At 43.7% G+C, this 140,604-nt stretch overlaps 3 protein-coding genes across 3 annotated transcripts; all 3 read right to left on the bottom strand.

Annotated features, from left to right (window-relative positions):
* Nucleotides 1–6,871: 6,871 nt before the first annotated feature.
* On the bottom strand, nucleotides 6,872–20,874 carry LOC133346575 (gonadotropin-releasing hormone II receptor-like). The gene is made up of 4 exons (XM_061558236.1): nucleotides 20,820–20,874; nucleotides 15,026–15,636; nucleotides 13,514–13,718; nucleotides 6,872–10,913 (listed from the first exon to the last, which is right to left on the bottom strand). Exons 2-4 carry the CDS (start codon nucleotides 15,578–15,580, stop codon nucleotides 10,285–10,287), a joined length of 1,389 nt encoding a protein of 462 aa, XP_061414220.1. The 5' UTR covers nucleotides 15,581–15,636; nucleotides 20,820–20,874; the 3' UTR covers nucleotides 6,872–10,284.
* Nucleotides 20,875–74,167: 53,293 nt separating this feature from the next.
* On the bottom strand, nucleotides 74,168–107,662 carry LOC133346573 (signal-transducing adaptor protein 2-like). Its single transcript, XM_061558233.1, has 17 exons — nucleotides 107,598–107,662; nucleotides 101,457–101,504; nucleotides 98,301–98,420; nucleotides 97,884–97,940; nucleotides 94,631–94,911; nucleotides 92,388–92,525; nucleotides 90,996–91,065; nucleotides 89,134–89,218; nucleotides 88,883–88,981; nucleotides 84,276–84,359; nucleotides 83,108–83,185; nucleotides 81,936–82,013; nucleotides 80,763–80,840; nucleotides 79,131–79,211; nucleotides 78,574–78,654; nucleotides 77,693–77,767; nucleotides 74,168–75,621 (listed from the first exon to the last, which is right to left on the bottom strand). The coding sequence occupies exons 4-17, from the start codon at nucleotides 97,929–97,931 to the stop codon at nucleotides 75,557–75,559; spliced, it is 1,341 nt and encodes a 446-aa protein (XP_061414217.1). The 5' UTR covers nucleotides 97,932–97,940; nucleotides 98,301–98,420; nucleotides 101,457–101,504; nucleotides 107,598–107,662; the 3' UTR covers nucleotides 74,168–75,556.
* Nucleotides 107,663–122,137: 14,475 nt separating this feature from the next.
* On the bottom strand, nucleotides 122,138–137,173 carry LOC133346306 (signal-transducing adaptor protein 1-like). Its single transcript, XM_061557802.1, has 6 exons — nucleotides 136,986–137,173; nucleotides 136,351–136,422; nucleotides 133,682–133,801; nucleotides 131,061–131,114; nucleotides 124,195–124,433; nucleotides 122,138–122,422 (listed from the first exon to the last, which is right to left on the bottom strand). Exons 1-6 carry the CDS (start codon nucleotides 137,094–137,096, stop codon nucleotides 122,218–122,220), a joined length of 801 nt encoding a protein of 266 aa, XP_061413786.1. The 5' UTR covers nucleotides 137,097–137,173; the 3' UTR covers nucleotides 122,138–122,217.
* Nucleotides 137,174–140,604: the final 3,431 nt, after the last annotated feature.

Below are 140,604 nucleotides of genomic sequence, written 5' to 3'. Positions count from 1 at the left end.
TGCAATAAAGTCTGCGCCCACCGCCTCGTGCAAACAAACTGGCAAAGGAGGTCCCATGATGTAGCTGCTCACCCCGAGGTCTCATTACTCTGATAGTGCTTGTCGTTGTGGTTAATGCAGACATGATTCCTTGTTAGAAGGTTTCAGTTTGGTGTTTTAACATCTTAACACCTGTTTTGTTTCCAGAAAAAAGGGGAAAACCTATTCTCAAATACTTCACTATCAAGCCCCCATAGAACCTTCACTCAGTGGGAGATCCCTCATCCTCTGCTCCCCTCATTCATCTGTGCTGTTAACTCTCCCTGTTCAAGTCTACTCACTGCCTCTCTATACATGATTATGCCCACCGTGTCTGTACAACGTCTTGAAATGTCGCCGCATCTGGATGCTACTCATAAATTCCAATTGTACAGGGTGGTCCAGATGTCGTGTGACCTTCCAATTAATTAATCCCTAACATTGTATTTGTTTGCTTAAACATTTATGTTTTCACATCCATTGCTAGACGAAAAAATATTAAGTTTTAGAGAATTAAATGGACTAGCCTGTACTGTGATGTTGCAGTATTACCATACTGAAATAAATTCCGATTTTGGGCTATATTTTTCTGCATGCCTTTTTGAAGTTCTGGGCTGATGAAAATGAATATATTGTATATTGTGCATTAAACAATGCAGTATATCAAAGGTGAATACTATATTGTATCGTTCATTTGGCACGAGTGACCGTTTAAAATTTGCAGCGCTTTCGGAAGAAGAATATTACACGCTGACATTTCACCTTGAACAAATGTTAACATTCTAAATAGAACTGAAGGCACGTTGGTGCCCAATTAGATTGATATATCTTCCAAATTGAATAGTTATACAGCATGCCCCATAGCATTTTTGTGCGTTCGTCGGCGAGCGTGTTTGCCATTCACTCAGCAGTGCCATCAATGACGGAGCCAGGATTCTCAGGTTGGGGGGGCAACCCCTCCAGCAACGAAAAATGATATAGGAGTTGTTAGTAAGTAAGGACCTATCCCTTGCTTTTTCATCGACGCGTGTGCGGCGATGGCGCAGCCATCGATCGAGGGTCGAATTCGAACCGTGTGTGATCGGCATCGCGCTCGCTGAAGGTGTTTGCCTTTAGGGAAGTCGTGTATTGTATAATCAACTGCGCACAATTTTGTAAGTCACTTATAACTGCTTTGCCATTACTTATTGCCAATTATGGACTCAGCCTATTGTCCAATCATCTCATAGAGTCCCTGGCACATACTAATATGCTACGCAGTGGCAGTGGGGGTCGCAAAATGCCGATTTATTACTAATAAACCCTATTGATCCGATCGAAATTAGGGATTTCGATCGGATCATTGGGGGGGGGGGGGCACGTGCCACTCCCCCCCCCCCCCCACTGGCTCTGCCAGTGAGTACCATGGAAACGGGCACCACCCTGCAAGCATGCTGCATGAATGGACACAATTAAGATCTCGTTTCAATTCTAAAATTGCATTTCTAATTGCTTTTGCGTGTCCGCAGTTTGTGGGCTTAGTTAATACACACTGTCCTCCACAATTGGTAGCATTCATGAATTCGTTTTAAACTGCTTGATGGAATATATGTCGAGCCTCTTCCGACGAATTTATAATAAACAAGTATCCGCATGAAGTGTTCATTGCAGGCTTCCTAATTGTGTAGCTTTGCCATAATTTAAAATTCTTGTGTGATTTCAATATTTCCCCATGGTGACAATTTCAAAGTAAATATATTCTCTTGCTTCATGCTTGTTAATATCATTGCAATGCATTTCATAGCCTTTTCTAAGGGCCTTCAATATTTTCTGTAAAATAGTGAATGCACACACTGCATGTAATGTGTTGGACTTTAAATGGACTCTGCATGCAATGGTGAACGGACATTGAGAGTCAATTCATTTGTTAATCCCTGGAGCTGCCACACATTCTAAATGAAGCTTCGCATTGCACTCGTCAATATTGATGACCCCTGGCTAAAATTGACCTTAACGGCTTGTTCACTGAATGTAGCGGTCTTTCCTGCTTGTTCGCTGGACCCGAATGCCCCAGGCATTAAACCCTCCGAGGGGAGGGCCAGGAGGGGAGAGAGATGAGCCAGGAGTTCCTCCATGCGCGGCTGACCCACGCCGTGCCAGCCTTCAAAGAGCAGTGGGCGATGGAGGAGGCCGTGTGCTCGGTGGCAGATGACGGGGAGCTCTGCATGCTGATATGAGCTACCCGTCGGAGGCCGTCGGACTGCAAGAAGAGCTGCGTGCAGAACGAGAGAGAGAGCGAGAAAGAGAGAGCGAGAGAGTGAGCGAGAGGTGGGGGTTTTACATAAAGCTAAGTAAAAAAAAATGTTTACGAAATTATGAACGAAGCAAAGTGCCGAATACACGGAGCATCTTCTTGTTTGCACTGATCGTAAAAAAGAGAGGAGCCAGAGGAGGGAGGGGGAGCCAGGAGGGGCGAGAGAGACAGAGGAGCCAGAGGGGGGAGAAGAGCCGGGAGGTAGGCGGGGGTGCAAGGATGAGGGGAAGAGATAATCCAGGAGGGGAGAGGAGACAGGAGGAGGGAAAGAACGAGGAGGGGGCGGGAGTCAGGATGGGGAGGGCGGGAAGAGCCGGCTGGGGGAGCCTGGAGGGGAGAGAGGAGCCAAGAGCGGTGGGGGAGGAGTGAGGACGCTTCTCCCCTCCACTAGGGAGAGGAGGCACGAATTTTGAACACGTTTGAAACGCGTTTCTCTCAAATGGAGAATTGAGAGAGGAGTAACGCGGAATCCCATTGTCGCCACGGCAATCCAGGAGACCTGCCTCGAATATCTGTGATAACTTCGAAGCTGTGAGTGACAAACCTTACCAATTGGCTGTGTATGGGTGGTGCCGGGTTTAACGACACATTTATATTTACGCGATCTAACCCCCCCCCCCCCCAAAAAACCTATATTATGGATGATTTTGGTCGCGGAAGCCTGCGTGTTAAACTGTGAGTGAACTTGCTGATTTAATTTTTTTGAACGGTAAAGACCCGTGGCGGCTTCGCGCCTCGTGGTCAGCCTCGTTCTTGCGTGGAAGTGCCTCGTGGCCTCTGCCAGGGGACGACACAAGGGAGTCGGCTCCGCCTATCGTGCCCACTGAGTATTGTAACCTTGACAGGTACGGGTGGGAACCACCTCGGTGCCGTAGCCCAGAGTTTCAAAGGATAGAGAAATTGAACGATTGCACAGACTGATTGGTTTCGCTTGCATTTACGAATTGATACAATGTTGAACCTCTACATCATTGGAACTCCTTTGCCAGTACCAAAATATGAGAATAGGTTTTCCCCTTTTTTTCTAGCAACAAAACAGGTGTTAAGATGTTAAAAAGCCAAACTGAAACCTTTTACAAATAATCATGTCTGCATTAACCACAATACTTGTGGTCAGAATGCAAAAAAATGTACTCTGATAAAAAAAATGCATTGTCTTTGAAACTGATTGGTCCACACCAGAGACAGCTTTCTTTTGAGCCGAGTCTCAAAACGGTGTTAGACCAGAGAACGCCAAAAGTATGCCTTAACACCTGTTTTGTTGCCAGAAAAAAGGGGAAAACCTATTCTGAATGTCTAGCCTAGCGTTTAATTAATGATGCAATAGTTTAGTATTGTATCAGTACATTCTGCTCTTCGATTTGCACCGGGTGTACCATACAGGACCCACCATTGTGACCTCTACTAAAATCCAATCTTACATCACGTGATGCAAGACTACATCTACATTGGTCCCTGTTCATCCATAAAATCTGAGCTATACTTAGCAAATTCATGATCATTTAACTCACTCTGTCTGTTGTTGTCGTTGTTGTCGTTGTTGTTGTATCCTCAAATCTTGTAACTCAATTTTAATCCACTTCCCAATGTGGTATCGACTGCAAACTTGGAATACTTATGTCATACTGACGACAGTACTATATCCTATCATAAAAAATACAAAATATATTTTTCAACATTATTTTTTATATGTTATGTTTCGGCTTGGGTCTAATTGTCCACGCTCAACTGACGTTGGCTGTAATTGGCCACGATCCCTTACGTTATGGCAAGCTTCGGGGCCACTTCCTGGAGTCGTGGAGTTCTTCCATTACTAGTACATTTAATAAAAGCGTGTTTCTAAAAAAGTTTTTACAAATGTTACTTATTTCCTTTTAAATGTCAAAGGAAAAACCAGTCTGTGACTCGACTCTGCCTCGTCTTCGGCGGTGGAGGATTGCTTCCTCTGCTCTTGAGGGGCCACTTTGAGAGGGAGGTTTGGCATTGGGCTTTTCGGTGTCTCCAGAATTTCACCTTTTTAGTGGCGATAGCCCCAAAACATTCCCTTACTAGCGTACTCTCCTAGAGTATGAATCAGCAACACTTACGTTTTCAAAGGCAACCTGCCGTATTTGGGAGAATGTGCGTGGGATTTTCATGACCAACCTCCCTCAAGGCTGCTTCTAGAAATGAGCACCAAGCATGGCTCATTTGAGAAAGGGGGTCACTGAGGGCTCATCATTATGACTAGGCTATGATTTATAATGAGTGTGCTGAGTAAAATATATCACGTCGTTTTTTCGTCCGAAAAGGTGAAATGGAAGGCACATGGCCTCTAGCTTGCACAGCAGCAGCAGCAGCCTTAACAGCATGCAATCAGAAGAGCCCTGAATAATCTCTTGACATGTGAGTCGACCGGGCAGGGTACATGTAATGGGTTTCTATGTTTGTACATTTGGCCAATTGACGCTTAATTCGCGGCCGTGTATTTACTCCACACACCTGAAATGCATGCAGGGGTTCATTTGTGGAAATCTAATACGGCACACTGGTGTTAAACGCTTGTCTAGACCTGTGGGTAAGGCAACGCGAAAGAGATTGCACGGTGTTTTGACGAATTTGCCTGCCTGTATAAATGTGTTGTGAATGGGAATGCATATTTTAACGTACTGTTCATGGTAAAGAGCAGCAACCTGGCTGGCTTGAATTAATGCATTTATTGCCTGTTATATCTGGATGAAGAATTAACATTTTTTACCACGAAATCTGATAGTTGAACTTAATGTGATAACAGGTGCGATGTTACTGTTAATGATGAAGCAACTAAACACGTTTACTGGAAAATACTGGAATTATATATACATTTGACAATGCAGATAATTTTTTCATCTCCGATCGTAGTTGTGAATGATGCCACAATTCATCTCTGCATTAGCTAACAAAATGTCGCTTGGGTCTCTTGAAATAAGCTGTCTGTAGTCGTAAATGAGCCATGCTCACTTGCTCAATGCAAGCCATTCGCACGAGTAAAATGGTCTATGCTTGAATACAAAACAACATTGCAGGAATTTTGATTCAATTTATTCGAGCAAAACACAAACCATTGAAATGTGAACAAAATAACGGGAACATTCGAGAAATTATGTGTATAAGCTATGCTCTGGACTTGGGTTTACGCATTTAACACGTATGTGCATTTGCACCAACTGGCACTTGCAAGAGCTTCTTGCAAAGCCTAAATGGGTGGAATACCACCATGCAAGCATACCACATACAGCAAATCTTCCCATTTCAACTTAGTGTCAGTTGCAAACAGACCACTTGTGCACAGGCTTTAAGTTACCTTGGGTTGTCCGTCTTTTACCTTTTGGTTAAGGTTGCCATGATGTAGCTGCCAAGGACGTGATTTACAAGTTGAGGACAAATGAATATTTTGGCCGGAATTTTTGCTGGTGCAAATTCAGTGTCGTGTGTGCTGGGATTTTTTTTATTTTGGGTCCATTTAGTATTTTATAGTGAAATGGATGAGTTTGCCAGAGTTGGATCAGGATAAATGATAATTTCAAATAAACGGATGTCAAATAAATTCAGACTAAATGGAAGGAAACAAGCCAGGTAAGGGCTCTTTCAATGCACATTACCTCTAGTCCATCATGATATTGGACAAACGCAGATATACACCAAATACTACCATCATGACCAACATCTCAGCTAAAGAGTATGTGTCAATATACAATATATTTTCAGCATAAAAGCAAAAAAAATACATAAATGAAAGCATAACAGGCCCGATTCACATTTGGCAAATATAAATGTAATCAGATTTGTCGAAATTGTGTCGTACCAATCACCAACGATGTAACATTGCAAAAGAAATATGTGGAATATATTTCATTAAGATGTAAATCAGACCCATACTGCATTTAACTAGATACATTATATTCCACATATTGGACGAGTGACAGGATGATTATAACTACTTATTGATGATTACAATTGAGAAACCATTGTGTGAGGTCAGCTGCTCGGATTCTCTTACTGCCAAGTACTTTACATCAATATTCTGTTCCGCTTCTCTCATTATAAATACTGTGATAACTAAATAGGTACATCTAATGGTAAAAAAGGCTCGTGTGACAGAGTTATATACGAATTCTCAGCCACTGTACGTATAAAATACAGGACAGAATTAACTCGTTTTGGACTTGGTATCATCAAAGGAATGTGGGATTTCCATCACTGGCTCAGGGCCGCCGAGCAAAAATGAGCACAACCCCATCCCTTGTTTGATGGGCAAGGTGACATTTTAGCTTCACATTCACATTACTACCCTACTGCAGTTTAGGGATGCATTTAATAGCGCAATATTTACACGCACAACGAGGTTCATTTAATCAAAGTAACCACAAACACGTTCGCAGCAGCAGACGCAAAGGTGCCGATGACTGAAGCACGCGCTCGTGGCTTAACACCGTGCACAACTAACCCCGGAATGACCAAATCACTCGGAATGCACCCGATGCTGTCTCGGTGTGGGTTGAGAATTATTCTTTCCCACCCCCCCCCCCCCCCCCCGATTTTTCTTGCGCACCTCCGATGAGCACGATTGGCAACGTACTGTGTGAAAGAAGTTCAACATACGTACATACGAGCCTGGGCAGTGCTCGCATGGGTGAGGCTAAATCCGGTGTTGTACCGTACTCCTTCCTAAACTCACTCCCACATATCCTCTCACCGCCTTCACCAATCCGCACTGACCAGCGTGGTGAAGTATGGTCAAATAACGTGCGGTTGCGAAATAATTTCAACATACATACATGCACAGCCGATGATGGTGGTAGGGGGGAGGGTTGTGTGGGGAGGGCTCTCTGCGTGCAAAGTTGTGTTTTGTTCTAGGAAACGGGACAATGTTTCGGACGTGGCGTGCCGCGCGTGATGAAATTTTTGCTCTACCACCCCTCCCCCTCCACCCCGACCAGTGTGGAGGAGCACGCGATGGGATGGGTGGAGAGAACATTTCAGCGCGGGTTCCTTCCGTGCTGGAGCCCCACGGGGGTGGGGGTCACATCCGGCAGCTGCAGTGGCATTTCACAATTTTTAAAAAAAATTTAAATCACGCACACCAATTCATTTTGTACACATGTGCCCGGCACGTGCACTGACATGCTGCGTACGATTCCTAAGGTTATATCCAACGTGTTTCAAATCATGATTGTATTGTGGGAGGGGGGTTATTTTTCTCTTTATCGATTTTTTCGCGTGTTTTAAGCTTGCGGTATTGTTGTTGTCAGACTAGTTTTTAAGTCTACTTTTAAAATTATATTTTAAAAAACGTACAGCCGACAATTAATTTCAATACTGCTTTAAGTCTTCATCACGTTGTGTTGGTAACGGGTCGGAGGGGGGGGGGAGAAACAGGGATGGCTTTCAGATATTACTCTGCCATTCATGTTAACCGTGGCCAGGAGTTTAACTCAGCTTGCCGGGTTTCTTAGTCCAGTGGCGAAAACCACTGCACTGCAGCTGCACCACATTCCCACTTCCACTATTAAGTTGAAGAGTTGCAAGTTTATTTGCGTTTAACCAAGTGAGAACCTAATAATGGCCTGGGGCAATAGTCTGCCAGTAAGGGGCTATGTTACAGGTCCAATTAAATACTGTAATCTATGGGTAGTTATTAAACTTGTACTCAATGGCCTACTGTTGCAAATGACATCAGGACATCTCGAACATTCACCGCAAAGCACGTGGCGCATACTGTGATTATTACACGCGCAGTATGAATCAGTGCTGACGTTGGTTCTCAAATCAAAGGACTTCTGCAAGAAAGAGTGAATGCACTACCGCTAGGCCGTGTAATTGCCCCATGGGGACACGTGAATGCAATGACAATTACACGCGACAGGACTGACATCGCTTTTAGCGGTAACAATTGGCACCTAATTTGCATTCCATTAATGTACCGTTCAGCTATTCATTCCAGGTGATGTGGGTGTTATTACCTCATACAATACTCGACTGCAATTTAAATTTTCGTTTCCAAAAAAACCCGTAATCATTCGAGCTTATTGGGTTTCTTCTTTTACAATGGCAAAGGGGGATCGCTACGATATAGCAATACTTTTATCTCTTGTGTGATATAACATCAACGATGTTTGTATCGTCCATTTCGTATAGTAAATCGTGATTATCGTTCTCTTATTTTAAATTTCAATTCCGGACAAAGTATAATAGTTAAAGTTCTAAATGAAAAATAGCTGTTACCAATTAAATCAGTGACGTAAAACGTTTCTAGATAAGCATTGCAGTTTGCAAAGTTATCACGATCAGAAAGACTCATGACAGGCTCATGTTGACTGGCCTGCAATCGAATAACTTAAAAACAAATCTCTATTCGGAATTGAAGTACATCAAAGTACAACATGGGGATGTAAACAATGTGAAATGCGATTACAAAGTGGTTGGAATCTGATAGTGTCACAGTCGTCATGTAGTAAAACTTTATATAGTTTTGTGAAAAGCGATTTTCACAAAACGAAACCGCGGCAATCTTATCGCAACTAAATATATGTTTTTAATCTGTGTTAAATTGTACAAAGGTGCTGTGCGTCAGCAGCAAACACACACGAGTTGGCATTATTCATCCACCAAAGAGTGATGAGTTTTGGATTAAAAAACCCAAGTTTTGATTTATTTTCGAAGGTCAATTTATAATTTAAATTAAAAAAAAGATAATTTACAGGATTTTAATAAACGCGTCTTAATTGCTAGCAAAAGAGATGTCGTCCAATACCACGTAATCCACTTGGAACCTTTGGGGGGGAAAGCACTCATGTGACTTATGTTGCGTGATGTAATTTTTGATTCGGATCCTCAATTTCGTTTTTCTGCACCCTGATTTTCTGATATATTTTTGCTTGATCCAAAAAATTAGCAACACACCCCTAATATGCACTTATTGTAAACGGCAAAACCTATATATATTTATAGCAACTCGAGAGCAATTTATAAACAGAGAGTGCAGGTTTTAATAATCTAATTGCTGAAAAAAATCTCTGTGAAAAATAGACGTTTAATCTTGCACTGTTTTTTGAGATGTGTGTCATCCAAAACGTGTTATTTAATATCATAGCAATTCAGCTGACAAACCACACTTTATATATATATAGAAAGGTGGCACAGATTGATTATAATAAGTTGGCTTGATAACTTAAAAACTGTACAACCTTACAGCGAGACAAATATACTATTCTGCGGTGCCATATACAAATGCAAACTGCCTAGCTTATGTATATTCCTCATTTTTTCTATGGCACTAATACGGAGTCTAGATTATGAAACTACATGCTGTAGTTGACATTCTCACATGATCGCTTACATTAAACCTAATTTTGTGCGGTACTCCACTCGAAGTTGAATGTCAAAGAGTTTCTTTACTTGGTGCGCCCCTATACCTGCTGAATACCTGAATAGTTATTTTTGATTCACAATTGATATATTTATATTGCAGTGTTTATCATTAGAAAAGACCTTTGATAATATACTCTTGAGGAAACATAGTAAATTGTTCATTTTTATCATTTCTTTTGATTTCATATAATGTAATATCTTAGATATCACATTTAATTGTAATGTGTTTTTTTATTATACTGTATGCTGTGCATGGAAACACATTAAGAAAAATATATGTAATATATTTACGTACGGTGTCAATGCATACACAGTGCAATAAAACATAACTATAAATTACTAACATACAGTTTCCATAAATAAATGTTTAACTCGCAGTGTCGTGCGTTATTCTCACTAGAAAACAATAACGAAGCTCACTAAGGGGAGGAATGCTACCCACAGATTACATACACGACAAAGCAAGTAGTGGCCATGAACTCAAACTTTCAAACCCATCGTGCGTTCTCACGAAATTAACTATCGCACACACACACACACGCGCTTCTAGTAGGCACCACACCACCACCACCACCACTGCCCAGTCAGATGCAGCTTTCAGGACACATGAGAGTTTTCTCAGTGCAACCTTCGCCTCCTCCGCCACCACCGGCGCCACCACCACCACCACTGGCATCATAGAACGCCTTCCCACCAGGGGCCATCCCGGCTGCCGCTCTGTTCACGGGGACCCCCGCCACTGAGCAGCCCCTGTGCAGCAGCAGCCTCGTGGCGGGTGTGGGGTGCGCGCCGGTGGCCTCGGGCTGCTCGCCGCACGCGAAGGGCACCCGGCGACTCCGCACGGACGAGGCCGAGTAGCGGAAGGAGCCCGTGACGGGCGTGGATGACGAGTCTCTGTCATGCGCCGCAGTCCGGGGCCAGCGGCAGCAGCGGCGCACCTCGCGGCGAACGTGCGCCGCGAACACGCCGTAGATGACGGGGTCCAGGCAGGCGTTGAGCAGACCGAACGTCAGGGACATCTCCTCGACGAAGTGCGGCACGACCTTGCGCGACACGATGCTCCGGTCGAACCAGTACCAGATGCCGAGCACGTAGTAGGGCGTCCAGCAGACCACGAAGGAGCTGACGATGGCGATGCTCATCTTGAGGGTGCGCATGCGGGCCTTGGGGATGTTGTTGTTTGAGCGGCGAAGGCGGATTTCTTTGGATGAAACTGTCGTGAGCGAAAGGAGGTGTTTTAGAAGCGGTGGATTAAAGAAGATGAATAATAACAGCACGTGTGTGACATTGAATAAACTTGTGTATGTGTTTTTGTTATAATGGTTGGTGGGTAGATTATTTGTATTCTCGCTTTATTCTGCCACACCATCGAGAAAATTAACACCGGTGACGAATATGGAACAGAAGCTGAAAAGTGAACAAGAAAGCACGGAGGGGTGCATTAGAGACAGCAAGAAGAGCATGTGGAGAACTCGGTTGGCTGGGGGCAGAGCACAATGCAAAAAGGGTTGATGGCCAAGACGGTTGATGGAGTGGCAGCTTGTGGAGGGTGAGGCTGACCACCAGAAGATGGAGCCATGAGATCAACTCGCGTGCAGTAATTATTGATTATCTCGTGTACAGGAATTCAATGGATTGTTGTGGAATGACAACAGTTTTGGGAATGCTTCTATGCCACATTGAATAGAGCATGGATGAGGGTGATATGGATTTTGTGTCTGTGCACCAATGCTGATAAATGCAATAGTTTGCTGAATCGAAGACGTCGTATATTCGTGCACACGTGCAGATATATTTGCCAATCCACTGTTGAGCGAGGGCTTCCCCACGCCGTGAGTTTTGTGGGAATTGTGTGACCATACTTCTCCACGCTGGTCAATACAGGTCGGCAAAGTTGGAGAGCATAGATGCGGACACATCGAACCACAGTACAATGGTGGATTATGCTGCACTTCCCTCTGCTAGAAAAGTGGTCTCGATAATGATTGCTGTGTGGGGCGACTAATTTTATCCTTGCCCGAGGCCCCTCTGGAATTCATAAAATCATTAAGCGCACTTGACTTAATTATGGCCTTTGCTATACCTAGACTGATCCCTAAATCTTTCCATATTGCCATTTAGATCATCACATTGCTGTATAATTATTCTCACTTCCTTGGCACTCAAAGATAAAATTGCACCCTTGTAATGTTATTGCTCACACTACTGCTGTCGGAAGGGCCTCCACGAGAAGTGGCTACAGGAAGCCCCTCTAGAAGGTAGTTTGACCTACTCTTCTGTGCTGGTCAAGACTAACTGGTGGTACCCATTTATACTGCTGGGGTGGATAAACGCAGAGGAGCGAATTGAAGAAAATTGGCCAATATTTTAAATCAGCTTCAATTGGTGACCTCTGGATTATAAGGACAGCGTGCTATGCATTACACTAACGGCATCATCTTGACTGTATTGAGCGATATCCTTTGCAATGCTATAATTGTACATGTGGTGGTCGTGTTATTTATAACAGGATGGCATCTATGGGAGCCACTATATTTTACTGGGGCAGAGCAAGGATTAGCTTGAGAATTATTGGCAGCAGATACGACGGTGGGATTTTAGGGCCTGGAGCCAGCCTGTATAGAACTACGATGATCAGAGGCCTGCAATCTTCTGGGGAGAAAAAAAATGTTTCAGAATTTACAAGCTCCCTGGAGCTGTCTGGGATGGGGGGGGTGATCCGGGGAGACGGAGGGCCCTTGAGAAATTTTCCACTTGAAATATTTCTTTCCGTTCATTAAATATAATTTGAGATCCACTTAAGCTTTGTTTTTAAGTGTATGGATCTCAATGCCTTCCAAATGACACTGTCGAATTCACGAATGGGGCCTTGATTGTAGGTATACGTCACTTGCTAAATTGAGACCGTGAAGATAAATTCTACTTTATTAGTGTCACTCTTGTGTCTCGCTACAATTGATTATGTCACGTGTTGGCTGTCGGGAGCGGAGCCGTCCAGTGTTTTTCATACGGCACCACCTTTGCCAAATACATCGGACAACCTCTTAAGGACAATGTGGATGGGTCTGATTTACAGTTAAAATAATTTACGTCGCTGATGTAATTCTTAGCTGCTACTCACCACGAGCCCATAAAGTTTTTTGCGGATCTGCTGTTATGGCTCTGGTGTGTTTTTGGGTTGTAAAGTATGTCGTTCAGCACGACAGCCAAACGCTTTGTTCCACGTGCCGGGGGCTTCGAGTACATGTCCGACAGATTCACTCCACCTAGTGGAAGTTCGAGGAAATACAGCTCCAAAGCAGGTGGAGTGAAACGTCGGACACAATTTCCTGAAAAAGCTCCCAGCGTGTGGAGCAAAACGGCAGAGATCGTGTGAAACAGCACGCGGTACAGCCCGAAAACACATCGGAGAGCTCGGCAAGGAATTAAACTGAATTGTTTTAAGCTGGAATTAAACCAGACAATAAATACTACTTCTGCCCCCCCCCCCATTTTACGTAGGTAAAATATTCATATTTTAACAGCCGAATGTAATGTGTTTTGCATTATCCATGTTTTTTTTTTATCTGGGCCACATCCCCACCTCCCATCACTCCAGATAACAGAGATCTGACAGATAACAGAACAAGTCTGTCATCATATTTGAGGGATCACGTTTAGATCCGTTTTTAATGTAGCACGCGTCTTTTGTGTGCCGGTTCGCAACACAGCGTGTCTCTTCCGTCGTCAGACTCGAGCCGGCACTCGTGTGTCTGAAATGCCGTGTTAAAAAACAAGTGATGCGGTGAAGGCGTATTGAATAAAACCACTCACTGCTTCCTTCTCGCATCCTCTTGGAGATCTCCAGCAAAATCCGGCAGTAGCAGAATATCATAATGAAGAGTGGCAGGATGAAGAGGAACACGAACGTGAACATGTAGTAGAGATTGTGGTGCCACTGCTCGACAAAGTTTCCGTGGGTGACGCACTGAACGAAGTTTTTGTTTCCTTTGGGACTCTTGACGTGGAACAGAAAGAGCTGCGTGCAGGAGAGAAGTGCATGTCAAGCAAATGAGTTAGTCACACAGTGAAATATACCACGTTGAATTTCGGATGCCGTGCCGACAAAAACTATAGGGTTGCCATTTTTGGGGGTATAACGGAAAAAAAAGACCCGGGATGTATCATGGGAAGAAGAATATGTCGACAATACTGGAAGAATGAAGTAGTGCGAGTTAATGCGTTGTCTTGACCGGTGTCATGTTACACAACGGACAAAAAAGCAGGACTTGTAATTGTCGCAGGAAGACTTCGCGCATTTGCCAGGACAAGCTTCCTTTAAAAGGAGAGGACGATTCAGGGAAAACCAGGAGAGGTGGCAATACAAGGTGCAGGTATTCTTTTTTTAATTACATGAAATCTTGTAATTAGTTTTAGGGCATAATTGTATACGTACATATGCCATTCAAACACAAATAGACATTCTGAGTTAATAATTTACACGCCACTGGGGAAGGCACAGAATACACATTTGTTTAATGAGATTAATTTTGAAATACTGTACGTCTGCACCGGATGCAAAAAGAGGCGTTGATGAATCAGCGAAGTTGGTGATAATAATGTAAGTCGTGGTAAACCAAAAAAGCCCACTTACAAACAATTACTTATGTCTTGGGATACATCATTTAAAAACATTTATATAAATTTAAAAGGCCATAAAGAAATCGGAAAGCAGCTTGAATTTTTCATAAAAATGTATTTCAAGTTTCTTCTGGTGATCATTTCAAAAATTTCACTGCACTTGTACAATTGCAATTAAAAAAATGGGGAACCATTGTTGAACTGCATTGCATTTCAGAATAAAATGTTACTACCCAGGGACGGTGTCAATGATGATTATTGTGTTGAGCAGGATTGAAGATGCGTTGAGCATTTTTAAATGTGTTTGTCAATAAACTACCTACGGTTCCAGACTTTAAAACATCATTTATATACTTTGGAACACATATCAATAGCACTGAAATATTGCCTTGCCACATATACGGTAAAGATAAAGGTGTAGTCCCGTGGATCACGTGCTCACACCCGCCGCTAGAGGGCGCTCCAGCGAGCCCCTCTCGAGGGTGTTTTGGCCTACTCGTCCACGTTGGCCATTCATCTTTAAATAGGTGTGATTACCCATACTTTCCTCCACCACACGTAACCTGCCAATTTCCCAACCGGTGTACCCATTTATACGACTGAGAAGACAAAAGGATGGGGGGATTTAACAAACGTGTTCATTGTTTCAACTGCCACGCCGGTAGATCGAATCGGATTGAACCAGTGACATCTGGAGTGCGTTACCTGCGGGACCGCCAGCAGAACGCTGAGCACCCAGGCCACGCTCAGCATGGTCTTGTTTTTGGCCTTGGCTTTGCCGATGCCCAGCGGATTGAGGATGGCCGAGTGTCGGTCCAAGCTGATGACCACGGTGATGAAGGCGCTGGAGTACATGGCGAGGAGGCGCAGAAACATAAGCAGGCGGCAGGCAAACTCGCCCGCGTACCACTGCGTCGTGATGTGCCACACGGCGTCCAGGGGCATCACGATGAATGTGATGAGCAGGTCGGCCGTCGTCAGGTTCACGATGAGGATGCGCACGTGCGACTTGGTCTTGCGGTGGTTGTGGGAGATGGTGCACAGCACGGTCAGGTTGCTTATGGCCGCGAAGATGAAGAGGGCAAAGGTGCTGATGACACGGAACTGCGTGGCTGGCAACCGGATGTCGGAGTTGATGCTGGAGTTGGTGAGTTGCTCGTCGCCTGTGTGGCTGACGTTCGGAGGGCCCGTCACGTTGTTGAGGAAGGCAGCCCGGGGTGTCATGTTCATGTTGATGGGTTCCATTAAAGCGCACTTCATAGGATGGGACAAATCTCCATCACACGGATGACTCGGTCCTTAAAAAGATGAGAGCGCTGCAAAGAAAATTGCGACGTGCAAGAAAGAGCATTCAATTACATGTATTTTCTTAACGTGGGGATGATGATGATGGTGGTGATGTGTGTGGGATGCACACAACAGCAGTCGGAAAAGTTGTGCGTGAAACCCCCATTTCGGGATCAAATCGGCTGTTTTCTCTGTGGGGTCCAAACAAAAAAAGAGACCATATGTGTGGGCAGTGAACATCGGTTGACCTCTGGAGAGCTCGGCTCAGGCTTGGGGAGTTATGAAATTGCCACCGCTGGACTGTGGCCCACAAAACAAATATAAGCAGCCACTCAATATTCAATTTGAGCTACGAGAGCACTGACTTTTGAACATTCAGATTAGATTTTTTTATTATCACATCTGTAAAAAAAAAAGCTGTGTCAAAAGTGCAATAAAGGTTAATTAAGTTTCTGGTTGAAAGAGGCGATGGACACTGCTTACCAGTGTGTGTGCCATTTTTAATTATAGAGAGTCAGAATATAATCCCTTGTAACAATAGCAGGTGAAATAATCTTTCCATAATCTTTCATTCATATATGCCCGCTGACATTATGGTTTGATTAAAGAAAGATGTCCTCGTGAAATAGGTTATCTTAACACACCTGAGTGGCGATGCGGTGGTAACGCACCCGGGCCACCTGTATTCAAAACCCACACTGAGCTCTCTGGTGAATTATCATCACAAACCGTACCTCTCCATAACAAAGGCTCAGTCTTTTGTTGTGCAGTCTATTCTTAGTCTTAAGCCTCACCTTACCATATTAATAAAAAGTGTGCCGTACTTAGCCCTTCCCCTCTTCCACCATTATATATACGGAGTGGTAGCTCTTGTAATCTCTCATTTACTTGATACAGCTGTCGTGGCTGTGACGGTTCCACCTGAAGACGGAAGCTTGTGTTGCCTCCGAAACGTCGTGATTTCTATTTTATTTTACTTTTATTAATTTTAATTTGTTTACCTACGTGACTTTACCGAAAAAACCTAAGAATATAAACATCGGTGGCTTATATCTGAACCAGTCCTGGGCCACCCACTTCACCATCCCACACTGACCATTCTGGTGAATTATCATCAAACATTCCTGGCGCGGCAGCGGACGCCTCTAAACCGGCAATGGATTGACAAAGGGCTGTGCTTTATTATTATTCATCTTCTTGGTTTTTTCGGTAAAGTCACGTAGAAAAAAAATAATAAAATAATAAAAATAAAACATGATAAAATTATAATAAAATTATATAATAAATAATATAATAAAATAATATAATAACCGAAAGAACCAAGAAGAGGAATCCCTGCAGTCACGAAGAAGATTTAAATCGAAATTTTATTATTGTTATGATCATCACTGTGATATGTCAAGCTGTAGCTCATTTGGTGAAGTAACAGGCTCCCAATAATGAAATAATTGGTTCAAATTCAGTTTAATTTAATAGGTATAGCCCTGTGAGGCATGCAGCTCTTGACTCGGGTGCAATCGCGAAAAAATAAACCATGAACAAAGAACAAATGCCAGCCAGAGTTAATTGTTCTCACCAGTATCTGCAAAACAACAAGTATTAATAACATTTCATGGGACCTCCTTTGCCAGTACCAAAAAATGATAATGTTTTCCTTTTTTCTGGCAACAAAACAGGTGTATAGATGTTAAAACACCAAACTGAAACCTTTTACAAGGAATCATGTCTCCATTAACGACAATGCTTGAGGTCAGCATGCAAATAAAAAACATACTCTGATAACATATGTGTTGTCCTTGAAACTGATTGGTCCACACCAGAGGCAGCTTTCTTTTGAGCCTCGTCTCGAACGGTGTTAGGGTGGTGTTAGACCAGAGGACGCCGAATTTTGTTGTTTTATCATCTTAACACCTGTTTTGTTTCCATAAAAATGGGAAAACCCTACTATCAATAATAATATTCTTTGTATATTCTGGAAATCCTCCAGACTTTTTAGCAGGAAGAGCCTTCATTGGGAAGTTTGGTCAATTCTATTCATTAGTCTGACATCGTTGGAAAGTATGCGTCCGTAATTATACTGTGGGCATGCCAATACTACGAGCGTTTGGATGTCATCCCTGGCTCAGTTCTCCCAGCACAGAGTATGAGTGCGGTGACGCTAACACTGTTAATAGTGTCACATTTAGACTATATAATACCGTTTGTTAATTTGTTCGAATCCCTTTCAAGGATCAGCAATACATTACACCTCGGGGGGAGGGTGGGGGGTGTAAATAAAATTCGTGCTACATTCAGAAGTCCTTAATTAGCTCCCAGATTGGGAATGTCAAATTTGTCACAACTGGGTTTAGTCCAGACAATAGCGATAACCTCTGTGCTGTGATTTTGCTTTCTAAATTGTGACTGAAAACGCTGACAATTCATAGTTGAGACTTACATCTACATAGATTGTCATGGTGAAGCTGCTGTGTACAGCTACCTAATGTGTTTCGGGTCATACGGTGCGCTGTTGGGCATGATATTCGACGTTTCACTCCACATTATGGGAGCTTCTTCAGGAACTAATTCATATTCGGAAGAATCCGATTCTGTTCCAGAATCAGATTCTCAAGAATGGGGATTCAGTTCCTTAAAAGTCTCCCAGCACATGGTGTGAAACGTCGGACATCATGCCAAACAACACGCGGCACAATCTGAGAACCGAGCAATACATCTACAAAGTAAGCGCCATATGCGTCGGTAAATAAGAGCGATTCTGTGTCCACCGCTAATAGCATGTCAGCTAATAGCGTTTGAAAAAAACCAGAGGGAAAACACATTCTCACTTAACCCACACCTGGGCCTCTCTTCAGAAAAAACACGTGGACACGGCATGCACGCACGCACGTACACACTGCACGCACACACACACTGCACGTACACACACCGCACACACACACCGCACACACACACACTGCACGCACACACACACACACACCGCACACACACACTGCACGCACACACACACACACACCGCACACACACACCGCACACACACACCGCACACACACACACCGCACACCGCACACACACACTGCACGCACACACACACTCCGCACACACACACACACTGCACGCACACACACTGCACACCGCACACACACACTGCACGCACACACACACACCGCACACACACACCGCGCGCACACACACACACCGCACGCACACATACACGCACACATACACACACACCGCACACACACCGCACACACACACTGCAAACACACACCGCACACACACACACTGCACACACACACACCGCACGCACACACACACACACCGCACGCACACACACCGCACACACACACCGCACACACACAAACCGCACACAGACACCGCACACACCGCACACACACACTGCACACACACACTGCACACACACACCGCACACACACACACCGCACACACACACCGCACACACACACACACTGCACACACACACCGCACACACACACCGCACACACACACACACACACACCGCACACACACACTGCACACACACACTGCACACACACACACCGCACACACACACCGCACACACACACCGCACACACACACACACACACCGCACACACACACACACAGCACACACACAGTGACACAGTCCACGCGTGTAGCGTCTCGTTACGAGACCGCTTTACGCAACGTTCATCGACATTCACGCGCGACCAAAGCGGCGCTGACACTAAAACGTCGAAAGCGCCTCTATTTGACGAGCACTTTAGAACCACGTTATACGTATCTATTGAAGGAATCCGATGAGCTATGAAGCTCTTAACCACTGGGATTGCGCTGCGCTCGCCATCCTATAGCAGAGCCACGCGGATCCGACACTCAACGCCGGCGACGGACAGCGCGGACGGTGCCAAATCATCGCCTCTTCCGGAACCCCAAATATCGCAGCAGCACTCCTCGTGTCGTTCCTCTGAAGACACAGAACATCGTCGACAGGTGGATGGATGCCGCACGTCGCGTTCATTGATGACATTTGTGTTTTCTTGCAAAGACAAAACCACACGCTGCGACTGTGGCCATGCAACAATCGCCACAAACTGTTGGACGAGCCGATGGGAAACCACCGTCGTCTGCGCCACCGCCAACGGAGGGAACAGGAACACGTGAAGGAACTTTCTCCCTCAAGCCCTCTCTCGTCGTGGCTAGCAGACATTGGCACTTGGCGACCGAGCATACTGCTGCAATACGCAGGGATAACATGGCTTAGAAACCGCGCCGGCGACATCGCTGCTGCTGATGATGTTAGTTGACTGCAAGGGTTTATATACATTAGCCAGGCATTGGCAATGCACATTTGACGTAAGCAAAGCAAACTCCGAACATGTTTATGCCTTCAGGGTCTCGTCAGCAGAGTCGGGTTTGTTATACAAATGTCGCTGCATTTCCCGATATTATTGGAAAGAGCATACGCATATAAAAAATGGGAGTTCGTTTAGCGCTAAAACCCCAATGTCATACACAAACTCGTGTGTGCGTTGTGAGTAATGCAGGGTGATCTGCGATACCTCACTAAAAGAAGAGCGATCAACGACAGAGAAAGAGCGTCTGGTTTCCAAGCCCTCCACGCGTTACCGATGTTAACGCTCCACCGGTGCTCGTTGTGCAACATCGGCGGTGCGATTTGCGTAGCATTCAATCGCGCTGAGAAGCTACGGGATCATGAGCGTACTCAGGTGCGTGCTAAGCGCAACACGTGGGCTTTCACAATCTTCTCCGCGCACGGGATGTTAAGCACCGAGCCCTTGAACAGCCCGTGGTAAATTATTCTTGAAGCTAATTTTTGCAGGGATTGAGCCTTGGGATAGTGCTTGGATGAATGACCCCCCCCCCCCACCCCGTGCATCAAACTGGAGGTGTAGGCGGCTGCTGGACTACGCTGTCAGCAGTGGGCAGTTCAACAAATTCCACTTTTGTAATATACAGTACTATACACCAACGTCTATGCTCCCCCTGCCTTCACCTACCCACCCGGCACTGACCTGCTTGGTGAAGTATAGTCAAACATTTCACATGGGGAAAACCCTTCCTCCAAACAGCAGTGAATTGACGAAGCTGCTATGAATAATAACTACGTTCCAAAGTAAAACAAGGACGTGGTAACACGTAAAATTGACAGTGATCTGTGCGCACAGGAAGGACGGAGCTTAATGATTCTTACCCGGGCACTCGAGCAAGATGAAGTTCAATGACGACTGCGGAGCCCGGGTCTTCTCTCCGCGCTGCGAAGCCACGAGTGAAGCTTTGCAAGACGTTTCACTGATAATTCATGCTTTGTTGTGGGTACGGGGTGAGTAGGGGGGGCAGGGGGCGGGGGAGGTGGGGGGTAGAGTGGAGGGGGTTCGTGGGGGGATGTGGTAGAGAGGCAGGGAAATTGGGGAGTGGGGGTAGCGGATTACGTACGGTTGCTGGTGCCGTGCGTGTGTGTGTTTGCGCGGTGGTGCCGGTAGTTGTGAGAGAGAGAGAAAAAGAGGGAGAGGCGGGGCATTTTACAAGCCATTTTTGCCATACTTTGCAAAAAAACTGAGCCTGTGAGTTGGGAGTGCAGGACGATTGGGAACACGATGTAATGAATGTGCTCGGGGGACGTTGTTAAATGCTTTGAGAATGGATGAAGGATCGATTCCGTGGCAACTTTTGAACTCATCGAGTGTACCATCGCAACATTACGTTACGCGCGGCGTAACCCCAGTCCCGCCACCAATACCGCCAGCGCGGAGATGGAGCGATGTGCTCATGTGTAGGAACGGAACGAACCGTTATGGGTTGATCGACGTCTCGGAGAAGGAAGAATATTTCATCCGTGGCTCATGATGATGATTTAAAGTAAACCGCACACGCTTGCAGCTTTGGAGTCACAGAGTTCACGATTATGTTTTCTATGAACGTTTGATCATCGTGCTGCGATAGTAGTGAAACAGTGGTGGTAATTCCTCATTCATACGACGGTCACAGGTATATCCACACAAGACGGGGAGCGGTGTTACACAACGGGGTTTTATCTATCGTGGGGATGGGGGAAGAATACTTTCCGAAGCACAGTCCCGGACAGCTCCGACTGATATTAAGGGGCCGTCCATAAATGACGTCACGCGATTTTGGACGATTTTTGCCCCTCCCCCCCCCCCCCATCGTCACAAAAAGTCAGACCCCCCCCTCAAATATGACGTCATAAAGCTCTGCCCCCCCCCCTCCCAAAACCATATTTCCATTTTGAAAATACAACATGCTTCGAATCGCTTTAAATTATTGCCATTGTAGTGCGTATTTGATGTGGCGCTGCACTCTGATGTTGTAGGAGTGTTAAAATATATATATTTAATTAAAGTTGCGGATTTTGATGTGACATCACATTTCTCAAACCCCTTCCCCCGTCACACATTGTCACAAATGTCTGACCCCACCCCCCCTAGGAGCGTGACGTCATTTATGGACGGCCCCTAATCCCTGGGTTTACAGCTGGAAAAAAGATGAATTAATTTTGTGTTCGTTCTGGTTTTTTTTATTCTTTCAGTAACATACTAAACCTGTGGCTGAATTTTTCATAATATCAGTCACACACACACACTCACAGTGACGCGGATACCTTCATAAACTCGTTATCCGCCAATATGTAACGCCTGGTAGCTGCATCATTTAAAGATAGCTGTCAAACGGATCAAGGACGACGGCGCTGATGTCCATCAGTCGCTGTAACTAAAGTCGGCTCTCTCCAAATGGGTGCGCTACGCGGGAGTCGCGTGCAATGCGTCACGAATGAACTTCTACGCGTAATGCACGAAACACCTCTCCCAGCGTCTGGTCAACGTGGAAGAGTTGTGGCAACATTCCCGTTGGGGTCTTGAGCTCCATCGACCTGTTCCCCGCAGCAGTGGTTTGAGCAAGCAATTGGCAGCGCTGCACCTTTTGCTAAATTCGTGCAAGTCAAGGTTGTTCTCAGCCACTCCAGTTAGCGGTCCTTTTAAATAATGGTGGCAAGTTTCACGTGGCTGGATAGGGTTGTTGGGAGGTGGAATGACGTAAATATTTAGGAGTCGTAAATGGACGACAATTATGATCGGAGAATGGGTGGCGCGGTGTTTTAGGCGCGCTTCGCTATGAACGCCAGCGACTGACGTTCGATTCCCGGCCACGGCTAACATCAGTGGCAGAGCGGTATCTGAACTGGACCTGGGTGCCCCTTTCACCATGCATGTACCTATGTATGTATGTATGTGTGTTGAACTTCTTTCACACCGTACGTAGCCAACCGTGCAAATCGGAGGTGCAGTGGGAAGGACAACAACATAAACACAAAAAGCAATTTCTCAAGAAATTCGTTTTCAAGCTCGATGATTTAAAAACGCGTGGCTTCCAGTGGCTTCCTAATATCCGAAGGAAGAGCGTTCCAGACGGCCGCAGAAGCGCATCTGAAAGCGCGCGATGCAGTGAAGGTCTTTGTTCGATGGTTAGCCAAGAGCCGCTGCTTAAAACCCCAGATGACCGACATTACTCAAGGAAGCCTTTATCCAGCAGTAGATTGACAAAGGGCTGTGGACATACTCTTTGGTTCTTTCGGTAAAGTCACCGTAGATAATTCCTGCAGTCACGAAAGCTTCAAATCACGGCTGTGTACATTTTTATCACTACTGTGCAACCGTGTAAAATAAAACGTAAGATACAACATCGTAAACACTTGTGCTTAGCAGGTTTTTTTTAAGTTCTGCTTTCTCCAAAGAATCCTTTAAAATCCGAATATACGACAATAAAAATCATGTACTGTACAATCTTTTTGTCAATCCACCGCTGGATGAAGGCCTCCCCGCACACCATGCCACGTGGGGGTTGTGTGACCATGTTGACCCACGCTACCTCGTGGTGTGGAACCAGGACCGTTATCCGTGGCCGGCAATCAAACTCGCGTGGCCAGGTTTTAAAGCGCAGTGCGACAACCACTGCGCCACCGCTCCCCCCCCTGCCACCTCCCATTATCCTCACCATGGGATAATGTTGCTCTCCACGTGGACATTAAATCGAGAAATCGCGACAATTTACCTTGGAGTAGAAGGCGAGGGACAGCGTGGACGTGGCATTATACACTCCATAAAGGCAATTACGAAAATTGTCGGGGTTAATTTTCCATAATGGACTGCATTAAACGAGTGACTACATGTATATATAGAGGAGGGTTTGCAGTCTTGTGTGTGTGTGAGATGTATTGGACAGAGTCAGGGCTGCCCCGGGCCCTAAAGCGCGGGGCCCGGGGCAATCGCCCCAGTTCGCCCCAGAGGTCGCAACCAGGTACCCGATACCCGTACCCTACCCGATACCCGGCTACCCGTACCCGGCCGAGTACGGGTACCCGTTTGCAACCCTGGTGCGGCCGGGTACGGGTAAACCGTGAGTCACTTGTGAGTCACCGTTTGTCACTCATTTCCCAACGTCTTGTCTCTTCTCACAATTCAAGTTCCTAAAATCAATCCACCCGCGCCTGCAACATGGCTTCATCCCAGAGGTCGCAATCAGGTACCCGATACCCGTACCCTACCCGTACCCGGCCGGGTACGGGTAGGGTACGGGTACGACCAGGTACGGGTACCCATTTGCGACCCTGGTGCGGCCGAGTACGGGTACGGTTAAGGAATCAAAACCCGTTTGCGATCTCTGGTTCGCCCAAACCCTCGGGACGGGCCCTGAATCGAGCGGCGGGGGCAGTGGTCCGCACGCTTCGCTACGAACCCGAGCCATCTGAGGTTGATTCCCGGCCACGGCTGTGAGTGGCAAGCGATGTGCGCACATGGTGATGGCACCCGCGCCACCACCCCTTCTCTCCTCCCTTCAACGTCACGGTTTGGATGGTCTCTGTAAATATTCCACGAGAAATGAAGCCCCGATATGGCCACGTGTACAAAATCCTACACATCCCAACCATGATACGTTAATTTGAAGTCGTTCAACTTAAGAGGAAATTGAAATTAAAACGGCCGTTGCAGTTACCCATATAAAGGCTGAGTGCCACAGACTGCCCACACAACTTTAAAGCGGGGTTAATGAGAAAATGATGGGTCAGGCACTCCATCATAGCGCTTTACCGACATGGTGAGTTATATTGAACACTACGGGACGGGATGCCTCTGTAGCCCAATAGTGTCACGCTTGAGTAAAATTTTAAATAGACAATGCGGCATTATTAATGATTATTAATGTGCTGTGTTCTAGTATGTCCTGCGCACGTTATGTTTGATCAGGGGTGCAGGTTTTCACCTTTTTTTCCCAGAGTCCTTTCTATTAAGGCTGCCAAATGTCTGGGAGCCTCAACCAGGACATACAATGAGCTGGCATTCCCTCCCTATATCATTCCCGCCCACTTTGACACAACTGTGCCAACCCAGCCATGTACCCAAACAGTGAGTGACCCCTCCCCTCCTCTTATGACGTTCAATACTCAAATAGCCGAGCCATGCGCCCTCGTCATTAGTCACGCATGAAGTCAGAACATTTTAACCCAACGACACTACTTTATATGGACAATGTTAAGCAACTCGTCCATTGCTTAAAATGCATTATTTCTCGTGATCTCATCTATTTTCATGCTGGAACAACTTGATCATTTTCTATGGAGGCACTGGCCAGTGTCACATCCTGCAGTTGTGCTCTCTGATGTGTTTCTGGTTGAAACCGCGTGTTGTTGTGTGATGAAGCTCCCAGCACGTACAGCGAAACGTCGGACATCATGTTGGGATTGAATGCGTAGTCACTCAGATGTGTCAGTAGGAAAAGGGAGATGCACTCGTCTGAGTAGAATTTGGCTTTTTGACTCGAACACACACACACAAAGCCGTGTCTACTTCCACGCCAAGTAATATGCGCTGCGCTGCGTCCGTACTTTGTCACGGGCAACCATATTGATGCCGCCGTCACACCCCATTTGAATATAGAACCCAGGGAATTAATCAAAACATATTACGCAACAACAAAAACAAGCGACAACATTGATTTCTCAGTGAAACAAATATAAGTAACATACGCAAAACTCACAAATTGTTGTTTTCGTAGATTTGTTTTCGTAGTCATGAGCTAATGGACCAATGCGGTTTGAAAAAAATATTCTTTCAGAATGCTCTTAGGACTAATATAATTAAAGAAAAAGTTTCGTGTATTTTCAAAAAATTAATGAAAAGTAGTCTAATTTGTGGTCTACGTCAGCCACTGATTTCCTGCTCAAATTAGCATCAATGGTGCTCCTCATCTCATGCTCACAGTCCCGAGCCAGTGGTGGAAACTGCTTATTTCTATGGGGCGGGTGAGTCTAAGTATAGAGGCGAGATGTTCACTGCCTCGCCTGGTGTACAGGAGGTCGTGGGTTCGATCTCGACCCTGACGCTTGTATATTTGGAGTTTGCACGTTCTCCCCATGGTCGTGTTGATTTTTCTCAGGGTCCTCCAGGTTTTCCCCCTCCACATTTAGAATCAACATGCGTCTAGAGTATGTGGCGGCTCTACATTTCCACTTGATAAGCCACTTTGCTGAGCTATCACTTGTGCCCAGGTCGCTTCGAAAAAAGAGTCACATAGTAGAGTGGGTCTTACCTGGTAAAATACAATGTTTAGTTTAGTTTAATACGTATGGTAACCTTGGAGAGATGCATACTTGACATTAGATTAAGTTACTGAAATGTAATCATATTAGAGAAAACGTATTGACTGTGGAAAAAAATTGAGCTTGGGAAAAAAACACAACGCTATAAGGGATGATGATGATGATGATGGATGAGGCTTATGATTGAATGGCAGTCAAAGGAGCGAAACACGACGAAGAGGATGACCGCCACGTAGATGGAGGTACTTGATGATCTTATTTGCAGCGCTAGAGAAGGAACAGGAAGGGTTGATGATGACGTTGGGAGGAGACCTTCATCCAGCAGTGGATATGTAATCGCTGACGATTGTGATGGCTTCGAAGAGTACTTGACAGTATAAAAAAAATACCTTGGCAAAGAAGCGTTTTCCAAATTGTCTGCCCTCAACTTGTCCAACAAACATCGACATTAGCATATAACGGTGTTAGTCATTGTTCCGTACGCAAAAATATGAATTAAGCAGAAGCCACGTGACATTTGGAACATTGCATAACACTAAATGAATAAATGTCACTACGCCTCCATGTATCTGCATTTCCCAAATACAAACAATTACCATCGAGGTGACACAGAGGTCAGAGCCCTGAGCTAGCAACGCCGAGATCCTGGGGTCGAGTCCGGGCTTCGGAGACCCGTGAATCAACTGGGTTCTGGAGTGTGGCAAATCGATTGTCTCAACTTTGGCATCAAGTGACTGAATTAAGACAAAAAGTCGTGACATTACATTTTATTTTGCACTTAATTTGGATAAGCACCAGCTCTGAACATGACAATTTTTGCTGTGACTATGATGTTGCACGCATTGTTTTCTCTGTAAAAGGAAATTGCTGATCTCCAAGTCTCTTCAAGAACGTCATAAGCATTTGGAAGGAAGCAGAACGGCGGTGAGCAGGCAAAAGCAACAATTCCCCAAACTCTGTAGCTCTCTATACATTAAGGTATCTTTTCAGCAAAATCACAAGTGTTTGTGAGTGAGGGAAGAAATCAAAGCACCCGGAGAAAACCCAAACACGCGAGGTAGAAACGCTGTATCCCCTACAGAAAGAACAGGTGTAGATGAGTCCATGCTGTACCACCCAACTACTTTGAAGCCAGGGTATAGCACCTTCTCGATACCCTCCTGAAGGTAGTTTTACAACATAGTTGTGATCCACCCACACTTGCTGCCTCCACAGGGCTGGATTACAGGCGTCCGCACACCTCTGCCAAGTTTAATAAAGCACATATAGACTCGTTGTGGGCATTAGAGCTGTTTAATGTATTTTATTGTGTGTTTTGCAAATATAATAATCTACAGTGAGTGTTTTTTTGTACTACAATTCTGTTTACGCTGAGCAATTGATTATGTAATGTTACAACAGCTGATGCAATTTAATAGCTTATTGGTATATGGATGAAACTAGCTGCAGCTTTATCCCCTTCTCTCTGCGATTGAGCTTTTGGATTATAAACGCATCTCCATCACATCTACCATCTATTACCGTACACGTACTATCCAAACGTGAATGGTGAGCGGAGATACAGTTAAAACATCATCAGAAACAGCAACAAAAAGATCGATGTTTCACTGTTGAATAACGGCCTCTTCAGGCAGGCGCCAGCCCTCATGGACTTACGATGCCACAATCCATGTCACTTCATCTCGGCAGCGGTCGTATTCGAGCTCGTTCCCAACTTTGGCTGCATCATTTTTATTACACACTTGCATTTAACTTGCCTGTTTATATTCTTTCAAATCTTTGATATCTTCGGATCTACGAAGCATAAGCGAGCTGAAATGTTGTACACACAGACACGTGGTCGTCCCACGTGACAAATTCAAGATTTCATTTAAAGAACCGGTCCCGCCGATCCTTGGTCTTTTCGTGTCTTTTACTTGAACGTGTTTATTGCACTATTTTTGTGTGCTTGTTTAGTTCGTTGTCCTTCTGCCGCACCTCAGATTAGCACAGCCGGCTACGTACGGCGTGAAATAAGTTCAACATCCATGCACTGGGTTAAAGCTGGCGGGAGGGTGTCATAAACAGCATATGACCATCTTTCGATGGCGCTGATTAGAATGTATAAAGTGCCACACCGAGAGTCTATTGTGCTTTGCCTATTCACATCAGATCAGCCTTGATAATTCCATTTCATAGGTACTCATAATTAGATTGGCTTCCAAAAAAGGCTGTGTGTGTGTGTTTTTTTCTCTCTCGGGGATCATCTTTGTTGTTATTGTTGTTGCTGTGAACACTCTCCATTATCTGCAGATGTTGTCGAGCTAAGGGAAAACAACTACAACATTGTCATGCTATTTGTGAGTACGCGTTATACTTGTCTCCAATAAGATGACATAAATGCTGATTATGCTCATGACGGAACATTTAAATACACAGTAGCGCATGAACAGTCGGCTTAGTGCTGAATCAGTAGCCAGGAGTTGTGTAGATTTAATTTAATTATAGTACGGTCACCACAATGAGGGTTTCTGTCCGTTGCACACGTGTTTTTCGCTGGCTCTCATCATATGCTTGTACGTCCTTCCTTGTTGATCATCATCCCTCCTCTTGTTTATTTCGCAAACTTGGAATCTTCCCACGATCACCTCCTTCAGCATAGCCATTCCCACTCAACAGCACCTGCCCAATCCAGATCTCGTCCTCATCGATTGAACGAGTTCATGTTCTTCGCACACCTGATGAAGCACCTCTGTCCAGTTTATTTTCAGTAACTCCAAGTCCACGTTTTAAAACCTTTAATCGTCGTGCACTCCGTTTGCATCGTTCACGTCTCGTAGACACTCTTTGCCAAACTCCAAACATGGCTCGTGATGAATTGTTATTTTCTTTAATTGGCCATCAGAGCTTTTTATTTAATTTTGTCAGCTCTCTTTTCTTTCCAAAGGTTTACTTGGTGGACATCCCAATCCTGGTTCTAAGTTCTGGAACCCAAGTTGCGAAATCTTCTTCACTTAATCCAGTAGAAGTCATGTTATCCACGCCCCTATATTTGGAGTTTGCATGTTCTCCACTTAGAATATTCCGCTGCTATAAATGTCCACGTGACAAGCCACTTCGTTGAGCTATCCTTTGTGGCCAAGTCGCTTCTGAAAAAGAGTGAGTACATCGCTTAGTGGGCCTTACCTGGTCAAATATACATAAAATGTTTAGTTTTTTTTTCGATTTAAAGCTTTCATGACTGCAGGGATTCATCTTCTTGGTTCTTTCGGTAAAGTCACGTAGAAGGGAAGTGACTTTACCGAAAGAACCAAGAAGATGTTTAGTTTTTACTTACAAAGCGCGGCTGGGCTCCTGTCCACAACTGCTGCTGCAGCTCAGCTTAGCCCAAGCCGTTAGTGGCCATAGGATGGATTTTCATCATCAGCCCCCGCTGCTAAAGTGCCCCTACGTGACATCTCGGAGTGAAACAAACAAGATGCCTTGACCCTGCAGGGATAAAATAGGCTGAGAAATCCGTTGCCATCACCGCATTGCTACATTCGTGACATTAAAAGTATCGCACATCGACTTTATTCTAGAATAAAATGTTCTCAAATAAAAATAGATTAGCGCTCACCCTCCCTTAAGGAAAACCAGTCTCTGTGTCCCTCCCGTGTGTTCCCGTGCATCTGGATTTTCGTGCGTCAGCTATTGGCATTGCAGGGATCGCCAATTCAGGGTCATGGCCAGGGTTCTTGATAGCCTAATAGATAACAGTGTACTTACCGGTTGTGGCAATTGCCACATTGTGATAGGGTGGAGTAAATTACATAGCATGAGCCAAGGTTAGGGTTATGCCTGTGGGGCTATTGTTGTTAGCACTGCGTGTTTTTTTTTTGTTAGTCACACGGATCGTAACTTGACAAAAGGGACACCTCTCATAAAGAGCGTGATGACCTTTCACTTTGTGTGGCACGCAGGCAAAGGCAAATACCCCCCGTATAACCTTCACAGACTGTTGGGGCAAGTGCTGTTGGCGAGCAGCACCTATGAAGGCCACGCACACACACACACGTGTCACGTGACGACGAATGCCACGTTACCGGACTGCTTTTCTAAGCAGGTGTTTTGGATCTGGCGGGTATAAAGGGTATCGATCAAAGAGTAACCTTCGTGAAATGTGATAATAACTTGGTGAGTTGGAAATGGGGTAGGTGGACCACACAGAGATGGAGCCGCTCCGTGCGTTCAACGCTTGCCTGTGGAGAAAGGCGTCAGAGTCGGTATAACACACGAGTTACCCTGTAGTCTCATTAAAACAAGTCCTACATTTGTTTCAAGAGATAATTCAGGCATGCATTAATGTTATTGGAAGTCAGTTCGAAGATTTGTTAAAATAAATATAATAACCCTGTGTGCCCTGACTTTTCGGCCACCCTGTATAATAAGTGACGCTTCGGCCAATGGCCCTGTCAGCTTTTCTATCTTGTAAGTGGAGCAAACTCAAGTAGAGATACTCGTTTTTATAGTACATTACACACTATCAAGAAGCTCATTCGGGCATCAAGAGTAATAGACATCAATCAGAGGTAACCCATTAAAAACCAAAATGTGAGTCCAGCTATTGGTTTAAAATTGAGAAGCACTAGGGGGTTTACAGAAGACGGCTGTAATGTTTGAAGTTGGTTAACTCCCTGCATTCTCATATCGTACATTCATTCATTGTTATTCGCTGACAGACGAAAGTAAGATCATACATTTCACTTTTCTGTCATTTTGTAACAGTCATTATGGTTGCATTAGGGCCTTGCTTATCAACGTTCAGTTGTTTCTTTAGAGTGAATGTTTTTTAATATTTTTACATACGTACACACTTCAGAGGCATACATAGACAGTCTTGGATGTTACACATAAACCTAATTCACACGTTGGGTTTTCGCTGGTTGTGTTGCACAGCTCCCCCTGTGCGTTTCCAGTTGCACCCGCGTAGTTGCTCGACATGATGTCCGACGTTTTGGTCCGCCTGTTCGGGAGCCTCTTCGAGAACTGAACGAGTTAAGTAGCTTTCATTCAGGAATCGAGGTCGCTCCCAGCGCACGGAGCAAAATGCCTGAACACACGCCAAACACCACGTGGTGCTTACCGTGAACATCACGTCGCAGAGTGTGATGTAAATCATGTCCCTCCTACATGCATGCTGTTGTGCTACTGTCACACAGTGGCATGCGTGGAGCCGAGCACTGTATACCTAAAGACAAAGGAGCATGCTCACATATTTTTTTAGGTTTATCGTAACACGTGACTAAGTTTGAGCGAGCAGCCTTCTTGGGCTAGGAGCCAAGCAAAATAACACTTGGTCTTTACGTCTTCCTTTAGTATTTGGAAGACAGCCAGTTGCGGCAGCATGATCAACCAGCATTGCAGCAATTTTTTGTTGCATTGTAGACGACATATGTTTACTCTTTCTTTATCAGCGTAACATTAATAATGAAATATGGCTTCCCTCCCCCCTCCCATCGTCTGCTGGATGAAGGTCTCCCCACGCCGTGTCACGAGGTAGGGGTTGTTTGACCACATTTCATCACGGTGGGAGGGTGATATTCGCAATGGCTGGGAATCACACTAAGGTCACCACGTCCATAGTTTGGCGCCACGATGGCAAGATGTGAATTGACTAGCCTGGTTACACAGGAGGCCGTGGGTTTGATCCCGACCCTGACGGTTGAATATTTGGAGTTTGCATGTTCTTTCTTCGCATGGTCGCATGGATTTTTCTCCAGGTCACCGGTTTTCCCCTCCACATTTAGAAACATGCGTTTCGACTATTTGTTTTCTAGAAATTTCCACATGATAAGCCACTTCTATGAAGCTATCATTTGTGGTCAGGTCGCTTCTGAAAAAAGAGCTATACTGCTCATTGGGTCTTACGTGGTAAAATAAAAAAAAATACATAGTTTAGTTAAAGGGTGGGGGGACGCACACTTTAATCCCCACGTGCGACTCGCCGATCCACTTAACTATGGTGAACCCATTAATTCTGCTCTGTGGACAGAGGCAGTGTGTGTGGGGGGGGGGTAACAATATTTCCCATTCTATCAAATGCCGCTGGGAGAGTGTCTACAAACCACGACCTCTGTATTGCAAGTCCAGTGTGCTGTAATCATTACAATATGTAAAGTACACATTTACACCGATCATTCAAATCATGATTTAACACCAGAGCGAGCACACTCAGAGAAGAAGAAAAAACCACCAAAACAAATCTCTACTACAAGGAAGGCCTTGGGGGGGGGGATGAAAGAAAGCCAGGGTGATAAATTACACTTCATGAGATAAAAAGTCAGCCTTGCACACAGAGCGCAAGCAACTGATAAAAGTCGGCCTCACATCCAGAGGCCGTGCAACAGCAAACTAATTTGTGTTTCAAGGGGGGCGGAGGTTTTACCACATCAGCCCAGATTGTTACTGACACTTGACCCGACTACACCAATTCCGCATATACTTTAGGACTTATCGTACTATCAGTCCACATAATTGCGCGTGTGTGTGTAAGAGGTGTTACATACACACTGAAAGAATGGTCTTCACCTTTCCGTGTGCCCCTGTGCCGTGTTTCCATGAGCACTGGGAACTGGGCCGTGCCAACCCTGGAATGGCTCCAGGAACAGCACCACAGTTGGACCTTGGCTCTCGTGCTCACCGAGACTTAGACGTTATTGAGACAGGTAAGGCCCATTGAGCTAACAAACTCTCTTGCTGCCACTTCCCTCCATGGACCAAGAGGGCGGTGGTCTTAAAAACGATGTTTATTTTTTATATTCTTGGTTCTTTCGGTAAAGTCACGTGGAAGGGAAATAATAAAAAATAAAATTTTATTGTTTTATTTTTATTGTTTAATTATTTCCCTTCTACGTGACTTTACCGAAAGAACCAAGAATATGAGTCCCTGCAGTCACGAAAGCTTTAAATCGATAGTTATGTTTATTTAAACAATGGTCAATATAGAAATGGGTTTGATTACGGAAATTATAGTATACCTCGACTATTCAGAATATTTGCTTATTCTAGAATTGAAGTTTTCGTGACTTGCAATTTTTTTCTACCTACGTGACTTTACCGAAAAAACCAAAGAGTAATATTTGTTTACACTGGAGGAATCCGATGAGCTATACAGTTATTTTTCATAGATGTCTAGTAGAGGAGGGGTAAGAACGTTAGAACAACAAACAATACACAAACATGATAGGAGTGCAAAGCAGAAGAAAGGTAAAAAACAATCACCCAAACACATCAAAATTAAACTAAACCATCCCTATCATTTCAGGCAAAGCCCACTGAGGTGTTAACTTATTTATCAACCTGGCCACAAATGATAGCTCAACAAAGCGGCTTATTATTTGGACATTTATAGCAGCAAAACAATCTGAATAATCCCTTTCAAGTATGAATTATTAAACGCCAAACCAGCATTAAGTTTTTGTTGGTTGCATGTGATTTTAGAAAGCAAAGGAACCCCGTAAAATGTGCTTAAATGTTTTCATGCCATTTCTTAGCGGTCATGTAGATAACGGCAGTCCATCGTAGTCGACGTGATGCATGAGAGGGTTCAACAGGCTTTGACTGTGCATTTATCATACAAATCGTGAGCGAGTAATTGAAATAAGTTGAGTGCGCATCTCATTTTCTCTGCTGACCTCACAACATCATGACTGGTTCTGGGGCCAGCCCCAGGTCAAAGTGAACCGGGCTGCCCGGGAAGGCTGCCATATAGGAATACGGGCCAGAGACACCTTGGGGCCGTTTTATGGCAATCGTCATCCACAGCTGTCGCCAGCAATGCATTTGCAACGAGCAAGCTATGGCAACTTTGTGCGGGCAGTGCCTGTCTCGTCAATGAAGACGGGAATTTGTTAAAATGTGTGTTTTGATGAACATGGATTGGTTGATGTGATCTCTGTCTGTGGCTGAGCGATCCGTTTTGTCAAATGTTTGTCCAATTATTGTGTTTACAATATAATATGGTGGCGCGGTAATTATTGCCCGGTGATGGTTGCGCTCGAGTATAATTGGTCTTTGGGTGTTACGAGCGAGAGCCAGCAAAAGAATCCATGGTGATATTGCCATGAATGGACTACGTTGTATGCATTCCATGGTACTGCTCTTGTATAAATGTGTACTTGAGATGAGTTTCGGATTAAAAAAAAAAGCGTTTTGGATTTTAAAAAATGTTTAAAGGTAACTTTGGATATTTTTGGGGGGATTTTAGACTCTGGTCATTTACTTTGTGTAACGATTTAACGCGTCTTCGAGCTAACAAACGTGAAAAGAGTGGACGTGACGTCATGCTAGTGACGTCACCCCACGTTACTTTTTGTGACGTAACATTTTCTCGTCAATCCAAAACAAATTTTCTTTCGGATTATCTTAAATTTCGTGTTGAGGCTTCATTTAAAGCTTATAATTTTTTTGTACTACTGTAATGTGCAAATTGGGAACATATGCACAGTAACGTAACTATGAATGTATTCCTGGCTCATCAGATCTGTCGTCAAGGTATATTATTCGGATTATTGTGCTTGCTTAAATTTAGCACACATGGCTATCATTACACGTCAACGAATGTGAATATTTAAGAAAAACTGAATGTTGCAGAGTAAATGTCACTTTAGAACAGGCTCCGTTACCCATTGGTATGAAAAGCACGTGGGTGTAAATCATGGATGCCACTGAGCTCAGCATAATCAGTGAGCTTTAATAATTAATCCGCCAATCATTTTGTGGAATAGCAATCGTAAATGGCCTGTAGCGAGAAGAGGCTGGTCCTTACCGTGGTAATGATTGGGATTTCTACCACAATTTTAGGGCCACCAAGAAGATGTCTCGCGTACGACTTCGAGCACCCCAACGATCCAGCTACACATTCGCAGTTGCGTTCATATTGAAATATTTTTTGTGAAAAATACAGCCATTATTGTAATTAAGAATGTAATTCTGGGTTAGATCACATAATGATATGACCAAATTAGTGTTTGTTTATAAAACTTGTCAATTTATTATCGTGTCGGCTCACCGGCAAGCTGGATAAAGTCCAGGAACTAAAATGTAATTTATATCGGATCATTTTTTCTAGCTAATTTGACCTCATGCTAAATACCGACAGACAGAGCGAATGCATTGAACACTTTCGAATCTTCCTTGTCGGCGTTAATCAAATCAAATTTCGAGGCTCGGTAAGATTTTTCTGGGTAAACAAATAAATTCAGCTAATTGGTTCTCCTGTAACGGACTGTGAAATGGGCCAACGGCTCTTACAATATTTTGGTGGGCTTCCTTCACAATGGTGCCCAGTGTAATGAAGTCGATTGCAGAATTCATACGCCTTATCTTGCCACGTAATTACACAAGCCATTGAATCCAAAACTCGCTACATCTGGGACTCCGTCTGTGACTGATTTCTTAAACACTGCGGTTATTGCTTCATTTTCTCAGCATTTGAAATCAGTTCGCCCATTGTAAAAGTAAAAATTGCCCGCGGATGTTGACTCCTACATTCGCTATAAAGTGACCAATGTGTTCCGAATAACCTCGCATTTTGATATACTGTACTTCACATGGAGCTTTTTTTGGAGAGAGATAAAAACAATACAATGCTGCACATAGACATTAGCCCATAGCTAAATCATCTGGAATGTGCCCGACCTTATCAGTCGCAAAAAATCTAAGCAGCGTGGAGCCTGGATAGTCCTTGGATGGGTGATCTCCACACACGCCAGATTGTTGTAGGCGGCTGCAAGGTTGTGCTACATTGCGACAATTGGTGCGCGGTGCAGCGACGTCTAATGTTGTCCTGCGGTTCTATGTTCCCGTGTCTTTGCTACGCGCCTTCACCAATTTGCACTCACCAGAATGGGTGAAGTATCGTCAGACAACCCCCCCCCCCACCCACCTTACATGACCTGCGCGGTGTGAGAAAGCCCTCGTTCAAAGAATATACAAAGCAGGTGATTGGGGCGTTTTGGGTCGTTTTCGGCGTGGGCGTGAATCAAAACGGGCTCTGAAGAAGCAGTCGCTTCGTGGCAACGCGGGTGGACCTCGGGCCGTGCCCTCAGTAGCACCCCATCTGTCACCAGCGGCTCCATGGGCCACATCTCGGTAAACTGTCCCCGACTTACGAGCCAAATCTAGGGAGGGTAACAGCCCCAATGTTCAAGTTCAAGTTCATGTATTAGGTATAGCCCTGTGAGCCATTCGGCTCTTGAATCGGGTGCAACCGCAACAAACAAAAAACAAAAAAATGAACAAAAAACATCTTAAAGTGAATATGTGACTAAGTGCAAACAGAAAATCCAAGAAAAGACAGCAAAATATTGCAGAAAAAACACCGTACACCAACGCTGTGCAAAAATCCCAGTTGGGTCGTCTGGCTGTCGGAGGTCACTCGCCGATCCACGCTTTTCAGGGTGACGGGCTGAAGTTGATTCTGAGCAACTCCTGTCCACCACGATGTATTCAGAATCAGAATGTTTATTTATACTGGAGGAATCCGATGACCTTTCAAGCTAATTTTTTTACATATGAATAGTAGTATTCACGTGGAGGCAGCTCCGATAAAGGGAGCGTTAACCACGGATGGAGTAGGAGGTTGAGGGTTATGGTGGCACATCGGATGTTGTTTTGTGATCATACAGTGTATTTTAATATGTAAGTGTAAAATAACATTACTTACTATTTTATTAGTTTATGTTTATCTGTAATAACCTGAAAGCTAAATACCAAAGTACTAGTCTATCTTCGAGGCTTAAAGCAGAGTTTAGAACCCCATGCATTGCATTGGTCACCTGCATCTGAAAACATAGTCGTGGATTTGGACATTACATTTGAAGCCTCTTTGCAGCGAAGCCAGCCTACGTATTACAGTGTACAATACATGGAGTGAGAATGCGTTATTTTTAAATATGAAACTTTCCATAATTACCTGAGCACTCGTGCTTTAAATGGATATGCTTCACTCCCGGTTGAATCACTGTGCCACAATAGATAACTCACACGTGGCAGTATACATCTGGTCAGCATGGTATGGACGTGTGCACATTTTGGTCACTAGGGATATGAGCAGGTGACGGTGGTGATTGTGTCAAGCTTATGTCCCTTGTGGTGTAAAAGATGAGCATCGTAATTTCCTCAAATTGGGAGCAAGAAATGCGTCCAGTTGAGTTCTCTAAATTTTGTCTTTCAAAAATGCCATAAAATAACCCACGCTGTCCTAATACTGTACCAAAATGAAAATGTTCGATGATTAATTCTTGCCATAGCAGCAAAAAAACAGCAGATGTATAAAAACGCAATAACAAGTGTTCAAAATACAACGTTGGACTTATGTTTAATTTTTCTTTTATAATGATAAGTACAAACCTTACAAAACGTTGCAAATGTACAATTAAATAAAGTGAATTCATTTTCCCAATGTACCTACACTCTAACCTAATCAGAAATTATAACACACTCAGATTCTGAGAATTCAACATTTTAATATATTCCAATCGGTCCTACGTGGGAAGGTATGCCTTCTGCAGTGAGTTCATGGATGAATAATGCACTTCTAACATTTTAGTACTCAGCCATTGAAGGCAGGCAATTGGGTTGGTGAAATTATATTACAGTCCTGTAATTACAAACGTATACCAAAGCAATACCGAGTTTGGTGGCTGATTGAATTGTTGTGTAATATGACCAACCTGCACTGCCAAGAGTGGTGAAGTATGGTACCCCCACCCCATAACCAACGTAGCATCATTGGGAGGCCTAAATACCAGCCCCCTTTTTGTATTCTTAGAGTGAAGTAAAAAAAATTGGCACAATATTTAACACCACAGTTGAACGAGTGCATAATAGACAACGGCAGATCATATCGTTACAGTACTTAAAAATCCATTCATAGAAAATTGATGGAATCTGTCCCCTCCTCCACCCCTTGAATGTATAAATTGCCTCCCTTTGAAACAAGGATCATGCAGCAACAGGATTAACTGTACTGCACTCAGTTGTTTAAAGGGGGGGTCGAGGTTTTGTGCTTGCCGTGAGTTTTCCTTCATTTTCAGACAGTGCAGTGCGGTGGAAGTGGCGAGTGTGAGGCTGTGTTTGGTGGACGTGTTAATAATGCTCTCTTTACGTCAATGTGCGACGGCTGATTGCGACAAACACGCTACACGTTTAACCAGGGGCAACAGTTGAAGGAAAAATACATGAACATACAAAAAGAAAATAACTTATGTAGGTGTAACACCATAATAGTGCTATATCAAAATCGTAATAAAAAATGCAATGACCTCGTGCGGTTTGTGTCTGCATTTATACTGCAGGAACATTCATGAATACTTTTGTCTTTGTCTTATGTTTGTTAATACCATTTCTCTTTTCCATACTGTAAAAGCACGTTCCATAATTCACGTGTTCAGGGTAGTCCAGATGTCTTGTGACACCCATTTAATTCTCTAAACTATATTTGTTTCAAGTAAGGTTTTTTTTATTATTACAGAAATGACTATGCACAGGGGAAAATGTTATGGGTTAATTAACTGGAGGTCGCGAGGCATCTGGACCATCCTGTACATTGATTATCATCAGCCATGGTCAATCTGCTGCTGGAGCCTACGATGTCATCATCCACTGAGGAGCTGCACACAAATTGATTCCATCGCTCCATATCTTCTGTGAGATGTCTTATCGGACTCTGCGATAAATCTTTCACTCTCGTGGTGGAACCCTGCCCAAGCCGACTCATTTGTGTTTGGATTTACATTCATGGACCATAATTTATTACCATAAAATAAACATAAAATTGAAGGTTTTTTGAAATATGTGTTTGTATTATTATTACAAGTTTTTTTAAATTGTCAGTGACAAGAAAGCACGAGGTCGTTGTTTAATCTAGCTGGCCTTCTTCAGCTTTTTGATAAGCAGGTCCCACAGACTGGGGTTGATGTGTCATGGTGATTCCACCATATAATAAGATCCATAATAATCGCATTGTCTGTTTTTCTAAATATGATTCCGCCGTGATTATGAATGCTCACTTTATTTTTATTTAACGTTTTATTTCCCGACAAGATGTTTCTCAAAAAACTAACTCGGCAAGTAAAATTGCAAATCAATTGCCGATATCCGTTCAATTTAAGCTTTGCTCCATGCTTTTTTCGGAGTAATTATCGGCATCATTATTTTAGTCATCATTATTTTAGTTTGCATATAAGTACGATTATTTTGTTGCGTTACTGACCGCGTGTGCGTTTATGAGCGTTGCGGATTATAAATTATTACAACACCTTTGTCTGTTTCATGTTGAGTAATCTTTATTCGCTCTGGAAGCACAGCACAACAAATGAAAATTACATCTGCAAAATGATGGGATACCGATATATTATTGTTATAAGATGGAATTTGATATCTTGAATCTTGAAACAAGAGATTTCTGTAACCCTACTACAACGCCAAGCCAAGCCGCTCTGAACATTTTATCTGACGTGTAACCGCATACGGGAATATCACGCATACAGCACTGTACGCATGGACACAGCTATTAGTTGACAGGTTACGTTTGAAGCATCTTAATTCAAATAATAAGGACAAGATGCACAATTCATTTGGACAAAACATTCATGTGAAGAGAGGCTGACGCTGAATCATTTTTTGTTTAATGCACGTGGATAATTGTGGCCAACATGTGTTGTTCAATCGCATACGCTCTTGCTGGAAACCTTTAATTCCAGTAATCTGGCACCTTCCCTGGAAAAAAAGAGCCTGTTTCTCAGAAGTGAGCCCCACTGTGAGACTTTCTTTGGATGTGTATGGATTATGGGGTGGAGAACCTTTAAAGTCCTTTCTGAGAGCCGAACAGCATTTTCAACCACCTCTGGGCAGGCACATTAACATTCACATTGGTTTCTGTCTGCCACTGCAAGAAGCCCATGCAGAGTAACAGTCATGACCGTGCACGTTAAAGTTAGAACCACCGGTGTCAGGTCAAATGTAATTCACTGTAGTTAACCGATCAATGCGGCGACGATGCTCGCAGAGGTGGATTACATATTGATTTGCCGGCCGTTTCGTAGTAGTAATGATGGTCTCGTGACCACTGGACGTATGAAATGAAGTTCTCGGGCCACATTGAGGTTTTTCCAATCCCTGCATCCCTGGTGTAAAGCCGCGTGGAGCAAAATCACGTTCAACTTTAAACTAATTGCTGTGCGTCATCGTTTTACGACAAGTTAACATTTGGACACCAGTGTTTCTCCAGTGGGACAGAGAAAGGTAGCCCGTGGTGGGTTTTTTTTGGAGTTTTCCCACAGCCTCCACACGCCCCTTCTCCAGCACCTTTGCCCTCATTTGGAGGGTTTCAGTAAATGAAAATGTATCGACTTGCGAGCACCACGCCTCCCCCCTTCCTTCCTTTCAATATCTCTCTGTCTCTCCCCCCGGTCGCCTTCGTGCAATATTGTTGATTTTATGTCTGTTTGTTTGTTTGCTTGTTTATTTAGTTGTGTTGAAAAAAGGTCAACATTGAGACAAAGTTGTGTTTTGATGTAATTGTTTATTTTATAAACACGTATGTATATTTTTACAGATATTATAAGGGAGGATGGGTGGTGGATGGGGGCGGGGGTGATTTACGTGAGCTAATTTGATGATATTAATCTGTAATAGATTTTTAATAATACAACACTCTCAATTTACGACTATTTAATCACTGTCAAACATCATTTGCCTATTTTATTCTCTGTCCCCGGTAAGCTTTTTTAATATTCTGCTCAAGACCCGACAATACTATAACATGCACGTGTACATGTATAGCACATTTAGCCCTCATCCACTGCTGGATGAGGGCCTCCCCGTGCTGTGTGGGCCGTGGGTCAAGTCGTCAACAACCAACAGAACTGTCAATGTTGTATTAAGTAAAGCGTCAACATGTTTCTTGTATCAAGCAGAAGTCATAATAATGGAGACATTGATAGGAGGGAATTCCAAAGTTGAGCAGTGTGAGGGAAGAAGCAGAAAGATCAGTGTTTTGACCTGCAGTGGTGGTAGTTTAAACGCAGTATTAACGAAGACAAAAGTCAGTGTAGTTGACCGCAGTTCTCACCGTGGGTGCATTTGACCTTGAAGTATAGTTCCACAGTGAGGGGGTGCTCTCACTTTTGACCTCCGAGTGCTTTCTCTTTGCAGCATGTCCCATGATTTTGTACATTTACTGGAAAACTCTTACGAAGTACACATATTTTTGAATGAAGATGCTCGTGCCTAAACTTTCACCTGTCTGTGGTGGGTATTTCATATTCGTGTCGGGACACGTGTTTAGATAGGCGCACCCAATATGCCTGGGCACATGCTCAAGCATATACTTTAGTCAGGATCCATCTGTGGGATAATTGTATAATTACCATGTATCCCAAAGGAGGAGTAAAGGTTTCGAGCAGCACAGAATGTTCCCACTTTCCAGTTCAGCCAGGGTCGTAACCAAACAAACAAAACATTAAAAAATGTTTGCACTCGGTTCACCATCATCATTTTCATGATCAGCCATGGCCAATCCACTGCTGGATGAAGACATCCCCAACGCCACCGCCATTCCTCATGCACCTGTGGGACAACAATATCCACTTTTCTTTCCTGGAATAAACACTATGGCAATTTGAACTTGAGCATTGTATCAATTGTAACATTGTACTCCATTATCTAAGTTTGTTGCCAGCAGAGGGCAATGTAGCAAAAAAAAACATTATTGTCCAATACTGTGTTCCAATGTCTATGCTCCCTGCCTTTACCATCCACGCTGACCGGCATAGTGAAGTATGATCAAATAGCCCCATGCAGCGTGAGTGGAGATGTCCTCGTTTAACAGTGGATGGACATGGAAATGTTCCCATAAGAAGCGCAATTTTTTTACGTATTTAACCTTTTTTCATAAGAGCCACTGAGCTATATAGCTATTTTTTTTACAACCACCTGGCCACAAATGATAGCTCAACGAAGTGGCTGGTCATGTGGACAACTTATAGGAGCCAAATACTCTAAATGCACGTTGATTCTAAATGTGGAGGAAAAAACATGAGGACCTGGAGAAAAATCCTCGTGATCATGGGGAGAACATGCAAACGCCAAATATATCGGTGTCAGTGTTGGGATCAAACTCACTATCTCCCGTATACTAGGCGAGGTAGTTAACATCTCGCCACCGTGGAGCCAATTAACTAAAAATATGAAGCAAAACTCACACTTTGTACGCATTGAAAGTTTTCTGTGATAACTACACACATACACTGTATATATATATCCTGATGTATGTCCTAGTGTTTTTACCTCGGAGTGCACTGATTACCTTGATTCTATTAAATATTTTATCTAAGTAAAATTTACAAAGGATGTTTTAAAAGTAATTTGACCGACGCAACATATTACAGGAAATGTAATGTTTAACATCGATATAGATTTGTGCTGTATATTAAGTTTATTCTGCAACGTGTTGTCATGTGATCCTTATGGCGGTACCCCGGGGTCCCAAATAATACAAAACTTGCCGAGGCAATTACATATTTTATTTCTAGGACACTATTTTCTTCCAGGGGTCTTACTTAACTCCGCGACTGGGGTACCAATCGATTCGAAATCGGTGCCACTCCGCAATGTCGAAACGCCAAACATGAGCATTAAAAAATCCGTTATCGCAAAAATTCTACTTTGAATAGTGCATCGTGTGCACAGCTCGTCGAGATGAGTCGATTGCCGCATCGCCGACAATCAACAGACTAAAAATTACTGCATCACGGACATTGTGCGAGAGCCGGGGTACCGCCATAAGGTTCATGTCCTGATATTGTTTTCATTTTACGTTGCTGTATTTTAGTTTATTGCTTTTATCATTGTGTTGACCTGGGTCACTTCTGCAATTGATACCACGGTATATTTTGGTCTCTTGAATTATCACCTGCTTAAATAACATAAACTGAACATTTCATGAAAAGGTTTATTTACTTTTTTGTATTTATTTAGTGTCGCATTTTTATGTTTTGAAGCACAAGTAAAAACACATCACTGGTTTACGAAGATAAACAAGCGTCTCTTTGTTCGAGATACGTGTCTACATCAACATATACAAGTTGATATAATTTTAGAATGACGTAAGTTCTGATCACGTACATTAATACAAACAGAGAAACTGCACAATTTCTAAAATGGTCATCTAAAGTATATTCTTGGGTCTTTCAGTAAAGTCACGTAGATAGGTTCAAAGAAAATAACAAAAAATAACAAAAAAAACTACGACGTTTCGATCGCAACACAAGCAATCGTCATCAGGAGAAAACAAAGCGGGAAAGCTGCTGAGGCAGGATGTTTTAAAGGTTTGAAATGGGTGTAGCCCAAGGATCGTAAGTGATCTGGGCGGTGCTAGTGATGTTAAAGTGAGACATTTGCATGTCAATGTAAGATCGGAGAACCACCGCCACATCGAGGAAAACGAGCAACGGTGGCTGTGTTAGTGAGACATTTAACCTGTGAATGTAACACCAGAGAGTCGAAGATAACTACTAACATCGGAAGGTAGGATGGAAACATCACAGGCAGTTATGACTTAAACTGCTTAATAACGTCCTTCCAATGATTGCTCAGTTTGTAGCCATCTTCTCGGTTGAAATTGTGTCTGTCTAAATATATGGATGGCTTCATGAACGAATCTTTGTTGATAGCCAGTGGGCTTGCAAAGTACCTTTGTCTTAGAGAAATTAATTTCATGTGAGCCCACCGCATTAAAACAATGATCAGCCACGGCCGAGGTATTGGTCCTACCGTGTTTCAGACCTGCCTTATGTTCACGAACACGGTCCGAGACATGTCGCTTAGTTTCTCCAATGTAACTACTGCCACAGACAGCTTAGTTTGTAGACGCCGGGGTATTGCATTTCAGGGATCACATCCTTCACAGATGGGATCAGATCACGAATTTTATGTAGTGTGTTAAATCGAACCCGTATTTTGTGTTTGCTCATGATTTTGGAAATATGTTTAGTGACCCCTGCTATGTATGGCAAGGTGATGCTTTTGATTGGGTTGTTTCCCAACGGTTGGGGTGATAGCTTTACGGATTAAGTAAACATCTAAAGTATTTCAGTTATCACATTTTAATAACTGCGGTAAAATATATACACGGTGTGTTCCAATTGCAACGGACTTCTAAATGCCATGTCAGTTGTGCTGACGTTGTTTTTTTGGTTTTAGTTACAGTGTATTAAATTTTTATATTTTTTCGTCATATTTTCCCCCAAGTCTATCACAATTGTGCTCGCGACATTATGCTACGTGACAAACTACCCAATGGAACTTCTCGCAGAGCAATTGTAACCCTTCGTGTTAGAGAACGGCCCACATAAATTGATATTGAAGAGCTACCTCTGAGAACCGTGCAAGTGACCCCCTGGTCCACATGGGAGAGTAAGGACTTTCCCACCTACTCGTCATATGAGAGGAGCGTTCACCGAACCAATATTTCTTCTCAGAGCTGGAATTTTTCCAAATTCATTGCAGAACTGAAGTTTATGTGATGGGTTTTTTGTGTGTAGCCATTGGTGACTGGGTTGAGAGCAGTGTTGAAATTTTTTGTTTTATATTTAAGCTATGATTTATCCTGACTTGGATTTAGGTCATGCACCTTCAAGGGATGTTGTTTTACATTATACTGCAAACAGTTTTTAAAAAATCACTCGACCCTCACACCCCCGATTAGCACGGTTGGCTCTGTATGGTGCGAAAGAAGTTCGACATACATACATTTTTCACCTCTTTAGTTCATGATTTTGATCAGAGTTCACCTTCAACACTCTATAATATATTAATCTGCTTACCCACATTGACCTGTGATCATAAACATGTCAATTGACAAAGAAAATAAAAAAAAACCCTGAAAAGTGTTCAAAGAAGCGTTTAGAGAAAGAGAGAGAGAGGTTCTTGTTTGGAATTACACTGAGGGACTGGAAGAGGAGAGCACAGCTCAAGGCACAAATCAAACGTGAGCTTGAGCAGGACACATCGATACAAGGGATGATGGCCGGTGGATCAAATTAGTGACAGAATGATAGCCAGAGGAGAAAAAGTGCCCAAGAGGACGACCACCATGGAGATGGAGCGATGAAATCAGTGTAATTGCCCTGTACATGCATAGGGAACTTTGGTAGTGCGACCATGAAAGATAATCTCTTGTATTCTGAGGGACACGATCAGAAAACGCATCTGAAATAATAACTTTAGAATGTATGTATGTTGAACTTCTATTGCACCGTACGTATCCAACCGTGCTAATGGGAGGTGCAGAGCACGAAGAGCATGTGATATTGTAAAGTCAGAATTTATTTTCTCATTTGTAACTTATTTTAAAATGCATGTTGTTTGTGACTAAACTTAACAGACGTGTTTAATAGTTCAAGTGATTAAAAAATCTTACAGTATTTTTCCGTAGAGTAGGTATAAGATGGACTTGACTTTTCCGTGACTGGCTTTCTTTGTAACAACATAAATGTTGTGGCAATTATTTTTTGCTACAACAGGATGGAGAAAATACATGGAAATAAAAACACAACCATACAATATACCCATGAAGGGAACATTTTATCTAATTTTCTGCTTTTCTTTTCATCGACCGTGTGGCTTTGCACCATTCTGCTTGAGCAAAGTGTTCGCTGGGGTGGTTGCGGTGTATCCTTGCCAACACTAAGCCATGAGTATTTAAGCAAGCGCAGCCATTCTGCTACCCACAGGGCATCCATCCCCACTGTCACGGCAGCCATCGTCAGAGTTCAATTTAAAAATAAAACGCCCAACTGTTTGATAAAACAACGCATTTCGTGAACACATACTGGAAATACGGTAACAAAAAAGCAAAAAGTAAAGGAGCAGTCCTGCAATTGCTTGCTTGTGCCACTGCTAGCGGAAAGAGCCTCCAATTGAGGCAGCTCTAGAAATCTTCTTTGGAGAGTGTTTTGGCCTACTCTTCCACGCTGGCCGGACGTCTCAGAAGAGGCAGCAGGACAGGACTCACACCGTACCCCACCACACGCTCGCCTGTCGATCGACTCGGCTGTACCCATTTATACTGGCGGGGTGGACAGAGGCGGAGGGATTTCAGAAACGCTCTCGTTTTTTTCAACTGGGAGATCGAAATTGGCAAGTTCATATCCCCCTGATTTTGTATTTTTGGTATGTTCCTCATCTGAGAATTGTTTTTTTATTCACGAGTACTTAAACAAAGCCCACACGTGCAAAGGCAACTCTAAAATGTTTGTGAGGAACGACCTCCTTGCACTGCTTCCTCCAGGCATTGTTTTTTATTTGCCCCGTATGCGAGTGCGTGCGTCAATACAGTCTCCGTCTGTTCGCTACAGGCACAAACGACGGCACTGCAGGTGCGGTCGTTGGTGCACTTGCAGGTGCGGTCGTTGGTGCACTTGCAGGTGCGGTCGTTTGTGCACTTGCAGGTGCGGTCGTTGGTGCACTTGCAGGTGCGGTCGTTTGTGCACTTGCAGGTGCGGTCGTTTGTGCACTTGCAGGTGCGGTCGTTGGTGCACTTGCAGGTGCGGTCGTTTGTGCACTTGCAGGTGCGGTCGTTGGTGCACTTGCAGGTGCGGTCGTTTGTGCACTTGCAGGTGCGGTCGTTGGTGCACTTGCAGGTGCGGTCGTTTGTGCACTTGCAGGTGCGGTCGTTGGTGCACTTGCAGGTGCGGTCGTTTGTGCACTTGCAGGTGCGGTCGTTTGTGCACTTGCAGGTGCGGTCGTTGGTGCCTGTGGCGGCGGTTCTGGACGTTTCATTTGCAGCGCCGAGGTGACTCCCAAATGGGAAAATAACAAAAAGTGCAAATTCCAAAGTTGTGGAGAAGGGGGTTTCAAATGAACTCATGTTTCGTCTCTTGTGGCGTAAATTAAATGAGTACCATTTTGTTGGAAGCCGGTAATGGTTTTTCCTAGAGACTTGGCTCCGTTGAACTTGATCGAGCATGGAGACACTTTACGTTTTTTTGTTCCATTTCCCACAAGGGGAAATAATGTGATGACGCAGCATTTAGATTCATGTTGTTCCTTCTTTCCTCTATTGCCAAAAAAAATTCGTGTTCTCTCGTTCCACTGTAAAACATATCCACAATTGTGCACGCGTGTGTGCGTGTGTTTTTAAAGAGCTATAAAAATGTTACATCACCACTGAGGTTTTGGGAGATGCAATGTATTTTGTGAGGGCCACGAGAAACGGCATATGAAATCCGAGCGGTGTAGCGTTCGTGGCGTGGGCCCCGATGCGAGAAATGAAATGGGGCCCCCTGTCCAGTTTCCTCTGGTGCCTGGGCTCGTCCGGCCACTGCGCCCCCCCCTCCAATCCCCGCGGAGAAAGTTGGTTTGCTCGCACACTCGATAGCCACGGCCACTGATAAACTACATATTTTATTTAACAAAAGACACTCGATTGACTGTGAGTATAGCACACGTGTTGTTACAAACGTCTATTTGTGCACATTCTTACACATTTGTTACATGATTCAATGGGTGTAATTGGAGTGGAAGGACTTTTTTTGTTTAAATGTACAAGCCAGAAACACAACTTTGAACAAATGTGACATTCCCAGATGACAAAAAAATAAGGATTTTTTGTGCGCATGCAGCAACATTTTTTCCTGTATGATTTTTACTAAAGAATAAAATCACCATGGGACGTGTTCTAAAGCCAGCACCATGTCTATCCGTTTTCAAAAGGGAAACAAAGAGATGTATTTGTTTTAATGCGGCTTACGTCACAGATGTGAAAACATACAGCTGCGTGTTTTTTAGTGTAGAAATTCCCCTTACATAAATGTGTCTGTGGTAGTTTGGGCAAGTTGGCCAAGTTTGGAGAATTTGGTTTTTACGAACCTTACATCATATACAAGTTCTGAACCTGTTTATTTCACAATTGTTAACACGAATTGATCATGTTAACATTTTTCAAAGTGGTATGAACAAGTTTTACTTCACGTATCTATCGGTTTATTTGTGAACATAATAAAGCATACAAAATATATAAATGGCTCGTATATTATTCTTTTAGACTGATGGGGAAAGTGCCGACTGCTGTTAAATGACCAGAATGGCATTGAATTCCTTCCGGAACGCAGTCGGGTTCAAATATTCACTCCCACCATGACATTCTGGGGCATTCCGGCCCCATTTCCACCACTGCGTGGGCCAGGTTAAGATACCAAACGGTGTTGGTGTGCATGACCAGGACTCAAACCTGTGTCACTGATTCTTCATACGTGACAATTCAATGTAATGCCCTCGCTTTGACGCAAACATTTCAATTAATAATCTCCTTGAGATGATCTATAATTGGCAACATTTTGAGCAATGAATTTCCTTAATTTGGTTTCACGCGAACAGCTTAAGTCAAATGCGTTACACTCAACCGGTTTGCCCTCCGTTGTGTGAAACAAGCCAGTGGCATGACAGCTGAGTGCGCTGGTCATATTGCCGCCACGTCCCACAAATTGTACCAATTGTATGGACCAAAGTTTTTTTGTAACGTGGCCGAGACCTTGCCTCGACCGATGTGGCCCAAATGGTGTGTGACAACATCATAAGGGTGCAATGTGTTCTACAGGGCATTGCTGGCCATCAAATCCCCGCTCTCTCTGCCATTCCATCTTTAACTGGTGCTCATTGACAACATTTGCTCCAACAAGTCTAGTTGAGGATCGTTTTCTACTTCTGACACAAAGACAAAGATCCTTCACGGAGCCTACACAGGCTGTTGAGTGAGAACCTAGAAACTCCGGTACAGCACACGATGGGGTGGGTGGCCAACACCACGTCCGTCCGCTTTTGTCTCCCGAATGGCGATGTTTACATACCGCACCAGGTACTCGTTTGAGGCTGAGTCGACCTAGCGGAGGCCCAGATAATCGTGACTGGTGTTGGCCATGAGCGGGAATCGCCGGGTTTGGAGTGCATCGCGCTAACCGTTGCACTACCGCTCCCCGCCCACCCGCCAACACAAACACACACGTGCTCACGCAAACACACGTGCTCACACATACACATTTACCTTGATTTGATTAATGGGTTCCATCTAGAAAATGGGCCCTGTTATCGCGCAAGTTTTGAAGGACACAGTGCAATCAAGTTGATAATGGATCATCTCGAGTGAATTAGTGATGGATTAAGAGCTTTGAGAGAGAGAGAGAAAAAAAAACAATCGCACTTAACTTCAGTCAACTTTTCACGTTTAGCACGCGTGGGTGCAACAGTGCAGTGGTCACAGCAAATTATTGACGTAAAAAAAACCCCTGTACGCATTCCACTTCATGCACAACACTCTCGTGTCCCGAGGGCTTTCATCTCACCTGGATCTGTCCGGGTCGGCGATCCGGAAGATATTTGTGCACCCAGCATACAACATCCAGTATACCTGTTGCTATGGCTGTGGCTGCCACTGTAGTCACATGTCTACCTACCTCCGGTCGACCCGCGACATGAGAAATTAAGACCCTGCTGCTGCTGCTGCCGGTGCAAATACTCGATCCACACTGACTGGCATACCAATTGCGTCACGCATCGATAGCCATTCCATACCTGGTTCAGAAAAATAAAATCCCTGGTTTTTAGTTCAAACGCTTACTCTTCGGTGGCAATTTGAGACTCTCTTAACACAATAACGTCTTAGAGAACGTAGAAAAATGTAGAATGGGATAAAAAAAATAGAGCTTTTTGTGACTCCACTGCTGGATGTAGGCCACCCCAAGCCATGTCGGTCAAGTGGGTCATTAGACCATGCTTCACCACGCCGGTCAGTGCAGGTCGGTGCTGGGGAGCCAGGTACTGTTGAGATATGAATCACCATTGAATTGAGCCGTGGCCAGGAATTGAACTTAAAAAAGCTGGTTTCATAGAGCGGTGCATGAATCACTGCATCGGACAGCATCCGCACGGGACACTGTTATGCTATCCAGGAAAAAAAAACAAGGAACACGCATAAGTCGGGCTCATATGTTACACCAGAGACTTTTCAATTCTTGAACGGTTATGAAGTAGAGGTGAAAGGATGCATCATTGCATCGATGAATATTGACTCCTCCAGCTCACTACGTGTATTGATTGTTTTATGTTGCACTATATGTTTTGGGTTCTTGTGTCTCCTCCATTCACTCAAGGCCACTACATTCACCGCATTGTTAAATTATGGAATAATTTCTCGAACAAAATGTGGCAACTCATTGAAATGGGAGGGGGGGCTAAGTGTTACACCACTAATTTCAAAGTTTTGTGAGATTAAAGAAAAGGTATTATTTCGTCTTCAGATGATTAAGTCCTCAAATATCAGGACACGTTGTTAGACTTGCTTCAAAGCATGCAAGATAGACATTTAAACCTGGGAACTCAGCTACTGGACAGACCCAGATGGCTGAGACGCGTGCCGTAACGCCGTGGTCACTTTCGAGGAGTGGTGTGTGAGATGTCTCAAGGGTGAGAGAGTTTTAAACCCTCCCTGCAACAACGACTAAGATCGCAAGATCATCATCATCAACACGATCCACGGGCAGATTGCCCGTAGGTGTCCACTGCACATTTCGTCATTAGTTTCCACTTTGCCAATATGCACGATTAGTGCCCACATCTGTCTGGCACCAACCTCTTGTGTCGTCAGGCCGTTCCCGAGAAGGTCTTCCTCTCTTTCCGGTTTCTTCCATTTGTTTTCCGAACAACACAATTTAAATTTTCCTATCGTCGGCCATCCTACATATGTGCCAAAATAGTGCCAGTTTCCCTTCTCATCACTGCCTGCACCAGGTATTTTTCTATGGCAAGATACGTGACCGCATTTTGTAAGTCTAGGATTTGTATGAGTCCTCGTCTCCCGTGCGAGAAGCCATAAACAAAGAACATTTTCAACCTAGAATTGAAGCCAACAGTAGCCGCGCACTTATCGGTTGGAGTGATGTGAGAATACATGATCTAAAATGATTAAGTCCTGCTGCTGACCATGTTTACTACATTGATGAAGTATTATTCTAACTGAAATTTTAGTATTTTACAGAATCACTGGTTAGAATCAGTGATTAGAATCAGTGATTCTGTAAATCACTTTGTCCTGTAATGATTTCATATAACCTCGCCGTTACGTCATGCATTGCACTTTGGTGCTGTACTTTATAAAACTACAGGGCACAGCCTACACTCATGTGTGAGCGCCTTCATCCCAACCTAATTGTAAGTTCAGGACCGAACCCAGGATGGAGTTTTATTATAAACTATAAAACCATGAACATTTTTTTTTATTTTACCAGGTAAGGCCCACTGAGAGTTTCGCTCTTTTTTAAGAAGCGACCTGGTCACAAATGATAGCTAAATTAAGTCGCTTATCACATAGACATTTATAGCAGCAAAATACTCCTAAAAGCATGTTTCTAAGTGTGGAGGGAAAAACTAGAGGACCCGGAAAAAAATGCACACAACCGCGGGGAGAACATGCAATCTCCACATATACAGGCGTCAGGGTCGGGATCGAACCCGAGACCTCCTGTATACCTGGCGATGTAGCTAACATCTTGCCACCACAAAGAGTGGTGGGGGAGTGGAACGGGCTGCCCACACAGCAACACGTGGTGGAATCTAATTTACTGGGACTCTTCAAGCGTTAAACGCCTCAATAAATGTATAAAATCTATCTGCTACAAACGAAAAAAGGAGCGAAATGGACTGAATGGTCTACTCTGTATCTAATCAGTATTGTGGTTTTTCGTTTTTTTACGTAAAAAAATTGCTTAAATAATGACATGCTTAATGCAGGTAAAATATGAAAACCGAAGGTTAATAGATCTTGCAATAATGGTCCCCAAAACATTTTTACGAGATCTACTGCAGTTATTTATACCTTATAATTCGTCCTAGATTTGATACCATGTTGTCCTTGTGTCAAACTTAAAAACAAAATACATGTGCAATGGAGGTGCGCGTGTTTCTTTTTGTTCTTGATTGAAAGAAAATAGATGATAAGACGCCACAAATTACTTTGTACAGTGCTTAAAGGGAACGCTGTGGATATGTTTCAAAGAAATACAACTGTTTAGAGTACTGGTAGATAATGCGGTAATTTAGTTTTCATTAATCTGTCTGCACGCGTTCTCATGGGAGGTGTGACCTTGAGCAAAACTGTTTGTACATTTCATAGGAGTGATGGTGGTGGTGGGGGGTTATGGCTCCTCTGCAGATTTGGAGGCCACGGTAAAATCGTTTTCCCAGAAGAAATTCAAACCAGGGCTCAGCATGTGTTGGCCGAGCGAGGCGTGCAGCCAAATAATAATGCACACGTGTATATTTGTCACGTCTGTACAGCGTAAGGCTGATCATGAGGACACTGGGCTTGCAATCCAGAGGCCGTTCGCCCGTTCAGTCTTCCAGCGCGGCGCTTAAAACAACGACGCAAGTTTCTTAAAGCTCGTCACTTCTGTCCATCCAGTCGTATGAAAGGGCTGCGGCCACCGTTGTTGATTGACAGATCGCATGTGGTGGTAGTAGAGTTTGGCTAACTCCCATCCTCATGTCTGGTCAGTGTGGAAGATTGTTGTGTACTCCAAAATACCCAAATAGAAGGGCACTTTTTTAGGTCTCCCTGGAGTGCACGTGACCATTTGCAACAGCAGTGGTTGTGAGCAAGCATTTGCAGGGATTCACCTTTTTTCCTGATACAGCCGAAGGGGAGTTAACGAACGGAATCATCGACCCGAGCAAAACACCTCAAATGATGCCAGGAATCCATCAGAAGATGTGGTGTATTTCATGGGACCTCCTTTGCCAGTACCAAAATATGAGAATAGGTTTTTCCCTTTTTTATGGCAACAAAACAGGTGTTGAGATGTTAAATCCCAACAGTGTCTGAGCAGCCGGTAAAAAGCCTTGGAAGGTGGTATGATGCAAGCCTGAAGGACAAAGACCAGGTGCAACAGCTGCGCAAAGACATCAGTAGTAGCCTACAGTCCATCGACAACACCCAGCTACCTGGAAAGTTAAAGGCCTGGTGTCTGCAGTTTGGTCTCCTACCCCGGGTGTTGTGGCCCCTAGCAGTGTATGAGGTTCCAATCTCAACAGTGGAGAAGATGGAAAGAGGAGCCACGAGCTACTTAAAGAAGTGGCTCGGAGTTCCACGATGCCTTACCACCATAGGCCTCTATGGAGATGGTGTCCTCAAGCTGCCCCTCACCAGTCTAACCGAGGAATTCAAGTGTGCAAAAACCAGGCTCCAGATGACACTGAATGAATCTCGAGACCCAGTGGTGAGCAACAACGCGCCGACCTTGGCAACTGGGCGCAAATGGAGGCCAGGAAAAGCAGTCCAGGAGGCAACAGCAGCCCTCAGACATGCTGACATTGTGGGTCATGTTCAGCAAGGGAGAGGAGGCCTTGGGCTAACTAGCCGTGCTGCTTGGAGTAAGGCCACTGCACCAGAGCGGCGGAAGATGGTAGTGCAGGAAGTACGCCATCAGGAGGAGGCTGCAAGGTGGGCCAAGGCAGTCTCTCTTGCCAAACAAGGACAGTGGACTCGATGGGACAGTGTGGAGAAGAGGAAGATCAGCTGGAAGGATCTGTGGGCCATGGAAGCGAGGCGGTTGAGCTTTTCCATCAGAGCAACATATGACATCCTTCCAACACCAGTTAATCTTCACCAATGGTATGGTGAAGATCCGGACTGTGCCCTCTGTTCCATGCCAGCCAACCTCAGGCACATTCTCACAGGGTGTAAAACAAGCCTCACCCAAGGACGCTACACTTGGCGTCACAACCAAGTCCTTAAAAACCTTGCGTCCGCCCTGGAGGACAAGCGAGCTGCCACCAACTCCCTACCACCCCCAGCAGCATCACACCCCTTACGGACGACCTTTGTCCGCGAAGGGGCTAAACCACCGAAGAGCGGCTCTACACCAATAGAGCGAGACCAGCTGCGCTTGGCCCGCGACTGGAAAATGCTAGCTGACATTGGCCGGCAACTTGTGTTTCCTCCGGAGATCGCAACCACCACCCTAAGACCTGACATGGTGCTCTGGTCCCGTTCGCTCAAGAAGGTCTTCATCATTGAGCTCACAGTACCCTGGGAGGACTCAGTAGATGAGGCTTATGAGCGAAAACATCTGCGCTATGCCGATCTAGCTGCCGAAGCACGGCATCATGGCTGGAACACAGAAGTCCGACCAGTGGAGTTGGGCTGCAGAGGTTTTGTGGCAACATCTACAACCAGACTGCTTAGAGACCTGGGAATTAAGGGCCAGAGCCAGCGTTCGGCAATCAAAGCTGTATCGGAGGCGGCAGAAGGCAGCAGTCAGTGGCTCTGGATGAAGAGGAAAGACCCCAGCTGGGCCCCAAAGTGAGAGGGCCAGAAGGTATGCAGTCAACAATGCTTGACTCAGGGAGGAGGACGCCCCTGCCATGCATAGTCCCATGGGATGTTGGCTACCAACAACAAGGCAACTCCTATGACTAATTGGGAATGGGACGCAAGCGTAGGATTGATCACCCTGTCGCTGGCCGCCTTTGGGGAGGGTGTATAGTATGAAAGGCCGAAACACCCTAGGAACCAAAGGGTCACTACTGACGATGCGCTCCCCAAATTTCACCAGGCTCACTGTTCATGAACTCTTGGAAGTGCTTGCACAAAGGATAGTAACATCTCATCCTGTGTTCTTTGGAATCTGGAGACTAGGCTAAAAAGAAAGCTGTCTCTGGTGTGGACCAATCCGTATCAAAGACAATGCATTTATTATCAGAGTATGTTTTTTTTGCATTCTGACCACAAGTATTGTGGTTAATGCAGACATGATTCCTTGTAAAAGGTTTCAGTTTGGTATTTTAACATCTCAACTAGAGACCGACCGAAATTCGGTTTCGGCGCCGAAAGTTGGCAAATGGCCTCTTTCGGCATACTTTCGGTTTCGGCCTAAAGTCAATTTTTAACTTTCGGTCTGGTTTTCGGCCGAAACTGATATTGACTTTCGGTCGTCATTCGTCAACCGAAGATCTATTTGTAGAATATAACGCTAGTGCTATGTCTATCACTCTGCCTATCGGCCGGTCAGTCGGCGCTAGGCAATCCTATGCGATAGGCTGCAAACACAAACACGTCAGCAGCAGCAGCAGCTTGGGAGGAGGTTACAGCCGCAACCACGGTCTGCTAATGTGTGTACGACCGGTCAACAGACTGCAGCCTGTCTGGCTGAATGCGGAAAACTGTTTGTTTCTTAACTACAACATTCGTTTGTTTGGATATAATTATTAAGTAAGTAACACCTAAAGATTTGATATTAAGCGACTCTTACTGCAGGCTCTGAATGATTAGTTCTAGATTTATTTTTAATTAAAGTAGCATTGCATCATGACATATTTAATAAATCTTGTGTTCGGTAACTTCGGTTATATACATTTTTGTTTCGGTCTCGGTCGAAAGTAGTAGTAAAACTTTCTGTTTCGGCTTCGGTTTCGGCCGAAAGTAAATTTTAAGTAAATTTTTTACTCGTTTCGGTTTCGGCCGAAACCAGAAATTCAGTTTCGGTCATTTTTCGATGTGGCATGACGTTTTTGGTTATGCGGGGATGTGCATTTATTAGTCAGTTTGCATTTAAAATGAAAACTCCCAAATTAAATCCAGCTGCTCTTTCTGTTAGCGGTCATACATTTTTTTTATAAAGTGTACGTTTCTGGCATTTTGAAACGGCAATTAGGCCTATACTTGTCCAAGTTCAATAAATGAATTGGTATAAAGAACTTTGGAAAAAACCCTAAAAATATATATAACATTGTTAAGAGCCAAAGAATGTAGAGATATTTGTCAACAAGTGAACTCTGTTTATTGCTTTAAGCTATTGGTTTGTGCCGCTAAAACATTTAGAAGCTGCATTAACATAATGATGTATGAAACGCTGCATGACCAACCTGCCTGTTTAGCTTTTGTTAACATATATTTTTTATTATTTTATAGCTTCCCTTCTACGTGACTTTACCGAAAGAACCAAGAATATGAATCCCTGCAGTCACGAAAGCTTTAAATCGAAATTTATGTTTGCATGTTTTTTTTTTAGTTGAGCTGCGCGCACATTTGCACTGCACGCACATCACAGCACATCTGTTGGCCAATCGCAAAATACACAATCTGCACTGGATATTTAATGTATTACTGTCATCAGCCATGGCAAATGCACTGCTGGATGAAGGCCCAGCACCTCCGCCCCAGCTGATCTCAGCGCTCCATCACCTTGGTTGACGTCATTTCGGACACGTTCCACGCTTTGGCTGCCACTCCCATCAACCCAAACCTCCTGTCTGCTTTAAGAGTTTGAATGATGTTATTTAATCTCCGCACACTCTCTATAATAATCTGTGTTCCTCTTTCTAGCTCAGCGTAATCATATGCGTGCATTTCTCCGTGATTTTAATGTGCACTTTTGAACTGTGTTTTTTTTATTCAGCCTGCTAATACGGCATTTACATTATTCACAGTGATGCATATTTAAACCACAATGGAAAAGTCTGTGCAGTCGTGAAAGCAGCACAACAGTGTAAGCCATTAAATGCCATTAAATTGAACTCAACTGTAAATTTAACAACTGTACACTCCAACAGAAAAAAACAATTGAATAATCCACATTTTGTGGGTGTTTTATGTAGCAGATTCATTGTGTTGTGAAATTGGCATATTCCCATAAACTATTTGTCAGAACCCTGGAGGCATATTGTTGAGAACTATGCGTGCAATGCATTAGTAATTCCACAAAGACTGGTGATACTTTTGTTTAAATGGTTACTAGTGCGGTGTTTACAACTAATGTATATGCAGGTTCAAATTATATGCACGGAAGCCATATTAAACAATTGTGCTGATTAATAATTAATAAAAGGAAGCGATGCATAAGTATGCTTATACATTAACTAGGCTGTCTCCCTCAAGCCAGCAGTGGAGAGCACAGGGGTCCCTCAGGGCAGCAGTGGATGGATCACGCCTCTGCCTCACTCTCACTCACCCGTCTCCTCTGAGCCGTGTGAGTGAGCCGTGTGTGAGTGGATCGAACGTCAGCTTTCCGTGGCTGCGTCTCCGGCGCTGTGACCATCATGTTGCTGCTTCTCGGGCCTCCGAGGTGCATGGTGCACCACAACACGAAGTGGGCAGCTCTCGCGGTCACGTGACGCACTTCAACCAATCCGTGGGGCGTTAATCACAGTCACAGAATGACAGAGGGACAGATCTGGGCTATTATATATGTGTATTAAGGGAGATTATAACTGCAGTAAAAAAAACATCCACAATATATTTATACATTTAAAAACAAGAGTAGGATTTAATCGTATCCATTTGACCGAACTTTATTACAGACCTGGATGGTCCAGTGTTCCAGGTACATTAGGCCATGAGGCTCAAATCACCATAAGGTTCGTTCGTTTCTCAGTCCGCTTGTCCTGGTGAGGGTCGCGGCAGCAACATGTTGAGTCGGGCAGTCCAGATCTCACTTTCCCTGGCGACAAACTCCAGCTCTTCCTGCGGAATTTTCAGGTGTTCCAAGGCCAACTAGGCGACATAGTCCCGCTAGTGTGTCCTGGGCTGGCCCCGGGGTCTTTTCTCAGTGGTAAGTGCCGGTAGAGTTCCAGGGCGAGTCTACTGGAGGTTATCCTTACAAGGTGCCCGAAGCACCTCAACTGGCTCCTCTCGATCTGGAGGAGCAGCGGCTCGACTCTGACACTCTCCCGGATTACTGAGCTCCTCACACGATCGTGGAGAGTGAGCCCAGCAACTCTGCCAATTTTAATATCAATTTTAACTATCATGTTACAAATATTACTCTCATATGCAGAGCAGGTGGGAAATTGATGCCCTCTTGGACCAGAGGCCCCTTTATGGGATCTTAGAGGTAGCTCTGTAATGTCCGCTTCCTTGGACCTTTCACGAAGACGAACGGTTGCACTGTTCTCTGAGAGATCTGAATGGATATTTCGTCTCATGACATGATGCCAGTAGAACAATCGAGATGAATTCGAGAAAAATTATAAATATATATAACAGGAGAGTGGCCTACACATCTCTAAAACCGCCAACTTCCCTAGGCACCATGCTCGACCATAATTTCGTTTGATCACCACGTGCAAAATGTGGTCAAGTCCTGCAATGTTCATATCAGGCCTGTATGACACATTCGACCAATATTGAGTCAATGATATAGCCAACACGGTGCCGTGTAGCAAAGTATCGACAATGCTCGATTATTGCAACTCACTACTCTACGGGACGTCTAGAAAAATACATCACCAAGCTGCAGTGTGTACACAATTCTCTGGCACGTGTCGTGACAGGTCCTGTAAGATCTGACCGTGTCCGTGCAGTGCCCGCCAAGCTGCATTGGCTTCGGGGTGCCGAACGAATACATTCTAAGGTCGCACTCACTGCACACACAAAGTGCTTGCAACAAATGAACCACAACACTTCGCTGATCTCGTCAAGGAGCCTAAACCATCACGCGAACTCCGCTCATCCTTGCAGCGGAGTTTGGCTTAGCCATCGAACAAAGACTGGCACCGCATCGCACACAACATTGATATACGGTGCTTTTTCTGGAAGACTTTGCTGTTTTTTCCTGGATTTTTCTGTTTGCGCGTAGTCACTTTAAGATGTTTCTTGTTAATGTTTTTGTTTGTTGCGGTTGCACCCGATTCAAGAGCCGAATGGCTCACAGGGCTATACCTAATAAATGAATAAATGAAACTGAAATCGCACGCTTTGAGATGCGTTTGTGCGGCCGTCTGGAACGCTCTTCCTTCCAATATTAGGAAGCCAATGGAGCTATGCACTTTTAAAAACTAATTTCTTTATAACAGTTTTTTGTGTTTAGTTTGTTATCCTTCCCCACACCTCTGATGAGCACGGTTGGCTATGTACGGTGCGAAAGAAGTTCAACCTACATACGTAGCCAACTATTTACGTGTTTTATTTATTTCATTGCGTCTGTAATTTCATGCATTCTATAATTTAAATTCATATCCACTCCATCAAGTGTCTTTTCGACAATATCAATATTACCTTATCTATTGGAATGCGAAAACACATACTCTCCAAGTTAAGTTTTTGTGTGAGTGCCAGTCACACATAACGTTTGCAGCGTGTGAAGTAAGTGCCAAATGTTCGCATTCTGGGCCGGAATCCAGAGAATGGAGGATATTAAATAGGGTGTGCGAATGAGTTGTGGCTAACGGGTAAACCAGTTGAATCTCATTGCACTCTATGAGTTTGTGTATTCCAATAAAATATATTTTGACGTCCTTTCAAGGTTCAGCATGCTGTGTTGCTCTTGGAACAGGCTCATGTAATATATCAGGATACTGGGCCAGCACTTCTGGAAACGTTAACGAAAAACCAAGGGCAATAAAAGTTATTTGCATGCTATCAGTTTGAATAATTTGGTGGTCAATCACTGACTGCACTAAAACAAAAAAAATCTGTATTAATATTATAAAGTACATATTAAGCCAGAAGATTATCTTAATTTGAATGAAATGCCCAGCACAAGCAGTGATATTTCCTACGTATTTTTTTTCAGGGGTGTGCAATGGTTAGCGCAGGGGTCGGGAACCTTTTTGACTGGGAGAGCCATAAAAGCCAAATATTTCTAAATATATTTCATTGAGAGCCATATAGTATTTTTAACGTATAATAAATTAAATATGTCTTACTTTTAATGCGACTTCTGGTCACGGGACCCGTGACCCGAGAAATGTTATCTTCAAAACTAATTTCTGTTTACTTTAAAATGTCACAGTATTATTAAGCAATATCACAAGTATTTTAAAATCAGTTCCAAACTGATTTTATTATTATTTTATGATTATTATTTTTTTTCAACTCAAAATTGTCTGGGAGCCATATGCCGTCACCGGAAGAGCCATATATGGCTCGCGAGCCATATATGGCTCGCGAGCCATATATGGCCATAGGTTCCCGACCGCTGGGTTAGCGCAATGCACCATGTTCCCGGCAGACCTGAGTTAAAGTCCTGTTCACGTCTAACATTAATGGTGTTCATATCTTAACTGGTCCCGGGATTTTGGTTCACCAACTTGTACCGACCGGCGTGGTTTTTTCATAGTAAGCGTAATTAGAATTCGTTCAATTAAATCTGCGAAGTAAACGTTGCGAGTTATCATTTTCGCCCGAATTATTTTAAAATAACCAACAAAAACTGTCACCGTACTCCAAGCATATTATTTGACAGAAATTTGAATGAAGTAGCTTTTTACAGAAAATGTAAGTCTCGTGATATGGGCACGTGCATTACGCTGAAACCAGTTGTAGGGAGTATATAGGTCTTGGGTGACGGTGATGCAGTTGTTCACACGCTGTGCAATGAATCTGGCGACCAGAACTCGATTCTCAACAACTGCTAACATCAGTGGCGAGTTAACAAGTCTTGAGACCACCCCCTTTACCAAACCGCACTGACCAGCATTGTGCAGTATGGTCAAACAATCCCCAAAACTGATACAGCATGCTGAGGCCTTCATCCAGCAGTACATTGATAAAGGTCAGTATATTTTTACTGTGCAGTAGTGTATATACTATTTTCATTTTTGTTGTGCTCATTGTTTAATATTAAATGGTTAAAGTGTCGGAAGGAGTCTACAAATGGAATGATACAATATGATCATGATATTTGCCACCTTTAATGTCACTAAGTCCAAAGTGAAGGTTGTGCATTGTTTAATACCCAAGGTAAGTACACAAAATTTAGTATTTTTCCCATTTAAAACATGGCCTGGTTTGTGGCAACAGTGAATGAGAAATAATGATAGCCATCAACACGATCACACCATGTTGGCAGAATCATCATGCGGGAAATACATTTTAATCGGCCAACATTTCACTGGGGCTTATCATGCGAAGAGTGGCGACTGTAAGACTGTGATTCAGGAGATGCCTGCCATGGTGTGACGGTCACCACCCTGGGACTTGCAATCCACAGGTTGCCGGTTTGATCTCCCCGCGCAGAAGTTCAAGCAATTGGCAAGTTTATTTAACCTCCTCTGCCTCTGTTCTCCCAACAGTAATAATGGGCACAACACAGTCGATTGGCAGCTGCCATGTGGTAGGGGTAACATTGTGGGCACTCTCACCTCTTCCGAAACGTCAGCTGGCCAAAAAATACCCGCTTAAGATGGACTCTCCTCAAGAGCTCCATACAGTGGAGGCTCTTTCGCCAGCAGTGGTATGAGCGAGCAATTGTAGAGCTGGACCTCGGCTTGCCACCTCTTCCACAGGTCAACCCGTGATACGTTTCTCAGTCGGCCTCGCTCTATCAAAATTGTGATGTGCACTGTAACAAAGTTCAGCACAATGTCACCGGATCTATGTACACATCAATTCCTGCCACCTAATACACAGATGCCAGATTCCCGTGCTGTCGGGGTCAAACCCCAGACAGCTGTCAACCCCAGCTGCACCTTAACCTTTTCACCCTGGTCAGAATAAAAACCGCACAACACACCTCCTCTGAACAGTTCAGTGCTACTCGTATGAATGGTCCATCATTTTTCCTTGCACGTAAGACGACACACCCGAGCCCACTCAACCGGAGCACGGATGAAACTATTGTACTCGCCACCCGCCTTTGGATCTCGTAATCACTTCTGGAAATGTTTTTTTTTTGGGCAGACGCATAAGGGCGGTGATGCATTTTAAAAAGGCATTACGCTTGGCAGATGGTGTCTGAGTGTGAGGCACAATTCGGAGCGCACTGAACCGGAATTAATTTAAATCGTTTTTTTTTGTAGTTTATATGCAGATCAGGGTCGTATTAGTCCATGGGTTTCAGGCCGGTACTGTACTACCTCAGGTGGCATGACTTTAGCGGTTCCGAAAAAAATGTCAATTACGTGGCCAATAACGTTGAATTATGTGATAACTGCTTGAAATTAGCGGTGTTATGAGATAATTCACTCTTGTTCGCCACGTTAATCCATCGGTACGGCTAAAGTTTTGCTGCCTTAGTGCATGTACCAATTTTGACTTGGGCTGATGGACAACTAACGGCGCAGTCGCAGTGGACGCAGAATGCATTTGAATGGCATAGCGCTCTCTTTTGGCAGCGGCATGCAAATAGTGTGCGCGGAGAGGGGGCATGTTGCAGCATCTCAAAGAGTCAGATAGTAAATTAGAGAAATTACATGACTGACAATGCCTCTCTGTTAAGCTGTGATACAGCATGAATGTCTCCAATGGATTCTGAATGATCGAATACATTTTCCCGTCTAGTTATCCTTTGGCAACGATGCTTATGAACGTGAATATAAAGTAGACATCTGGACAACTGTGAAAAAGACCTTCACAGCTCATCGGATTCCTCCCGTCTCAGATTTCTGCTAAAGTAATATTTTTGGGTGGCCTATCTTGCATAAAAAAAAACTATAGGGTGACCAAATCGAGCGGATGAGAGTTGCTATCCCAGGGGCCAAGTTCACAATGCATCATCGATGGCAAGGCGACAGCGACGAACGTGCAAGGCTGCAATCGGTGGTGGAATCTTGAAATCACCGGTGTGACGACGCCAAGTGAATAAGGTTTCCAGGGTTCCGTGTGGCCCTCTTACACCTCAGGAAGGGCGATGAATCGAATTGATATTATTGGAAAATCCCAGCGAGGCACAACGACCCTTCTTGCAAAAATTGCGAATTCTAGTGGGAGATCAAAATCTACACGATCACCGCCATTTGTGAGCAGAGCGTGCGTGTCCAAAGTGAAATGAGAGTTGTTCGACCCGAAGATTATAATGCATCTAAAATATATATATATCTGACGTGGTCTTGGATGTTGCTGCAAGGTAGCATGTGGTGAAATGGTGAACGGTTTAAATTTGCAACGGGAGGAAATACTTTAAAGTCTGACTTTTAAAATATGAAATTATTTCCGATGGCTACAGTGTAGTGTTTTGACTGCCAAGTTCCGCTGTCCTTAAGCATTTGTCCACTTGAAAGAATGCCTCGCTGACGTGAAACTCCTAAACCCCATGACGTGTCAGCCCAATAAAGCTCTCGTGGAAATAATCAAAGCTATCCAATTACAGGAGTTTAAACGTGATCCACATGAAATTTTTACATTCTTAAAAAATAAATGCCGGTACATTTAAATGCATTTTAGTAGTCAGGAAAATGTTACGTACCTATAATGCCAGCATGTGAATTTTTTTTGTTACATTCATTCCTTTTGTATGGAGCTTGTGTTTTTTTTACAATGTAATGTAATTTGGTTTTATATGGCTTGGAAGTTGGACCACATCTCAAGACACACTGTCTACAACAGTGGGGATATTTACTTTGTAGAGAGAGGCGGTTAGTCATTGAAAGAGGGATAAAGGGACGACTGTGAGCCTGGATTTGAAAGGGGGACAGAGTCGACAGAGCTGGTGGCGGGGGGAGGGGTTCAGACTACGAGGGCAGCAGAGGAGAGAGATTGACCTCACACTGAGCGAAGGTCGACTGAGGGCTGTGGCAGAAATCCTTGGTTGCTGGAGTGGAGAGTGCGTGGAGGGGAGTGAGATGAGAGGGGAGAGGTAGGAGAGCGCACGGAGGGGAGTCGAGTGGAGATTTAGATACAGGTGTATCCATAGAGGATATTGTTGAAGTAAGATTGTCGTAGAGCATTGCCCTATCCTTGTGGGCGTGGCGCTTATGAGGGAATTGCTGAGGCTGTAGAGGAGACTTTTGACTTTTAAACAACTTTTATTGCCGCCAGCAGCAAAAGCACCGGAGGCGATTTCAATATGAAATACAGTCACCAGCAAACGAAAGAAAACAAACGTTACATATCGTTACAAATCCACGTGCTGTAGTGCTGAAAGCACCGCACACAACACAAAAGAAAAAAGCCACGTGGTTGTGGTGTCATCGCGCACGCCACGGTGACGAGCGAGCGCTTTAGAAGGTGAACACCACGAGGGTGCCGTCCACGCTGGTGCAGAGGGCCTTTCCGGCTCCCCAGCGTTCGAAGTAGACGTGCACATCACCAACGTGTGTGTGGTACGCGTGCCCCAGCCGGAGAGGAGAGAGTTGCAGTAGTCGAGTTGATATGCGATGAAGGCACGAGTGAGAGTCTCAGCCGGTGGCTGGAGTAATGAAATGGTAGATGCCACGTTGATGGAGGTACGAGGTCCTGCACAGTTGAGATTTGTGGGAGAAATAAAGAACTTGAGATTGGTGAAAACTCCAACGGTTTGCACTCTCTTTGCCAGTGCAATGTCAGAATTTAGGTGGTGCATGCTCAAACCGGAGTCTATACTGAGAGGAGACTTTTTTTTCTTCTCGCCAGTAACTAGTACTTCTGTTTTTGCAACATTTCTCTGCAAGAAATCAGAACCAATCCTAGAAAATACCAGGTCAGGGCATGGTGGAGAGTGGGCACTGCAGTTGGGTTCATGGAGTCAGTGGCAACTTTAGAGCAGCGAGTCATCAGCATAGGACACTAGAGACGATTTTGCTCAGCCGGGGAGGAAATATGCCGAGATGAGCAGGTGGCCAAGGGTGGCGCCTTGTGGGACACCGTAGCTCAAAGGGTTTCTGAGAGGAAGTCAGTCCTTGTGTGGGAACAGTGGAGGGAGCGGTTGTAGAGGTAAGAGCAGAACAAGAAGTGTTGCCGGACGCACCTGCATAGCTGTGGAGACTCCCAAGGAGGATGGAGCGAGGCAATGGTTGTCAAAGGCAGCAGCGAAATGAAAAAGAACACCGGGTGAGGGCACACCATAGTGTGAAGAGTGGCAACGGTCGTTTAGCACACATAGGAGAGCAGTTTCAGTCGAATGACCTTGGCAAAAAACAGAATTTGCTTGGTCATGGAGACCCTGCAAAAAAGAGGTAGTAGAAGACAATTGGCCTTTTTGGAAGTTTTCAAGAAAAGGGTGGTTTGAGATATCAGTCGAATGATATTAAAAAGACTTTACTCTTTCTGACATAAATGCAGTTGTCATAAGATGTTCAAATATCAAATAGCCACCTATTATTGCAAGGCATCAAGTCTGCATGAACCACACATACTTTTGGTAAAAAATGCTCACAAATGTTTTGATAATGTATGCATTGTCCTTGAATCTGATTGGCCTACACCAGAGACAGCCTCTTGTGTGACTTTGTATCACCGGTGCTAGAACAAAGTGGTTGACCATGCAATGTAGGGACGTGGTTTAACGCGGTCCGGTGTCCCCGTTGGAGATAGAATCCAGGCAGACCTGTGGTCGGATCATTGGCAAGTTTTTTTTGTAAGGTTCAGTTTGAGGTGGAGCAACGTTCGTTTCAACGACTGCACTTAAGAACCCAGATTAATCAGAGACGGCTACCTGGGTTTGAACCAAGAGTCTCAACACTTGCCAGCTTAGTGTTCTGACTTATCAGCCATGCAGCCACCTATAGCCATTGTTTATAAAAACGACCCTTTCAACGTTCACATCTATGAAATCGTGAGGATGGCACTCGTGCCTGTGCAATGCACGTTTACGAAGAGACTATCATTTTGCTATTGATACCTTTGTAGTGGGTCTAATTGAGGCGCACACACAACTTGGAGGCAACACTATTTGTTAACGCATAACAACCAACGTGATCACTATGCATAAGGTGGTGACCACCGTTCCTAATCTCACTAACACTCGGGGAGTACTACACCACGTGACCAAGGCAGGTGAAGGGCTGCCTGGTCACGAACGACGATCGGAGAAATTTCGATTTAAAGCTTTCGTGACTGCAGGGATTCGTCTTTTGCTAAATCTTATTTACAAAAATGTTTTGACTGCAGGGATTCATATTCTGGGTTCTTTCGGTAAAGTCACGTATATAAGGGAAACAATAAAATAAAAATATATTTTCTATATAAAATAAAAAAAAATATTTTTTATATTTTATTTTTATAATAAATAAATACATTTCTTATTTTCTTGTTTCCCTTCTATGTGACTTTACCGAAAGAACCAAGAAGACGATCGGAGACTCGAGGACCGCTGATGGCGTCTTCATCCCGGGGTTGAACAGCCCCGCGCTCTGTTCGCGCCCCGCTTCTCACTGCTGCGGAGTGGCCGGCTCCGCCATTAGGCCACGCCCCCCTTCTCGATCCTTCGAGAAGGTCCGGGCCCCAAACCACGTGACCCCCAAGCTCCCCCCTGTGGCCCTTAGCCCCCCTTTATCCGGTCACGTGTCCTGTTGGGTTCACGCAGAGTGTCACGGCCTCACACGACCCCCGTGACACCTGCCTACAGCACCCATACCGAGCCAACACAGTAGTGACGTCATATGTCACTACGCTCGTACAGTCCCGACACAGTCGTGACGTCGTATGCCACTCCATCTTTATCTGCTTCCCAAAAGTGTTTGGTTCTTCTTTAAATAATTTTACAGGACTTGAGGCAGAGGTCTCTTTACACTTTTTTACTGGAAGGAAAAAAATGTCACTTTATATTTTGTGCAGGAAAATATATATAAGCCTTCTTTAACACTATAAAGTCGCTAGGCTTCAATAGAACCACCGTGTCTAAGAAGAGAGGGGAAGCGTGCACATTGCGAACTGATTCACAAAAAGGGAACAATTTCAAACATATTTTACTCAAAACTCCCTGCTATGGAAATATCGAATTTTCCTGCACGGGGTTGATCTGTGCCTCAAAGCACACCCTTAGATGAACAAACACGTCTGAAGGAGCCGATAATGAATTGCTGTGGTCATTTGATTTTATTCTAGCGGGCATGCACTCTACTTCAACCCGTATTTCCAAAGGCTTTAAACTTGATTTATTTAATTCTAAACTACATTATTATCGACAATTAGCTGTTATATTGCTGTAGCTATATGCTCTATTTTTTAATTTTTATTTTCAGGTTATTAACTGCAAAAATACATTTAGCAGGACTTGTATGATATTATTTTTTTTATTTTTTTATGAAGTTGACGATGGTAATAACGCAACGTATGTTCAATGTTGTAAGTCAGAGTTCATGTACTTGTGTCTTACAATCATCGGGTAAATATCTGTATATTTTTATAAAATTGTAAAAAACGTTCTTTTCAATTGCTTTAATGCCAATACTAAAATAAAAAAACTCTAATGATTCATTTTATATAACGTCGTTCATTGCCAATTGCATCTCACAATCTCTGAGAAACCACAAACACGAGCTGAAAAGCTGCCAGAGGGTGAGCTGGCACCAACAATTGCTCTGCAGTTCTCTACATGTTAAGATTTTTTCAGCCACTTAGTGAGTGTTTATACGTGTAGTGGATTCAACTGAGTCGCAGACGTACTTCTTGGAGGCAACACATGATTATTAACACCAATACATAACACAAAGGGGTCACTGCCCCTTTATCAGATAACCTCTGGTGGTGGACCACCAGGCTAACTACGCTAGTTACTGGGAGTAGCTACAACGGTCCTCGTCCACGTGTTGGTGACTTCCTCTTGGACGTAGAACGTAGATCTTCAGATGACAATAGCAACGCTGAACCCCGGTCCCTGTGCGGACCCCGGTGTATATGCTGCGGGGTCGTGGCTGGCCCCGCCCTTGGCCACGACCACCTTCGAGAAACCTCTTGTCGTTTCTCAACCCTTCCCGTAGGATCTGACCCCCTAGCCCCCACCTGGGGCCCCTGTGTAGATCTTACTGATCACGTGCCTATCCAGGGTCAACCAGAGTGCCACGGCCCAGGGTAACCTCATCCCATGGCTGACACTCTCACACTCCCTCCTGTAGGAGTCAGCACTGCACGCCACGCGTGGTGCCCCTGCACTATCCCAGCGCTCACCAAACCCCCTCTAGGGCTGGTACTACACCCACCTATGGGGTGTCCACGCTGATAATGCATCGCACGCCGTGCCTCGCTAGAAGGGGCATGACCCAGTGACATCCACGATGTCACTACATACGTGATGTCCGCGATGTGAGTACATCACACGCCGTGCCCCTCTAGGGCCGACACCACACAGTGACATCTGCGATGTCACTACATACGTATAGAATTATAATACTACTTTGTAGGTTTCCATGGTTGTGCTGCTGCATAGCTCTCTGAAGTGTTTTCGGGTTATACCGTGTGTCGTTTAGCATGATGTCCAATCTCCTGACAGCTTATTCGGTTCATGAAGAAGCTTCCTGCATGTGGAGGCAAACGTCGGACATCGTGTTAAACAACAGGCGGTACAACCTGAAAACGAATCTGAGAATTGGATGACATTCTGTTTCTTTATGCACATTTTCGTAAATTATGATATAGTATTATTTTAGTCATTGAAACAATTTTAATACAATTAAATTACCTTCAGTAATGATCAAACATTTGTTTGTGATATAGCGTTATGTTCTCTAATATAAACTGTCATCAAATGTAACATAAAATTCCTACTTATTAATAATGCACATCACAGGATGGATCGTTCAATACATGTCGCTTGCCAAACCGCAGATGTACCTTATTTACTTTTCACGTGCATGTGTTTTCTCAGAAGTTTGAAGGTTCAATATTTATATGGCTATTTCACAAAAGAATACATATATATTTTGGAGAGTAGCACATCACAAGAATGCCCTTCAAACAACCCCGCTATGGTATGCATTCAAGAAGAACATCATGGATAATATAAATGACTGCACATGGTTTTCATCTTTGGCTTTTCCCACAATTTTAATAATGCATGGCCAATTGCTGTTCTTACTTGTGTCATGAATTTATGAGCATTTTATACGTGTGATTCCAGCAGATTTCGTATAAATTGTACCCTCCAATATACCGTGCATTGTTGAACAACACACGGTACAACTCGAAAACCCATCGGAGAGCTCTTGCAACCTGTAATTTTTATGTTGAGGCCTCGTCTCATCCTGCTTATGCAATGCTCAATGTAGGTGGCTGCCAGGTGGAAGATAGTGGCACCAGATGTGGAGTAAATGAGACCATATGCCCTTCCTGGTCACTGTTGCATATTGCATTATACTGGAGAAATGTATTCCTTTTTAAACAAAAACAACGCAGCTACTACCACCATCAACTCTAAACGTGTGATACATTGGTACATTTTGCAGCAGAAACATCCGTTGAGATGTCCCATTGAGATTGAGTTCCCTATAACTTTTTTCCCCCTGTGTGCGCCTCAGTGCAGGCTAAGGCATGCAGAGGCCGCAGTGCACGGTTTGTGTCCATCTACTACTTTTTTTTTACTTGATACAGCTGTCGGGCTGTGACGGTTCCACCTGAAGACGGAAGCTTGTGTTGCCTCCGAAACGTCGTGATTTTTTATTTTACTTTTATTAATTTTAAGTTTAATTTTTTACCTACGTGACTTTACCGAAAAAGAACCTAAGAATATGAATCCTTGCTGTCACGAAAGCTTCAAATCTAGAATCCATCTACTGCGTAAGTTGTGACGGCTGCGCTGCAGAAGCTCCGACGCGCGATCGTGTTGTACCGCTCGTTGTTCAGCACGACGTCTGACGTTTGGCTCCCACGCACATGGTTCCACGCAGCGTATTTCTTGACCTGTAAGCGTCTTGACCAGTGAGCATAGAGGGAGGAATGACTTTTGGTGTTAGTTTTGGGAGCCAAATAGAAAAGTCAAGAGTCAGAGTTTTGTTTAGCAGGTAAAAACTTGAGCCTGCATGGGCTCTCTTCAAAGGTCGACATGGTTAAGAGAAATGGGGGCCTGAAACGTAATTCTCTAAGCCCTCCCAATCAACACCTGTGAGGCCTCCCAATCAATTTCAATCGAAATTTTTTATTTAATTTTTTATGTTATCTTTTCGCTCAATGGTATCCTGATTGTGCTATTGATGTTATCATGTCAGGAGATGCAGTATCGATTCGGATATCCCGTAGAAGACTACGACCCTTCACGTTCAAGAGTGGCCCTCAGACGTTGCTATCACAGAGCCACCCCTGAGATCCTTTCAAGTGACCTCTGATTATACAGTAGGGGGAAGCGCTTTCCCATCCGCCCTGCCAACGATATCAATGTCCGTCGCATGACTGTCAACCTGACGTTAAATTCTCGAAGCCGGAATTTATCCGAATTAAGTGCAGAACCAAATATAATGCAAAATGATTTTTTTTGTGTGTGTGAGCATTAATTGGTGACCAGGCTGAGACCCCCAACTCCCTAAACCTAAGAACTCTTCTTTTATCGAATCAATATCGGTCCACCACATGAGGGCTGCTGCTTGGTGGCTCCAATTCCGAACAGAACAGCCCATCCAATTACGGGGGTCATTGTAAACTTATCTATTACTCTGTGACCATGGCAATGTACTCCTTTATCACATTTCATGTCATCTTTGCATTTCAGCTGCTGTTATCACACCTCTGGGTACTGGACGGCGCATGCCTCATATGTTCTCGGTCACAACGCGGGACACACAGATAGCGTGCTAAAACGCCACGCAAACATTGTTGCTTCATAAAAAATATTTTAAAAAATCCCTTTCAAAGTTTGATACGTTTATTGGGTAAGTTGATGGAACATGTTTTGTTAACAATTATTTTTTTTATGGCTTGTAAAAATTTCGAAGAGTGTTTGGATTGTAGAACACATATTTAGGAATTATTAGGCTATTTTATTGAAGCGTGTAATATTTTCTCTGGATTCCCATGAAGTATTTTCATCTTAAACATTGCATCTTAAAATACTACTTGAATTATAAACTACTGCATAAGTATGCCACTGCACGAAACAAACTATTTGCCGTTTTATTACAAAAAAATATTAACGGTCAATTTTAAACAAGTGTTTTTTCTTTAAGAAAATATAAACAGCAAAAAAACATAAATATGGTGTTTTATATTTGAAAGAGTGGGAAAGTGTATGAAATATTCTCCTGCATCAAACATGATCTTTCCACTGCTGGTGTGAATATCCCCAACCTGTCACAATGTCCTGGTGGTCAAACAATCTCACGATCCGTCGAGCTGCTACGCTTGAGACGATCTCATTGCTCCATATCCATGGTCGACGTTGCCTTCGGATGTGTAAGTCCTGATCATTGGCTGTCATCTCTTTAACCGAAATTTATCTTGTTAAATTACATTGTTCTTTTTACGACAGTTGATTAATACATGTTTTAAAGTAATATTAAAATATACAAAAAATACTGAAAAGAGTAATTCCAAAGTCAAACTCCGGACCAGTACTGCATTAGCCTGCTATAATTAGAACTTGACCTCCATAAGAAACAATTACAAATCTGATAATTGTTTTTTTACCCTTCTATCTGGCAACAAAACTGACACCTTTTTACAAGGAGTCATGTTTGCATATACCGCAATACCTGCAGTCATAATACAAACAAAAGAACATAACTCTGATAATGTGCACTGTCCTTGAAGTTGATTGGTCCACACCCGAGACAGCTTTCCTTAGAGCCTAGTCTCACATGGGTTGGACCAGATGATGCCAAAAGGCGCACAACTCAAAGACAATGCACCATCAGAGTATGAGAGCTCGGGGCAAGCATCCACACTATGGGAACCTCATTTGCCAGTAAAAATATAATTGGTTTTTTACCCTTCAATCTGGCAAAAAAAGAAACCAATTATCATATTTTTACTGGCAAATGAGGTTCCCATAGTGTAATTACAAATCTATATGACTAGACATAATCGTTATTTATTTAAGACAAATTGCGGTAAAATATCCTCTTTTTTTTAAACACCTTCAAATATTCTTGCAGATTGAACAACTGAATGTAATGTTATAACGATTTCATTAGGGGCAGTGGCTTGATTCCTGCAGTTAATGAATCGTCCTTGCATGCATGTGTGAGACTTGGTGAGGGCTGTGTGCAAGGCTAATTCAATTACTGCACAATTATGACTGGAGTTGATTGTTCAACTTGAGAAGCGATATATTGTGAAATTTTAAAGATTGACGTCACAAATTAGGAATGATTCTTTGGTTTTTTCGGTAAAGTCACGTATAAAGATAAAATAATAAATTAAATTAAATAATAGCATACGACGTTTCGATTGCAACACAAGCAATCATCATCAGGTATAATGAAATAGCGACATAGAATCTAACCAGAAAACTATAGACAGACATATAAGCAGACAGATATCACCAAGATACATAGAGAGAGCAACCCAGGTACAGAGAGGGGTGATCGTCTCTGTGGGGTGGCCTTAAATAGACAGAAGGGAGCGGAGGCAGAGAGAGGGAGGGGGTAGGGAAAAAATGTACATGTCAATGAGTACGAAGGGAGGGGAGTAAGGTAAGCAGGCTTAGAGGGAGACAGAACACACTAAATTAAATAACCTAGCAAAGTATCGAAATGTTATGTAAAACGACACAGAGAGTCGGTCAACACACAATTAACGCATAGCCTGGTCGATTACGTATTTCAAAGATTGCTAAGTTAGAAATTTAAGTGTGAAAATTCCAAAGAAAGACAAAACATAAAAACAAGAGGAATGGAGACACACAGACAGAGCAGAACCTAATAACGATAAAAAACGAGTGTAGACAGAGAAAATTACACTAAATATACAGGCAGAGAGAGAGAACAAGTTTACCTTTTTTCTCTCTCTCTGGATTTTTTGTTCTCTCTCTCTGCCTGTATATTTTGTGTATTTTTTTCTGTCTACACTCGTTTTTTATCGTTCTTAGGTTCTGCTCTGTCTGTGTGTCTCCATTCCTCTTGTTTTTATGTTTTGTCTTTCTTTGGAATTTTCACACTTAAATTTCTAACTTAGCAATCTTTGAAATACGTAATCGACCAGGCTATGCGTTAATTGTGTGTTGACCGACTCTCTGTGTCGTTTTACATAACATTTCGATACTTTGCTAGGTTATTTAATTTAGTGTGTTCTGTCTCCCTCTAAGCCTGCTTACCTTACTCCCCTCCCTTCGTACTCATTGACATGTACATTTTTTCCCTACCCCCTCCCTCTCTCTGCCTCCGCTCCCTTCTGTCTATTTAAGGCCACCCCACAGAGACGATCACCCCTCTCTGTACCTGGGTTTCTCTCTCTATGTATCTTGGTGATATCTGTCTGCTTATATGTCTGTCTATAGTTTTCTGGTTAGATTCTATGTCGCTATTTCATTATACCTGATGATGATTGCTTGTGTTGCAATCGAAACGTCGTATGCTATTATTTAATTTAATTTATTATTTTATCTTTATACGTGACTTTACCGAAAAAAACCAAAGAATCATTCCTGCAGTCACGAAAGCTCCAAAATTAAAATTAGGAATGATTTGTTAATTGAAAATCCTATGTTGGTCTCTCCTGTTCAACAAACATGGCATGCACTTCACGCAACGGTTACATATGTAGTGGGTTCAATTTAGGCGCACACTTCTTGGGAGGCAACACTCATTTATTAGAACAGTATTATAACACTGTACATTACACATAGGGCGGTGACCACCGACCTACTCTAGCTAACACACACTTCTCTAACTCTCAGCTACTCTCGCGTGACCCAGCCAGGTGGGCTACTGGCAGGTCCGCTGACTGGAGGCCTTGACTCTTCTTGGCGCTTTCACGATGCATCTTCACTCTTGGCACGGGCAGCCTCGAACCTCGTGAGAAGGCTGCTTATATGGGCCTCGGCGTGCCCAGGCCCCACCCCGGCCACGAGAACCCTCTCGAAGCCCCCCCCCCCCCTGCTGTCCACGTGCCCCCCGAGGTGCCCCCCACTGGGATCTGGTCACGTGTCCAGCCGGAATCACAGAGAGTGCCACGACCTCGCACCACCCTCGTGGCCTCCCGAGTCCAGAACCGGCCCTGACGTCATTCCCGCCTCCAGTTGGGATGATGTCATGTGTATGTAGACCCACGGGTAGTGACGCTCCCCCGCATAGTGACGTCACACGTGTGCGTGTGTACACAGTAGTGATGCAACAATCAATACACATACAGAATATACTAGTAGTACATTTTATATAATTCTGTAAAACGTTGTCGCGGCCTTGACATTCAAAATAACATTCAGTGTCAATAATTGTGGACACTTATGCCATGAATATTGTATTCATGTGTTGTCAATAAAGCAACATGTAATCCGTCACACAATATCTGTTTGTAAGGACAATTGGAAACTGCATTTTTACTCATAAGCCATCCGAGCATCTTTGCTTTGCCCCCATTCAATGGTCTTAATGAGCATGAATTGACCACGTGCCCCATCACTCCGTCGGCTCCACAGCTTTAGAGGCTGCCTATCAAGAACCATTGCACAGTGGCACCAAAGTAATTTCAACAGCTTAAACCCAATGCCTAAATAACCATCGAATGCCTTAACAACCTTCAACATTCATATAGAACGTTTGTTGCTATTCATCACCCTCTTGGACTAACGGGGTCAAGAAGCCTTAGTTTAAGCAAGATATGTTTTATTGATTTATATGTGGTGACACAGAATCGAGTTCGGCTAATACATATGCTTTCATTCATGGCACTCCATGGTAATGCATATTGCGTTTGTATATAGAATTAGACGATTGCTCAGCAGTACGTATTGCCTTATTCCTCCGTTGGGTGGATTTGGTTCTCGCTACAAATCGAATTTTTACAAATGACTGTGTGTGCGTCGCAGCAGATGTCGCTGCTCTCACACCGCGATTCCACAGATGAGCTTCAGCTGAATTGCGGGGAAAGTTACCTTCCCATTTATGGTTATGAGTAAACCCGGGGCCTCTCATTTCAACAATTTGGTGATTCTGCATTGGCAGTGGTGCAAAAGCACAAGTAAGAAAAAGCTCAAAACATCTGTCAATAACACTACCTTGAAAGGAAAAAATATAGTGTTTACTAATGAATGTGTTATTCGTTTGTTATCTGACCCTCTCAATGTTTGCTTTAGACTTTGTGTTCTTCGTATTTATTGATTTGATGTGGCTTATGGCAGTCACATTTTCACCTTTTCTCGTGTGTAGATGCATTTAATGACTTTTAGGTCAAAGTTATGCATATGATGAACATGTACAAAAAGTTCAACACGTAGCTTTCGCGACCAATATCAAAGAGTGTGCAACGTATGACTGTTAAATATTGATAATACCATATAATCACTCTATACACAATACCTCGGACATGCATATGCTAGGCGTATGATTTACAATCACGGAGAAATCGATGGAGCTTCTCCATAAACAATAATAAGTGTCGTGTATGTCTGTTAAAAAAACACACGGCTAGGTTGTTCAGATTGCAGTTAGCACTGTATGTCAAGCAAAGGTCAACACTATTCTGTTGACAAAGTACAAGTCCACAAGTTGTCTCTACAAGTATCTGCCTTCATCGATGACCCCAACTATTCATATATTCCTTCAATCTGCAGGCGCCTTAGTCCAATGGCTCTCTTGAGCTCATCCATTCCTGTAGACACACAATAAATCATGACAGATATTGAAGTGTCACTCCTGTGTTCGTGTTTGTGCTTTCAGGTTGTACCTCATGTGGTTACAAAACCATGTTCGACGTTTCGTTCCACGTGCTAATTCAGTTCCCAAAGAAGCTCCCCAAGCACGTGAACAAAAAATAAATAATTTGATTGACCAGGTAAGGCCCACTGAGCTATATATTTATTTTTCCGAAGTGACACAGCCACAAATGAAAGTGGCTAATCACGTGGAAATGCATAGCAGCCAAATACTATAAACGCATGTTTCTAAATGTGGAAGGAAAAAGACGGAGGACCCGGAGAAAACCTACGCGACCACGGGGAGTGCGACACCGCAATCTCCAAATATACAGGCATCAGTGTTGGGACCGAACCCACGACCTCCTGCAAACCAGGCGAGGGAGATAACACCCGGAAAAAACCTAAGAATATGAATAAGATAACACCTCGCCACCATGACGACAACCATCAGGTGGCACACCTCGAAAACACATCGAAGAGCTAGACCTTGATGTACAGTGAGGGGGAGGTCCAAATTGTTGGAAAGTAAAGTGTAGAACACTGCACGGTAATTGCCCCAGACCCATTCTCCTCCACTGAAGAGGCATATTTGTTGTGTCTCAGATAAGCCATTCCCTATTGGTGGAATACGCTTTCTACGAGTGGTTTAGCTGTAAGATGTGTCCTGCAATACAGTCAAGCGAACACACGTTTCCTGTTGGAAGTGCATTCTAGGTACGAACTGTATTCAACTTTAGTTCTCCGTTGTGTGTCTGGGTTGTGTTTTACCTGTTTTATTGCCAGAAACGGTAAAAACCTCATTATTTTTTCATCCTTTTGCTGCTGGCAAAGAAGGTCCCGTAGATATAACTGCTCAACCCGAGTTATAAATCCTCTTGATACTTGCATTGTCTTTGTACTGGTCATCTTGTGGCATTCTCTGGTCTCACACTGGCGAGACGAGGCCATAAAAAGGCTGCCTCTGGTATAAGCCAATCAATTTTAAAGTAAAAGCATTTATTACCATGATCATTTTTGTTTGCATGTTTTTCCACAAGTACGTGTGGTTAATGCGGTCTTTATGCCTCACAAAAGGTACCTATTTGGTGTTTGATCATCTTAAAACCTGTTTTATTGCCAGAAATGGTAAAACCTATACTTATTTTTTCATAATTTTTCATAATTTTGATACTGGCAAAAAGTCCCATAGATAGGAATATCGAAATAGATAGAAAAAACATGACAAGGTGAGAAATGTAGATGAATGGAAATATGCAGTACAGAGAAGGGAAGAGAAAGGTGGAGAGAGACCGGACTCTATATATGATTAAACGTTTTCCTGGCTTGCTGGCATACACGGACGTACAGTCGTGTCCAAATGACATGCGAGTTGCTGTTTCAGATATTTAAAAAATACGTTCCTGTTTGTGAGAAAAAACAATCACATCAGAGCAGTGCCGGATTATCCTCGTAGCAAAAGTAGCAAATGCTACGGGCCGCGCACTTTCAAGGAACCCCGCGCTAAATGCTTTTAAGCTATCAATTCCAGTTCAGTGATTCTGCACTTGCTCTATTACTATAGTACTATACTTCCTTCAACTTTTATGAACGTCTGGGTGTTTAAGGTTAGCGATTTGTCGTATTATCTGGCTGTATGGAAAGTGTAAAAATACAATTACTCTACTATGCAAGTTAAACATTTATGTGTTAATTTTATTTTTTATGTAGGGCCCCTTTATAACATATGCTACAGGCCCTGCACTAGCTTAAGCCGGCGCTGCATCAGAGTATAGTACCTATATTTTAGAACAAACACACACCACTACAGTAAGACGTTAAGTGCCAACCATAAGCAGCTTTGAGGTCAATTCCATGAGCATCATTTACCTCAACTTTTCAAAAAATATTCTGCAGTAACACGCATGCTAAGAGGATTACACCAGAGTTGTCATCACATTTGAGTACTTTTACCAAGTCGGATTTGCAATGCTCAATTGTAATGTTTTAGGGTCAGTGGAAATGCAATCATAGGCAGTTGATCAGTACCATTTTCTGGGGATGGTGATACTTCTTTAAATGTGATTACACCTTTTGGCGGCAACACTGGAATCCAGTTATCATCTGTAAAATAAAAAAAACACACACAACACTATGCTAATGCTCTGAGTATATTTCCATCACTCCAGAAAATATTCACCGAGTTCCAAGACGCTTTCAGGAGTGTCTTGTTCACAGATGTTTAGCCACTTATGTGTCGTGCTGCACACTCTACCAGGTTCCAGTAGAATTCAATTTGCTCATTACGCTATGAGAGTTGTCCTCGTTACTTGGAGAAAGCTACAAATGTCTTGCTAGCAATGCATTATAGGTACAAATGGTATCTGCATTTAGCTCTCCAATGTGCGTAAGGGTCATACCGCGTGTTGTTTGGCACGATGGCCGCTATTTCGCTGCACATGCTGGAAGATTATTGAGGAACGTTGGACATCACGTCCAACATTAACGACCCTTAAACACATCAGAGAGTTATAGAGCACAATCACGAAAGCCGACACAACTGTATATGTCTTTGCGTAACTCTCCCAGGTATACTTGTATGACTGGCACTCGTGTCAAAATGAAACAAATACACTCATGCTTATGGAAAACATAATCAAATTGGAGTAGAGTACAATATTTTATTTTTTTAAATGCATAAGACTAAAGCAAGACGTAACGTTCCCACAACCAGTAGCTTCAAGGTCAAATTCAATGATTAAGTTTTAATTCAACTTTTCAAAAACATTCTGCAGTAACACCCATGCTAAGAGGATTACACCACAGTTATAATCGCATTTGAGTACTTTTACCAAGTCGTTTTTGCAATGCTCAATTATCATTTTGGGGGGGGGTGAGTGGAAATGCAATCATCGGCATCTGATCAGTACCATTTTCTGGGGTTGGTGATGGTGATAATGCTGTCATTGTGGGTACATCTTGTGGTGGCAACCCAGGTGCCCATTGATCAGCTGTAAAATAAAAACACACACACAACACTCTGTTACGTTAATGCTGTAGATATACGGACATTATGCCCAACATTAAGAGGTACACTCAGAATACACATTGGAGAACTATGCAGCTTAATCACGAAAGCCAAGGCAGTTGTATATACAGATTTGCAGAACTCTCCCAGGGAGACCTGAATGACTGGCATTGGTGTTCACTAAAATAAAATACACTCGCGCTTATGGTAAGCATAACCCAATTAGACTCGAGAATAATATTTAATGACAAATATACACGACACTTCAGCGAGACGTGAAGGGCTAACGATAAGTAGCGTCGAGGTCATTTACATGAGCATGATTTGCGTCGACTTTTTGTGAGAAAATAATCAGTAACACTCATGCTAAAAGGATTGGACCAGAGTCGTTCTGACACTTGAGTATTTTTACTAGGTTTATTGTGAGTGGAAATTCAATCATAGGCAGCTAATGAGTACCATTTTCTGAGGACGGTGATGGTGTTGGTGCTGTCTTTGTGGAGAATCTTTTTGAAGGCATAAGTGCTTTCCTGTGATTAACTGTAAGATAATAAGACACTTTAACACGTAGGCTTTCGCGACCAATATCATCCGCAATAGATGCTTTTTTTTGTTTAGATCGCGTAAATTATAAATGTGTCGTCAAACCCACCACCACTCGACACAGCCAATTAGTAAGGTTTGTCACGAAAACAGAACGTGGCCAATTCGTCACTAGTGCAGCACACCGGTGTGTTGGAGAGCAAAGCCACAACATTTACAATCTGAGTACGACGTTTCGCCAATAATTACAACCAGCTTCATCAGGCGACAGCCAGATTTGTGGAGAAATTCTCATGTTTCCTTCCTTAAATAGAGGGGTAGATGTGATGACATCATTTGTGTGCTCTTCTTGCAAGAAGTATGGATATCCATTGTCGTTTGGGTTAGTTAGACACGTAACACTGTGTTATGTAAATGCTGTTGATCCTGCATAATGCATGGGCATAATATGACTTTGAAAACCCCCCCGCCCACCTCCTACGCATTTTCCATGTATATGCTAAATTCCTCTTCATATGCACATTCTTTTGTTAAGGCGCTCTTTCTTCCACCTCCAACGCAGCTTATATAGACAATGCCAAGCTAGGAGCTTATATATAAGCTCCTAGCTTGGCATTGTCTCATTCTTCACCTGAGGACGGCTGCTTGCGTTGTGGCCGAAACGTCGTGAGAATTGTTTTATTATGTTTTATTTTTATTATTTTATTACTTCCCTTCTACGTGACTTTACCGAAAGAACCAAGAAGAAAAATATGTAAATGCTGTTACAATACGTCCATTACCCAGGAACAGATGCATCGAGTGCCAAGACACTTTCATGAGTTGTGCCTTTACTCACACATGTTTAGCCACTTGTGCGTCGCGCTGCACGCTGTAATACGTTTCAGTAGAATTTAATTTGATCATTGCGCTGTAAGCGTTGTCCTGCCACTCGGAGAAGCCTACAAACTTCTTGCTAGCGATGCGTATTAGGTACAAACTGTATCCGTATTTAGATCTCCGATGTGTGTACGGGTCGTTGTTCGGCAAAACGTGCGACATTTCGCTCCACGTGCTGGGAGATTATTGAGGAACGTCGGACATTGTGTCCCACAATAAGCGGTAACAATCCGAAAACACATCAGAGAGCCGTACAGCGCAATAATGAAAGCCGACGTAGTTGTATTCATCTTTACGTAACTCTCACAGGTATCCGTGTATGACTGGCGCTGGTGACATATTAAAATATATTTAAGATGCTTGCGCTTTTGGAAAACATAACCAAATTCGAGTACAGTCCAATATTTCAGAACGAATACAGAATACTACAGCAAAACGTATAAAAGTGCCAATAAATCAGAACATTCGAGATTATTTCGATGGGCATCATTTATCTCGACTTTTGAAGAAGAATAAGAAGAAAAAAACACTGTAGTAACACCCATACTAAAATATGTTATTACACCAGAGTTGTTATCACATTTGAGTTCTTTTACAAGGTCCGTTGTGCAATACTCAATTATTATTTTGGGGTCAGTGGAAATGCAATCATAGATTGCTAATCAGTACCATTTTCTGAGGATGGTGATGGTGGTGCGATAATTGTGGATACTCTTTGTGGTGGCAAAGCTGGTTTCAGCTTATTAGCTGCAAAGTACAAACACACACAACACTCTATTATGTGAATGCTGTAAGTATACTTTCATTACTCAGGAAAAGATTCACAAAGTGCCAAGACGCTTTCAGGAATGTGTCTTGCTCACAGATGTTTGCCACTTGTGTGCCGTGCTGCAAGCTGTACTAAGCGTTGTCCCGCCACTCTGAGAAACCTACAGACGTCTTGCTAACAATGCCCTCATGGTACAAAATGTGTCCATATTTACCTCTCCGATGTGACGGGTCTTACCGCCTGTTGTTATGGGGAGTAGTAGTATAGCGGTTAGCGCGCTGCGCTACGAACCCAGTAGCCTGAATTCAATTCCCATTCACGGCCAATACCAGTGATGATTATCTGAATCGGTCCTGGGTATCCCCTAGGTCCACTCAGCCTCAAATGAGTACCTGGTGCGGTATGTAAAAACATCACCACTGGGGAGACAAAGGCGGTCGGGCGTGGTGTTGGCCACCCACACCCTCGTGTACAATGCCAGCCTTCATAGGTGCTCGCTAACAGCACTTGCCCCAACAGTCTGTTAAGGCTATACGGGGGGATCTTTGTCTTTGATCGACATAACATCCGACGTTTCAATGCACGTGCTTGGAGATTATTGAGGAACGTCGGACATTATGTCCCACAATAAGTGGTACAATCGAAAACACATCAGAGAGCCGTACAGCGCAATAGCGAAAGCCGAAGCAGTTGTATTAATCTTCATGTAACTCTCACAGGTATTCGTGTATGACTGGCGTTGGTGACACATTAAAATATATTTAAGATGCTTGCGCTTTTGGAAAACATAATCAAATTCGAGTACAGTCCAATATTTCAGAACGAATATAGAATACTACAGCAAGACGTATAAAAGTGCCAATAAATCAGAACATTCGAGATTATTTCGATGGGCATCATTTATCTCGACTTTTGAAGAAGAAAAAGAATAAGAAAAAAACACTGTAGTAACACCCATACTAAAATATGTTATTACACCAGAGTTGTTATCACATTTGAATACTTTTACATGGCCCGTTGTGAAATTATTTTTGGGGTCAGTGGAAATGCAATCATAGATTGCTAATCAGTACCATTTTCTGAGGATGGTGATGGTGGTGCGATAATTGTGGATACTCTTTGTGGTGGCAAAGCTGGTTTCAGCTTATTAGCTGCAAAGTACAAACACACACAACACTCTATTATGTGAATGCTGTAAGTATACTTTCATTACTCAGGAAAAGATTCACAAAGTGCCAAGACGCTTTCAGGAATGTGTCTTGCTCACAGATGTTTGCCACTTGTGTGCCGTGCTGCAAGCTGTACTAAGCGTTGTCCCGCCACTCTGAGAAACCTACAGACGTCTTGCTAACAATGCCCTCATGGTACAAAATGTGTCCATATTTACCTCTCCGATGTGACGGGTCTTACCGCCTGTTGTTATGGGGAGTAGTAGTATAGCGGTTAGCGCGCTGCGCTACGAACCCACTAGCCTGAATTCAATTCCCATTCACGGCCAATACCAGTGATGATTATCTGAATCGGTCCTGGGTATCCCCTAGGTCCACTCAGCCTCAAATGAGTACCTGGTGCGGTGTGTAAAAACATCACCACTGGGGAGACAAAGGCGGTCGGGCGTGGTGTTGGCCACCCACACCCTCGTGTACAATGCCAGCCTTCATAGGTGCTCGCTAACAGCACTTGCCCCAACAGTCTGTTAAGGCTATACGGGGGGATCTTTGTCTTTGTTCGACATAACATCCGACGTTTCAATGCACGTGCTTGGAGATTATTGAGGAACGTCGGACATTATGTCCCACAATAAGCGGTACAATCCGAAAACACATCAGAGAGCCGTACAGCGCAATAGCGAAAGCCGAAGCAGTTGTATTCATCTTTATGTAACTCTCACAGGTATCCGTGAATGACTGGCGTTGGTGACACATTAAAATATATTTAAGATGCTTGCGCTTTTGGAAAACATAACCAAATTCGAGTACAGTCCAATATTTCAGAACGAATACAGAATATTACAGCAAGACGTATAAAAGTGCCAATAAATCAGAACATTCGAGATTATTTCGATGGGCATCATTTACCTCGACTTTTGAAGAAGAATAAGAAGAAAAAAACACTGTAGTAACACCCATACTAAAATATGTTATTACACCAGAGTTGTTATCACATTTGAATACTTTTACATGGCCCGTTGTGAAATTATTTTTTGGGGTCAGTGGAAATGCAATCATAGATTGCTAATCAGTACCATTTTCTGAGGATGGTGATGGTGGTGCGATAATTGTGGATACTCTTTGTGGTGGCAAAGCTGGTTTCGGCTTATTAGCTGCAAAGTACAAACACACACAACACTCTATTATGTGAATGCTGTAAAGTATACTTTCATTACTCAGGAAAAGATTCACAAAGTGCCAAGACGCTTTCAGGAATGTGTCTTGCTCACAGATGTTTGCCACTTGTGTGCCGTGCTGCAAGCTGTACTAAGCGTTGTCCCGCCACTCTGAGAAACCTACAGACGTCTTGCTAACAATGCCCTCATGGTACAAAATGTGTCCATATTTACCTCTCTGATGTGACGGGTCTTACCGCCTGTTGTTATGGGGAGTAGTAGTGTAGCGGTTAGCGCGCTGCGCTACGAACCCGGTAGCCCGAATTCAATTCCCGTTCACGGCCAATACCAGTGATGATTATCTGAATCGGTCCTGGGTATCCCCTAGGTCCACTCAGCCTCAAATGAGTGCCTGGTGCGGTGTGTAAAAACATCACCACTGGGGAGACAAAGGCGGTCGGGCGTGGTGTTGGCCACCCACACCCTCGTGTACAATGCCGGCCTTCATAGGTGCTCGCTAACAGCACTTGCCCCAACAGTCTGTTAAGGCTATACGGGGGGATCTTTGTCTTTGTTCGACATAATATCCGACGTTTTACTGCACGTGCTTGGAGATTATTGAGGAACGTCGGACATCATGCTCAACATTAAGCGGTACACCCAGAAAACACATCAGAGAGCCGTGTAGCGCAATAGCGATAGCCAACGCGGTTGTATTCATCTTTGTGTAACTCTCACAGGTATCCGTGTATGACTGGCGTTGGTGACACATTCAAAATATATATGTGCTTGCGCTTATGGAAAACATAACCAAATTGGAGTACAGTACAATTTTTGAAAACGAACACAGAACACTGTAGCAAGACATAAAGTGGCAACCAATCAGAAGCTTCGAGGTCATTTCCATGCGCATCGTTGACCTCAACTTTTGAAGAAAAAAAAACCACTCCAGGAAACACCCATACTAAAAGAATTGATTACACCAGAGTCGTTATCACATTTAAATACTTTTACAAGGGCCATTGTGCAATGCTAAATTATTTTTTTGGGGTCAGTGGAAATACAAGCATAGACCGCTAATTAGTACCATTTTCTGAGGATGAGGATGGTGATGGTGATGCTCTATCTGTTGATACAATTTTCGGTGGTAAAACTGGTTTCAGCTTATTAGCTGTAAAAAAAACACAAACACAAAACACCGTATCACATGAATGTTGTTAGTATACTTTCATTGCTCACGAAAATATTAACCGAGCACCAGGACACTTTCAGGAGTGTGCCCCTGATCGCAGATGATTCGCCACTTCCATGTGTGTCGATGCACTTCACTCGATACAAAGTTGCAATGGAATTCACTTTCACGGTGGCGCTGTGGAGGTTGTCCTGCCACCGACGGGGGGCGGGGGGGGGGGGTCATCGCTCAGGACCATAGGACGGGGACGAAAATATATATACGTATTTTTAAAGTGAGGGCCGAACTGTACGATTTTTCATGGATGAAATCACATTTTTAAACTCTTTGGCTCTTTCGGTAACGTCACGTAGATATCTACGTGACTTTACCGAAAGATCCAAATAGTATGAATTCCTGCAGTCACGAAAGCTTTAAGTCAAGATTTAACATTTTTTTTATGAATTCTTCAAAAGAAGAAGTGAGGTGAGCATCCAAAATTCAAGGGGGACGCAAGCTTGCTTCAAGGTCTGGGCCAGGAATCGGAAAACCTGCAGCTCTGGATCTGCACGCGGCTATTTAATGACTGCTTTGTGACCTTATTGAGTTTTTTTTATTATTTCATTGCAAGCTGGTAAGTATATTTGACGGGGCCAATCCCAGTTAATCATAGCCACCCACTGCTGCCTATGCTCAGCAGTTATGTTGGAAACAGAAGGGCACTGAGGAAGAAAGCTTGACGTTTAGGGTGCTGCACAAAACCACTTTTCTTAAATTGCCAGTGTTCTGTATTTATAACATAATTGGTATCATTTGTAATGCGAGTTGTACAATGTAGCACACGTAAAACACACCGGTTGATTATCAGACACCGGTGCAGCATTGGTGCAGCCATGAGTGTACTGCACTACAAATCTACCAGCTTGAGTTTCATTCATAACCCCAGCTACTACAATCAGTGCCGAGTGATATCTAAATATGCCTCGGACCCTCTTCGGCGTGGTGAAGTAAGGACCTTCATAACTTGCATGTCGTGGGTGAGGGGTGGTCCTTCATCCAGCAATGGATTGAGAGTCTGAAATTATAACTTAGTGGGGTTTCTTTTTAATCATGGACATCGGCCAAAGAAGAATGTGTTTAATCACTATGTACTTGTCTTCTGTGAAATACGGTTCAAAAACACGATCGTTGATAATATATATATAGTATTAAAAAAACTGAAGCAAGCATGGCGAGATAAATGCTTGGATTAAAATTAAGAGAGAGAAAGATGATTTCATGGATGAGAGAACGTGTGCATGTTAATGACGCCATTGAAGCTTTTAATAAAATACATTGGGCATGGGCAGGACAAGTCACTAAGAAGGGGGTGATGGCCAAGGAATGAAATGCAACCGAGAGGAGAGACACCGACAAGATGGAGGGATGAAATCAGTTCGTGTGTAGGGACCACGTGAATTGTGACATTGGATCGTGAGAGGTGTCAGCCATTTTGGGGAGGCCTTCAATCAGCAGAGCCTGGCTGTGGATGTATGTTAGTATGTTGAACCTCTCTCGCACTGTACATAGCCAACCGTGATAATTGGAGGTGCGGGGGAATGACAACAAACTAAACACGACAATCAGTTCTAAAGAAATGAGTTTTCAATTTAGAATTGGATGATAGATGGTTGGCTAAAGTCTGAACATTGACTCAAAAGTAATTACCCTTCCATGTTAATAATCATAAATAAATGATTGTGTTTTGTATTTATGTCATGCGAGAAATAAAAGCCATTTATTTCTTCAATTTAGTAAAATGTTTTCATTACAATGTGAATAATGAAGCTATTGATTGAAAAGTCTCCTTTTGCTTATTTCATTACTGCACAAAGGTCGTTGGTACTCACCAACAAGTGAGAGCTTTTAAATATTTATACTTAACAAAATAAATGGCCTTCAGGAGCATAATACGAATGCTAAATAGGTGCTCTTCCAAGATGTCTGAACATCGTAAAAGAGGAAACCAAATCACCTCTTCAAGGGTTCTCTTCAGAGCTCCTTCCGGAGGAAGCCGTTCAGCCAGTAGTGATGGTAAGCAAGCAATTGCAGGGGCTGCACCATTATTTTAAATAATTCGTTTGTATTTGTTTATATACATGTACCACATAATAATAGCAGTTTCATGTGTTAAGTTCCCAATGAAAATGTCCAATATGCTGTGCAAACACACTTGGGTTTTATAAACCTCTGTATGGAGACAGCTGCTGCGGGTGTAATAACCTTGCCAATGCGCGTCGTCTGCTTCACAGCGGACTTAAAGATCACCTCATTCACAAAAGTAGGCCATTGAATGCCGACGTCAGCGTGCAGTGTTTTTTTAAAATCGAAGATTCGAAAATGATCAGCAAATGACTCAATTGGGAAGATACACATAGCAGGCCAGATGGCTGAGTCACCTAATGCTCACAAGGGCAGCTGCCACTCGGAGGGTGCCTTTGATAATGTATGAGGCGTGATGCAACGTGCTCGGAGGGCAATATATACGTATAAAAAATATTTCATTACTTCCATATCTTGCTCTGTGATTATCTATCTCTGTCTCTGAGGCACACTTTTGCCTCATCTGCAAAGGGCTTGAATTACACAGCGTATGGATGTATAGCGTATGGATGTGTTTCATTTTCAGATTGTAAAAAAAAAATCTCCACAAAATCGGGCCTAGATACTATATTTTGGGTGGAATTATTTTTAATTTAATTTCGATCGGCCTAAAAATATGGCATCGCAGGAAATACCATCACAAACAACGAGTTACTTGCGTGTTTTCCAGTCAATATGGCATGGCATTGGGCGACGTCACGTGTGTTCGCGCGCAGACAATTTAAATAATTATTCGACGTGAATGATCCAAAACTATTTTTTTTAATCCAAAATCGGTCCTTGAAAATCTGAAATAGAAATCTGGCCTAGATACTACATCTCTAGTAAAGAGTAATTGTAAAACTGACTGAGGAACTCGCAAGCAGCAAGGCTTTTGTGGAATAAATAAATATGTTGACAATATCTGTGTCAAATCCAAGAAGAGTGCACTAAACCAAAATAATAATTGTCTTCATTTTATAAAGCGCCTTTCATATCAAAATATCTAAAGTGATGTACATTAAAAAAACGCTCACACATATCTATAAAAGCCAATTCAACTAGAGGAATGGTCGATACACGAAACTATGTTTTCAAGCTGGATATAAAAGTGCTAAGTCACAATTGCTGTTATAGGCGGTAGCAGTTGTAATTATATTTCAATCATGGTTGCTCAGCACAGGCCAGCAACAAACAGCACTCATACAGGTGTGATCGATGAGTTAAGACGTTTCTAGAATCGAGCAAGGTTGTAAAAGGGATGGAATTCCAACGTTGAGCAGTACGATGAAAGAAACAGAAAAAGCAATATGGTTCTTGAACACAGTATGGGCGAGATGTATGTATGTTCAATTTCTCTCCCAGCGTACGTAGCAAACCGTGCTAATTTGAGGTGCGGGAGAAGGACAATGAACTAAACACAAAACGCAGTTATAAGGAAATCAGTTTTCAATCTACGTGTAAAAGTGCATTACTCCAATTGCTTCCTAATATCGGAAGTAAAAGCGTTCCAGACGGCCGCAGAAGCGCATTTCAAAGCTCGCGATGCAGTGACCATCTCTGTGAAAGTATGCTGAATCAAGTCCTCAACATGGGTGCAGGAACCAAGGAGTGTAAGTCCATGGGAACAGTAGCAACAGTAGTAACGATACAAGAGTACACTTAGTGTTGAAATTAACAACAATAGTCGTAAACTGTCTGCCTCCCCCACCAGAGCTTTTCAATGCATATGTAATGTGAGGTTATATCCGGGTCGTTGACAGATTACAACTCGTCACGATGATTGGCTCTGCCGGTCCTGGTCCATAGCCAATGGGGGGAAGCCGAGGGGCGTGGCCCTGACGTAATGGAAATGTGACAGCTGTTTGTAGAGGATTGGTTCTGCTGGCTTTAGCCACAGCCAATGGGGGGACGAGTCAGGGGCATGGTCCCGGGAGCCTACGGTGGAGTCTGGAAGATTCCATAGAGGCTAACCAGGATTGGTGGAAATGTGCCACGTGACCCGGGTATTGAATAGGGGTGGAGACGAACAACACGTGGTCAGAACTGGAACGAACGGAGAAGGAGGCCACGCGAGAGCGGGGGTCCAAGTTGCCACGTGGCTGCGCGCGTCTCTCTCTCTCTATCCCTCTCACGCTGCCTGTCAGCAGCGTGAAGGAAGTGCTGTAATGAAAAGCGAATAAAGACCGGATTCCAGAAGTCGCCTCAACGACCTTTATTACACATATGAACCCCTTTGAATGTCCACATCTACGTACAAATCTGCATAATTGAACATGTCTGACCACAATGTGCTATGCGTTTGTTCAGGGTGTTTTTGTATTTTGGCTTTTCCTGGGCAGCGACTCTCAGCATTATTGAAGCCAAATCCACGCGCAAAGCTTTTGCAGGCACCGATGTACCTGACAGTTGCTGTCCCGTAGAATTCGGTTCGCTCTCTGCGCCTACAAACAGCTCCATGTATAAATCAGTTTCCAGCGCGTCTTCGTAAAGCACATCCTCTGCAAAGGTTATAAATACATGGTATCGTTCGCGATGTAACCACCTTTGGTTGTGTGCGCGCGCGTGTGTTTTGTGTGATAAACGCACGCGAGTGTGCACGTGAGTCAGTAAACGCGAGTAGGTGCGCGATGCGTCGAGATGCGCGCGTCACTGGTTTGTTGGACGTATGGCGTCAGCATTCCGTTGGTGGCTTTGACGAAATAGTCTACGACTCCATGCAGTGACATCACCTCCACCTAAGCGTGGTGCAACACGGGGGGAGGGGTCGCAGGGGGAAGACATTAGGGGCCGTCCATAAATTACATCACGCGATTTTGGACGATTTTTGACCCCCCCCCCCCTCGTCACACGCCGTCACAAAAAGTCAGACCCCCCCCCTCAAATATGACGTCACAAAGCTCTGCCCCCCCCCCCCCAAAATAAAACATGCTTCAAATCGCTTTAAAACTATTGTCATTGTAGTGCGTATTCAATGTGGCACTGCACTCTGATGTTGTAGGAGAAAACATTAATAAAAAAGTATATTTAATTAAATATGTATTTAAAGTTGCGCATTTGGACGTCAGATTTCTCAAACCCCCCCCACCCTTCGTCACACATCGTCACAAATGTCTGACCCCCCCCCCACCCCCTAGGTGCGTGACGTCATTTATGGACGGCCCCTTACCCAGGTCGACCCTTGCATGCATTGGGTGCGATTGTGCGTGTGCCATTTAAAAAAGTGCACAAGCTCCCAGTGGCTTTCTAATAGTGGGAGGGTGTAAACATGCGTGGCTGATGACGGCGGCGATTGAATGACGGATACTTTATTGTTGTTACTATTGTTACATTTGCAATTGGTTAACCGGGAAACCCACACGAAGTCTCAAGACCCCTTTTTTTCAGGAGTGCCCTGCCAAGTCCCCACCGGAGGTGGTGCTTTCGCTAAAGTAGGATACGACAGTACTGTCCTGTATGTACATTTCCTGTTCAGGAATATGCGCTAATGTTAAAAAAACTAACACTTTTGAAAAGTTTTAAACATTATTGTGACTATAATTATGCCATTTCTATGCTGTAATCACGTAGCCAAGCGATTAGCTAGGTAGGCTACGTACGGTGCGAAAGAAGTTCAACATACATACACGCAAGTTCAATGTCAATCATATTTAACCCAATGTGACACCACGTGGGGAGAGCAGTTGATGCAATGGTTCGCCCACTGCACTATGAACACAATGATGTGAGTTTGATTCCTGACCATGACTACCACGAGCGTAGGTGAGCCAAATTTGAACCCGTCCTGGGCCCTCCCCCCCTATCGACGACTCTTACGGTGAATTATTCTCAAACAACAACGGCCCTCTGGAAGCCTTCATCCAGCAGTCGTTTCGCGACTGATGGGGCCGAACGAATTTCAGCCGTGGTTCTCTTACTAGAGGCGGCATTATTGCGTCGTTAAGTCTCAATTTATCTTCTAGATTGTTTTTTTTTTACCGCTGCATCTATTCTAACTGGTTTTTTTTGTCTCCCCGCCTCCTCCGCCCTTCACACCGACTTGTGTTGTGTGCGGCATCGCCCGGGCCCGTTCTCATAACGCATCCTGACCGCTCATGGTCTTCTTTTCGTTGCCTTGGTCTAATACGGTTGTTTTCACTCGAAACCCATTTCTTATATCGCTTTTGTTTAAGCCTGTGCAGGCGAGCTACTCAGAGTCCTTCTAATCGCAGTCACCAATATCTTTATTTTATTGAGTTTCCTTGATGTCAAGAATTCTGTGCCATATTACAGAACTAGAGCTACCATGGACTCGTAAAGTATATTTATATATTGATGACATCAAGTGGCACCTCTGAAAAGTTGTAAATGTTTTTCACTCGCTAGAAACCCATGACCACGAGGTGAGATTAATTCTGTAATTTGGAGATTGAAAATAGATAATTAAAAAATGTAAGATGAATCTGGATCATTTTTACGAGGTGGATACATCATTATTAAACCACGAACCACTGTATTAATGTGCAGGGTACTCACTTTTTTAGTCAGCTCAATGATGTATCGTTCATGTTTATATGTTACTTTGTAGTGTTGTGGTCGATGAGGCCTACATTCGAAGAAGAAAATAAGTTAAAAAATGTGTTACAATAAAGCGACAGAAACGTAATATATGTATAAAAACATAAACCCCCCATACATACCCTTAACTCTTGGGGCAAGTGCTGTTCACGAGCACGTAAAATATATACACACACACACATGTAGACAAGTCCACACTTAAGGAAAGAAAGTAGGACTTTGCCAAAATAATACATTATGATTTCAACTATGAAGAAGACAGTTCCAGAATCGAACGAGTCGGTTATGAATCAAATACATTTTATTTGTCCATTTGACAATAAATAATCATCCCTATTTATTAATTTAGTACATGCAAATACACAAGATCGCATTTATAATTTCTACCAAGGCCGTAATTATAATATATATTGGGGGGGACACATCCCACAATATTCAAATATGCTCAAAATGTCCCCCCCCCCCAATACATTGCTTTAAACAATATTAAAAATAAAAATTGTTATGCTATGTAAATAAAAACAACAATTTTCTAAACCTTGGCCACAATATCTGGACTTGTCTTCATATAACAATGCATAGATTTCTGTTCATATGATTGTGGTTATACTTTATTAATCCCTAATCTCTGCCATTACATACAATGAAACAAGTAAAGGTAAAAAAGAAAAAAACAGAGCAATATAATACAATACACCATTAGACATTAGTATAAAAAATGAATAAAAAGTCCATCTCATGTGTTAGTGATTTTTTAAATATTTTATGCAGGAAATTAGTTTTGAAATTTAGATTTTTTTTTCGGGGGGGGGGGGACCCCTGGAAGGTTTGGTCCCCCCCAATGTTGACTCCATGGCTACGGCCTTGATTTCCACACTACGGAGTGAGTTAAAATCCCTTGTGTGTTTTGTGCACACACTACTTATATGTAGGTGTTTCAATCGCCAACAGATATGGGATGTTTTGTATGGGCATTCGTGTGCGTTTCATTTTATAGCATGTACACAACTGCTGAGACGCTATATAGACTGATCCGTTGATTATTAATTATCACGACGTGTCGATTACAACACAAGCAATCATCATCAGGTGTGAAAACCACAGCAAGAAAAAAATTGCTGAAGTGGGCATTTTTTTCTTTCCGTGGTTTTCCCACCTGATGATGATTGCTTAGTGTTGCAATCGAAACGTCGTGATTTTTTTTCTACCTACGTGACTTTACCGAAAGAACCAAAGAGTATGGATTCCTACAGTCACGAAAGCTTCAAATCAAGATTTTAATTATCAGCCGAGATGAGACGACACATTGGTTGTGAAAGTTTGAACCAGGACGGTCGAAGGTCATCTAACCGGTTCAGAGGCTGGAAGTGGCAAACTGAGACGGAGTAGTCCACGTTGTTGCTGGCTGGACGGAGGAGTAGGTTGCCCAGCTCCGGATGCTCTTGCAGCATTTTCTCAGCCTCCACGCGATCCACTTTGTAGAAGCATCTGCAGGAACCAAGAAACACACCGTGTTGTGCCTCTTGAAACGTTGCAGCCTGGAGACGTGTTTTGTACGTAATTCTCATGCAAAACCATTTGGGGTATTATTTTGTTTATCTCGCTGCTCTGATGGGGTTTTCGGGTTGTACACCGTGCGGTGTTCGACGTTTAGCCGGCAGCTGTCGCTGAACCGTGGCACATCAGTGCCGAATAGCACACGGTGACAACCCGAACACCGATCAGCGAGCTAGCTGTCCAGCACCACCGCGAAAACCTCCGCTAGCAGATTCTTATTCAGAGTTAAATTTACACCTACAATCTAGTTATGGCCCTGATAGCTATAATTTGGCAGAAAAAAACACAATTAGATACGAAACTATTGTATCTACCGGGTAAGGCTCACTGAGCTATATACAGTAGCTCTTTTTCAAAAACGACCTGTCCACCGATTATAGCTCAACGAAGTGGCTTATCATGTCGAAATGTATTACAGCCAAATACTAAAAACGCATGTTTTTAAATGTGGAGGGAAAAACCAGAGGACCCGGAAAAAAACATCCACGCGACCACAGGGAGAACATGCAAGCTCAAAATATACAGCAGGCGTCAGGGTCAGGATCGAACCCATGACCTTCTGCATACCAGGCGAGGGAGATAACATCTCTTCACCACGACGCTCCATAGTAAAGCAATAAATATTGTGCATCAGAGTAAAGCAAAATACTTAAGCAAATATTTGAAATTGCTCGACTGATAATTATTTAACAGCGTGTGCGGTTTACAGCCTATAAATACAGTACACATGTGTAGTGACATAAGAAGGGAGGGGCTGCTGGGGGCTCTGGGATCCCAGGCGAGTCCAGACGCTTAAGCCTCTGGGCGCCAGGCGCTGGGTTCCCAGGGGGTCCAGACGCTTAAGCCTCTGGGCGCCAGGCGTTGGGTTCCCAGGCGCTTAAGCCTTTTTGGCGCCGCCAACGGGGGGGGGGGGGGGGGGGGGCTGTGTGTGCTCTGTGGGATGTCTGGTGGCGCACACGGCCCCACCCCTCGTTGGACCAGGCATAAAAGGAGAGCTCCCTGGACGATCAGGGCCCAGTTGTAACTCAAGACCCAAGACCCACGACCAGCCATCTGAAGACCCTTGGATGCTGTGAGAGCCAGCGCTGGGACTCTGGAACTCCCGACTCTACGACCTTGTGAGGGCGAGTTCCGGAGCGTAGCCAGAGTAGAGTATCTAGGCTGTGTAGCTAGGCTGTGTAGCTAGGCTGTAACAGAGTATCAGGACTGTTGGAGAGTTGGACTGTTGGAGTGTTGTATCGTAATAAAGAAGTTACCTCTACAAGCGTCTCCGGAACCCGTTACACATGTAGCACGTACAGCCCTATTGCCAATCCACTGCTGGATGGCCATACTTCACCACGCTGGAGAATGTGGGTTTGGTAAAGGTGGTAACCATTAAATTATTGTATTTTGGTTCACTGCCCCCTGCTACTCACCACGTAGCAGAGCACCACGGTGACAAAGACAACGACAAATATTCCCCGTAAAGCCTTCACGGACTCACTATGAGATCTCTTTTACCAGTGGCAAAATATAATAGTAGGTTTTTACCCTTTTAACTGGTACAAAACTGACACCTTTATTCAAAGCATCATGTTTGCAATGACCACAACACAAGTAGTCAAAAAAGCAAACAAAAAGAAGCAACTCTGATAAGGATGATAGGACAGTGCATATTATCATCCTTATCAGAGTTGCTTCTTTTTGTTTCCTTCACGGACTGTTGGGGAAAGTGCTGTTACACGAGGGAGTGGATGGCCAGCACCACTCCCCATCACAATTGTTTCCCGAGTTGCTGTGATTTCACCTTGCATCAGGTCCTCACTTGAAGGTGAGTCGACCGAGGGGAGGCACAGGACTAATTCGGAATGTCGTGTTGGCCATGAGCGGGAGTCTAATTCGGGTGGCCGGGTTCAGGGCGCAGTGCGATAACCTCTACACTACCGCTCGACACACATAGGGTTTAGTTACACACAGACACACACACACACACTGTAGACATTTACCAGATTGAATTCATTTTAAGATATGAAAATACAGACAACGTTAATCACCTGGGAAACAGCAACTCTGCTGAATAGAAATTTTCACTGTCTGTCTCCACTGACGTAGCCCCTTGCGTTGGCCTCGCCAGAGGTGATTGTTGGGGTAATTGTGGCTTTGGTACAGGTAGTGGCGGCAGTGCGTGTGATGGGGTCTCTGGGCCTGGCCTGCTGAAGGGGAGCTGTGATGGAGAATCCGCTTCAGCCAGCCTCGCCCTCTTCTCTGCCTCTATGGCTTTGAGCACCCGCTGCGAATCTTCCAGGGGCAGGTGCGAATCTTCAGGCACCTTGAACTGATGGAAATACAACATCGGAAGGCACTTGTCAGTTAAAAGAGATGTATATGGTGACGGTGAGAGATCGAGGAAAGAAATCTGTATTCATAGTTGATATTAACCAACTCACGTACCGACTTGTTAAACAAGACGTAACGTATCAACAAGAGAAGACTTGTAAATACGGAGAGTCTGGTGTGTGTGTGTGTTTGCATTTGAGAGGTAGTGTAGCAGTAAGCGTGCTCCGTAACGAACTCAGCGATTTCGATACCCGTTCATGGCCAACACCAGTTACAATTGTCTGAAACAATCCAGGGCCTCCCCTAGGTCGGCTCAGCCTCAAATGGACACCTGGTGTGATGTGTAACCATAGCCACTAAGGGAGACAAAGGCAGCCAGGAGTGGTGCAGGCTACCAACTCCCTCGTGTGCCGTGCCGGCCTTCAAAGATGCTCGCTAACAGCACTTGCCCTTACAGTCTGTGAAAGCTAAAACGGGTATCTTTGTATTTGTTTGCATCTGAACATGTATTTTGTGCAAACGCCTCGCTCAGGAAATATAATATTGTGAGGACACAGTTCAGGAAAACAATGTTGCCAATAGTCTTATGTTTAAGTGCTTGGAATGAAAATCCGCAGCACATACATTTCAAATACAATTTAGATTGTATATAGCATCTATGTGAAGTATTGGAATTGACGGCAGGAACTTCTTGACGGGTAACACACTTTAATTAAATCTTTACGTTCCCCATACAACGTGTGGTCTCCTTTCTTCCGACTACACACTCCACTTAACTCGTGTAGACTCTATGGTTCTGACTACACCCAATACACTTGACTCGTGTAGACCCTATGCCTCTGGCTACACACAATACACTTGACTCGTGTAGACCCTATGCCTCTGGCTACACACAATACACTTGACTCGTGTAGACCCTATGCCTCTGGCTACACACAATACACTTGACTCGTGTAGACCCTATGCCTCTGGCTACACACAATACACTTGACTCGTGTAGACCCTATGCCTCTGGCTACACACAATACATTCGGCTCGTGTAGACCCTATGCCTCTGGCTACACACAATACATTCGGCTCGTGTAGACTCTATGCCTATGGCTACACACACTACACTCGCCTCTGGGTTACACAGAGTCCCGGTCCCGTTAGGACTGCGGGACTAGGTACCGCAGGGCCCTAGGTCTTCATCCCCGTCTTCATTCTTCGCTGGTTACATACTGCCCTTACGCCTGTGTGCATCCCCTTTTATAGCCCCTGCTCACGAGAGACGGAGCTGATCCGGACGTCGACGTGAGCATCGTTCCCTAGTGGACCAATCACGACGCACTCTCTCTACGATCCGTTTTCCCCAGCGCATGTTAACACTCCTCTACCAATCACACCGCGCTGCCACCCTATCACTCCCTCTCAGCGCGTCACGGGCCCACAGCCAATCAGTACCCCGTAACCCACGACCCCGCGCTGACCCCTGATCCTCCACCGTCAGCGCGCGTCACCACCTACACAGCCAATCATTACGCGCTGGCATACGATCCCTAATCCCAGCGCGTATCACCTCTACATATGTATGTTAAACTTATTTCGCACCATACACAGCAAACCATGTCTCAAGATGCTGTACAGAAACAGTGGGTGTTTTCGTAGAGAAGCAGTCACAAACAGAGGGAAATGTAAGGTATTAATTTTGGACTTGGACAGAGGCTTGCCACCACAGTTGACTGGGGAGAGTTCCAGACCTTGGGAACAGCAGAAAACAGTGAGTGACCTCCCACTGAGCAAATGCTGACTGAGTACTTCGGGAGAAAGCCTTCAAATAGAATGAGATGAGACGGGAGAGGTAGGCAAGGGTGAGTCAATGGAGTAAAGACGGCGAGAGCATATGGAAATTGTAACACTGATTTTTATAACGTGTTCCGTAGTAATGTTAGCAGTAGCAGACATTTTGTTTACTGGGATAGATTCCAATGAGGCATTAGTCTCCAACAAGGGAGGCCTGGATTAATCAAGCACTTTACAGGCACGTCCTATGCATGTGTATTACATTTGTAGCGGGTCCAATTGAGTCGCAGACGTTGTTCCTTTTAGAGGCAACACATTTATTGTAACACCTAACACAAAGGGGTAACTGTCCCTTTGCCAGATACAGTCCTAGGGTGGTGACTACCAGGCTAACTACACTATACGTAGGCGTTACAGCTACGAAGGGTCGGACCCTCTCACTCGGGTCCGCGACCACGTGTTTGCCTCGTAGGACGTGGAGCTTCCAGCTTGTAGAATACAGTGACCCCGGTTCCTTTCAGGGACCCGCCTTGTATCCCTCCACGCGTCGGGGCCGCTCCGCCCTTGGCCCCGCCCCCTTCCTGAGCCTTCCAGTTCCCTCTAGATCCCTCTCGAGAGCTCTCCCCGGACACGTGATCACCCCCTAGCCCCCCCCACCTGGAGGCCTCTCTGTGGACACTCTAGATCACGTGTCTGCAGGGCCAACCAAAGTGCCATGGCTCAGGGCAACCCTGCCTTGGGCTGACACCCTCTCATTCCCCCATGTGGGGCCCTCACCACACGCTGTGCGTGGTGCTCGCGCTATCCCGGCGCACACCAAGCCCCGCGAGGGCTGGTACTACACCCGCCTACGGGGTGTACGCGATGACGGTGCATCGCGTGCCGTGGCCATCTCAGGCCGGCACCATACATTGACATCCCCGATGTCACTAGTCACTACACATTTGACGTCAGCAAGTTGACCTCTAATAAAATGGATTACAAGAACCAACCAGAGGCGTTTCTAGAAGTTCCCCAAGGGAAGGAGTTTTTGAAGAGGGCTCTATATTGATGGGGCGAAAACATATTCAATGTTTTTCCTCTGGTAAATATAAATAAAATGTCAAGTTTTTTTGTATTCGCCACTGCAGCGGACGCATTTCTCCGCTGCAATACGATGCTGTACTGCATGTGTGCCAATTTACATACCTCCGTAACTGCGAACATAAATGCTCTCCACAATTCCATGCAGCCCATAGAGTCCGCCTGCAAAAGCCAAGCAAAGACATAGGCATGTTGGCTCCGTACTTCGCCACCTTGGTCAGTGTGGGTTGTTGATGGCGGGCAGTGAATTTAAAGGTTCAGGCCGACAATTACAGGGCTGCACCTCTGGCCCTTATTTCTTCAACCCCCCCACCCACCACCGCATCTGCCCACCCATTATCAAAGGCAGGGCACATGCGGTGGAGTAACGTGTAGTTACTCCCACCTCTCCCAAGACGTCTGTCCAGCATGAAAGAGTAGGCCAAATATCTACTAGAGTGGCTCTCCAGAGCTCCCTCTAGTGGAGTCCCTACCTCCAGGAGTGGTGTAGGCAAGAATGGGTAAGTGGCACGTGTTTTCTACCCTCAACTTGACTTCTGTAGTGCCAGTCTTGAGTGTAATTTTGGCGGTAGAGCCGCCAATTTTCGTCAAGTACTTGGTGGTGACGGTGAGTGGCGATTTCAAGCAGATTTTTTCTCCACACTAGCAGGGGGGGGGGGGGAGAGGAAAAAAATACAAAAATGCAATTATTCAGGTCACCTAAAAGCACAGTTCAATATTATATATATATAATATCAACAAATAGTGCCTTTTAATTTCAAAGGGTAGCCTCACAGAGTGACTTTTTTTCATGTTGGCCTTGCATTGGCCAATTCAATATGGCACTGACAATTTTCAGTGTGGTTTGCAGATAAAATATATATTTTTCTGAAATACCAAATGAAAATGTGAAATGTCCACATTCATAGTTTATGGCCAAGGTTGGCACTCCCTACAGAGGCATCTGATAAATATATATTACAGATTAAACAACAGTTACCATGGGTGGAGAGGTGGCGTAGTGGCTCGCTCACCACGCTGCGAACCCGGCGACCTAAGTTTGATTTCTAGTCACGTTTCATGTCAACGGTGAAGTTATATCTGAACCGGTCCTTGGCATCCCCTTCACCGGCCTCCAAAACAACTCCAATGACCGACCAGGCACGGGAAGGCCTTTCGTCCAGCCGTGGATTGACAAAGGGCTAACTTTTTTTTGTTATTGTATATCCAGTGCCACGTTGCGTTCATGATATTTGAGCGGAGCAGGTTTCAGTGTGTTGAGATAATTATAATAGTCATGAGAATTATAAATATCAGCAGCAACTACATTTCCTTAAACATGCGAATTGGATCCTGTGCTCATTGTGAGAAGAAAAAAAGGCTCAATGCATTTTGACGAAAATATTTTGAGCTTTGCTGATGAGGCTCAGACTGGGTTGATCCAGTAAAAACTGGCTCGTCATTGCACCACTCTACATTTTGAACAGGTTGTCCCAAAAAAACAGATCACTATGCCAACACAGAATACATTCGACACTGTGGGATTTCCCATTGTACCTTTACTCCTAAATTGTAACAACAAAAAACCTAGCAAAAACATTAACAATTAAATGTAACGTCACTTACGAACAATGTAAGTGACTTAAACAATTATTCGTAAGTAAGTAGTGCTATCATTTAAAATATGGTACGAATTCATAAAAAAATATATTTTCAGTAATACGAGTAGAGAATCCGTTTATCTGCAGCTGCAAAGAAGAGACAGCTGTCTCTAACAATCCTCTTGCGTTCATACATAATAATAGATCTTGTGAGTTTCCATAAATTTCCGCTGTACTTAAATAATATTCCGGGTGAAAAATTGTAATATTAATAGGTGTACAATTTAAAAGTTACAACCATTTTAAATGAACCTCGTCAATATTCTGCATTCGTTACTCCCACCTCTTATTGGCTGCTATCTATAAATATCTTGCATACTTCTTCCGCCATTTACATACAATGCATTGTGTATTTGTGTTACACGGAAAAAAGGTCCCATGATGTAGCTGCTCACCCCGAGCCATAAATTATCTGATACGTGTGACATTTTTCGATTTAAAGCTTTCGTGACTGCAGGGATTCATCTTCTTGGTTCTTTCGGTAAAGTCACGTAGAAGGGACGGCTGCTTGCGTTGTGGCCGAAACGTCGTGAGAATTATTTTATTATGTTTTATTATTTTATTATTTTTTTACTTCCCTTCTACGTGACTTTACCGAAAGAACCAAGAAGACGTGTGCCATTGTTGTTGTACTGTTCGTCTGTTGGCGTTCTCTGGTCTGACACTGGTGATACGAGGCGATAAAGAAGGCCGTCTCTGGTGTAGTCGAATCAGTTTCAAAGACAATGCAGATATAATTATCAAGTGTGTTTTTTGCATGTTTACCACAAGTGCGAGTGGATAATGCAGACTTGATTCTTTGCAAAAGGTTTCTCTTTGGTGTTTGAATATCTTCATACCTCTTTTATTGCCAGAAAGGGTAAAACCTATTCTTATTTTTCATACTTTGATACTGGCAAAATGTTTCATGATATTTAGCCAAAGAATATTATATGTAGCCAGTTACCCAGCTAATTGTTTTTGGTAGCAACAGCCCGCAGCAGCCACTAAGAACAACAACGTTGTAATTGTCGAACGAAGAGGAGACCAGCCAGCAGCCAACCAGGAAACTGGAGGCATGGGATATTTTGAATAGTTTTACGATTAGTACTTTATTAAATACATCATATGAAAACATAGGTATTGGTCTAAATAGTTTTATCCACCGACAAAGACATGGCTTCATGAGTGAAATGAACACAATAAATGTTCCTGCTTTTGTTCAATGACAGTAATATTCCATGTGGCATCAAATGGACAGGCTATATCTTTGTTGGAAGAAGCCAGTGTAGTTTTGATGTGTCAAGGTGGTTAAGGTAAGAATGCACACTCACGAATTTAATACCAAAAACAAATCAACACAGGCGTCAATAAAACTGTGGCCTTAAAAGGAAAAATATATAATAGGTGACGTTTGAGGCAATGGCCCTTCATCATGGCAATGCCCACAGCACCACCTCTTACATACTTGTCCTTTTAAGGTCACTGTTATATTGACGAATGTGTTGCATTTGTGTTGTTATTTGAGCATTTGCATAACCGGTAATGCAGCAGTATCATCACTTATTTTGTTTACCTTTCAAGTGGGTACATTTACATTATCACCATCATCATTTGTTACAGTACTTATACCACACCTCCCTTGCAGTACATCTAAGTGTGCTATAAGAATTTGAGAGAACTACTTAGCAATTGAGTGATTGCAGACCAAACACAATGATGAAAAATAATATAGTACAGAAAATATACACAACCAACACAATAAACATAGTTGAAAAGCCAAACTGAAATACTTAGTTTTTTCTGCACTTGAATTGAGGATTGTATACATTCTCTGAAATTGGCTATTATATATTCTTACATTGATTAATGGTAGGTTGATTGATGACATTTCAGGGTAAACTTTTCACAACTTCAGTACCAAACACCAAAAGCCCGTTGTGCAATTCTTAATTAAATTTGCCGTTGTGATATAAAACAAAAACACCGATCATAATTTTGAAATCATTCTTCCAATAATAGTAGCTCTCAATTTTGTAAGAGCTAAGAGGTTGTTTACCTTGTGTAGTTGATATTCACCGTTTCTCCTGCCCACATGCCCTGGTGCCTGTGTATCACAATGAACGGACGCACATATACAGACCCTCATGCGCCAAGTCTGCATTATGTATGCATTCTCAGAGAGAAAATGCATATGTCCACATGATAAAAAAAAATACCATTTAAATGTGCAGCCCTGTGATTTTTGCTCATGCCTCTGCTGGCAGAGGGCCCTTCCCTATAAGGAGCGACAGAGAGCCCCTCCAGTAGGTATTTGACCGCCTGTTCCACGCTGAACACATATCTCGTGGGACCACGCACACTTTACCCCACCACACCTGGCGATCGGTGTACTAATTCATGCGGCTGGGTGGACAGAGATGGGGGGAGAAATACAACAACATACTTTGCCTATTGTTTCAAGTGCCATGCCGGGAGTTCGAAATTGCCCACGAAAGTTCTAACCATTACACCACGACAGTATCCCACCTGGCAATGATGATGATGATAATAATTTACAGCCCAGTGGATCAATGCCTCCCAGCGCCATATAGGTCATGGGAGGTGTTTAATGACACTTCACCATGCTTGTCGATGTGTAGGCTGGCGAAGTTGGCAAGGGGAGGGCAAGAACGGTTTGGCCACTGACTGATTTCAGCCACATATTTGCTTTGAAAAAAGAAACAGAATTACAATGGGATAGTGGCGGCTCGTGACATTTACACGAGGTGGGGCTGTTGTGAGTGACCTCTGAAAATATGGTGTTATAATTAAGAAAGACCTCGTCATGTTATTGGCCTTCCCGTGAAAGTGATATAACTATCTTATATACCAACGGTAGGCATTTATAAACAATATACGAAACAAAACAACAACGCATTCAAATGCTGTCCCCATGAAATGGAATATTTCGGAGTAACTCACAGTGGTCGTTGCTAATTATTCGTTTGCTGCACCGACTGCCTATCACCGTTGCTGTTGTTTCCTCCTAGAGCGTGGAGGCAGTGAGCTGCTATATTTGCACAGTGCAAGTTCGCGTTGTGACATCGCAATTACAGCAATGGGCGCCTTTTTCACCGCCCAGAATGGGTCTCAAACGGCGCGGCTAAAATGCGAAGCTAATCGCAACGAATGAAGGGAGATATATATATACTCTTTGGTTCTTTCGGTAAAGTCACGTAAGTAGAAAAATAATAGATCACGACGTTTCGATCGCAACACAAGCAATCGTCATCAGGTGGGACAACTACTTCAGCAGTTTTTTCTTGCTGTGGTTGTCCCACCTGATGCTTGTGTTGCGATCGAAACGTCGTGATCTATTATTTTTTCTACCTACGTGACCTTACCGAAATAACCAAAGAGTATGGATTCCTGCAGTCGCGAAAGCTTCAAATCAAGATTGACGGGATATATCTCACTCAGACGCCTTCGCAGCCGCCCCGGTTTCTAATATGAACAACTTAAAATGCTATCTTCATTAGGCAATTCACGTGGAAAGAATATATATTTTAACACGACAAAAAATTTGTAGAAAAGGTATTTCTAATATATACAAAAAACACATTCCTGCGGAGGGAGCTGGTAGGAACGTTGGGTTGCTCGGTCAATGGCTAGGGTCAACGGCGGCGTGGTGTATTCCGCAAATAAGCCCGACTGTGAGGGCGGGCACAAGCCGGCGTGAGTAGGTTAAACGTTGAGTTTTATAAGGGCACCACGGGGTGACCAGCCCCTCCCCACCCAGCCCCACCCCTCCCACCCCCCACCCAGTCCCACCCTCCCCACCCAGCCCCTCCCCACCCAGCCCCACCCCTCCCCTCCCCCCCACCCAGCCCCACCCTCCCCACCCAGCCCCTCCCCACCCTCCCCACCCAGCCCCTCCACCCACCCAGCCCCTCCCCTCCCCACCCAGCCCCACCCTCCCCACCCAGCCCCTCCCCACCCTCCCCACCCAGCCCTACCCCCTACCAAGCCCCACCCTCCCCACCCAGCCCCTCCCCACCCTCCCCACCCAGCCCCTCCCCACCCAGCCCATCCCCACCCTCCCCACTCAGCCCCTCCCCACCCAGCCCCACCCTCCCCACCCAGCCCCTCCCCACCCTCCCCTCCCCACCCAGCCCCTCCCTCCCCACCCAGCCCCTCCCTGCACGACGGACACAATAATCCCCTGTGGGCTGGTGTAACCAGGAGGTTCCTACCAGTATTAATTTCGTATCTCCAGCTGCTTGGTGGGGTGGCGCCTCTACGCCCCTAGTGGACGAGCCGCGCATGCGCAGTGAGGGGCGACCCACCAGCGCCACACGCTTTGGGCCATTGCACAATCGCGGCTTCAGTCATCATTCTGCCAAAATGTGGTGGCACCGCTGACAAATCGTGTCCCACATTCCTCAAATGTAAGACGACATGGCTCGTATCTTATTGTACGTATCGGTTTGTCTATTACAGTGTGCTGAGCAAACTTAGCAGTTACGTCAGTTTGTAATTATTAAAGTAATACTGGTAGGAACCTCTGGTTACACCAGCCCACAGGGGATTATTGTGTCCGTCCGTCCGTCGTGAAGGGAGGGGCTGGGTGGGGTGGGTGGGGCTGGGTGGGGAGGGTGGGGCTGGGTGGGGGGTGGGAGGGGTGGGGCTGGGTGGGGAGGGGCTGGTCACCACGTGGTGCCCTTATAAAACTCAACGTTTAACCTACTCACGCCGGCTTGTGCCCGCCATCACAGTCGGTCATATTTGCGGAATACACCACGCCGCCGTTGACCCTGGCCATTGGCCGAGCAACCCAACGTTCCTACCAGCTCCCTCCGCAGGAATGTGTTACTGGTAGGAACCACCTGGTTCCACCAGCCCACAGGGGAATATTGTGTCCGTCCGTCCGTCGTGTCTTGGTCTCTTCAATGCCGGATGAAGACCCTCAGTGCTGTCGGTCACAGGGGGATATTGGACTCTACTTCGCCGCACTGGTTGGTGAAGAGGGGAGGGGGACCCAGAACAAATATCGCTCACCACTGATGTTAGCCGTGCCCTGGAATCGAACTCGGGTCACCAGATTTAAAGTGCAGTATGTAATTCAGCTGTGGCATTAGGGGCCGTCCATAAATGACGTGCACGCGATTTTGGACGATTTTTGACCCCCCCCCCCCCTCGTCACACGGCGTCACAAAAAGTCAGACCCCCCCCCCAAATATGACGTCACAAAGCTCTGCACCCCCCCCCCCAAAAAATATAAAAATACTTCAAATCGCTTTAAACTATTGTCAATGTAGTGCGTATTTAATGTGGCGCTGCACTCTGATGTTGTAGGAGAAAACATTTATTAAAAAGTATATTTCATTAAGTAGAACGTGTTGTCTATATTTATTTAAAGTTGCGCATTTTTATGTGACGTCACATTTCTCACCCCCACCCCCTCGTCATACATCGTCACAAATGTTCGACCCCCCCCCCCAGGTGCGTGACGTCATTTATGGACGGCCCGATAGGCGACAACATTAAGCCTGGATTTCCATCCCCGTGATACCGGACACACGGTGAAGTGTCCGTTTGCGGACTCTGTTACTCAGAATGTTCATGCCATGGAACATTTGACAACGCGTCAACATGTAAACATTTACAGGTGTTTTGCGCGTACATTCCTGTTTATCTGTAGATATCAGTGCTAAGCATTCTTTAAGAAAAAACTCTTTTGGGTGTTTAATGGGGTTGTTTGTAGGTTTCACGTGCTGTCTTTAGAGTGACGCAAGGCTGCGTCATATGCAATATAAACACAGTAATCCAGAGAGGATCTTAATCGTGATGATTGTTGTAAAGCACAATGGGTAGACAGCGGCAACCCTGCGGTGATTTCTGTTTCCGTGGCTTGTTCTCGAACACACTATCTTTCGTGTGAACCGAACGAACAATTTGTCTTATGACATGTTGCCGATAGCAGCAGTGAAAATAAATTGGGAAAAGGAGTTTAACCATCTGAAGCTTTTAATATAAATCCATTTTAAATTCTCCACTTCATAGGGATTACGTTACAAGATGGGGAGGAACGTCCAAGAGACATCGAATGCGTGATTTTTCTACTGCACTTGCAAGCGTGTTGTCAACACTACAATGCAATAATGTGAATAATCATAGTACATCCCTGACAATCTATAAAAATAAAGACCTTAATCTGTATGTCTAAAAAAAACTCCAGGGTACCTCCCGACAAGGTAGAAAGCTGAAATTTGGTACATAGGTAGCATTTAGGACACAAACAACAAGAAACATCTGAACATCCCAGATTTTTCATTTTAAGACCCCCCGCATCTCGATGTTTAAGTGCCCCATAAACATGTGTGTGCGTGTCATTGAGAAACCTTTCAAAATATAAGTGCGTTTTTCTTTTTAGTTTGATAGAGCGTTAAACAGCAATTAAAGTTAAAGCGAGAACAATTTTTCTATTTTTTTTTTGTTTTGAGATATTTCAGATTTAATTAGTTTTTAACGAAAAAATACGCATTTTATGCTGTTCAAATCTGAATAATTTGAAAACGGTAAAATATTGATTTATTTTTCGATTTAAAGCTTTCGTGACTGCAGGGATTCATCTTCTTGGTTCTTTCGGCAAAGTCACGTAGAAGGGAAATAATAGAATAATAAAAATAAAACTTAATAAAATAATTCTCACGACGTTTCGGCCACAACGCAAGCAGCCGTCCTCAGGTGAAGAACAGGTCTGTCGGAAAGACAGCGTCTGAATTATTTTATTACGTTTTATTTTTATTATTTTATTATTTCCCTTCCACGTGACTTTACCGAAAGAACCAAGAAGAAGATATAGATTTATTCTCTTTTCATAAGCCAGACATATCTAGCAATGGACATTGGCCACCACATGACCTTACTAATGTTTTCACTGTTCTGTAACTAAGAAGCTGTGAGGAATTGTGGCCGAATTCGGGCAATACTGAATCTTGTCGGTGTTGGTAATAACATAGACAGCCAGTATCCTGTATGTGCACGCTGAGTGCCTGATGCAACACTGCTTAGATGACAGATGTCTTGTGACCCGCATTTAATTACCCAAAAGGTAATATTTCTTCAAGTAAGTTGTATTTAAAACAGAAATGAATACGCAAAGTAAAAATGTTAGGGGTCAATTCATTGCGGGTCACAAGACATCTGGACAACCCTGTACAAGCCCTTAACTTACATATGCTCGCATGTCTTGCAATATGCATAGAAGTATGTTAAGCTTCTTCAGACTTCACAAGGAAATCCGAAGTCTAAAAATGATTAATTATTGAGAATTATAATTCTAGCCATTTAACAAGTCACTGTTGTATGATGTCCTCCCCGTGCCGTTTCCATCATGAGAGTGGTTTAATCAGATTTCATCGTGCTGGTCAATGCTAGTTGACGAATGAGAGCCAGGGCTGGTTCGGGTAGAACTCGCCACTGAAAATAGCCGCTGACTTGGAATCGAACTCTGTTCGCCAGGTTCATTTACGAGGACCACTACGTCACTACTCCCGCAAGTCTTTGATGTCTCTCATTTTCTTCAATATATGTTTTCGGAAACAAGCAAATGTGATGTTAACTTGGAGTTCATTTTTAAGTTTTCAGTTGGTTGTTGGCAACAAAAATTCCGATTTAGGATGGGTTTTTTTTGCAGAGTTAATTAAATGTCTTATATGTATGATAAAATAACAACGCTTAACTTTTGTGTTTAAATGTATTGCCTCTTATAACAATTCGCTTTTAATGTGCTTTTCAAAGGGATGCTGATCCGTTGTAATGGTGAGCACACTGGACTTGCAATTCAGAGGTTGCCGGGTTAGATTTGATCTTCCGGCGTGGCAGCTGAAACAACATTGCAAGTTTTTTTGTTACGAATATCCTCCACCTCTGTTCCACCCAGCAGTACAAATGAGCACGTCACAGTCGACCAGTATGGCGCGTGTGGTGGTGTAAAGTGTGTGTTACTCCTACCTACGTATAAGGTGTTTGGGTCCTGTGGAAGAGTAGGCCAAATACCCTCTAGAGGGGCTCTCTCGGGCTGCACCTTTACTCTGTATCTTTTAAATACAAGGCACACATGTAAACGACGCATTGTTTTAGTTGATTTTCTTGTGCTTTCACAACAATCACAGGATACACATGAAAGTGGCTGCGATGGTATTTAATAACCTACCTTTTCGCGTTTGTCAGCGTAGAAATATAGAACGTTCCCATTTAGGACCGTCCATTGTTTCTTATATTCCTGCCAATGAAAATGTGCGAAACGTTAATGAGTGCAGAACCAGCCCCTGTAGCGTGACCTTGTTCAAATGGTGTGTTAGGAGTGTATGAAACGCGGGGAATTGTGGGGTACACAGCAAATTAGAAACACATTTTAAACAAACGTTAACGCTCAAAAGAATAAGTAACAATATGATTTGCTTTTGCCCATTATGCGTACTGCTCAAGCTCTCGAAGTTCACCGAATGAACATAGATTTAAATAAACATGAAGCTAGACTCACACAATAATTAATGATCTTATCGGCGCAAACTTAAAAAACTAATGTTTAAAGGCTTGAGAGTAAAGAAGCGCCCGGGTAATGTGCATCAATGATAAATGGTTTGTCACACAACGGCTTGTAGGAAAACGCAAAATAAAAACTTTAACGCGACAATAAAAAAAACTGCAGTGCATATACCTTGTCCTTTGATTCTTTACATGGAGATAGCCATCGTTGTGTACTCGCAGGGATAGTTTTCCCACAGGTGAACACTCTGCCATTCCGTTGTTTCAACCCTTCAGACCTTTGCCGAGTCCCTTCGGCTTTGACTCGTAGACAGGACATGACAGAGCCTCATAACGAGACGACACCAGGAAACAGAGGCGGAAAACCCCAGTCGCATCTTGCAAAACCAGAATTTCAAGGTTTAACTTAAGAACTGACAATACAAATCAAGGACGTGCCATTCTAACATATTTCCCACCTGCATAGCGGGTACATTATTCTCCTGCCACGACTAGAGCCTGACACACGAAGTGCCCTGAGCAAAGCAAATACTGTACCAGAGAACATTGAGTGTTTAATAAGACGTTTAAACAACATACGTTGCAGTACGTATAATATATTCATATTTTACATTATTTAGCCATACATCCTCACATTCTGCAGAAGGAAATAAGTCAGCCAACTTCCTGCAGAAATAAGGTAATCTTTGGAAGGAAGGACATTGACCTAAGCCAATCGTCTATCGGCCCACATTTGGCCAAATGGAGCAGGTAAACCCGTGCAATTTGCACGTTGAAATTGACTTCATTTCCCCTGTCAGAGTGGCCCATTATTCCACTCGACTGGTTTGACTGAAGGCGCACAGCCAGTAAGATCTTATGCAAAACAATTCCACGTCGCATTGTTCTTCTAAGTAATGCGGAAGTTGCTATGCAACTGCATGCCATTGCTCTGGGTTTTTCTGTCCCGATCAAATGCACCGATACCGTTCTCGTAAAACTTGAGTGGTGGAAACTTTCTTCGTGAATTTTTGGCATGGGTGGTTGTTGCCGGCCAATGCTCTTGGTCAACGAAATTTGGACAACATTTGAGCCAAAGAGCAAACGTAAGTCAGTGGCATGATCCTATAAGCTTTTTATAAAAGCAAGGGCTTTTGATCAGGATGCGTTACGATAAGAAGTGGTGAGCCATGGTGAAAAAAATATAGTGAATCCAAGGAACGGAACGTATCTGTGAGAGGAGATGGAGCGGCGATCAAATCAGTTTGTATGCAGGTGCTAGGTGGACATCTGTGATTAAGAGCCTCATAGCTCATCGGATTTCTCCAGGATACATCAAGATTCTGATTCTGATAGGTGGATTTATTGTATCGCAGGATCGTGAGAGGTGGCAGCAGCGTGAAGAGATTACCTTCAGCCGTGTTATTTTTGCCCCGTGTTGATATTTCAGTGATGGATTGTTATTCATGTTTACAATGTGTGTGCAAAAAACGATATCAACAATAACATGAATACTGTAATAATTTACATCTTGGACAATCCACTGCTGGATGAATGCTCCCACGTGGTGCGATGGTAATGGGGGCTTGTGTCTGACCGTACTTCACTGTGCCGGCCAGTGCCGCTTAGTAGAAGAGGCACTCAGGAGCGGTTTAAAAGTTACGCGCTACCGTTCTTAGCAGCTGTGACCAGGAATTTAAATCAAGTCGGAGTGGTTATGTAGATAGGTTGCATGTATGTATGTTGAAATTCTTTCGCACCGTACGTTGCCGACCGTGGTAATCGGAGGAGCGTGGGGGGGGGACAACAAACAAAGCACAAAAAGCAGTTCGAAAACACAAAACAACACACGGATCAGATAACATACGCAAACTAGAGACGCACCATATTGACTGTTTAAAATGAAGTGGGCTTAGGCAGGACACAAGGCTTGAAGGTGCAATTCTACAACATGCGCCTCTGCATGCTTCCGTCTTTGCATTTCAGCTTTTGTTCCGTTCTCTTCATCAGTGCACATATTTTGTAACACCCCCCCCCCCTCCCCATAAATAATGTGCACATGTTAGCAATTCAATTCGATTTGGATTTCGTTCCCAGTCCAATTGAGACAACAAAAACGAGACCGGACTTGGTAGTTTGAATGGATCGTGAAAAAAGCGGCAATTCATTAAATACTCTTTGGGTTCTTTCGGTAAAGTCACGTAGATAGAAAATAATAATAAAAGAACACCACATTTCGGTCGCAACACAAGCGTCCGTCATCAGGTGTTGCGACCGAAACGTCGTGTTCTTTTATTAGTTTTTCTAACCACGTGACTTTACCGAAATAATCAAAGAGTATGGATTCCTGCAGTCACGAAAGCTTCAAAATCAAAGTTTTTGGGTTAGATCGCGTTATTTATAAATGTGTCGTAATCCTCCACCACCCGACACGGCCAATCAGCAAAAAAAGTGTCACGTTGACAAAAGACAAATAGTTCACTACTTTAGCCCACCGGTGTGTTGAAGTGTGAAACCACAACATTTACAATTTTTGAGTACGACGTTTCTTTGGTAATTGCATCCAGCATCATCGGGCAATTCGCCAAAACGTTGATTATGAATAATATTGGTCGCGAAAGCCTACGTGTTAAACTGACGAAAGCTTCAAATCAAGATTGAATTCATTACATCTCACGGGTTTGGAGGGTGGGTATTGAATGATTACATGCCTACACTGAATGCAGAACTGTGATTACTACAGAGGATAAACAATAACTCCCCATGAGATGTAAACAAAAAATCTTTAATGGTCAAACATTTAAAATATTAAATAATAAGCATCATTAAAACCATAGCTTCGAGATGTATGTGTGGTCATCATTAGGCACTGAAGACAATACGCTGAGCATATAAAGCAACCACTGCACACAGTTCGTGAGGAAATCTTGGGCAAGCATATATAAGCTTGGTATATTTAAACATAGTATACAGTTGTATCATATAAAAATGTAATATCTTCTGTTACCTACTGATATTTCTTCTTACAATGTAAATTTGATTAATTATACTGCAGTCAGACATTCTGCATACACTTGCAATGTGCAGTGCTTACATAACATGAAATATAGGACACTGCCGGTCATATTAGCTATCATCAATTCGAAGACCAAACGACCCAAAAAGCAGTGATATAATGGCAGCCAAAGGAGGATAAAACCCCTCAACAACTTGATAACAGTGCGGAGATGGAAAACAACGATCGGTTCATGTGCAGGAGTGAAATTGTGACATCTCAGAACCGTGAAGTATGGTGATAGGCATGGAGAAGCTTTTATCCAGCAGGGGATATCCAATCAGCGATGGTGGTGGTGATGATGATTGATAAAAACACTGGTGTTACCAATTTAACGTCCGCTTCACAAGACACATCATTAAAGATTTCTGGATTTATTTTCACTTGACACAGTAAATTTGGCTGTGACGGTCCCACCTGAATACGGAGACTTGTGTTGCCTCCGAAACGTCGTGATTTAATTTAGTTATTTTCATTTATTATTATTTTATTCCATTATTATTTTTTTACCTACGTGACTTTACCGAAAAAACACAAGAGTATGAATCCTTGCAGTCACGAAAGCTTCAAATCTAGAACACATCATTAAAGAGTTTAATTATTTAAAAAAAACTGCATTTGGTCTGATATAAAGGACACAATTGCCATTTGTTACCGTCAATATTTACTACTCTGCTGCCTTTGTCCATTTCCTACAACTGCAAAAATCAAGCACGGATGCCAATTTAAGTATGGGTTTTATGACTTAAAAGTACTTTAGCTCAGACCATTGAGTAGATTAAGGACCACATTCTAATCTTGACGGCGCTACAGCAACACTTAATTCTGTCCCATTTTTTTGTTTTACCCGTTAGTAATAGAGACATCGGCAAGATTTCTCCAAACATTAGATTGAGCACTGCGTCTTCAGAAAGGCTCATTCTATGATTTTTTTTAATCATATTTGTTCATCCGTACGTGGACACAACAATGATGAGTAATTGCAAATAAAAAGAGAGAAACTGTAAATATCATTATATTCACAACTTTATATATATGCAAAGACAAAGATCCCCCGTATAGCCTCAACAGACTGTAGGGGCAAGTGCTGTTAGCGAGCATCCTATGAAGGCCGGCACGGCACACGAGGGAAGTGGGAGGCCAACACCACGCCCGGCCGCCTTTGTCTCCTTAGTGACGATGTTTACACCATTTGGAACCTCCTTTGCCAGTAGCAAAATATAATAATTGGGTTTTTAACCTTTTATCTGGCAACAAAACTGACACCTTTTTTGCTTACACATCGCACCAGGTACTCATTTGAGGCCGAGTCGACCTAAGGGAGGCCGGAACTGGTTCAGATAATCGTCACTGGTGTTGGCCGTGAGCGGGAATCGGAACCCGGGTCGCCAGGTTCACAGCGCAGCGCGCTAACCGCTACACCGCAAAGATAAAGATCCTTTGTAGTGTAGCGGTTACACTACACACACAGGCACACAGACACACGTGACACTCGTGCCACTCACACACAGGCACACAGACACTCAAATACGACAAGTGTCATGAGAGGCGCTGGTGCCATTACAAGCACTACTTTGTCGGTTTTCGTGCTTGTGCTGCACAGCTCCCCGTTGTGTTTTCGGGTTGTACCACGTGGTCGTTCGGCATCATGTCCGACGTTTTCGTTCCACGTAGAACGAAACGTCGGACATCAACCCCAAAACATCAAAAAGCCGTATATTACAAGTGCTATTTTTGTTATATGGACTCCGAGCCTGGCTCCATCCGTTCGCGTGATAGAAAGCCACGTCTGTTCTTGTGGTGGCTGTTTACTTGGACTCGATGTAAACCATGTCTTCCCCGATGTGTTTGCGCCGACGTAATACTGCGTTCTTGAGCTCTTCATCCAATTCTGCGGGCACATGTGATGGTGCGACAGACAGCGGTTTCAATGCAAAAACAACATCGAGAGATGACCAGAGCGAATACCGAAATAATTACAATATTAATGGCGATGTACAACACGTACGTAAATTTTTGTATTGGTTACATGTTTCGTCTCAGGAACCTGGATATGAACCAGCAGTGCTGACTCAGTTACTCTAAAATCTACAAATATTAATAATCACTCTCCACTCCATCGAGAAACACGAAAGAAACCTTATAATGTCATGCATTTTAATACAGAGTCCTTTTTTATTTTATAATTGCAAAAAAAAGCATGTGTGCGTGCGTATGTGTGTTTGAGTTATTCATTTTGTGATTGGAAGAGTGATGGTGACTTATGCAGCGTTGCAGTGCTTGGAAACCGTATTCCACTCGTAACAAGAGATATGCTATCTAAATCTGTTTTTCTCTGAAACGGTAGAACTACCTGCCCCAGTTGTGGAAGAGTTCCCAGAAGACGTCGATGATTTCTGTGATACGGGATGATGGGTCGACGTGCTGCCTTCTATACACACCACAAAAAAACAAATGATGAAAGTTTAAAAGAAAGTTAGAATTTTATTTTAACCATGTACTTTTTCTTTCATTAAATATAAACTGTCCACACTGAAGATAATGTACGCAAATATAAAGTCGGTAAATAAATGAATTACATTGTCAAATCGTGTAACAAGAACTACAGCTTAGCTTCTCAAACTAAATGTCGACATCTATTGCCTAAACATGAACTACATTTCAAACCTGGCAATTAGTTTTTGTGTCAAGTGTCTACTCATTATGCTGCAGTTTAAAAAAATTACATAACCGATATTAAATATAATTATTCAAAACTAAAGTTATATTTTCTCATTTAATAAATTCTGTTGAAACTGGAAAAATATTTACTTGATACTATTCATATGCCGTTGACATGCGAGGGTGGTATGGTGGAACATTTGTCATAGAGCACGCGCACTGCTCTATGAACCTGGACAACTTAGTTCAATTTTTAACCACGACGAACGTTAGTGGCGAGTGATACTGGTAGGAACTTCCTGGTTACACCAGCCCACAGGGGATTATTGTGTCCGTCCGTCGTGCAGGGAGGGGCTGGGTGGGGAGGGAGGGGCTGGGTGGGTGGGGAGGGGATGGGTGGGGAGGGTGGGGCTGGGTGGGGAGGGTGGGGAGGGGCTGGGTGGGCAGGGTGGGGATGGGTGGGGGATGGGGGGGTGGGGCTGGGTGGGGAGGGGCTGGTCACCCCGTGGTGCCCTTATAAAACTCAACGTTTAACCTATCTACGCCGGCTTGTGCCCGCCCTCACAGTCGGGCATATTTGCGGAATACACCACACCGCCGTTGACCCTGGCCATTGACCGAGCAACCCAACGTTCCTACCAGCTCCCTCCGCAGGAATGTGTTATATATGAACCAGTCCTGGGTCTCCATCCACCACGCCCCCCACTTCACAACCCGAATTGACCAACGTGGTGAAGTATGAATCCGCCAGGTGCTTCCAGTGGTAAAGCAAGCGTCTCGCAATCGAAAGATTGCGATTTCAAGTCCTGGTTTTGGAATTGATGCAGCCTTTCATTCAAACGGGGTCGATAAAATGGTCACCACTGTGTGGGCAGTCAACAGTGGTCTTATGGAGAGACTCGCCGCCATCAGAGAAATGTGTAATTTCCATGCTGAGTCGGGTGGAGGAGATGGGCATTGCCTCAATGCTCAATTGGTCAAGATCATCCCCAGGACTCAAAGGTGCGGGAGGAGCTCATCCAGCAGCGGATTGAAAAAGGGCTATGTTGCAAATACACGTGGGCAAACAACTCATTTATTTGAGCTGCATTAATGATAAACTAATTCACTATATATATTGCTGTGCTCAGATGTTTGCTTTTCCAAAATGCATTATTAATTCTGTACTGTAATTGTGGCCGCAAACATAGTTTGAACAGGCGAAGGGTAAATGTTAACACATTAAGTTTCATTTCTAATTTACTTGTAATCGTCTAAAGTTCAATCATATTTTCCTTTGACGCGTATACATTTGTTAAGTTGGAAATAAATATAGCTCGTCCCATCACAATAAAGTAGATAACAGTCGACCTTTGACATTGGCGGCTGCTGCTGCGGTAGAGCCCCCGTCTGGCAATGAAGTCTTGACGTTAGGAGCTGTGTCCGTGTAAATGCCGTAGTTTTCTGTGGCTAAACAAGACAAAATGAGGCAGCGATGTATGTCATTGATTTCATTTTGTTTTTGGGTGAGCAACGTCAACCAACGTAACATTTGGTGAACACCACAGCCAATGCCTGGTCACAACTGTAACATTTTGTGAACACCACAGCCAATGCCTGGTCACAACTGTAACATTTGGTGGACACCACAGCCAATGCCTGGTCACAACTGTAACATTTGGTGAACACCACAGCCAATGCCTGGTCACAACTGTAACATTTGGTGGACACCACAGCCAATGTCTGGTCACAACTGTAACATTTGGGGAACACCACCGTCAATGCCTGGTCACAACTGTAACATTTGGTGAACACCACAGCCAATGCCTGGTCACAACTGTAACATTTGGTGAACACCACCGTCAATGCCTGGTCACAACTGTAACATTTGGTGAACACCACAGCCAATGCCTGGTCACAACTGTAACATTTGGTGAACACCACCGTCAATGCCTAGTCACAACTGTAACATTTGGTGAACACCACAGCCAATGCCTGGTCACAACTGTAACATTTGGTGAACACCACAGCCAATGCCTGGTCACAACTGTAACATTTGGTGAACACCACAGCCAATGCCTGGTCACAACTGTAACATTTGGTGGACACCACAGCCAATGCTTGGTCACAACTGTAACATTTGGTGAACACCACCGTCAATGCCTGGTCACAACTGTAACATTTGGTGAACACCACAGCCAATGCCTGGTCACAACTGTAACATTTGGTGGACACCACAGCCAATGCCTGGTCACAACTGTAACATTTGGTGAACACCACAGCCAATGCCTGGTCACAACTGTAACATTTGGTGGACATCACAGCCAATGTCTGGTCACAACTGTAACATTTGGTGAACACCACCGTCAATGCCTGGTCACAACTGTAACATTTGGTGAACACCACAGCCAATGCCTGGTCACAACTGTAACATTTGGTGGACACCACAGCCAATGCTTGGTCACAACTGTAACATTTGGTGAACACCACCGTCAATGCCTGGTCACAACTGTAACATTTGGTGAACACGACAGCCAATGCCTGGTCACAACTGTAACATTTGGTGAACACCACCGTCAATGCCTGGTCACAACTGTAACATTTGGTGAACACCACAGCCAATGCCTGGTCACAACTGTAACATTTGGTGAACACCACCGTCAATGCCTGGTCACAACTGTAACATTTGGTGAACACCACAGCCAATGCCTGGTCACAACTGTAACATTTGGTGAACTCCACCGTCAATGCCTGGTCACAACTGTAACATTTGGTGAACACCACAGCCAATGCCTGGTCACAACTGTAACATTTGGTGGACACCACAGCCAATGCCTGGTCACAACTGTAACATTTGGTGAAAACCACAGCCAATGCCTGGTCACAACTGTAACATTTGGTGAACACCACAGCCAATGCCTGGTCACAACTGTAACATTTGGTGGACACCACAGCCAATGCCTGGTCACAACTGTAACATTTGGTGAACACCACAGCCAATGCCTGGTCACAACTGTAACATTTGGTGAACACCACCGTCAATGCCTGGTCACAACTGTAACATTTGGTGAACACCACAGCCAATGCCTGGTCACAACTGTAACATTTGGTGAACACCACAGCCAATGCCTGGTCACAACTGTAACATTTGGTGAAAACCACAGCCAATGCCTGGTCACAACTGTAACATTTGGTGAACACCACAGCCAATGCCTGGTCACAACTGTAACATTTGGTGGACACCACAGCCAATGCCTGGTCACAACTGTAACATTTGGTGAACACCAAAATTACTGGCAGAAGAGGAGCTGTAATTCCGTTCAAACCTTGGATTTGTACGCGCGATTCTAATCAAATCCCAGCAAGGTGAAAGACGTCACGAATGTGGCGTGTAGTATGTGCGTCACAGTGCGGTGCGTCACCAGGATCCGGGATGATGAAAGGCTTCAGTGTACCATTGGTGGCTTTCACAAAATGATCCGTGACTTCATGCAGAGAGCGCACCTCCATCTAGACACGGTGCACGAGGAACAGTCATTGCTGAATGCATTAACCGGGTCACTCTGGCCCTGGTATCAGGTACACGTGTGTGTGTGTGCGTGGTGGGGGGCATTTGGGGGGAGCGGTAGTACAGTGGTTATCGCGCTGCGCTGTGGACCCGGTGTCCCGAGTTCGATTCCCATTCACGACCAACACCGGTGACGATTATCTGAACCGTTCCTGGTCCTCCCCTAGGTCGACTCGGTCTAAAATGAGTACCTGGCGCCGTGTGTAAACATCGCCACTGGGGAGACAAAGGTGGCTGGGCGTGGTTGCTGGCCACCTACCCCGTTGTGTGCCATGCCGGCCTTCATAGGGGCTCGCTAAAAGCACTTGTCCCAACAGTCTGTTAAGGCTATACAGGGGATGTTTGTCTTTTGGTGGGCACGTGCTGTGCTTGTCCATTTGCGTGTTTGAGAGTGACAAGTCGGGGAGCTGAAGCGTAGTGGTTAGCGCAAAGCACCACCAGCCCCCCTTCACTGCCAACGTCAGTGGTTGATATCTGAACCTGTATTGGGTCGACTCAACCTGAAACGAGTCCCTGATGTGATGTTTAGATATCAACACGGGGGAAACAAAGACGGCTGGGCATGGTGATGGCCGCACCACCCCATTGTGCGCCATGCCTTTAATAAGTGGTCGCTAACAGCACGTGCCCCAACAGTCTATATCACTCTACGTGGGATCTTCGCGTTTGATATGCAGGGAAGTCTTCTTTAAAGTAATTGGGAACACGTGCTTGTTCAGGAGGTTTTAAGTGCATGTAGGGGTCGGCACGGTTTGGCTCAAACCACCAAACCGCGGTTTGAACCGAACCAAATCGGTTTGGTTTGGCTCTGTTTGAACTGGTTCGGTTTGGTTTGGGGCTACGAAAACCGACTCGGTTTGGCTCGGACAGGGTGGAACCGGCTCAAACTAGTTTGGTTGGTTGTAAAGGCCGAGTACAGCAATATCAAGGACATGATGACGGACATTCTCAACCAGCGCTACCCAGCGTTGACGACGGACGCGGCGCTGAAGGCGGCGCCGCGTGGCGGCATTAACATCCTCTTTGACATGGTCTACGCGCCCAACGCTCACGACGGCGCCGCCTCCGAGGTCGACCGCTTCCTGCTTGAGCCGACTCAGGACCTGAGCATGGACGTCGTCGAGTGGTGGAAGCTGTACGGCGGCAAGTACCCGCGCCTACGACGCGTGGCCCTCGACTATTTGCCTATCCCGGCGTCGTCCGTGCCCTCCGAGAGAGCAAACTCGGCCGCCAAGCGCTCCTTTCTCGACCGACCAAACCTGCACAAGTGCACGTTCAAGGCCGAGATGTGTGTGCGCTCGTGGGCGCGGATGTTGCCTAGTGTTGGGGTTTCACTGCCATTGAACTACCACACTGCGTTCAAGGACATTGGGCGTGCCAAGCTTGAGGAGATGGCTGTGGACGACATCGTCGTCCAGTACTTGCTAGTGAATCTCAATATGAAGAAAGCCTGCGTAGAAATTAGCGATTAATACACTTGATATTTGTATTGAATGCGAATATTGTTTGCCGCGCATCTTTTCGGTTCAAGCCAACTCAAGAGGTTTGGTTTAGCTTAGTTTGGTTTGGTTTTGGTTTGGTTTGGTTCAGTCGTCGCTGGTTTGGTTTGGTTTGCTCAATTTGAAACCAGTTTGAGTCGGTTCAAACCGTGCCGACCCCTAAGTGCATGGTATTCAGTAATGGGTACCGTAGTAGTTTTCCGAGCCCAGTTGTAGATGTCTGCCTGTCTATGGAGCTGTGGTGCAGTATTTAGCACACTGCTCTGGTACGTGTGGCATTCTCTTTGTACTGTTCGTCTTTTGGCGTTCTCTGGTCTGACACTTGTGAGACTAGGCCATAACGAAGGTTGTCTCTGATGTAGGCCAATCAGTTTCAAAGACAATGCATCATATATTATATCAGAGCAAGTTTGTTTGCATGTTCACCACGAGTACGAATGGTTAATGTGGACTTGATTCCTTGCAAACGGTATCTCTTTGGTGTTTTAACATCTTAACGGCTGTTTTATTGCCAGAAAGGGTCAAATCTACTGAAAAAATGTCATACTTTAATACTGCAAAAAAGCTCCCATGACACACCACCGCGCTATTAACATGTCAACCAGAGTTTGATTTCCAGCCACGGCTAACACCAGCGGCAAGCGATATTTCAACCATCCTGGACCTCCCCTCCCCCATTCACTAACCTGCACTACATTGACCCAGAATGGAGAAGTGTGGTCAAGCAACAACACCCTCGACCGACATGGCCAGTCGTGGATTCATAAAGTTTCGTAACAAATGCGAGTGTGTGCTGATTTAATGTAATGCACACATCATGTAACTTCCTAAACACGGGTGTCCTACGAAGAGTAGTTTTGCAGAGGCTTTGTTTATGACTATCTTAACAATCCCCTCTGAAACGTTTCCAAGCAAAGCACGCATTTTTCACAAATGCCCCTTCGTTTTTAGCCATCTACCATACATATCCACACATGGCAATACCTTTCCACCTGATGTAAAGCACCCGGCCTAAAAATAATACATGTATGCCTGACTCAAACAAAAATCACATGTTTTCCTTTGTACGTGGTCTGTAGAAAGAACAACAACACCTGTTTGGAGGATAGTTATGGCACAATGATAAATAGTGTTTACCTTATTAGAGAGCTCAATGACGTACACATTTCCTTTAACACTGATTCTGTAGTGTAGTACAGCGCCAGTCCTGATTGGGAACAACAATGACAAGTCCAAAAAGTTAGTACAGTAAATTATCGCTGGCCTTCTGAAAATGTGAATATCCCAGGACAAGGAGTTTAGGTGGCGCTATTGTTATACGTTGTTGGTATTCTAGGCAAACTGTTTGGGCAAGTAAGGGGTTATAAAATGCATTCCAGTGATTTTTTTATGTAGCTAAGCTGGAACAAATATATGCGTTTGAGACGCTAAAACAGGTTTATTCAAGTTCAGTATGAAAAGTATCTCGCAACCCCTGGGGGGTGTGAGATACTTTTCATACTGGAGTAGGAGACATGCCTGTTTTAAGGTAAATAATCGAAACGTAAAATTAAGCACGGGCACGTAAGTACAACTGCTTCGTTTTATAAAACCGATGTATTTGTTAACATAAAAAATTACGATTGAGAAACAAAGGGGTGCAAGGCTGCAGCAAAGGTTAAGAACCACTGCCCTAAGCAAAACATATTCTTTGGGGGCCCCACTTTAAATTGATAAAATCCTAGCAAGATAACAGAAGAGACATAGACAACGAGATACGAGACGCAGTAAGATAAGAGAAATGTAGACAATAACATACGTGTGTAGTGACATGGAACGGGTGACTATGGCGTGTAGCGCTGGTTGCTGGCAGAGAAGGGGATCTGCTGTTGTAGCAGCCTTGTCTGCCAGCAGGTCACGTGATATGCCGGAGAGAGATGTGGGGGCAAAGGTGACGTGAGGTAAAGCCCGGGAACCTTCTAGTAGATTCTAGAAGGAGGGCGTGGCCGAGGGCGAAGCGAGGCCACGCTGGGTGGATAAAAGGGAGACCCCGACCAAGACTCTGGGTTGTTGTTTGGAGAGGAACCTGTGGTGCTACAATAATCTTCGTCACCGTCTTCGTCATCGTCTTCACCTCTTCAGCGTTGTTGGTCAGGCAGCCTGTTGCTGTCCTGACCGAAGTGCAGTTATTCCCTATGCCTGTGAAGCTTATAATAAAAAGAGTGCCTCCTACTACTAGTGTCTCTGAAGTGATTCACTACACATGTAGTGAGATGACACAAGAAGATGAGAATAAGATAGAGAAGTATTAATTGGCTTTTTATGTTCATTAGCTTGTTATGCATTATATGGTTTGACTTAAAGATATTATGAATCCGGGACCACTGAGCTTCTTAGGGACCTAAGCTTTTATTTTGTTTGCTTATGCCAAGTGCCACCACTGGTGTAAAGCTAAAGCATTGTGTTTCAACATACATTCTAGCTAACACAGTATTTGTATATGAATCACTGAAATATTTCCATAGCAGACCTTCAACTCCGATAGAACAATGTGAACTTTCATTAACAAAACAATGGTTGAAGTGTTCTACTCAGATGTTTATTTTAATTGGGGGTCAGTTCGAGGGGGGTACGCTTTGTGATTTACGTAGAACGATTTCAATCCGTCCAGGTGGAGAAAATGGTGGAATGTGCGGCTCGCAATCGGAAGGTCGCAAGTTCAGATCCTGGTTAAGGGTCAACATAGTTCCTCATCCTGACGAGGTTGATACAATTAGCGTCTACTTTGCAGAGGCATCAACAGTGGTTTTCAAATGGAAATACTTGTGTCCACCGTAGGAATGTGGAAGCTCCTCTGCTGGCTTAGGTTTATAGGCACGAGATTAATGCCGCCCCATGCCAAACTAAGCGGGAAAACCACTTTGACTTCTGTATTTTTGAATACCATTTAGAGAGCTGTTTCTCAAGCAATGAGATTGATAAATTAATCAATTATCCATTATCAATCCACTGCTGTCCACTCCATCACCATCTAACATCATCTTGTGATGTAATAATCCACTTAGGTACCTGCACACAAGCTAATTTCATAGTTCCATTTCCACGGGAAGCACCCTTTCAGGTGCGTGCCCTCCCGTGCCTGCCACTCCGTAATTATTCTTGACCATCGGCTATCAGCATTAACTCTATTACTGTGAAGGGTCCATAACCAGCTTCATCAGGCGACAGCCAGATTTGTGGCTGTCGCCTGATGAAGCTGGTTGTAATTACTGGCAAAACGTCGTACTCAAACTGTAAATGGTGTGGATTTGCTCTCAAACACACCGTTGTGCTGTACTAGTAACGAATTGGTAGGTTCTGTTTACGTGACAAAGCTTACTAATTGGCTGTCGGGTGGTGGCGGGTTTAACGACACATTTATATTTACGCAATCTAACCCAAAACAAACCTATATTATGGATGAAATTGTTCGCTAAAGCCTACGTGTTAAACTATTAAAGGTGTATGATTTAGTAAGCGCTTAACACTCGGTCCGACTTGCAACAAAATGCCACGACGGATTGTTTCACAATGCAGCCTCCCACTGCGTCATATAGTAGAGTGACGCACAATCGAACAGGTGTTGTCTAACCTGTAGGAATGGGTGTTCGTTCCACACAGACACGGCGTAGTCCGTCTGATTGCTTCCTGGCCGGAGGAGCAGATTGCCCCAGTCCGGATGCTCTTGCAGCATCTGCTCCGCCTTGTCCCGAGAAACGTCATAGTAACAACTGCAAAGAGAGACACAGATGCCCCCGTGAGCTGTCTTGCTCAAGAAAGAATGTTGGGGTGAATGATGTTAGCAAGGAATTAATTATGATATGGTACATGTGCCTAGCCATTTTGTTAGTCCACTGCTGGATGAGGGTCGCCTCGTGCTGTGCGGATCGTGGGGGTTGTTTGACCATACTTCACCAAGCCGGTCAGTGTGGGTTGATGGAGGGGAGGTGCATTGAAGTACATTACAGCAATTGTGTTCTTTTTAGCACTGCCCTCTGCTGCCCACCACGTAGTACAACACGAGGTTGTAAATGGCTCATTAAGTCATGGGTGGGGTCACATCACACCTGGCCGACTTTGTTTGCATTGGTGTATCTCACCAGAGATTCATGTTAACTCATAGGACGCCCAGGCTCGACTCGGGATATTAATTGCAAAACATGTAATAATTAACCCAAACCCCTTCCCTCATCCTGTCCTCCCCCACTGCCGATAATGAGATTAATTGCCATAATTTAAATCAAGAACGGATTAAATATATTCTTTGGGTCTTTCTAAAGACTTTCTTAAGACCCAATGAATATGAATTCCTGCAATCACGAAAGCTTTAAGTCAAGATTTAATGAATGATTTGTTTATGTTGCCTGTGCTATCTCGTTTATATTGCCCGATTCCCTGATTTTCTCGTTCTCTCTTTTTCATTTTATTAGCCAAAACTTAAGTTAACGTATAATTTGCATACACTTTTCGGATATTGTAAATAATCGACTTTTTGACACGCAGTTTGATGCATGTATTGTGTGCATAAGAATCGCATTTTCATCGATAAATTGTCAATTTTCTAACTACTGCCACTGGGGTCCCTATCCGGGAATTAAACCCGGGTCTTGTACACGATACATTCCCAGCGATTATACGTGCACGTACTGCGCAAATCACAGACTTTCACAATGCAGGAAAAATAAAAAGAGACTGCCAATTCTGTGGAAGTATATAAACATCACAGCAGTAAAAGAAACACGCTTATTGTCGGCTGTTCTGTTTATTACACACTTTGCATTGCATCATAACGGCAAGATGTTGGACGACGGGATTGGCCGTGGTGGACAACTACGCAAAAATCATCACTTTCAGCAATAGCACCGCCTTACAAGGGCTTTTCTTCTGAGCAAAACTCAAGATGCTCCTCGGGATTTATCCCTCAGAATGATGTACTCTACTGCTCTGAAAGAGGGTCAACTACCTGAAAGATCAACATATTATATTGCAGGGTGGCCCCAAAGTGAGTTTATTGAAATAGACACATTATTATACGTAGTATTTGACCTCTTTAAACAACATTTTGGGCCACACTGTATTTTTATGTTGTGAGGCAGTGCTGTTGGTGTGTTTGTTTTAGTTGAAAAACCATTGGATAATTTGTGTTTTAATGAAGTAAAAAACAGATTTGCTTGGTCAGTGAAGAAGGCATTTCTCTGGGAAGGATCGTTTTGCATCTAAACTAGGGTTGCCACCTCTGAGGTAAAAAGAAAAAAAGAAAACCTCAAAACGCTGGGACATATCATGGGAAGAAGAACATCTCACAATAGCAGAAGAGTGAAGAACTATGTGTCAGTGCATTGCTTTGATTACTGGCGTTTTATTATACAGCTGACCAAAAACGGGACTTTTAATGTCACGTGAAGACTTACAGATTTCCATAGACAGCTACCTGGGAAAAGCACGATAGGTGGTAACCGTAATCTGAGCAGATATATTTGTGCAGGCTTTAAGATGGACGTACCTGGGAAAGGATAATTTGTTATTGTGCAGCGCCGGTCCCTGCACCAGTACGGGTGTCAAAACGCTGGCTCTCGGTATCTGTAAAGCATCTGGATGAAGAATCCTGTGATCCGGTGGTTGGGGTGGCATCGGGCACTCGTTTGGCTCCGACCACCCCTGCCGATCCTTCTCCCTTTCTATGATCTCCCTCAATTGCTGCATCTGCCCTGGGAGCAGGGTGATGTCTCTCGGGATGATGTACTGATAATACATGGGAAGACACATCGCCAAGGTTACGACAATTCAGACAAAGTTACGATGGCAGATGCAGACTTCAACATTTTTATTTAGATCATAGATACATAATTAAGAGTTAGAGATAAAGGGGTAGCCAGATGGCTCCGCCCAGAGACACTGAGCCAGCGCTGCTGAGATCCTAGATTCGAATTCGGGGGTTTCTGCCACTTTTAATTAAAGTCGGTTCTCGAGTGTAGCAAAGTGATGGTCTCAGCCGAGTCAGCAATAACTCCACAAACAACAATCACATTAAAGTTGGTTTAGCATTTAATTTGGATTATTTCCAGGTCCGAATCACACACCAATCTCGTGGCAGCGTGTGATTGATTGATTTTATTTCTTGATGCGTGGAAGAAACATTCAGCCCTAAGCTGTTTACAAGAATGACCCGCAGAGGACCTTGGTGAAAAAATGGGATGTTGCAGCATAGAAGTCATAATGCACATCAACACTGAAGCACTAAGTCCATTCGCCACAAGTGAAGGAATGTAGTGCACATCAGAACTATAAACACCGAATCGTGCAAGGTTCAGGAACCACATCTGCAACCGAAGGGATATCTTAAATCAAGAGATGAATTTAAAATATCCAGGGAAGGAATTTAAGTCAACACAACAAAGTCAGATAATTTCAAAAGTGAGGGGCAGCAACAGGAAATTATTTTCTTGGTTCTTTCGGTAAAGTCACGTTGACTTTCCGACAGACCTGTTCTTCACCTGAGGACGGCTGCTTGCATTGTGGCCGAAACGTCGTGAGAATTATTTTATTATATTTAATTTGTAGTATTTTATTACTTCCCTTATACGTGACTTTACCGAAAGAACCAAGAAGATGAATCCCTGCAGTCACGAAAGCTTTAAATCGAAATTTAAGGAAATGATTTGTCACAGTGAGTCGTTCTCACGCTGGGTACATTAGGGCGTAGAGAGGAGCTTCTCAGGCGACCGCAATGAGGGCTGTAGTCATCAAAGGTGGTCACGGAGGTGATCAGCTGATGTGTTCTGGAGTATTTTGAGAATGATGTCCAATGACGCTTTTTTCCGAGTATGAAGGGGAGTCAGTTTTGTGTTCAAATACAAATCACAGTGTGCCCCCTCTTGCGCGATGAGAAAAAAAGGGTCTATTGAAGAGTGTTTCAGAAGTTCTGGGAATATGTCTTGCACAACCGTTTTCAGAGCAGAATTCTGCGTCATTACCAATTTTATTGTCTCAAGATAGACCACCAATATCACACCATGAATAAAACTGGAAGGCTCAACTAATAAAACGAATTTATTAAATAAATATCACCTTTATACGTAAGTGTTGATTCAATTAGTATATTCACAACCTGGAATAATATTGAGCTTTCCTTCCATGCGTCTGTCCATTGGCTCAAATGAGGTTACCTTGACTAAAAGAGATAATGGTCTCCACTAAATAAATAAAAACTTCCAGGGATGTACAATTAACGTGTTCATTATTGAGTTTAGTGCAGCTGCGTTCATCACACAAAGCCCTACCCGAGGCAACACCCGTTCCATGCACGGTAAAGGTGGCTGAGTGGCCAAGCACGTAGAAAAGCTTCATAATCGTAAGTCCTTCAGCTCCAAAGTGGCGATGCAGCGCATGTAATTTAACTACCACACGGATTTATTTTCAATTATCAATATATTTTTTAAGGAAATACCTGAGTTTTCATTATTTTTACGCAGTCAATACTTCAATAGGCCATAATCCCACACCTCGCTTAGATGTTCCTGCCCATATAAGCTCTCTATGCTGACTATCTATGCGAGACAGAAACATAAGGAGTTGGGTCTTGGGCCAGACTCATCGGGTCGGGTGGTGGAGAGTTACGACACATTTATAAATAACGCGATCTAACCCAAAAACGTTTATTATGAATAATATTGGTCACGAAAGCCTACGTGTTAAACTGACATAGGGTTAATATGACGTTTAAAAAAGGAGAAAAGGACACAGAAGGAGGCAATGACACACAATAATTATAACGTTTCTATCCATTCTATTGTTATTAACGGAGCAATGGATGATGAAAGGTGCAGAGAGGCGGTAATAAGTGGCATGACGAGAGGGTGCTTCGCTGGCAGGGGTTGACAGAAGAGGAAGTCGAGGGGATTTTATGGAGACAAACCATGACTTAATACTTGCATGGTTATTCTGCAGTTAATCAATAATTCTGCAATAAAAAAGTGTTCTGCAGGCAACAGTGGTGTAATTGATTTATGTATGACTTGGCGAACCTACCCTGCATTAATGAATGGACGAACACGAACTGGCAAGCCACAGCAGATTACGCGCATCTAAAACAGCTCCTGAAGGCCCACTAGAATCAATCTGGTGAACTAAAGAGGTAGGTTGAGAGCAAATTTGGCATACTTTTGGAAATCTGAACTGGATAATAAAACGTAACATTGCAATGTGCCGAAAAATAACATTAATAATATTATTACGCGTATGACCTAATGGACCCCATAATATGGTTCAGAAGCATCGTTACATTCATGAAAAAAAATTTGAACAAAAAATGAAAATATTCTTTGGTTCTTTCGGTTAAGTCACGTCTAAAGATAAAATAATAAATTAAATAATAGCATAATAGCATATTACGACGTTTCGATTGCAACACAAGCTGATGATGATTGCTTGTGTTGCAATCGCAACGTCGTAATATGCTATTATTTAATTTATTATTTTATCTTTAGACGTGACTTAACCGAAAGAACCAAAGAATAATCCCTGCAGTCACGAAAGCTCCAAAATTAAGATTGGAAAAATGAAAAGTGAAGGGGAACAACATGCCCCGTTGGTCATGGCGGTTGTTTGGCCATTATTCACTTTGCTGGTCAGTGTCGGTTGTTGAAAGTAGGAAGCATTGACGTGGGCATATCGTACGGTACAGGACAAACATGATTATTGATGCCTCAAAGGAGAGGACACACGCAAGAAACATAATAACCATAAAATAAATTCCAGCCCCTTTGTCAATTCCATGCTGGATGAAGACCACCCCTTGTCCTGTCAGTCGTGGAGGTTGTTTGACCATACCTCACCACACTTTTTAGTGTTGGTTTGTAAAGGAGGCCTAGGAGCAGTTTAGATACATCACTTTCCAGTGATTTTTGCCTTCACCAGCAATCAAAAAGTCATGTGGCTGGGTTAAAATAGAAAAATTCCTAGATTTGCATAATCTCATATGAGCACAATTGTCTACGTATGATGAAAAGAAGTTCACATTTTGCAGGCAGACGACTGGTTTCTGCATGATTAAATGTAAAGAAAACATTTTATTTCGATTTACAGCTTTCGTGACTGTAGGGATTCATATTCGTGGTTCTTACGGTAAAGTCACATAGAAGAGAAATAATAAAATAATAAAAATAAAACAATTACATTCTCACGACGAAGACATTTTCTTAAAAAAAATTTGCTGTGGTTTTCACACCTGATGATGATTGCTTATGTTGCAATCGAAACGTCGTGAGCATTTTATTGTTTTATTATTTATTCTTTTATTATTTCCCTTCTACGTGACTTTACCGAAAGAACCAAGAAAGCATTTTATGCCATAGTCTAAATGGTGTTGTTTGCCCGATCATTATAGCTCACAGTTTGAGATTAATTTTCAACATTGAGATATTTTGTCTATTTAAAGCATCTGAATAATGTTAGTGGCGTCCCACAGTTTTACAATGGCGAGTGCTAAATAACCCACGCATGATCTATGGTCATTCTACATGTCTCATAACGTACTTTTAGATTGCCCAGAGGAAATATTGTCATATTAAATGTAAAAAATATAGCAGTGCTTTGAAGGGAACATTGTATAATGTACTATCCTTTGTAAAAATACAATTGAGTTCTTTGCACTGATGCTACTAATAAACTGTGAGTAATAGCAATGATAATCCTTTACAGGTGAATGTCAATATGCTGCTGGATCAAGGCCTGATCATGGAGGGCCAATAGCTGGCTCAGATGCCACAACATCCCTGATGTTACCTCTTGCCAGGAATTGAACTCAAGTTGCTTACGTTCTTCACGCAGTGGGCTAACGACTGCACCACTGCTCCTACCCCAAAGACAATGACAAATGCAGTGTTACCATCTGAGTGGTTTTGTCACTAGATCTAGCATCTTTTTGTATTTCCATATCGAAATGGTTTTTCTTGTCAAAGTGACTGGCGACAAATCTAGCGACTTCCTGGAATATGATGCATATTTAAGAGCTATTGCAGACTGTAGGAATAATTATGTATTAATGTATTACTTGTGAAGGGCTTCATCAAATAATGGATGTATCATGGGTGATGCCTGATCAGTTCACTATGTTTAATACTTGGTAAATTGTCTCGTGACATTTTTGACAACGTTAGAAGGATTATCTAGTCAGAATCAGAATATGTATTTATACTGGAGGAATCCGATGAGCCATGAAGCTCTTTTCACAGATGTCCAGAAATCACTAGTGACACATACGTGACTATATGATGTTTGTTTGATGTCTCCCTACTGTAGGCGTTGGCCACACTGGAAACAAAGTTAGGAAATACGGTACATTCATATTAAGCAACATTCAGAATCAGTGTGCTCATGCATTGCACACGTTTTAAGTTGCTTACACGCTGCTCGCATACTTTCTATGGAATAGGAACGTTGGGTCCTTAATTGTTTTGTTCCCAAACAGAGTGGGACTTGCATTCCAGTAACCGCCGGTTCAATGTGTCCATAGTGCGTCACTTTAAATTATGGGCACATTTTTTTACATCCCCACCGTAGTAGATTGCCATGTATTGTGTGTGGTGTGAGGTAAGTTGTGTGTATTCCCACCACTTTCAAAACGTCTGGACAGCATCGAAGAGTCGACCAAAGAAATATCCTCAAGAGGGGCTTCTCTCGACTGATGCTCCTGCTGTTGTGGAGTGACTCATGCAGCCAGCTATGGCTGCAGAGTTTGGTAGTACATGTTGTTTATGTCGTTTATTGTGAAAATTCGGTCACAGTTCCTATGATCACTGTTTTATTGCTTTTATGGCTTTATTTTGGTGATTTTCGAAAAGTTTTTTGGTTTGGCCATGTTTGTTTGTTGTAGTACAGAGTTAGACTGATGGCCTTAATCTAAGTTGTCTTGTGGTTGTTGTTGTTTGACTTGCATCCCACTGGGAATTTTGCACACAGTGTTGGTGTACGGTGCTTTTTCTGCAATATTTTGCTGTCTTTTCTTGGATTTTCTGTTTGCGCATAGTCACTTTAAGATGTTTTCTTGTTTATGTTTTTGTTTTCTGTTTGTTGCGGTTGCACCCGATTCAAGAGCCGAAAAGCTCACAGGGCTATACCAAATAAATGAACTTGAACTTGAACTAGAGCTTCCCCAGTGGAGGGGCTTCTGCCAACAGTTGCACGAGTAAGAAATTGCTGCGCTGCGCCATCACCGCGTGTTTTCCCCTCTAATTGTTGTTTCTTTCCTCCTCCACAAGTATTTCATTCCCAAGGCAATGCGGTACACACAAAGGATATGACAGTGGGTTGACAATAGCAACAAACACAGTACGGATTGCAGTGCAATGGAAACCTGTCTAAACCGCGTGTTTCAATAAACTCTTCAACCCTGGTGTCTTTCTAAGTTCTGATATCCCTGTAGGAAGAGGAGGAGGAGGAGAAGGATGGGGGGGCTAAATGCCCAAATGAATGCTCTTAAGAATCAATGCCCACTGAAGGAGATGTACTGAAGGGGCACCATGTTGTTTCCCCCTCTAATTTAATGTAAAAAAATAACTGAATTCAGTAACTCTCGTGCTCAATACAAGTTTTTTTTGGGGCGGTGGTGTTTGTCAATGTTGGCTGACCGGAGGAAGTGCTGATTGCATGTTAATCATTGTGCAAATTGTACACGATTTATTTACATACTGTCCACATGACATTCGCCTCGGCTTGTCGTGACAAGTTGAGCTACGGGAAACAAGTTCGAGTGCGGGTTTTTCCGAGCGTGCACTTTGAAAATAAGCAAAGTAAGATAAATCACATCGCGACCACGAGAATCGCTCTTACACAACGACTCTTTTGCAGATCACCAAACGAAGCTTTGAAACCTGAACCGAGTGGAATTTGTTGTACCCCCCCCCCCCCAAGTGACTATGTTCTAGAGACTACGTAAAAATGTAATCAATAGAACATCATCATTGATGATTTCCAGAGTCCTCAGTTCAGTGCAATACGAAGACGTTACAAATAGTTGGTTTCATCTTATTGTTTTTTTCGGTAAAGTCACGTAGAATGGAAATAATAAAATAAAACGTCCTGAGAATTCTTTTATTATCTTATATGTTTTATTATTTTATTATTTCCATTCTACGTGACTTTACCGAAAGAACCAAGAAGATGAATCCCTGCAGTCACGAAAGCTTTAAATCGAAATAGTTTGGTAACAGAATCCCGAAGGATGGTTCCAACATACCCGACAACTGCGTAAGAGGCCTTCGTCCAGATGTGGATTGACAATAAAGGGCTCTAATTTTATTTCACACACGTACAATATTATATACGACGATATTCGTAAGGCAGTGTTTTTTGGCGACAAAGTGATCTCACCTCTGTCACGGCAAGTATGTATGCCTTCCACATTTCCATAGTTTCTGTGTCCGCCTACAAATCCAAACAGCAAGAAACCGTCAATGTCACACGCTTTATAATGAGAGAGGTGCAAACTTAGTGTGTGTTTTGACAATACTATATGAAGTCAAATATGGGCGTTGTGACCGTCCGAATGCATCGCCATTCTTTCGTCGTTCTATACACACAGATACATACCGCGAAGTTGTGGTGATGTAGCCAGTGGTCAGAATTGCAACACAACATTCTGCCTCGCGTAAATAAAGACTCGTTTGACGAGTTAGCAGACAACGGAAGGGGTTTGATCAGTACACGCTTAGGTATTGATCTCGAGTGGAATTTATTTTACTGATTTTTTTCCGTGTAAATGCTCCCAATGTTATAGTAAATTTGCTATTGGCTGCACGAGTCGCGGATTATATTTGGATATCTTGCAGAACAGTGCAGTCTTGTGTTAGAGAATGGTCCACAGAAGGGGCTATCACAGAGTCACCTCTGAGATCTCTTTGAGTGACCTCTGGTCCACAGAATATAAAGTATCTTTGTCATTTGATCTACAAATGAGAGTAATGATAGGCAAGCCCATATTTTATTACTTCGGAGCTGGTATTTCAGCCAGTCAGTGGTGTCCGGGCTAAGACCATCAACCGACTGTACACGTACATCGGATATGATAACATGTCGCTGCTGTGATTCGAATCTGGAATCTTAGCAGAGCCAAGTTCAGTCCTCTGACCTCTACGCCACCCGTAGACATACTCGAGTGATATGTATATGGATTGACGCACGAGTAATTGCCCCTGGCCTCATCAGACGTGAAATTATGGAATGGGTAATCGAAATCCAAAAAGATTACTCAAAACCCTTGGAAATAGACATTATCTGAAACGTGTAACCCCTGACATCACAGTGCCACCGAAAACGATGTTTATTGAGTTATGTCATTTAAATTCCAAGGATAAAGGGGAAAGAGAGGTTCCTGCAGACGATTACTGTTATCAAAGAATAAAGGTCAACAACCTCAGAGCTCAGGACATTATCTGTGCTCTTAGTGCTTAGCAGCTGTTATCTGTTGATGAGGTTGCATGGCAATAACTCATAATGAAGATGCTGATATTGCGGTTACATATCGAGCTTTCTGTGTCAGTTGTACTCACATAATTAGAAAGAGATATGATTAGAAAGAGATAGAAACAAAAAAATCACGAGACGTTTCCGTGACAAAAAAAAATCATGACAATAGCGTTCCCTGCTTGTGTGTCTTGGCCAATGTCGGTAATATACATTCTACGTTGATGAGAGAAGCGTGTCCAGGAGGACGACCACCATGATGACGGAGCGATGAGATCAGTGCATGTACAGAAATGAGACGGATGGTAGCAGCACTATACTGTGAGGGATGCCGACGGCCGTGCTTCAGCGGTGGATAAACGTGCGACGTTGGGTCAACGTTGGGATGCGGTTAAAACCAGATGGAGCAACGTTGGCCCAATATTCCCTGTTAACGTGGCAGTGATTGATGATGTAGGTTAATGATGTAAGTTATATACCCACGTGCTTTATGTATACATCTCTTATCTCGTCTATATCTGGTATCTGTTCTGACTACAGCTTTATCCTATCTGGTATAGAATATCTCTTTTGAATACTTATTTTTCTCTAATACAGGGCAGGTGCTAGGGGCGTGCTAGGGTGAGCCCAGCACCATCAAATGTCCCTTTGGCCCACCCAAATTCACTTTCCTTCGTGATGAATCACTGTTACGGTGGCCACTCACTCAACAGCCCTACTGCCCCCAACCCTCCATCCGAGAGAAGCCGGGCCTGCTTTTATAACGTTGATCCTTACCCACTTATCGATAGTTCAACGTTCATGTGCCATTTTATTCAGACACTGTGTGTTATCTTGGTGTGATAAATCGGAATTTATAGGTAAATAGATATTGCTTTAATTTCGTATTTAATTTATATTTAGTGACTTGCTTACCTTTTTCTCTATTTTGAACTATTATCGTTTTATTGTATTGTTTGTTGCAACTTTCTGACCCGCCCACACTGGAGTTCTGTGAAAAAAGAGCTCCATAGTTCATCGTATTCCTTCAGTCTAAATACATATTCTGATTCTAATTATGATTCACTTCTGAATACATCACTCTCATATCTCTCCTGAATACATTCTATGTCACCTCTTATCAATTTTTGTTTATGATCTACCTCTCAAAAGATCTTCCTCTCATCTGAAGAAGTCCACCTCACTTATATTTCTCTGATAAATGCACGCCACGTCTTTCTTAAATGTGTCTCTTCTGAATACATCTCAAACCTATCTTGGCTTTAGATACTCATTGCGTTGTCTGTGGACAATGGCCATTCATGGCATGTTAGTCACACTGACCCTCGGGCTGTTGCTCTTTATCTGCAAGTGTGCAGGCTTTTGGTTAATATTTTAGGGGTTTTTGCAGGTCCTCAGTGCTAGAGAAAAACGTAACTTCAACTGGCTCGCCCTTTCAGCGTTAAACATTGACGACAATAAAAGGTCACAGTCGCAAAAACAGCTTGAATTATTCACAGATGACAGTATTATCAACCGCTTGTTGTTACCTTCAACTTGAGCTCAGTGGTGGATGTTTTGAGCTTCATCTTACAGGATGACGTGCCACGCATCATAGAGCTGACCATATGGAATACAAGTGGCTTCGCAAGCGGTATTTTTTCTGTGTACTGCAAGCAAAAAAAACAACAGAAAAATGTTAGTTTTATCCGACATATGGAAATGCGTGGGGTATTGAATAATATCCCACAATTATCACACCGGACAGACGGCATTTAATAAGTCATGAATGATCGATGGTCATAACAATACAATATTCTCATATTGTACAGAGGAAAGCTTGACATTAAATGTTCATTAAATAATACTGTTTTAAAGAAAAAAACCTCTGTGTTGTACTCTATAAAAATACAACGAATCAGGTTATTTTAACAATGAAGTTAATTTAAAAAAAACATAGGTAGTAAAAATGGATATTAATTTACAGCACTTTGTCAGTCCAGTTCACCCCTGGATGAGGGCTTCTCCGTGCCATGTCAGTCATGGTAGTTATTTGACCATACTTCATGCTGGCGAGTGCAGGTTGGTGAAGGGAGCAGTCGGGAGACCGTCCACGACTGATTCAGGCATCGCTCGCCACTGATGTTAGCCGTGGCCAAGAATTACATTTGGGTCACCTTCTCTCCATTGTTTTCATCACCCTCCTTCCACTTCACCAAGCCGCACTGACCAGTGACCAGCATGGTGAAGTATGGTCAAACAATACCCATAACCGACATGGTGTGGAGAGCCCTTCATCCTGTAATTAATTGAAGGGCTCGAGCATAACATGATTATTATCAGCCATAAAATATACATTGCTGGAGGAAAGCACGACTTTTTTTATGCTCATATGCATCTGCAGCTCGCTCCCTCCCCCGCCTTTGCATGATTACTTAATATGTTCTTCCAGGATTTCCTGTCGTCAATTCGCATTAGTTGTTATGACTGTCATCAGCAAATCTGAGATGGCTAAAATCCTCTACGTTTGTATTCATGCATTTACATTTTTCCAATATAAATATCAGAAAACGTCCACAAATGTCGCTGTGCATATAACTTTGGCGAAAGAGTGTTCTTCTTGTCCTACATCCCTTCAAACGTATTTTTTTATTTTATCTATGCATTCGCACTGCAGATGTAAAAGCTTTTTTTAAAGATTGTTTCTGAATTGTTATAAAACCTCGCTTTGGGTGAGCTTGGTTGACCGCACACGGTTTCCACCGACTCGAACAAGGTCAGGATATGTAGTCAATGGTAGAAATACCTTTTCGAAATCCAACTTTGCTCAAATGGTTTTTAGTTGGCTTCTACAATTCAATATCGCAATACTGTATACAGTTTCATATAATGTTCGTTAACAGTTTACATACACGTGAAAGGAGACCAATGGAAATGTTATTTTTTTAAAATTAGTTTTAACACCAGTTTTGAAGAAGAGGAGAATGATTGCGGTATAATTCAATGCTCACAAAAAAATGCATTGTGAATCCTGTAGCATATTATTTTGTAGAAGTATCTCATAGGTTACGCCACATCATAAACATTAGAGTGATTTTATTCGTGAAACTTTAATCGGTGCGGGGCAAACAAACTTCATGACGTAATTCAGCTGTCCTCTGGCAAATAAACTTATAAGAAGTGTGGTTGATATAATTTGCATAATAAAAAGATACACTGCCGTGTTCACTGAAGTGACTGTTATTCATGTTGTTAACCTTGACAAACCCAGATACGAGAACAAAGTGCAATCAGTACACTGGGTTTATCACCCTGCACTCCCTTCGTTGACAAGGACCTATGCCCACACACAATTACTGCAACATTACAATGACCAGGTGAAGTACTAAAACGGCTTTGCGGTTACAGCTTAGTTCGACAAATTAGATTTTTACTTTTCTACCGAGACTGGAATGTAGTAATAGCGAGCTTTACTCTTCCTTGAGCACGTTGGCCTTTTAACGAGACCATGCTCCTACTGGTTAGGCACTTTGTGGTTTATACAGACGTCACTTGGTCTTTTCATGCCTTGTTGTCAAACCAATAAATTAGAGGCATAATTAAAGTGAAACGTCTGTAATATGTACAGTATGTTATAGAGGGTGCAGTAGCCCTCTGTACTATAAACCCCGGTGTCTTGAGATTGAGTCCGAGCCATGGCTAACATCAGTGGTTAGCGATATCTAAACTAGTCCTGGGCCTCCACTCTCACCAACCCGCACTGACCAGCATGATCCAAAAACACCCAAAATAAACATGGCATGGAGAGGCCTTCATCCAACAGATCCAACAGTGGGTTAACAAAGCATATTTCTTGTCCAATATGATATTCAATTAAAAAGTAAAATACTGAATGTTGAAATGTTACTCACTACTGCGTTATGCCATCACTCATCAATTGTTGAGTTACTTTTTACTTAAGTTGTAACACATAAAGTTGCTTTACAGAGAACTTAAATCTATATGCAGTCTTGACTTTGACCCTCATGGACTTCCTAACAGTTGGCGCGCGCACTTCAATTAGATGGATTCATGAAATGGGGTATAAACACTGGCATTTTAAACTGGAGGAACATTTTTTAATATGGTCGCTGTTCTCAAGACGAGGAAAAGGCAGCAATGATAAATATTAGGCGTCATCTTGGATATGTTTGAACTTAATAGAGTGTTTCGCGATTACCTCAATGTCACGGTCGGTTGAGTAAAAGAAGAGAATGTTTCCTCTGAGCTCTACCCAACATATTTTGAGTGCCTGTTCGGAGAAAAAAATCTTCCCGTTAGTTGGCATAGTTGTGAGAGCACAGAAAGCTTTAATAAAGCACGTTTTTTGAAAAACTCATGGGACCATGCACAAAACTTAATTCAGTGCACCGTCACAAATGTGACCGTCACATATCCATCTTGACCAATTAAGTCCCCAAACCCAGCGTGGTGCAGTATGCAACTGGCATACTACTTTTCTATAGATGTTCACTTATCCGACTATTTTTACATATCTGCATATACCTCAGTCCCCATGTGACCTCGTGCTATATGCTCAAATGATGGCATTAACTATCAGCAATCCTGTCATTCTGCCAAGTGTCTACAGGTATTTGTTTTCATCACATGAAAAGTCTGATCTTCCGCAGTCTGGTCTACCAATAGCATGAACCACAATAGAATGCAAACAACATTTAGCACCACATATCCATTTTCTGATTACTCTTCATCAGCGATCAATACATTCCCCTTGTTGACAACACAATATCGTGTTGCCGGCACAAGATGAACACGAGACTCAAGAAAAAAAAGCCAAACGACGTCTTACTGCACCTTATCTGTTGATGATTTTTTTTCAAGAAATCCTTTCATGTACACAGGAAGCGTCGTCTTCTGGTCTCGCATGATGGCTATGTCGCGTTCTCTCTGTACACGAAAATCCATCGCAAGTCCTTCTGTCGTCTGCCCAGGGAATCCTGATGCGACACAGCACTCACACTCACACTGTGGGCCACTGCTTCTGACTCTTGATGTGGTGGTGGTGGCATGTCATAAAGTCGGACTCTGGACCAGGAAACACTAAAGTGGAATCGCCTTGTTCATGTTTAAAATTACGCGTTTTTTTTACAGGATTATCAACTTGGATATTTTGTCTCATGGTTTGCTGTAATTGACCGATGCGGTGTAATATCTCCTTTTGAGTAAAAATGGCAATTGCCGGCGCTGTGCTGAAGTAAATCTGTGGTTGACACAACATTTATTTAAACTAAGCCAGGTGAGAAGCCATTCAGAAGATGTGTGTGATTCTATGAAAAGGAAAACTAGAAGTAAGTATGGGTATGTTATTAAAAACACATTTTGGGGAGAAAAAATTGCGATCACTTAAGATTGAGACTTACAAAAAAACCGTCTTGATATATCTACCTATTCCATTATCACGTGAGATGTCTTGTTAGTGATATCTCTTTTTAAACTTGCCTGCTGGAATGTAAAGTGGACTTGTTTATCTTTGTAAATGTATATAGGTTAAAGGGGGGAAACTGAATGCATCAGGTGACCATGGGATAATTGCGACATAATGCGCGCTATGTGACAGGGGGACACAGTTGTGGAGTGTGGGGGAGGCTTGTATCATCAGCAGTTTGCTCCTTCACCTATCCCACCGATGTGAAATAAGAGTTGCTGGGGAAATGAGGGATGGGGGGGGGGTCTGTGGTTTATTCACCTGATAGGCTCACAGTGACGACATCACATTTACCCCTTCTATTTAAGGCCAAAACAGGAGGTGTTCTCATCATTCTGATGAAGATGGTCGTAATTACCAGCGAAACGTCATAGTCGCATTGTAATGTTGTCGGTTTACTCTCCAACACACCGGTGTGCTGAACGAGTAACGAATTGGCATGTTTTGTTTATGTGACAAACCTTACTAATTGGCTGTGTCGGGTGGTGGCGAGTTTAACGACACATTTATATTTACGCGATCTAACCCAAAAAACCTTTATTATGTATAGTATTGGTTGCGAAAGCCTACTACGTGTTACACTGATTTGACCATTCTATTCCACGCTGGTCAGTGCAAAGATACACACCTGAATGGCAACACACTATAAACGCAGAAAATAACAACGACGTTTCGATCGCAACACAAGCAGTGGTCATCAGGAAAAGGGTTTCATCAGGAAAAGGGTTATTGTCTTTGAACCAACCTACGTGACTTTACCGAAAGACTCAAATAATATGCATTTTCCAGGTTAAATAAATTCGGGGCCGTCCATAAATGACGTCACGCACCTGGGGGGGGGGGGGTCAGACATTTGTGACGATGTGTGACGAGGGGGGGGGGGGTTGAGAAATGTGACTTCACATCAAAATGCGCAACTTTAAATAAATATAGACAACACGTTCTACTTCATTAAATAGACTTTTTAATAAATGTTTTCTCCTACAACATCAGAGTGCAGCGCCCCATTAAATACGCACTACAATGACAATAGTTTAAAGCATTTTGAAGCATGTTTTATTTTTGGGGGGGGGGGGGAGTAGAGCTTTGTGACGTCATATTTGAGGGGGGGTCTGACTTTTTGTGACGTCGTGTGACGAAGGGGGGGGGGATCAAAAATAGTCAAAAATCGCGTGACGTCATTTATGGACGGCCCCCTATGTGCTGTGCAAGAAATTGTAGGATCATAATGATCTCAATGTCATTCCAAGCGTGCATCTGTACATACTTCACTGCGCAATTTTCAAATTCTGTTCCATTTTTTTTTTGGTTTTATGACCACGATTATGATGATAGCAGCAACATTTCACAAATTATCAATCATCAACAGCGGGCAAGCTACCTCCAGAGCTCTCTCGACGCACTCAACAACAGAGGGCCAATCTCCACGTGGCTCTCGACCGCCACAGCGTGGGACGTAAATGTCACAAATTGCCAATCACGAACACACACAAACACAAAACAATTTGCGAGTAACCAACCTCGAGGTAGCCCTCTACTGCCACGGCGTGGGCAAAGGAAATAACAACACACTTACTTTGTACAGTGCAACATAAGCGCCGCATGGAATTTATTTATAGGTGAGCCAGTACTTAATACAGTTCTGCTGAAGTGTTGTGACTGATCACGACGCTGCCTGCTTCTAGCAAAGCGTCTGCCCGGGGAGAAGGGGGCATTGGGTTGATGGATGGACGTTTGTTAGCAAGCATTTGGGCATCGCAACCAAGCTGGGTCCGTTGCCCACATCGTTACGTGTTGTTGTAAACACGTGTTGTTGTTGTTGATGTTGTTGTTGTAAACGCGTTCCGCTGGGTGGGCAAGAGGCCGCGGTGCAGAGCGCCGTGTCAACATTTAGGTGGCAGGAAGTTACGGAAAAAGAGAGTCGGAGGAGCTGTGTTTGGGACCCGTTTCTCTCTCTCTCATCTCTCTCTCTCTCGTTGGTTTCCGTGTTACAAGGGACACGGGAGGCGGATTTGGACGGACTACAGAGACCACCACCACCACGTCGTTGTCACTTCACCAGAGCTGGGAGGAGGTGGTGGTGGTGTAGGGTGCAGGGAAGGTTTGTAAGGTGCAAGTGGTGGGGGTTTGGGTTTGGGGTGGGTGCCATTGCAACAACGAATTCCTAAACGAGAACGTGGCTTGCGTTTATTTTAGCAACAGTTTGTTTCGACGGCGAAAACCTCGCCCGAGAAAGCCTCTCTGGCCGGCCGTCATCCTCTCGCTCTGATCCGGCCTCATCAAGCCCTGGGGGGGGCACCACCGGCGTCATTCGCGTTGAGCACTCTCCTACATCTTCTGTGCCGTTCTAGTTCTTGTTTAGGGGGAGGCTGGTGGTGGTGGTGGATTACTTTGGGAGTTAGGGGGAGGCTGGTGGTGGATTACTTTGGGAGTTAGGGGAGGCTGGTGGTGGATTGCTTTGGGAGTTAGGGGAGGCTGGTGGTGGTGGATTGCTTTGGGAGTTAGGGGAGGCTGGTGGTGGTGGATTACTTTGGGAGTTAGGGGGAGGCTGGTGGTGGATTGCTTTGGGAGTTAGGGGGAGGCTGGTGGTGGTGGATTGCTTTGGGAGTTAGGGGAGGCTGGTGGTGGATTGCTTTGGGAGTTAGGGGGAGGCTGGTGGTGGATTACTTTGGGAGTTAGGGGCAGGCTGGTGGTGGATTGCTTTGGGAGTTAGGGGAGGCTGGTGGTGGTGGATTACTTTGGGAGTTAGGGGGAGGCTGGTGGTGGATTGCTTTGGGAGTTAGGGGGAGGCTGGTGGTGGTGGATTGCTTTGGGAGTTAGGGGAGGCTGGTGGTGGATTGCTTTGGGAGTTAGGGGAGGCTGGTGGTGGATTACTTTGGGAGTTAGGGGCAGGCTGGTGGTGGATTGCTTTGGGAGTTAGGGGAGGCTGGTGGTGGTGGATTACTTTGGGAGTTAGGGGGAGGCTGGTGGTGGATTGCTTTGGGAGTT

The sequence above is a fragment of the Lethenteron reissneri genome, chromosome 24, assembly GCF_015708825.2.
Source record: "Lethenteron reissneri isolate LAM-NWPU_2019-01 chromosome 24, ASM1570882v1, whole genome shotgun sequence".
Lineage (NCBI taxonomy): Eukaryota > Metazoa > Chordata > Hyperoartia > Petromyzontiformes > Petromyzontidae > Lethenteron > Lethenteron reissneri.
This window is presented reverse-complemented; position numbering and strand designations above follow the sequence as displayed.

Bases quoted from the DNA above. Each gene is read 5' to 3' on its own strand.
- LOC133346575 (XM_061558236.1), bottom strand. From the start codon at position 15,580: ATGAAGTGCGCTTTAATGGAACCCATCAACATGAACATGACACCCCGG. The intron at 13,719-15,025 runs GTAACGCACTCC...TCCTGCACGCAG, and splicing joins TTCTGCTGGCGGTCCCGCAG to CTCTTTCTGTTCCACGTCAA. The intron at 10,914-13,513 runs GTGAGTGGTTTT...CGCTCACGACAG, and splicing joins GAGGATGCGAGAAGGAAGCA to TTTCATCCAAAGAAATCCGC.
- LOC133346573 (XM_061558233.1), bottom strand. From the start codon at position 97,931: ATGGGCTGCATGGAATTGTGGAGAGCATTTATGTTCGCAGTTACGGAG. The intron at 88,982-89,133 runs GTGACGCGCGCA...TAACCTTTGCAG, and splicing joins GCCATACGTCCAACAAACCA to AGGATGTGCTTTACGAAGAC. The intron at 84,360-88,882 runs GTACATCGGTGC...TTTTTTTTACAG, and splicing joins TACGGGACAGCAACTGTCAG to CTAATAAGCTGAAACCAGTT.
- LOC133346306 (XM_061557802.1), bottom strand. From the start codon at position 137,096: ATGGATTTTCGTGTACAGAGAGAACGCGACATAGCCATCATGCGAGAC. The intron at 136,423-136,985 runs GTGCAGTAAGAC...TTCTCCGAACAG, and splicing joins AAAAATCATCAACAGATAAG to GCACTCAAAATATGTTGGGT. The intron at 122,423-124,194 runs GTACGTCCATCT...CTCTCTTTGCAG, and splicing joins AACAAATTATCCTTTCCCAG to TTGTTACTATGACGTTTCTC.